Genomic DNA, 144,179 nt, shown 5'->3' with positions numbered 1-144,179 from the left:
GTCAGACATGCTACTTCTAACTGCTCATTAAATATCCCAACTCCTCGTTTGTAACGCAAGCTCATCTTCTAATGTAAGAAAAAAGTTCTCACAGCCAGTTCAAGTGAAAGTTTAAAGTAAGATAAAATAACCTGCATACAAATATATGTGGGATATAAAGAGTCATTTAGAAATAATAAAACAATTAATTAATGTATGCAATATTGGATATAGCAGAAGAGGGATCAAGCTTTCATGAATTGTTTTTACTATAGAACATGGCATGTAGTGTGTGATCTCATGCATTTGACAAGATACCAGCATCTTCAGAACACAACCAAAGATATTTTTAATGAAATCTGAGAGCTTTCTGTCCCTCCATAGACTGCTAAACAACTACCACTTTGACGCTTCAAAAAGCTCATAAAGATCATAAAACTAATCCACATGAATGGAGTGGTTTAGTCCAAATTTTATGAAGAGACTCGATTGCTTTATGTGATGAACCAATTTAATTTAAGGCTTTTATCCTATATTCACATATTAGCTCATTTAAAAGATTTAAACACCACTACACAGTAATAATTATGTTTTATACAGTAAATCCCATATATAACAAAGGGTACACAATACCAGGGTATCCAGAATACCACATAAAGATGTTAAAACTATGTGTAAATGGTTTTCATTCTTGATTTTATCCGTTTAAATGATACACAGCATTTGTAATTTTCTATCAGATTCAGTGTTTTTAAATCCTGTACATTTTAGGTTAGTGCGACCTCTGCTGGTCACTATGAATGTCACGAGCAGCAAGATCTCCACTGAAGAAAGTCATGTGGGTTTGAAACGACACGAGGGTAAATAATGATGGAATTTACATTTTTAGGGGATCTATTCCTTTAAATTAGTTTTTGTATACATTATCGAGTATACATTATATAGAGACAGTCATATATGCATCTAATACCTTGAAAGGATCATCATCACTAAAATCCAGAGAAATTATGAGGTCAATGTCTTTTCTCTTTTCTCAGCACTGAGAAAAAAACTGAGGAGCAGAGGGTACTGATTTATCTGACGGATCACAACCTGAAATGAGTCCATATATTATTCACACTGAATTGCCAGTGAACAGCAGGTTCGCACCTTTCATTTTGTGGAGAAAGTCATGATTTCTGCCCCAGATCCATTGAGCGATGCTCATCAAAACATCTATAATACAAATACAGTAAATTGGCGCAGTAAATGGTTCTTGGGCTTTTGACAAGAACAGTTTAATCATTTTTTGATCTTCAAATCAGTGTGTGTGTGTTTTTTTAGCTTTAAAGAACTAGAGAATAAAGGTGGCCCCTTATATTTTAGACAGTATTTTTAATATTCTAAAAACATAAAGGCATTCTTCTGAAATCTGTAAATAAATAGCAGATTCCCACTGTGATAACTTGCTCCATATAATGTGATGACATGCCCCACTATGGACAGTAAATGGCATATTTAATTTGATGTGAAAAGGAGGCTGTGAGGGACAGACATACTGTGCAATGGGTCGTGCTGTTGTTTACCTTTGTGTCAATCAACAGAACATTGAAAACAAACCTTTTACTAAACAAAAACTCTAAAAGGTATATTCCTTTCCTTCACAGCCTTGTTTTCATCACATCAGTTCAAATATATCTACCCTCGCTGTGATGAACAAACAGCAACTGTTCCTTGACAGCAACCGTAGAAGTGTTTTTTTTTTTTTTTAATTGTTTCTTAAAGGTGCCCTCGAATGAAAAATTTAATTTATCTTGGCATAGTCAAATAACAAGAGTTCAGTACATGGAAATGACATACAGTGAGTCTCAAACTCCATTGTTTCCTCCTTATATAGATCTCATTTGTTTAAAAGACCTGCGAAGAACAGGCGAATCTCAACGTAACATCGACTGTTACGTAACAGTCGGGGTGTACACCCCAATATTTGCATATGCCAACCCATGTTCCCAACATTATGAAAGGCATTAGACAAGGGCAGCCAGTAACGTCTGGATGTGCACAGCTGAATCATCAGACTAGGTAAGCAAGCAAGAACAATAGTGAAAAATGGCAGATGGAGCGATAATAACTGACATGATCCATGATATCATGATATTTTTAGTGATATTTGTAAATTGTCTTTCTAAATGTTTTGTTAGCATGTTGCTAATGTACTGTTAAATGTGGTTAAAGTTACCATCGTTTCTTACTGTATTCACGGAGACAAGAGACGTCGCTATTTTCATTTTTAAACACTTGCAGTCTGTATAATGCATAAACACAGCTTCATTCTTTATAAATCTCTCCAACAGTGTAGCATTAGCCGTTAGCCACGGAGCACAGCCTCAAATTCATTCAGAATCAAATGTAAACAATATAACGGTATACAATACTCACATAATCCGACGCATGCATGCCGCATGCATGACGAACACTTTGTAAATTTCCATTTGCATAAACAAAGTTCAAATTTAGCTGTTTGAACTTTGTTTATGCACTATTCAAGGCAAGCGCGAGCTCCGTGGGCATGGAGCACGAGAATTAAAGGGCCAGTAGCCCTGAATCGGCTCATTTATAATGATGCCCCAAAATAGGCAGTTAAAAAAATGAATTAAAAAAAATCTATGGGGTATTTTGAGCTGAAACTTCACAGACACATTCAGGGGACACCTTAGACTTATATTACATCTTTTTTTTTAAAGTTCTAGGGCACCTTTAAAAAAAACTAACTTTTATGGACACCAAAATATGATCATTTTCATATGAGGGACCCCATCCTAAAATTTTAAAAGGCAGCTGAATATATTCTGATAGCCTTAATTGTTACTTCTGCGAGTCTCCAACAAACAAAACAAATTACATGCAAGATTTTTTTTTATTTACAACTCATGGAACAAAAACAAGGTATTTAAAAAGAACAACTTAAAAGTGAAACAACGGCTTCAGGAGGGGGCAAGCCCAAAATAACAAACAAAAAGCGTTCTGTCTGTGGGAGTAAAACCTCTAACTATACTACCAAAGAATAGAAAAATCAATAACAGAATTGTACCCCCCTTCCTGGAGAACAGAGAACAAAAATGGTGCCTACATCCCTACAGCTTCCATATAAACAACCAAATAAACAACCGTTAATGTAGCTAATAAGCTTGATATTAACAGCAGCAAGAATAAAAGAAGAATAGAATAGAATGGTAACATTAACCTCCACATGTAAACTACAACAAGTGTAAATGTTGTACACACACAACAATCAATAAAAACAATACAATACCAAAAAGTACAAAATTAAGCAGCTATCACATTCAACAACAAGAATGTTAGGAAAAAGCTCTTAAGAGAAAGTTTCTCAATCTCTGGCAGTTTCTTGTCTGCTCTTATGCTCCTTCACTCTTGACTGCTGAGCAGGTACAACTGGGGGCAATCAGCTGCCTGCCAGATGGATTGAGTTGGAGGAGCCAAACACAGAAAAAGCACACAAAAACACAAATGCAAGAAAACACAGCTCTTCTGATGGCCCGATACAATAAAGAATACATTTCTGGATGTAACATAATCCATTTCATTACATAACAATTGCAGCAAAGTGTTTTTGCTGTACTAAAATCTATGTATATTTAAGAAATTTTTAGCTGCTTCCGGGTCAAAACTAACCAAATGCAATAAGAGGGTTATCTTATTTATTTATCATTAATTTTTTTTTTTTTTCCACTGCACTGTTTTACTTTTTTTTTTTTCCACTGACCCCCTAGCACTCCCTTGTGGCCCCCCCAGACCAATCCCTGAACTAGACTAAGTGTGAGAACTAGACCCAAACAGTCTCCTCTATTATAAACCATGTGCTCTCAGATCATAACTTAATACTTCATATAGATTCAAATATATATTTAGGTTAAGAAAAAAAAATACACACATGTATCTAGTAACAAAATACTATTATGTCCTGACAGAAGAAAGAATCTCCACAGCTGTGTCTCTACTTTGTTGCATTGACTTTGTCCTGTAATATTGTATCTACAGTAATTGAACAATCAGTTTGACTGTGATTGTAAGACACAGTAGAGAATGAGTGATCAGGAAGAGATGTCATCCTTCCACACGGAGTGTAAGATAAGCTCCACAGTCTTCAACAACTGAAATGAATAGGGATGTAACAATATATTGTGTCACAATATATCGTGATACAAAAATGCAACAATATCGTATTGTGGATAGTGACAATCTGTATTGTGTATAGTTTACCCAAAATTAAAATTACTGTGTGAGAAAATTTTTTTGAGTTTGTTTCAGTACTACATTAAACCAACATATATAATGTTGAATATAGTGTATTATAATGCAATGGGGAAATATTTGAAGGTCCTGATAATGCCAAATGTAAAGAGTGGCCTACATTATTTTAAATATATCTTGTCAGTGACAGAGTGCAAACATATTCATCGTGTTTCAGCATTAGAATCATGAATATTTTTATTCTGGTGTCACCACTGTCCTGTGCATTGGGTTACCAGTGCCAAGTCCAAGCCTATTCATTTCCACCCCCAATGTAATACCAAATTTAGCATTTTAATCAACAGTAAGTTTTTTTTGTTAACCATTTACCATATGTCTTCGAGTATCGCAATAATAATGTATCGTGAGTTCAGTATCATGATATGTATCAAATTGTGACATGAGGCTATCGTTACACCCCTAGTTAAGAACTGTGTTAGAAGATGAGCTCTGACCTGACCCTCAGTTGTAACAGAGCGAGCGCTTGCTAAAAACTGTTTCCTGTGAGCAAGAATCTAAATCTTCCTCCAGGTGGCACTCTGAGACTCAAAGACAAAACTCCTGTTGAGCCACATTCAAATGCCTTTAAAAAAACACCATAGAAGTCTGTGGAGTGTCTCATTAAGACCAAAGTGAATTTGTGTGTGTTTCTATATACACATTACAATTAAGATAAGAATGAGAGAGAATGAGTTTACAGCTGTGTGTGTTAAAGAGAGACATAATATGAGTGTGTTTCTTTTACTTCACTGTGCGTCTCTGTTGTTTCTCACACAGAGACACTGAACCACTAAAATAAACCCCAAATCCAGCATAGAGGGGTTCAGTGAATTTGCTGTTGAGTGTGTGTAAGTGTGTGAGTGTGTGCGTTTCAGAGATGCTGTAGAAGGACAGAGTGCCGGCCAGCCAGTCCAGATACACTCCTACTCTGTTAGAGAGATGTGAAGGGACAGATATATCTGTGCTCTTATTATTGTGTCTGACAGTAAAACTGTTTTTTATACAGTTCAGACTCCAGGACTTTTCATTGTATCCAAACCAACAGTCATCACTCTTTCCTCTCCTGCTGATTCCTTTATACATCATTGATATATCAGCCCACCCGCTCCATTCAGCCTCCCAGTAACAGCGTCCAGACAGACTCTCTCTACACAGAACCTGAGGCAACTCATCAAATCTCTCTGGATGATCAGGATATGACTGCTCCTCTTCCACATGTGTCACCTTTCTGTTCCTCTCAGACAGAGCGAGATGAGTGTTTGCTGTGTTTAAATCCAGTGTGAGATCACATGCATCTGAACACAAGAGGAGAGATTCTAACATTTATAACAAAACAAAACAACAATGATCAAGGTGTGTGTGTGTGTGTGTGTGTGTAACTAACATTTATGCAGTCCTGCTGTAATTCTGATTATTCCTCCATGATCCACACTATAAAAACAAAATGTCACAGTCAATTTATATACTTTTTTTTTCTTTTATAAAAATGAAATATTAAATTGAAAATGATTTTCTCATCTAAACGCTCATGTTTAATTTATCAAAAAACAGACCAAATTTAGACACATTTTTAAATTGCAAACATGAAAATTCTGAACTGAGCTCAATAAGGAACACGTGAATGACTTAAATTTTTGTCTGATCATCACACAAAGTTATCGTATATCTTAAGACATCTTAAAATTAAGATATCTTTAGTTTCTTATCTTAAGATATCTTAAAATTAGTGAACTATATCTCCAAACTCAGGCTGGTGTCTCTTCTGATGAAGATCCTTTGGATCTTCTGTCTGTCCTTCAGCATTTGATGTGGTTCCTGATTCACAGCCTCTATCACTGAATAAGATCCTCAAGCATTACGCTACACACTCACCTTTACATAGATTATTTGTGTCTACATCCTTTAATTTCATTGAATATATGTGATTTATGCAGGGATATATTGTCATATGTGTTTATAGCACAAACATGTCCAAACACACATGACAGGATGATTGTTAGTGTTGAACATACTTGAGTTTGTCCAGTCTGTAGTTTGGATCAGAGACCAGCTTGAATAATAATTTTCCTGGGTGATTGTAGCTCAGATCCAGCTCTCTCAGGTGTGAGGGGTTTGAACTCAGAGCTGAAGCCAGATAACAACAGCCTTTCTCTGTCACCATACAGCCAGATAATCTACAAACACACACAAGCGCACACACACAAACACACACAGACAAATATATATTACCAGTGTCTTGGAAAGTAAAAAGGAAGATTGGGCAATTTAGTTTAATTTATTTGGATACGAGGAAAATTATCAAAGCAGCGATCTTTACACTACAAAGGTGGAACAGAAGCTACATGATTTACATGTGACATGGCATTTGTTTATGTACACAGAAAATGATGTAAAATGATACCTAATTTTTGTTATTCAATTCAGTGGTTGCTTAGTCATTTGATCATGATTTTTTTGTGGGTGGGTGTACTGATACATTTCGGGTTTAAGGGGTGACAGTGGGACAGATGTAGGTCAGAGCAAGCATGTTATAATCCTTACAGTTTAAGGCCACAAGACTATGACAAAAATCAATATTGTCAATTATTGCTCTTGATATTGTACTCATGACTATTAATGTGGATTAATAGAATACATTCAAATGTTTTTGTGTGGGGAAACAGCACACCATACACAGACAAAACAAGCTGAGAAACATTTATGAATTAGTTTATTGCCGTTTTACGCATTAGTAAATCAAGACAAGTCACAATGGTTAACTTAGTCCCATGAAAAAAAAAAACTGTTATTCAAATTGGGAATTATACAGACAGTGAGTAAAGAAAGGTCTCATCACTGAAACAGTTAATGACTTAAGTCAGTCACAAAAAAACTCCCTTTATGATCTATTAAGGTGACTACACTGCACAATGAATCTCTTACAATACATCGTATCTACACTTGTTTATGATGAGAACAGTCATGAATGTGCAGGTCTGAGTGCAGAATGTCAGTGAACACACACTGAACAAAAAAGAAAGGAAAAAAGAAATCTTTGATGCAATCTGAGCAGATCGAAATGTAATGCTGTAAGACACATTTCATTAATTTTCAATTTTCAATTTAATTGGGAAATTATTGCTAGGGATTATTCAGTAGTTGCTGGGTAGGGACATGTCCCTAGTGTCCATGTTAAATTTGACGCCCCTAGGACCAGAGCAGAAGGCATCTTAAATTTCATAACAACATGAACCATTATCTGTTTTTCTTACCTGAGTATATTGAGTTGACAATGAGAACTCTTCAGTCCATCAGACAGAAGCTTCACCCCTGAATCACACAGGTCATTATTACTCAGGTCCAGCTCTTTCAGTAAGGAGTTTGGTGATTGTAGAGATGAAGACAAACTTTCACAAAACTGACCAGTGAGATTACAGTTAGCAAGTCTATAATAGAGGATGAGATATGTATCAAAGAGGAGATGGTGGATTAAAATATTGTTACCTTTCGATAACGGTCTCTCAACATTGCGTCATTAGCTGATGCTATGGGGAAATCCCTTTCTCTGAAAATACTGAAGCCTGATTGTATCCCCACCCCTTGTTCTCTCTAGTTCTCTTCCCCCTCCTCTCACGAGCTTAGGAGGAAGAAGCAGATTCGCGAGGCTGAGCAAACGGGACACAGTGAGCTCCCATTCTTTCTGAAGCCCGCCCCCAGCCAACTCGATGAATGGTTCCTGCAGCCGGGGTGCCGCCAACGAACCCCCCTGCCAGAGGCCAGCCCCATTCTTTCTGAAGGTACATGATGAGCTCATTAAGTCATAGTACGCCCGCTACTCAGTTCACGTTTCTTCCAACCTTACCTCTGTTGATGGCATGGACCAGAAGGGATATGAACTAGAGGTCTTCTCGGGTCCTAAAATCTGTACTCGACCCGAATCACTTCTTACCCGAAGCAGACAAGCATAAATAATTTTTTAAAAGAAAAAGCAAACCCAAGACAGACCCAATAAAATTAGACCCAAGTCCGACCCGACAGCATTTAGCCTATTTTCAAACCTGACTGGACCCGAACATAAACGGCATTGACGTGTCTACAGCCTGCAGCCCCACAGTCATTCAGAAAAATCCTCGGTGTCCTGCTGACTTATTTGGCCACTGCTCCATTACTTTCATTTATTAATTTATTTACTTATTTATTACACATGCCACCTATTCCTCTAAGCCCAGCAGAGCCTCTTCTGCCCTGGTGACGAGGGCTTATACAGCGGTCGGCCAGGCAGGATCCGCCCTCCACATGATGGCAGTCCTTCCAGTCTTCCAGGGCAAGCTACTCTGGTTCAAAGATGAGTCAGCTTAGAGAGCGTACTGACAAAAATGCGCAGTGGAGATCTTCGTAACTGGTTACATTAGTAACCGAAACATCGGTTTTGTGCCCATGGTATTGATCACATATTGATCACATGACTAATACTCTATTTTTCATCAGGAGGTGAACTCTAAATATTGACTGACAATCAGCTCAAGTATGTTTAACACTCTGAGGTCTGAAGGTATCGCCGGCGATACCACCGTGGTTTTTTCTTATCAGTGTGAAAGAGAGTCAAAATACTCCGTCAATGTTGCACATACAATTAAGAGTTATACACCATTTTAATCTGTGGAATATCTTCTTTCATTTGTGTACACTCAGAGTAAAAACAAAATGTTGTGCTTTTTGTAAAATAAAGAAAACTAACATGATGCGTGATCTCTCCTCTCCCTCTGAACAAAGTCCAATCTGATAGTTCTTAGAAAATGAACTGTAACTTAGTGAATACTAATGACAAAAAAATTACACTTATGTCTAAAAAAACGTTAAGATGTCAGGTTTTAAAACATGTAAGTCAAATCGAAAACAAACCTTCTGTGTTTATGTAATCTGTATGAAAAGAGAGCCATGTCAGAAGTCTGTGATTCAGCTCATTATCCGCTAATGCGGCCACGCCCACGGAGCCAGCGCTATTCAGACGCAAATTCAGAGGCAATACATGCATACATCGTCTCAATCGTGTATTTATTGTCTTCAAAGTGTTTTGAATAGCCATATTTAGCGATCTCTTGCCTCTGTTAGTTCCTTGATTGTCACATGATATTCCTCTTCTTTTACTGAGGCATTTGTGGACAAAAGGGGCAGAGCGCCCTCCGGCTGCAAGTATGAATGATGAAAACACAGTATCCAGCACTCATAGTAATGACAATAAATATAGAATAATAAATATTATCTCTGTATAGAAAATTGATATAAACATATGAGAATCCATCAATATTTCTCCAAATGTGTATGCTTTTAAGCATATTAAGAAATTATGGTCAATATAAGATTTTAAGAGTCAAAATGTGAAGCTTGAGTCTTAGATCATTTTAATGATGTATAGTTTGTCAACTGCACATCAACATTTAGGCTCTATAATATAACAAATATAGTAGCCTATATGAAATGCCCTAGAGGTAGGAATGTTCAGACGCTTTGCATCACAGAAATACATTATATCTGAAAGTATATTAAAATAGAAAACCATTATTTGGTTAGAGACTTGAGACTTCTTTTAAAAACATTATAATGGCAATGTGTTCAATCTTTTGACTGGTAGTGTAATTTAACATAGGCCTATACAAAATTTTCTTCATATCATGTGCAATAATACGTGCATGCATGAGATCACAAAAATCATGTTTTTTTTGTCCTGAGTGGACTTTAATCCTGTTATTAGCATGATCACAGAGGGTTTTTTCACAGCCTACCTGACTGAAAGGCCTCATTAATATGCAAGTCATTTCAGGTCATTATTATTCAATTCTTTTGTCTTCTCAGGTGAGAATCACCCATTATACATGAGGATTCACGCCTCCTCGCATACTGTGTTTCTTGACCAAAAGTGTCTTAGAAAATTTAAATCTCTCTATTGTTTTATATGAAGGAGTAGGAAGGATAATTTTTACTTCATTCTGAAGCAAAAACTCTAGTCTACAACCTCCAATACCTAGAAGTCTTATGAACACAGATTTAATATACTTTTTTTGGCCTTATTTCAGTGACTTAAGTTTTTTGTTTTTTCAATAACCACGCATAAACGTTATTCCTTCAAAAACACAAACATGTACATACATGTTCCTCACATATTATTGTATCCTAGTTTGTGCTGAATACAGTGTAATGACACTTTTTCCATTAATATGTTTATGAACAACTGAAAAAAGCACAAATGTCAGGGCATGTCAAAACTTCTCCAGGGCCCCAAAAATCCTCAGACCCCAGAGGGTTAAATTAGTCTGATACTGTAAGGTTATTATAAAACTGACTCAAAATCAGTTAGTCATATTTGACAAAGGTAAAGCTGTTTGCTGAAATCACATGACCGAAACACTTTGATTTATATTCCAAAGCAACTGATTCTACATCAGTTCTACATTCTACAGTGCAGTAAAATGTTTAAATGAAATAAGAGATTAGTGTTATCAAAAGTACCGACTATGATACCAAGTCAGTACTGAAATTTTAAAAAGATGACACTTTGAGCGCTATTGAGCGGATTTGTAAACACCTTTGATTGGCCTTTGTGTTGATGCACTCATCAGATATGTCTGTGATTGGCTACAATGATCAACGCTTCCAAAACATGTTGTAAATAGACATCAGTAATGCTCTTCACTGAGCGCTTAAACAGATACACAAGGGAGCTTTTGAAAGCGAGCATCTACTATATCAGAGGACGGTCCTGCTTTCAAATGCTCCTGCTTTCAAATTCAAACACTTCCATGTGCTTTCAAACGCTCCCATGTGTTGATCATTGTAGCCAATCACAGACATATCGGATGAGCGTGTCAACACAAAGGCCAAACAGAGGTGTTTACGAATCCGTTCAACTTTGCCCAAAACATCATTTTTAAAAAAAAAATTTCATTACCAACTTGGTATCGTGGTTGGTACTTTTGACAACACTATAAGAGATTAACACATATAAGAATGACAGTCATTGTTCTTGTGCATAAACCAGTAAAGTCCTTTATCATTTCATTCCTGATCATTCATCTTCACAGTTCAACACTGTCTCTGTCTTTTGCTGCACTGGCACTATTCATGTTTTCTGGATTCTTGTTTGCACTAAAACAGTTTTGTCCTTTTCCAACAGCTGCTGATTTCCTTTTAAATTATAGTAATTTCAAACAAAACAGTGTCATGATTTGATGGAGGTATTACTATGTTACTCTTTATCAACAAAGAAAGGTAAAAAGAAATCTTTGATGCAATCTGAGCAGATCGAAATGTAATGCTGTAAGACACATTTCATTAATTTTCACTTTTCAATTTAATTGAGAAATTATTGCTAGGGATTATTCAGTAGTTGCTGGGTTTTGGTAGGGACATGTCCCTAATGTCCATATTAAATTTGACGCCCCTAGGACCAGAGCAGAAGGCATCTTAAATTTCATAACAACGTGAACCATTATCTGTTTTTCTTACCTGAGTATATTGAGTTGACAATGAGAACTCTTCAGTCCATCAGACAGAGGCTTCACCCCTGAATCCCACAGGTCATTATTACTCAGGTCCAGCTCTCTCAGTAAGGAGTTTGATGATTGTAGAGATGAAGACAAACTTTCACAAAACTGACCAGTGAGATTACAGTCAGCAAGTCTATAATAGAGGATGAAATATGTTTCAAAGAGGAGATGGTGGATTAAAATATTGTTACCTTTCGATAACAGTCTCTCAACATTGCGTCATTAGCTGATGCTATGGAGAAATCCCTTTCTCCGAAAATACTGAAGCCTGATTGAATCCCACCCCTTGTTCTCTCTAGTTCCCTTCCCCCTCCTCTCACGATCTTAGGAGGAAGAAGCAGATTCGTGAGGCTGAGCAAACGGGACACATTGGCCCAGTTCCCGAGTGACTCCCCACAGCATGAAAATTCACCAGCGCCCCTCTTTTGGTACAAGGGGCCTGGTTTCATTTGGTTGGTCTGAGGAGGATGCTGGCAACTCAGATGAGCTTAGAGTCCAGCCCGGACCAGGATTTGACTGCTTTCAATCGCTCCCGCTTTCAAATTCAAACACTTTCATGTGCTTTCAAACGCTTCCATGCATTGATCATTGTAGCCAATCACAGACATATCTGATAAGTGTGTCAACAAAGGCCAAACAGAGGTGTTTACGAATCTGCTCAAAATTGCCCAAAACATCATATTTTTTAAATTTCAGTACCAACTTGGTATCGTGGTTGGTACTTTTGACAAAACTATAAGAGATTAACACATATAAGAATGACAGTCATTGTTCTTGTACATAAACCAATAAAGTACTTTATCATTTCACTCCTGATCATTCATCTTCACAGTTTAACACTGTCTCTGTCGTTTGCTGCACTGGCACTATTCATGTTTTCTGGATTCTTGTTTGCACTAAAATGGTTTTGTCCTCTTCCAACAGCTTCTGATTTCCTTTTAAATTATAGTTGTGACAAGCAGGGCAGGTGAGAGCCGTGAGGGAACTGCGCAAGGCCGGTGATGCGAGTGATAATGAACATCAGCTGCGCGTTGCACCGGCCTCGAATCTCTCACAAAGGAGCTCCGGAAGCATAAAAGGAGGAGCGACGACAGTGAAGGATGAGAGAGGACCAGGCCTGGATTTTATTTTATGTTTTGTTATGTTTGTGTGGCCGGCAGTTGTCCGTGAGGAACTGCCGGCATTTTTTTATTTTATATTAAAGTTATGTGTTTAACGTTCACCGGTTCCCGCCTCCTTCTTCCCGTGCATACGAACTGTGTTACAATAGTCATTTCAAACAAAACAGTGTCATGATTTAATGGAGGTATTACAATGTTACTGTGTATCAACAAAACAGACACATCTTAACACACAGCTTAATTTACAATCACATAAATTAATACTCACAGAGCTTTTCTGCAGTGCAGCACAGCTGGTATCAGTCTCCTTCTACCCTCATCTGATGTGTTGTATTTCTTCAGATCAAACTCATCCAGCACTTCCTCTGATATCTGAAGCATGTAGGCTATTGTTGAGCAGTGAGATGGAGAGAGTTCATTAACTGAGTGATCCTCTGATTTCACAAACTCCTGAATCTCTCTGTAGAGAGTCTGATCATTAGTTTCCAGCAGACAGAGGAACAGATTAATGCATTTGTCAGCTGAGAGATGTTCGATCACCCTTGATTGTATTTTTTAATGTACTGTGTGGTTTTTCTGAATGGTCTCTGAGCTGTTCACTGTGTGTGTCAGTAGATCCTGTAAGGAGTCTCTGATTGGACTTCCAGTGAGACGCCCAACAGGAACCGCAGGAAAAAGATCCAGTTGTCCAGTTATACTGCTTAAAGATTCGTTAACTGCTGCTTCTAGTAGCTCATACAGAGAGTTTTTCTGAATGTACTTTTTATATTCTTTTTTCAGAAATAACTTCAGTGATTTGTTATCCTTAACTACATGGCAGTAAAACACAAAGAAAGCAGCTAGAAACTCCTGAAAGCTCAGATGTAATGAAGCAGTAGACTTTCCTCTGATGAATCACAGATTCCTCCTTAAAGATCTCAGTGCAAATCCCAGAATACACTGAGGCATCAGTGACGTCTATGCCGCTCTCAATCAGGTCCTGCTCATAGAACATCACATTGCCCTTCATCAGCTGTTTGAAAGCCAGTTCAGCAAGTTTCACAATCACATCTCTGTTGGATTGCAGGACTTTCTCTGGATCTTTCTCATCATACTTCTGATTCCTCATGTTGACCTGAGTCAGCAGGAAGTGGATGTACATTTCAGTCAGAGTTTGAGGGATTTCTGCACTGTCATCTTGCTTCAAGAGGTTTTGAAGCACAGTGGCTGAGATCCAGCAGAAGACTGGTATGTGACACATGATGTGGAGGCTTCTTGATCTTCTAATGTGTGAGATGATTCTGCTGGCTTGATGCTCATCACTGATTCTCTTCCTGAAATATTCCTCCTTCTGTGCCTCATTGAATCCCTGAATTTCTGTCACACGGTTGATGTATTTTGAAGGGATCTGATTGGCTGCTGCTGGTCTGGAGGTGATCCAGATGAGAGCAGAGGGAAGCAAATCTCCACTGATAAGGTCTGACATCAAAAAACCTACTTCTGAAGACTTATTCACATCACAAATTTTCAAATTGCCTGAAAACATCAGTGTAATTCTGCTTTCATCTAGACCATCAAAGATGAACACAACCTTACACTCCTCATAAATGTTTGAGTCCAAATCTTGAAGTTCAGGATAAAAGTCCAGCAGAAGTCTGTGAAGACTGTACTTGTGATCTTTAATCAAGTTCAGCTCTCGAAATGGAAGCACAAACATGAAATCCACATCCTGATTGGCTTTACCCTCGGACCAGTCCATAATGAACTTCTGCACAGAGACGGTTTTTCCAATTCCAGCGATGCCTTTAGTAAGAACAGTCTTGATTTTGACTTTTTTCTCCCAGCCTGATTCATGCAAAGGTTTAAAGATGTCATTGCAGTAGATTGGAGTGTCTTGTGTTCGGGCTGTTTTCTCCATCTGTAAAACCTCATGTTCTTCATTTACCCCTTCACTCTCTCCCTCTATGATGTAGAGCTGTGTGTAGATCCTGTTCAGGAGGGCTTGATTCTCTTCTAGTTTAATTCCCTCATATAAGTTCTCATACTTGTTCATCATGCTGGTTTTGTGCTGGTCTCTGACTCTCTGCCAGATCAGGGTCTGACAGTCGGAGTCAGTGCAGGTCAGACGGGGCGTCACTGATCTGATAACATCATCTCTCTTCACTCTGCAGGAAGAGAGAGATGAAATAAGACTATATTCCTGAATTTCTGTCACACGGTTAATGTATTTTGAGGGGATCTGATCAACGTGTGCCATTTCACCAGAGTTGTAATGTCTAATCTAAGGCCAACACAGGCGAATAAATCAATATGCTTCTAAATATGCAAATTGTTGTTCATCACAATTTCAAAATAAAAGTTTAAACACTCGCTGTAACATTTCTATCGTAAAGAAGTGGACAAATATTAAAGATTAAGTGGACATTTGAATTAAATGTTGTTTGGCCAATATTAAACAAGGACTTCATGCTATAAAGTGTAACAACAACAACAATCAGCAGGCTGTCGGCGCCCTCTGCATTCATTTGTTATTATGCGTAATGTACATAAGTTGATTGTTTATATTATGTATATTACATTATGTATTTTAACAGTGTTGTTCAATAAATCCATATTATTACTTGCTTTTGATTCTTTATTTGAACCAAATAATATTGCCTCGTTATTATTAGTATTTTAAGTTATTTTAAAGGCTATTCTTCACCTTTTGTTCACACAGGTCTATTTTTATTATCACCAAAAAATTATCTGATTACCTGATTAATCGTTAAAATAATCAACCGATTACTCGATTACCAAAATAATCGTTAGTGACAGTCCTCGATCCCACACTTAGACAGAAGTGTCAGTTAAACAGATACAATATGAATAAAAAAAAAACCATAAAAAAAAAAACTTTCAGATAGAATATGTCTGCAGCTTGCTGTTATGGTTATCATACAGATACTGTATCTAAAGATGCTGATATTGACCAGGGACATTTGCACCAGCTGTGTGCAAGTTACAACTTAGCCTAAATGTAGCACAAATGACCACCATGATTACACCAATTGTATTACATCCAATGAGTGTGTTCACATGCGCAGTTATATAATCTAAACCACGGGTGCAAAACTCAGTTCCTGTAGGGCCAGGGTTGTTTAGCTTCAATCCTAATAAAACACACTTGATCCAGCAAATCAAGGGCCCTATCATACACCCAGCTCAATGCGGCGCCAGGCGTGACGCAAGGGTTTTTTGTCCCGTAGATGGTCTGCTCGTGCGCACGAGCAGATCCTTTTCCTCTCTAGAGAAGTGTTCCAGTTTTTCTGCTGCAAATTTCGCCATGTACATAGCGAATCCGCCATGGCTCGAGCACAACTGGCTTTTAAAGGGAACGGGAGATGAGACTCTTATTGGTTTATTGCATGTTATGCCCAAAACACACCCATTACTCATTAACCCTTTGAGCGGTACGGTCCCACATATGGGATTTTTATTTCTGTGCCCCTGGGCGTACGGTCCCACATATGGGATTTCGAACGCTCAGCGACGTCACATAACTGCCAGATTCAAACTGCGCTTTCGCGCTTTGGCTGTGAGACGGACGCGCGCAGCTCTTGTCATATATTGCAGCTATGCAGTGTTTTCAGCCACATAACGTTTCTTTTAAGGTTTCAGACATTTAAATAGGCATAAGCACCATTAAAACAATATATTTAGAGTTTATAAAATACAAACTGATGTCAGACATCAGTGGAAGGAGCAATAACAATCCATTCGTTTACAATTTGCTGACATTTATTCATATCAGATACACATAATGGGCCCAAGTAACTACAAAGTTTACTCTATTATTCTTCCAGTTCACCAGCCACGTACTTGCATATATTTTGGGAGAAAATGATGAATTCACCTGCTGTAAATCCGACTGACAGGACTCTGCGAACTGCGGGGCAAACTAAGATGGCGGCGCCCATCTCGCATTATAGATCAAGATAAAGATCATTTATAAAGGCTTTTAAACGACAAAACACACTCACTTACACATATTTGAGGATCGGAATATCAGATAGTTGATAACATGGTAAGCAAGTTTGTGAATATTTTAAATAAACAAGGAAAAACAAAATAATAGCGATCCACCTGTCATACAGTGTTATTGTGGCTGCGCTCAGCGCTCGTGACACGCATGACGCGTCGCTATGGAAACATTAAAGGCAAACGTTCTAAAATAACGGTCGCCTTAAAAAAACTCACTCTGGGGGGACAGTTAGAATATTTTAAACTCACGCTCGAAAGGGTTAAGAGAATAGGGACAACCCTTTTAGACCATGCACCAGGCGTGCCAAATATTTTTCCCGTAGTTAAACTAGCAATAATGGATTCGGACAAGCTCTAAGTGCACTTGCGCCGTGCGCTTTAGACCATGTGCTTAGATCATTAAATTAGGGCCTTCAGGTTTATTTGTACTCACACTAATTGAGCTTGTTTTACCTGAAAAACTACAACAGTGAACTTTGCAATGTGCATTGCCCTGTCATTCGGGCATGCCAAGTTTCAACACAAAAACAATAAATGAAAAACATGTCAAATTTTCCAGTTTGCTATATTAGTATTTATTTTTTGCTCCTTAAAATATAGTTCCTAAAAATATATAATTTACATAAAATAATTGTTATATTTCATGATTAGACTACATCATGAAATATAAATTTTCACACCTATTGTTTACAAATTTGAAGGCTGCTTATTGGATCAATAAAAGTAAATGTCATATTTTGCAAATACACGTTACTTTATGTTATGTTAGCATATGACCTACTACAGGGGTGCCCAATCCTTTTCCTGGAGATCGACCTACCTTCAGGTTTCAGATTCAACCCTGATCCAACACACTTGTCTGTAATTAACTTAATTAGCTCCTTCAGTTGTGATGGATCAGGGTTGAAACTTTGCAGGAAGGTAGATCTCCAGGAATATGATTGGGCTCCCTGACCTACTAGCTTGTATGTATGTATGTATGTATAAAATGATGTATGTATAAACTGAATGAAGTACAGACTGCAGACACACTGCTCACACTGATACTCACTCAGGGTCAGAGGTCAGTGCTCCATCATTGAGTTTAGGGGGAGGGTCCATGGATGCATCACTCTTCATAGATACACAGCTGGGTTCTGGAGATGCTGCTTTATGTGTCTGAACAAAAAACCTCTCCTTTCTCTGCTTATAGGGAGTCATTTTACAGTGCTTCCCTTTAAAAGCAGTGCTATTAAAACACACAAAACAGAAATTAACTTCAATTTAAGTATTATGTAAGTATAAGCATTATATGCTTGCATTTATGTGCATATTCTCCAGTGCGGTTGAGTTCAGCTCAGCAGCTGGACACACAGAATGTAATAAAGCTTGGAAAGTGTTGACAACAGAAATCCAACCCCACTAGGGGTGAAAAAAAAAAATCCAGCAGAATTACATTATGACATGGTTCAAAGTGTTCCATTTGCATTAGTGTTCCTGGTCATTGTCATCCATGATTTAAGGGGTAATGACATGAATTTGTTATTATTTTAATATGTTCCTTGAGGTTTACTTATAACGTTAATAAAGTTTTTTTGCACAAAAAAAACCCCAAACATACATGGAAAAAAAATTATGTTTAACCTTTATTATGACTCTCTGTCTGAACTGATCAGTTTTTAAGGCTTGTCAGTAAAATGGCAACCGATTGGCTAACGTCAAAATATTATACCCAGGGCACCTTGTGGATAAACTAATTATTGCAAAAAAAATTAAATGCGCATATGCAACCTGTGCATACGGCAGTGTACGTACAGTATGTGCATACTCTTCTGATGATAAAATTAGCGCCATGCGCACTATAAAAAACCTGACTTAACATAAATTACCAATGTTTTTTACCACACTAGATCTTAATGTCTCCTTGCAAGTTTGAAATCACATTATACTCACTTAGGGTCAGAGGTCAGTGCTCCATCATTGAGTTTAGGGGGAGGGTCCATGGACGCATCACTCTTCATAGACACACAGCTGGGTTCTGGAGACGCTGCTTTACGTGTCTGAACAGGAACCCCCTTTTTTTTTCGTTTATTTTTGCCACCCATTTTACCGGACGTACTACTGAAACACACAATATACAACAAATTACATTTTTAGACACACAGAATAAAACATTTAATAAAAACATCAGTGTCTTGGTTATGCTTTATCAGTTTCAGTATGATCGTGAATTATTTGCTAGGTATACTAATGCACAAAATATTAAAATAGTTAATAGAAAGTATCCTTTACTGTGTAGAAAGACAACAAAGATGCTTTTGTCAGTACAACTAAGAGTTCAATGGTTTAAGAAACTGCAAATAGAGGAAACTTGCATGTATTATTTCCATTTATGACTGTCAAAACAAAGAGATTCTTTCTAAGAAACGGATATAATGCATTTTTACAGGATAGTTTAGTTTCTGTTATATTTCTGTGTTTTATCAACAGGTGTTTGGTATGGAAGGCTATCAAGAGAAAGAAAAACAGAGTGGCATTACATTATAACAGACATTTACACACACCATTAAATATTAAATGATGCATGAAAATAAATCCAGAAATGTGTTGGCTCGAACCTACCTCTGCCTCAACAAAGAACATAAAACATGATTCTGTTCATAAGTCCATTCAGTCTCTAGATAGCAGCACTAAACTGTTGTGATGTTCTCGAAATGATTCATAACACTTACAAACAACTTTTACTTCCTGATGTTGTTCATGTTCTTCCTTTCACAAAATGGATTCTAAAGTGTCACATGATCAGTGAGAGAAAAAAGTCTTAGAAGGAATATTCTGGGTTCAATACAACTGAATCATTTGTGTCCTGCTGTCGATAACCACAGAAAATAATGTAGACTCACCCCTAAAAAATTTAAAAATGTACTAAAATCGTGTAATGCTCTGTTAAGATGACAACAACATGTTTAGAAATATGACACTATATCTACGATTTACAGAAAATGCCAACAAGCTCTGCAGTAAAGTGAAATGTCAAAAGTTGTATTTCGGTTCTCTCAAGTCTGAAAGAATCAATTATTGTGCAGGAACATTTGTCAAAGTATTTCCAGAAGCCAAATGGTTGTATCTCCCCTTGATGGTGGACAAACTGCACAATTGTGAAATTGCTTTTATACATCAGTTCAATAAACAAGACGTTATTATTAACAAACTTACAGTAAATTTTATTGTCACTTTCTCTATTTTCACTCCATCAAAGAAAAATATTTTCCATATGAAGACTAAGTAGTTGCGCTTCTTTAAGAAACACTCAGATGAGAGATTTGTCTACAGTATGTGGCCGTGTCTTTCTTTCAAAAACAGAAGGCATTTCAAGGTCTGTACCCTTACAAAAAATAAGTATACTTAAGTAAATTCAAGTACATTTTTTAATTATACTTTATGTAGTAAGTACTAATATCAATGCACTAGTAGATTGGATTGGATTGGATTGGATTGAACTTTATTGTCCAGTCTGTTTTCACAGAGAGGAAATTTTTCTTTGACACTGTAACATACATTCACTGCTTAGAAATCACATCACACATCAACAACACAATTCTATAATTAAACACTGTAAGAAAGAAAAATTAAAAATATCAACAGCCATTCTATCATTTCAATTAAAACACTGTATACGATTCAAGATAATCACTGCCAATGGAAAAAAAGATCTTTTATAGACATTTTTTCTAGCCAAGGGAATTTTTAGTCTACGTCCAGATGGGAGCAATTCAAAAGCAGAGTGAAGAGGATGTGTGTTATCTTTAAAAATCGCAATTGCCATTTTACCCATGAAATGATCGAACAAGCTCTGAAGTGGCTGTTGTTTTTGTCCAGTAATCTTATTTGCTTGATTAATTATTTGTGAGAGTTTGTTCTTTTGTTTTAATGTTAGATTGCCGTACCATGAAACAATATTATATGTGAGAATACTCTCTATCATTGATCGAGATAACATAGTTAGGGTCTGCTGACCGATATTAAAGCTTCTCAGTTTCCTGAGGAGACCCAAGCGTTGTTGTGCTTTTTTATGAATGTACTCCACATTACTTTCAAAATTAAGTTTCTCTTAAGTAGTAAACATGTACTATTTCAATACTACTTGGGACAAAATGGCCGACTTTTAGTGTATAAACATATACTTTTAAGTACACTTTAAGTGTAACTGTTTTTTTGTACTGCAACTATACTACAAGTGAATTACATGTCAAACTTGTAGCACATTTTTTAGTTTATGAAAGTACACTTTGAAGTATACCCTAAGTTTTCTTTAAGTGAACTTAACCTCATGCTTATAGAGTACTATTTATATATTATTTTTGCACTTTAAATATACTACTATGTTTGTCTTTAGGGATTAATTTTTTATAATTGAAATATACCTTTAACTATACTTAAGTAGATTTGAAGTAAATTCCTATGTACACTACCAGTGGACTACACAAAAATTATACTTTTACGTTTCGATCAAAAGATTGAGCACAAGTACAGGCCAAAACTTTTCTGTCAATATAAGACAAGTATACTTAAGTGTAATTTTATATACATTTCCGAAGTTGTTTTTACTAGATGCCTTTTAGGTCATACACGATTTTTACAAGGTTATTTATTAAAAGGTGAAGAACCACCTGAACATAATTTTAGAATTTCTATCTTGTATTAATCTGAAATGTCTTATATAGCTTTTTTTTTTTTTTTTTTTTTTTTTTTTTAAATTGTATGAATTTTGTTTATTCTGTTTTCTAGTGATGGGAGAAACGAGCTTTTCAAAGCTTCGAATCATTTGAACCAATTGCTTTGCACAATGATTCACTGTTTCGAAACGTTCGAAACACCACACGCTGGTGACGCCTGCTGGACAAAACAATGTAAATGCAGCGAAAACTCCGTCTAAACATGTATAAAAACCATCCCATTGTTGCAACTGTTTTATTGAAAGTATAATCTAATCAAATGCAATGAACTAATCATCTAATACCATTAAATATTAAGTGTCTGTATAATATGTGTTCTTTTATCAATTTTCAGAGCTTGTTTTGTTTGTTCTATGGAAGGCTCAGTTAAACAGGCCTATTAACTACTACTATTATTCCTTTTAATTATACAAATGTCTCATTAAAAATGTCTAGAAACCCAAATGATTTCAATGAGGAATATTTTTTTTTTTAAATGTTAAAACATAAACGTTGTTTATAAAAAGCAGTATTTTTGTGTTGAATAAATAACATGCTCTTTCACTCAAATGCAAATACATTAAAAAAAAAAAAAAACAGAAAAGGGGAACAATCTGATATAAATAAATAAATAAATAAATAAATAAATAAATAAATAAATACTTTGCAAAGCTCACAAACTCTAGTAGTTATAGGCCTACTGTCTATGTATTACCTTACTTCAGTCAACAAAACCATTAAGTTGTGTTTTTATTTGTAAAATTGCATTTATGAATGTGAAATTTGTTAAAAAATACAAGTAATGTAGGCCATAAGAATGAGCCCAGAGTCACTGTGAATCTCGCGAGAGTTTTGCAGTACGACGGTTACCTTCGAGACACGAGCACGCGCTGGGCGTGTTGTCAAACGTACAGGTGCGTCACTCTCTCCGCCTGTTCGCGTGACGTCAGATTTTTGGCAGAAAATTGCGGAAATGCTACGTGGATAAACTATTATCGGCAATCAGCGTTTCATTACACCTGTTTATATTTGTTTATGAGGGTAAGTGGATTGTCGTTTTATTGGCGTACAAGTCAGTTTAACCACAAGAAGTTTATTACTAACGTTATATAGAATTTATGACAAGGTTTATTTAGCCTACCTGCCTGCAGGTCTAACTCTACATTGTTGAAAAGACAAAGCAACGTATGTTTAATAAGAATACGTTTTGTAATGTATGATTTTAAGTCACAATCTCAGACTGTAATATTTTCTATAACATCATATAGCGCTTAACAGATGACTGCAGATGTTAACTGATGATATTAATATGTAAATGTAACAAAATGTACAGAATTTTTACATATAATTATTGTTGAAAAAGATTTTTCGTGTAAAACTGTAAAGTTATAAAATACATAGCCTAATAGTTTTTATCTTTTATAAGGTGTTTACATCGCAAGGAATATTAATTCAAAGTACATTGTGCACATCTAAATAGTTTAATTTTTTAATACTTTTTATTTTATTTTGTTTTACTTTACACAATTTTTATTTTATTATGTTCAACTGTTTTTATTAAAAAATTAAGTTGTGTTTAATTTCATTTTGTTGTTTACCCAACAAGATGCAAGTACCAATGGAAGCTTGTTTTCCACCACAGGAAAAAAAGAAAAAAAAGTAAACTTTTATCACACAATCTGACTTTCTCCCCCTCACAACTTGAAATTTTGACTATAACTCGCAATTGCAAGTTTATATCTTAAAATTCTGAGAAAAAAAGTCAGAATTGTGATATATAAACTAGCAATTTTGAGAAAAAACTGGCGAAATTACTTTTTTTTTTTTCTCTCTCTCTATTGTGGAAACAAGCTTTCATAAATACCACATATGTTATTTTCCTATAGGGATTAATAAAGTTTAAAATATAATGTTTATGTAAAATGTAATATTTTACTCCACAGACATTTATTTCTCCCTCTCTTCAGATTCCTCGGTCCTCTTCCTTGAAATCGAAGCAAAGCAACCAAGGAAATGTCTTTGGAAGGAAGCGTGTGTCATCTAATCTGCCTCTGAAACACAATGGGAACTCCCTGCCTTCTGTGGGACACCAGAGAACAAACTGCACACTGCCAAAAGCGTAGCTACGAAGACGACAACAGAAATTAGGTCAATACAGAGGCATCTCCTGCTGATCCTGCTATAGAGCCATTGTTGTGTGTAATGGGGGAGTGTATGTTGGACCACTACGGTGAAGACGGTTTTCAAAGTTGTGAAGGGTTTGACGATTGGTCCACGTTCAGTTCTGCGGACTGGACAGAACCCCGGCACGATGAAAAAGTGTTTTCAGACTTGGGCGGATTCCAGGACAAAACCAGGAAAGAGGAATTATCAACCATACCTGTGACAGAAACAGGAACTTTCGAGTTTCCTGAAAACGTATGTTGTGCAGTTTTGCATATTTTTCTGTGGTTACATAATACTAAATTAATTTATTGTTCTAGAGGTTACATACTCTCAAACAAGTGTTATTGTGTTTTACAGGCTGAAAATGGCAACAAGGTGAATCCCTGGTTCATTTTTAATGACTGCTTTCAAGTTGAGGAGAAAGAAAAAAGTCCTGTCATGATGGAAATCCCTACATTGTCCCAGCTACAACAGAACACATTAGACAAGCCCTCTCAGTCTGCAGCAATATCAAGGTACAAGTCTACGGCTTCTGCTACTGTTCACTATGAGATCATGAAACCCAATTGTGGTGAGATGCTTTGCACATTGCCAAAGTTATTACTAGAGCAAGCTGGTTCATTCAGCAGCCATCTTTACTTTACATTTATTAACAAAATCAATTACGAATGCAGTTCATACAAACAATAACTTGAATATTCCTCTTCTATGACTTGCCATAATCTTTTATTATTATGAATATTTCTTAGAAAAAAAAAATACAGTGAAGCAGTTTTGTTAAGGTGTTATAAATATTTGAAAACTTTTATATGACAAATGAAGGTCATGTGGTGCAACCAACTTGCAGAAACATTCAGGAAAAATAGAAACCTAAAAAACATAATGTTGGAAATGATATCGTATAGAGATTCAGATTGTAAACTTTATGAACCTTTACAAAGTCATGATATTTGAATTTTTATCTTAAAGTATATTTAAAACATTTTTTGAAAATAATGATATTATTATTATTATTCATACAGATGTGTAAACTCAAGGTGCATGTATTCAGGCTGTATGGAAAAGAGTCATTTTTTACTTGCTAGCAGGGTTATTATTAATGTTAACTAAAACCATAAAAGAACCATAATTTTTTATTTCAGCTAGTTGTGAAGGCAACACTTCTCACTTTTGTTTAATTTAAACTGAAGTACTAAAATAACTAAAACAAACTAATAAATAAAAAATATATAAAAAAAACTATATAGACATGTTTTAAAAAAAAAAAATGATAAAAACAAAACAACCTAAAATTTAAGTAAAAAATATATTTATATTTATATAGTATAATATATTAAAAATGTATAAAATTGAATCTAATTCAAAATGGCATAAAGGTTTTTTCAAAGCCATGTGAAACGAACATGAATATACACTACAGAGTATATAAGAACATGAAACGTGTTTTCAGCTAGATTATTAGATTTTCTCTTTTCTTTATCTAACCGAATAGGGAAATGCTGAGATATCCAGTATGTGTACATTGTCGTCATTTCCCCTGATTGTAATGTGCTCAAACTATTTTGCACGGTAAAATGTTGTGGTTTATTACTCTGCGCACAAGCCTGTTTTAAATGATGTAATGTCATTGTCAAAAGTCTCTCTCTCTGTCTCTTCCCCATCAGTCAAGCAACACATTTCTGGTGTCATCTACAGTCTGGGTCACAAATTCTGAGACTGTCAGGTCCCAGACCCAAACTACACTCCTATGAAGGACTGCTCAAATCACTCCAGCTCAGACACCCCGACGAAAGCGCCAACTCACAGGTGGGTAGAGAGTAAGATGGCTGCGAACTGAGAGTTCAGATTTGGCACATCACTCGTCCTGCATCCTTTGTGCTACAGACATGAATGATACCTAATGTGGCTTGTTGAGGAGAGAGGTGTGCTGTTACATATTCAGACTTTGTGGTGCTATTAAAATAAAGCAACTTTTATATATTTTTTTTTATTTTCAGACCACAACTCTTTCTGATCATGAACTAGAAAATCCTGAGGACCCTCCTGGAGCTCTTATTCAAACCAAGGTTGGTCTGTGTGTTCAGTTAATACAAGTAATTCAGTTAATACACAGTCTTTTTTTACTGTTATATATATAAGTATTTAATGCATTGGTTCTCGAATTGTGGTTCCAGGAAGTGTAGGTAGTCTAGCAAAATTATGGATTGGTAAAAGATGCAATGACATCCTGGCAATCCAACAATCATTATATAGATAAATAAAAAAATGAATAAGGAATATTAAATTTATTAAAGGATTAGTTCATTTTCAAGTTAAAATTTCCTGATAATTTATTCACCCCGTGTGATCCAAGATGTTCATGTCTTTCTTTCTTCAGTCGAAAAGAAATTACATTTTTTGATGAAAACATTCCAGGATTTTTCTCCATATAATGGACTAAAATGGCCTCAACGGTTGAAGGTCAAAATTAGTTTCAGTGCAGCTTCAGAGCGTTCTACATGATCCCAGACGAAAAATAAGGGTCTTATCTAGAGAAACCATCGCTCATTTTCTAAAAAAAAAAAATTACAATTTTATACATTTTAACCATAAACACTCATCTTAAACTAGCTCTCTTCTTCTTCTCTATTAGAATTCCAGCAGTGTAGACACTGCTAAGTTTATTACTGCCCTCCACAGGTCAATGTTTGAACTAAATTGTCATGTGCAATATGCTAGTGCAAGTATATAACAATTAGTTCAAACTTTGACCTGTGGAGGGCAGTAATACATTTAGCGACATCTACATTGCCAGAATTCTAATAGAGAAGAAGAGAGCTAGCTCAAGATGAGCATTTATGGTTAAAATGTACATCTTTTTTTTTTTTTATTTTTTTAGAAAATGAGTGATGGTTTCTCTAGTTTAGACCCTTATTTCTCATCTGGGATCGTGTAGGATGCTTTGAAGCTGCACTGAAACTGTAATTTTGACCTTCAACCTTTTGGAGTCCATTGAAGTCCACTATAAGGAGAAAAATCCTGGAATGTTTTCATCAAAAACCTTAAATTCTTTTCGACTGATTAAAGAAGGACTTGAACATCTTGGATGACATGAGGGTGAGTAAATTATCAGGAAATTTTAATTTGAAAGTGAACTAATCCTTTAAGTAAAAAAAGTTTATAATAAAATCCAGAGTATTGTATCTAACAAATGAAGATTGTGAAGATCAGAGTATAGAGAAAGAAGGACAAAAGAAGTAAGATATATGCAGAAAGAAAGGAAAGGCAGAAGAGATGAAGCAGAAGGAGAAGCAGAAGAAGTAGAAGTGAAGGGCAACAAATATATATGCAGGAAACTTACACCCTCTTAAACTTGTGTTTTGATTTAATAAGGAAAGGTCAAACAGACTTATCTATTATTCAACATTTGGTGTAACGGCTAGGTCAGAGTGACTGGTCAAATGTCAAAGATAGAGTTGTTCTCTTAAAGTTGTTTTGACACCTTTAAGAGAACACTGCATTTTCTCATGTCTGCAGAGATGGAAACAGACATATTTTGATATGAAGGTACTTCACAGAATCAGTTTTGATGGAAAATACACCCACTCAATCTTACAACACAGAAGAGACACCAAAGATCTTACATTTTAAAAATATTCAAACATTGCAGGACATATAGTATAGTAGAAAATATATAAATGATTAAAGAAATCAATAATAATATATGAAGAATAATTAATAAAATAAATAATATATGAATAAAGATTTTATGATAAACATTTACCATTGTGGATATACCAGTAAAAATAAAGCTATTTCAAGATGTACAGTAGGATATACTCATTAAATACTCATTAAAGGATTAGTCCACTTTTAAATACACTTTTCCTGATAAATTTACTCAACCCCATGTCATCCAAATGTTCATGTCTTTCTTTCATCAGTTGAAAAGAAATGAAGGTTTTTGAGGAAAACATTCCAGGATTATTCTCCTTACAGTGGATTTCAATGGCTACCAACAGGTTGAAGGTTAAAATTGCAGTTTCAGTGCAGCTTCAAGGGCTTTAAACGATACCAGATGAGTAATAAGGGTCTTATCTAGCGAATCGATCGGTCATTTTCAGAAAAAATACAACCGTTTATGCTTTATAAACAAAATATCGCCTTGAACGTACTTTCCGCTTCCGCATTCTTCATAACGCTTACGCTGAATGTCCTACGCCTTCCCTATTGAAGTTACGGAAAAAAACGAAACTGGCGCCACGTTCTTTCCGTAACTTGAATAGGGAAGGCGTAGGACATTCAGCATGAGTGTTATGAAGAATGTGGAAGCGGAAAGTACGTTCAAGGCGATATTTTGTTTATAAACCATAAACGGTTGTATTTTTTCTGAAAATGACTGATCGATTCACTAGATAAGACCCTTATTACTCATCTGGTATCGTTTAAAGCCCTTGAAGCTGCACTGAAACTGTAATTTTGACCTTCAATCTGTTGGTAGCCATTGAAATCCACTGTAAGGAGAAAAATTCTGGAATGTTTTCCTCAAAAACCTTCATTTCTTTTCGACTGACGAAAGAAAGACATGAACATCTTGGATGACATGGGGTTAGTAAATTTATCAGGAAAAGTGTATTTAAAAGTGGACTAATCCTTTAAAGAGAGAGAGTTCACCCAAAAATTTAAATGTAATAAAATCAGTCATCATTTACTCACCTTCATGTTTTTTTCAATCCTGTATGAATTTTTTTTTTTTTTTTTTTTTTTCCTTCTTCTGTGAAACACAAAATATATTTTGAGAAATTTCTCAGAGTTTTTTGTTTGGACATTCAATACAAATCAAAAGTTGAACATTCTTCAGAATATCCTTTATGTTTTACAGAAGAAAAAAAAGTCCTACAGGTTTGGAATGACATGAGGGTGAGGAAATGATAACAGTTTTTATTTTTGAGCGAACTAGCCTTTAAAACTGGTTTCCAGAAAAATTTGGGATGTTAGGTGGTCTGCTATTTTTGTTGTATTTTTTTTAAGTGGTGCACCACCTGAAAATGTTTGAGAGTCAATGATTTAGAGGTAATTAATTAATGTAAAAAGAAAAGAACATTCTTTGACCTCCTGAACTTTTTTTTTTTTTTTTTTTTTTTTTTTTTTTTAGTTGATGCCATCATCACATTGTCGAAATGCTCCAGGATTCTTTTATCAGATCTCAAGCCAGTGGCTCAACCAGCACAGCATAAACCTGCGGCCCAACCAGCACAAGAAAGATCCTCTGCAATAAACAACTCATACATTTTTTATATATATAAACACACAGTACCACTCACTAGCATTCATACGACACACACTTCTTCAAAAGAAAAGTTCACCCAATAGAGAACATTTTGTCATAATTTACTCAACCTCATGTTCTGCTGTAAATGCATTGAAATTAGCTACTAGTACATTCTTCAAACATTTTGAGAGAAGGAGTTTAGAAGTAAGTGATGACAGTGTTCATTTTTGGGTAATCTGTCTCTTTAAACAAAGTACACACTATTGCCTGTTTTCCTCAAACAAGCACAGGTCAGGTGGTCTTCCACACACTTTTACAAATATATCCTGCTTGACAAAAGCACAGGGACGTACTACTATGCACACTAGCTCAGGAAAGATTTCCTAACTTACTTGACATACACACTTAATACTTGCATAAAGAAGAGGCTGTTAACATAAGCAAAAGAAGAGAATTAACACGTGCCTAATTAGAACAAAATCACTGTAAACCTCAAGTATGGGATGTTAACACAGCCATGTACTTATTTATATATACTGTCTGTTGCTGCCTAAGCTCATTGCTTACTGTTCTTAAAGCTATGTTATTTTTATTGTGAACTGACGTCTGAAATGTCTGAATGTATTTGGTATATTTATATTGGAAATATTTAAAAAAGAATACATGAATATATAACTCTAATAGTTTGTCCTGCACTTTAGGTCAGTTTGCCTTTTATTATTGTTTTTTAAAGGACTGAAAAAAATGTAACTCAAATGTTTAATAAAAAAAGAGAAGTTTAAAGCTCTTACGGCATAATTATTATTATTATTCTGGGTGAATGTGTCAATGAGTCCTAAAAATGGATTTTTACATTTTCTGTAAGACCTAGTGGCTTCTTGAGTAAATGCAATTAGATTTTTTAAAAATTAAGATAGACTCAAGAAAATACATCAACATCAGTAACAAACAGATTAAACATTTTTGTCAGTCACAATTTTTACATATATATTACAACAAAAGTATAAAGTGATCAAAGTGTGTCAGGGGAGGAGCAGAGCATGGTTGGATGATATGAAGACATCGATAGAGATTTTTGATATAGGTTACCTGTATGTAAATATCTGTGCATTGCAGGACTGCTTAAACATGATAGAACAGAAAAGAAACATGGATGAATGAGACAAAGAGTGGAGCGTGCTTGATGAAGAGTTATTACAAGCACAATAAACCTCGAAAGAAAACTTAAAGGGATAGTTCACCCAAAATTGAAAATTTGATGTTTATCTGCTTACCCCCAGCGCATCCAAGATGTAGGTGACTTTGTTTCTTCAGTAGAACACAAATGATGATTTTTACAACCGCTGCCATCTGTCAATCGTATAATGCAAGTCAGCGGGAACTTGGACTATAAGAGTAAATAAAACACGACAGACAAATCCAAATTAAACCCTGCGGCTCGTGACGACACATTGATGTCTTAAGACACGAAACGATCGGTTTGTGCGAGAAACCGAACAGTATTTATATCATTTTTACCTCTAATACACCACTATGTCGAACGGCATTCATCACTCGATTCGTGAGGTCTGATCGCGCTCTGACAACGGCAGTGATGTCTCGCTCTCATTGAAGTATATGCGCGAGACATCACTGCCGTTGTCAGAGCGCGATCAGACCTCACGAATCGAGTGATGAATGCCGTTGGACATAGTGGTGTATTAGAGGTAAAAAATTATATAAATACTGTTCGGTTTCTCGCACAAACCGATTGTTTCGTGTCTAAGGACATCAATGTGTCGTCACGAGCCGCAGGGTTTAATTTGGATTTGTCTGTCGTGTTTTATTTACTCTTATAGTCCAAGTTCCCGCTGACTTGCATTATACCACTGACAGACGGCAGCGGTTGGAGTTAAAACTCATCATTTGTGTTCTACTGAAGAAACAAAGACACCTACATCTTGGATGCGCTGGGGGTAAGCAGATAAACATCAAATTTTCATTTTTGGGTGAACTATCCCTTTAATTTGGTACTGACAGGTAGCGTTCTGTGCTGAATTCAGTTCATTTTCGCAGCTTGAATGCTCAAATACACACATTTTTGCGTCAAAATGCCCGTCCTGGTGAGTATCCACATAAACACACTCGGTTATGTGCATCAACATCACACGCGTGTACTGTGCTGCTCACGTGTACAGCATTGGCTAATACTGAGCCGGCGTTCAGACATAAACACCTAAGCCTGTGCTTACTGCGTCAACTGCGTAAGGATAATGACAGGGAAGACAACAGATTATTGAAAAAAGTCATTATTTTTGTTTTGTTCTTGCACACAAAAAGTATTCTCGTCGCTTTATAAATTTAAGGTTGAACCACTGCAGTCACGTCGACTGTTTTAACAATGTCTTTAGTACCTTTCTGGACCTTGAAAGTGGTGATTATATCGCTGTCTATGGAGGAGTTATATACCTCTCGGATTTCATCAAAAATTGTGTTCTGAAGATGAACGAAGGTCTTATGGGTGTGAAACAACATGAGGGTGAGTAATTAATGACAGAATTTTCATTTTTGGGTGAACTAACCCTTTAAGAATCTGTGTAAAAGGGCTTGCTGTAGCTATGTTATGTCAGAAGGGAGGCCTTTGACTTTGAACATCCATGTTATAATCCATGTTATAGCTAATTTCAGTTTAGGGCTAATTTGATATCAAGCTTATTAATTATATCAACATAATTTGTCACCAAATTAGTCAAGTTTAATATTTATCAGTTTGAGCAGTTGCCGGATTTAGTTGACTGGTTAACCTGATTCTGTCACACTTCCTGTCATTCATTGTGTTTGCATTCAAACTGAAAACAGAACTTCTCTACATGTTGTTAAGCCTAGCAAATAGGAAGTTCACAGACAGTTAAAAAGGTCATGGAAAGTTTGTTAACACATTTGAGCATCCGTTCTCATGCTCAATGTCCTTATGACAACAAAGTTTAAAGCATCAAGAACGATTCTGAGAGAACTGTTTGATTCAGATGTGGCTTAACCACAATTACCATTGAATGCATAGTAGAAAGCAATTGATCACTAAACTGATACGTTTGACCACCTTTGATTTATTTTTATTTGTAAAAATAAGCCTTTCATCAAACACGAGTGTGTTACGTGTCTTTATGCAGGTACACAGTCTGGACACGTCTACATTGTCACCTGCAAGCTGACAGACATCCTCTTTTTTGCACATCAGCATCTCTAACCATTTCCTCTACAAGTGTTTGTGGCTTCATGCATAAATCACACAACAATTTCAAAATGTTCCCAGGGTAAATTTAAGTTGGTCTATGACCATGGAAATATCTTTTCAAAATCTAGTTTAAAACTGGTCAAGTTTGTAGAATCTTGTCTTTGTTTATGACAGCTCATACTGTTTTGAAAAAAAAAAAAAGAAAAAAAATTTTTTAAATGAACTTCTCTAAAAATGTAATATGGTGTAACAGTAAAAAATAACATTTTCCTAATTTTCAAATAATTTTTTTTTTTTTTTTTTTTTTTTTAGAAATATCATGCATTAACTCATAAATCTTACGTTATTGACAAGTTGCACCATATGACATTTTACAACACTTGTGATAAAAAGGTCAAATTACCTTATATTTTAAGAGACATTGACACAGTCACAAGGATCCTTTCTGTGATATCATTTCCTGCTTTATGTTAGCCACACCATCTGAATTTGGCAGATAAAAAGTTTAACAAATATGAATAACTACATAAGGTTTTCATTTCACTGTACGTAAAGATGCCATTTGCCATTATTAGACATTTTTTTTGTAGTCCAGTAATTTCAATAGGAATCCATGCAATGTGGAATTCCGAGTGAGGGCGAAAGATTCCCAATGCAGATACGCAACAAATATTGGTAATTTGCCATGTTGACCAACAGAAAGCTGCTTGATTTGAAAGTGATTTCTGTGTGAACAGTGCTTCAAACATCGCTACACTATTGACAAGACAGGTGACCATTTTTGCTTGTGAAATTTCGCAAATGAGACTGTGCTAATGATCCTAATGCTAAGGGTTAGCGAAGCGATGGATTTTTGTAAAAAAAAAAAATAAAAAAATCCATATTTAAAACTTTCTCAACTAAAATAACTAACTGCCAGCAGACAACCGTAGGCATACTTCGCAAGTCGACTTGCGCTAAATGGGTAACCCGTGATGCGATGTATAAGCGTAAGCTTAAAGTTTTAAACAAATATGGCTCTCTTATTTTGAAATCCTCCTACATTTCTCTTTAAAAAATCTTGTTTTAGACTTCTAATTTGTGACCGGTGTTTTGTTTTGCTCTATCCTCTGCACTTCCGTGTTCCTCATTATGTTTAAATATGAATATTTTTCTTACAAAAAACAATCACTTCACTTCAGAAGGCCTTTATTAAAGGTGCTCTAAGTGATCCTGGGTGGAGTAACTTCCTGTTGACGTTCAAAGTGTTGTCAAACAAAACAGAGGCTAGCTAGACCCTCCCTCCCTCCTCCTCCTCCTCCCCCTCCCCTCCGTGCTTCCTGAAACAGTCATGAACGCGCATTTAAAATCATTCTTGTCGGTTATTGGCTGGAGCATGTTTATTATGATTCGTGGTCCAGGCTGCACCAGTTTGTTTTTATTGCCGTTTTCGGAGCTTGTGGCGACTACAGAGACTGCGTTTTTTTACAGTGTGTTCAGGGGACAGGCAGCTAGCGGATAGTGAGGAGATGTTTGCTGTATGTGACAAAAAATGTTTTGGCCTAAAAATGCGTGACATCACTTAGAGCACCTTTTTTTATGATGGCTGAATGCACTTTTTTGGGTTGCAAAATCTCTATTCAGTACCATTATAAAGCATGGAAGAGCCAGGATATTTTACATATCTCCGACTGTTTGTCTGAAAGAAGATTGAGGGTGAGTAAATCATGGGGTAATTTTAATTTTTAGGTGAACTATCCCTTTAAGACTCACTGTATGTAAGAATTGCACTTTTAAATGCATTTTTGAATAAATTAATATATCCGGAAATTAACAAAAAAATAATGAAGGTTGGGGACATGGTTCAATTCAGCGGTTGTTGATTGGATAGATGAAGATCTGAATGTGAGCTTGCCATCAACTGTATGAAAGAGGCGGGATTTATGCAAACAACTATAAGAAGTCCGCCATACGTCACCAGAGAGAAGTTGTTTCACCGGATGTCTGAGTTATGACATTTTGATAGAAAATTTCAATCAAAATTTTTAGAACATTCCTATTTATTTATTTAGGAAATAGTAACTGCAATGCTATCAAATGTATGGATGATTCATTTTAATATAACAAATATAACAGGTATATTTCATATTTAAATTCTGAACATTACAATGTTAAACAGTTTATATGAAAATGACAAAATGGAAAAAAGAAAGAAAGAAAAATTCATGCAAAAGAAGAAGATCTTGAGCTGCTGCGTAACCCTTGCAGGCCTTTGTGGATCCTCGTATGAGCACTGTTGCTGGTAAGCACATAGAAAACTGGATTCAAGGCACTGTTGATGGTAGACAAACCCAGAGAGATGGTATAGGGTTCATAGACACTTCTTTCAAAGTCACATTTCTCCTTCGAAAAGTGATAATTGATGGCGCGTAGCAAAAGGATCACATGGTACGGCGTGAAGCAAACCAGAAAGAACAAGACGACAGCCATGGCCAGGTTACGAATTTTGACTTTGGTTCGTAGCTTCAGGCCCGTGCTAGCTTGCACGTTAATGAGGATGGCCAAGTTGGTGACTATTAAAATGCACAGCGGGATGAAGAAACCGATGAAGAAGCGGGCATAGTTGAGTCCCGTCACCACATCAGAGGGGTTGCTTGGCTCGAAGCACCGCTTCTCCTCCATTTTCTCCGAGTTGCCCTCTTTCATGATGAAAACCGGCAGGTGTCCCACAGCAACGACTACCACAATCACAACAGTGATGATCACAGCATGCCTCATCTTTCTCAGACCTCGAGACTCCATGGCATAGACCACCCCGACAAAGCGGTCCACGGAAATGCAGCACATCAAGAAGATACTGATGTACATGTTGTTGAAGAACACATAGCCGGTGACCTTACAGGCCAGAGAGCCCCATTCCCAGTGATGGCCTCTGTTGATGTAAATGGCCCAGAGCGGAAGTGTACCTAGATACATCAGGTCACATACTGACAGGCTGAAGAGGTAGATTCCAAGAACGTTCTTCCGACACACTTCGAGGAACGTGAGGATGACTGTGATCAGGTTAGCAGGCAGACCTACTGTGATGACTATACTGTAGAGAGCCACAAGTGGAAGTGGGTTTTCTTGCTCGTAAGACGGCTCGCAACTGTTTGTGTGGTTTGTGAACGGCGAATTGGTTGCGTTCATGGTCACTGGGAAGCTGGGACTCTCCAAAATGATAAAAAAAATAAGTTAAATTAGTGTTTCACTTACAGAAATGGAAATCATTTTTAATCATATTTAAGGTGTGGTCACATTTACTGTTGTTCAGCAAATTTTTTTCAGGTGAAATCCAGTCATTTTAATAGGGAATAACGCAATTGTGAATTTCAAGTGAGGGGAAAAGATTTTCTCACACAGATTTTGCAACCTGGTTTAAGTTGGTCGCACAGATTCACCGCATTACTAACAGAAAGGGGCTCGGTTTGAAAGGGACTTTTCTGCGAGTTGGGCGTCATACGTCGCTACACTCCAACTGACTCTTAATGCCGCAAAATTTCACTCATATTTTACTAATGTGACCACACCGTTTGGTTAAACATACAGGTCAATTTTCATTTTAAATTTCATTTTAAAAGCCACTCATCATGTGACCTACTAAAAATATGGCGACCACCATGAGGGACCCACACTGTGGTAAATAAAACAGGTTATAGGCTGAAACTGATAAATGATTTTAAACATTTTTATTAATTTTTTGATGTGTACAGCTTTAATGAGGAATAAAAAACTACCTTACCATTATCAAATTGGAAACTATTTTTATCCATTTATTCACAAAATAATAAATATTCTATCCTGTTACAGAAAAAATATAGACAGTATATAATATCAATATGATATCATATTTTGATATCATAACAATAGTATGATATCAAAATGTAGTGTATGTAGCTCTTAAAATCCACTAGTAGTTTTATAAAATTCGACTTTACAAGTCAATAACATGACGTAGCCTATGTATTGGTTGTTTGTGGTGAGTTTTGATTCTACTCCTATATTTTGCACTTATTAAAACGAATAAAACAGTTACCTCTTCCAGATGGTCGCAGAAACTCTACTCAGAATCACAGTTCATTTCATTAATCTCTTTTCCTGTTTGTCAAATATAAGCCCAAACGTCTTTTTCATCCCCGCGAGCGCGTTAGATGCGTCCACCTGCACAGCTGAAAGGAAGTGATAATGATGAGCAGTTGTTCAGTTACAGTATCTGCTGTGACGTGTGAGATGCTGTCACTCATGTAAGGTGAAGATGGAGGAGAAATAGTAGTTTGTCATAGCCTATGCAAATACGTTTGATATATCACGACATTTCTTTAAGTATTTATACAGTGATAACATTTTTATTTTACATTTCCTTGAAAGGGTGACGTCACGTGGACATTATTTTATTTTATTTTATTTTTTCATTATTTTATCTTTAGATACGTGGTGACTCAATTGCCTCGCTTTCCCTTACTGTAGTTCTTGAAGTTGCAGTATATTTTGTTGCACTTGAGCATGCTGAAACGTGGTCCTTAAGACACATTTGGCATAATGTTTTTCTGCGTTTACTATGGGGTCATATTTTAATAAGGCAATTTTAGATTAGTAAACGTAAAATAAACACCCAAATCTTTTTTGCATGCCATATATAGAGGGCTGCATGCATTCACAACTGCTCTTCAAAAGTTCCTGAAGAGGGCGCTGCAGGGAACTTTCTTTCTTTCTTTCTTTCTTTCTTGTAGAGCTTAAAGGAGGAAAAAAACACCCACCTTACCATTATCAAATTGGAAACTATTTTTATCCATTTATTCACAAAATCATAAACATTCTATCCTGTTATAGAAAAAAATATAGACAGTATATAATATCAATATAATATCATATTTTGATATCATAACAATAGTATGATATACAAATGTAGTGTATGTACAGTGGGTACGGAAAGTATTCAGACCCCATTAAATTTTTCACTCTTTGTTATATTGCAGCCATTTGCTAAAATCATTTAAGTTCATTTTTTTTCCTCATTAATGTACACACAGCACCCCATATTGACAGAAAAACACAGAATTGTTGACATTTTTGCAGATTTATTAAAAAAGAAAAACTGAAATATCACATGGTCCTAAGTATTCAGACCCTTTGCTCAGTATTTAGTAGAAGCACCCTTTTGATCTAATACAGCCATGAGTCTTTTTGGGAAAGATGCAACAAGTTTTTCACACCTGGATTTGGGGATCCTCTGCCATTCCTCCTTGCAGATCCTCTCCAGTTCTGTCAGGTTGGATGGTAAACGTTGGTGGACAGCCATTTTTAGGTCTCTCCAGAGATGCTCAATTGGGTTTAAGTCAGGGCTCTGGCTGGGCCATTCAAGAACATTCATGGAGTTGTGAAGCCACTCCTTCGTTATTTTAGCTGTGTGCTTAGGGTCATTGTCTTGTTGGAAGGTAAACCTTCGGCCCAGTCTGAGGTCCTGAGCACTCTGGAGAAGGTTTTCATCCAGGATATCCCTGTACTTGGCCACATTCATCTTTCCCTCGATTGCAACCAGTCGTCCTGTGCCTGCAGCTGAAAAACACCCTCACAGCATGATGCTGCCACCACCATCCTTCACTGTTGGGACTGTATTGGACAGGTGATGAGCAGTGCCTGGTTTTCTCCACACATACCGCTTAGAATTAAGGCCAAAAAATCAGACCAGAGAATCTTATTTCTCACCATCTTAGCAAACTCCATGCGGGCTTTCATGTGTCTTGCACTGAGGAGAGGCTTCCGTCGGGCCACTCTGCCATAAAGCCCCGACTGGTGGAGGGCTGCAGTGATGGTTGACTTTCTACAACTTTCTCCCATCTCCCGACTGCATCTCTGGAGCTCAGCCACAGTGATCTTTGGATTCTTCTTTACCTCTCTCACCAAGGCTCTTCTCCCCCCGATAGCTCAGTTTGGTCGGACGGCCAGCTCTAGGATGGGTTCTGTTCATCCCAAACGTCTTCCATTTACGGATTATGGAGACCACTGTGCTCTTAGGAACCTTAAGTGCAGCAGAAATTTTTTTGTAACCTTGGCCAGATCTGTGCCTTGCCGCAATTCTGTCTCTGAGCTCTTCAGGCAGTTCCTTTGACCTCATGATTCTCATTTGCTCTGACATGCACTGTGAGCTGTAAGGTCTTATATAGACAGGTGTGTGGCTTTCCTAATCAAGTCCAATCAGTATAATCAAACACAGCTGGACTCAAATGAAGGTGTAGAACCATCTCAATGATGATCATAAGAAATGGACAGCACCTGAGTTAAATATATGAGTGTCACAGCAAAGGGTTTGCATACTTAGGACCATGTGATATTTCAGTTTTTCTTTTTTTTTAAATCTGCAAAAATGTCAACAATTCTGTGTTTTTCTGTCAATATGGGGTGCTGTGTGTACATTAATGAGGGAAAAAAATTAACTTAAATGATTTTAGCAAATGGCTGCAAAGAGTGAAAAATTTAAGGGGGTCTGAATACTTTCCATACCCACTGTAGCTATTAAAAGATGAGATGCTGCATTAGAAAGCATTCTTTTGTCGCATTTTTAAGACTGACAGAACATTATAGCCACTAGTACTACTCCTATATTTTGCACCTATTAAAACGAATAAAACAGTTACCTCTTCCAGATGGTCGCAGAAACTCTACTCAAATATAAGCCCTTTCCTTGAAAGAGTGATGTCATGTGGACATTATTTTATTTTATTTTATTTTTTTCATTATTTTATCTTTAGATACAGTACGTGGTGGCTCAATTGCCTCGCTTTCCCTTACTATACTGCTTTAAGTTGCAGTATATTTTGTTGCACTTGAGCATGCTGAAACGTGGTCCTTAAAGTTTTTCTGCGTTTACTATTTTAAAAAGGCAATTTTAGATTAGTAAACGTAAAATAGACACCAAAAACTTTCTTACTTGCCATATGTAGAGGGCTGCATGCATTCACAACTGCTCTTCAAAAGTTCCTGAAGAGGGCGCTGCAGGGAAAATGTTTCTTTCTTTCTTTCTTTCTTTCTTTCTTTCTTTCTTTCTTTCTTTCTTTCTTTCTTTCTTTCTTTCTTTCTTTCTTTCTTTCTTTCTTTCTTTCAAATTCTGTCATAATTCACAAATATTGTTCCAAACCCGCATGACTTTGTTTCGTCCGTAAAACACAGCATGGATATAAATATCATTAAAATAATTCTTTATTTCAAATTATTCCTTGCTATATTGTGAAATTTGGTTAAAAAAAAAAAAAAAAAAAAAAAAAAATGGAGGGGGAAATTAACTTTGTTATTAATAATTTGTCTTCCAGTATATTGATGATTAAAATAATATAAAAGTAATCAATTCAATAATTACTTTGGTTTTATATAATATAAAATAATTAATATAAACTTTTATTTGTGTGTGTGTGTGTGTTATGTAATTTACATTTTTATATATAGTTATATATTTTTAGTTATATTATTGTATTCAATCCTTCAAGACTTTTAAACTGTTGCAAATCCGTCCTGGATGTGTTGCTGTGGTGACGCTTTGCGGCATTTGAATCATGGCGGAGTCGCAGAACGGTGTACAGTTGAGCACGGTAAATATGTGATTTTAATCACTTCAGACGCAAATGCAGTCGCATGTCACGCGTTTTGCGATAGATTGTGCTTTTAGCAGGGAAAGATATATGCTGAGTCTGTGTGATAAACCTCTAGATTCATTGTTATTTACGATTTAATGATGAACATTTTGGTCAGAATAGATTTTGTTGACATGGTTGTTGTTTATCAGATTTAACTGCGCTCTGTTCTACACCATCGCATATTTTATGGCATTTAGTACGTTGGTTTTTGTCTCGTTAAATTTGTAAAATGAGCTGTTAATAGTTTGTGTTAAATAGTTGATAGGAAATTATTGCGGAAACAAGCTGTTTTTTTATTTTGAATTTTCGAGCTGATGCTTTTAAAGGTTTAATTTCTTTACGAAACCCATAAATTATAAGAGTTTCAATTTCACTTTGGGTTGAATAAGACCGTTTGAGGGACACAATATTTTACCAGGTCTTCAGCTTCGTGCAACTTTTTTCTCCCTTTAATACCTTTTTAAGGATGTAGACTTTCTCTCTGAAGATTAAAAATGAAAGTGATTTTGAGATGAATCTCTTCCTGTTGATAATCAGAGATGGAACATGAATCTGCTTTCATATTATACTATATCTGTGCCAGCTCAGAATATTGCGTTGCATAACAGCCTCATTTGTTAGTCAGTTGACATTGTAAATAACCACCTCTTTGGAAATAAGTGTCAAGTTGTTTGCGTCAGGACTGACCCTTGGTCCTTTCTTGACTGATCTTTCTGCAGACAGTGAGGTTTATTCAGTCAAACAGATTATTTTGGCATGAACTGGTATGTTTGATTATGCTGCTAGGGGTCAAAGACCATTTATGAGATGGTTTCTCTGTGCATTAAGTAGCTCTAAAACTTATTGGTTTGATTGGTGCAAATCATTACATTGCATTTTGTGCATTAAGACATATGCCAACAATTAAGAACATTTTTAGACTAGTTGCCAAGCTTGACTTTTACAATGATGTTTTTTTTTTAAACTATGCTGTTCCATAGAAAACAAAGGACACATTTTGATAAGTGTACTAGTCACTCTTTTCCATGCATGATGAGAGAAAGCTTTAGATCCTATTCATTGTAATTGCATGGAAAAGAGTGACTAGTTTCCATGCAATTACAATGAATAGGATCTAAAGCTTTCTCTCATCATAATGGTCACAGAAGCACCATAAAAGTGGTCCTTACAACTCTACAAAATGGTGCTTTTGGACTGAGGACATGTATATTTAAAAAATATAACATTATAAATTCTATGTTTCATCATATAATCATTTAATGTATTTATTTAGTTATTATATTGTTTATACTCTTTCTCTTTTGCCACCAGAAATGGCAGGAGGCTTCGAACAGAGGAGCTGCTATACTCCGCTATTTGGGGGAGCAGGTCCCCCTTATTTTCTGCCTGGAGACAGAGCCGCAACAAGGGGAGGAGGAGCAAAAGGTTGAGGAACGCCTCCTGTATCCTCTGGAGTGCTTTCTTTTTGGGGAGGACCCCTGCATCGGCCTGGAGAAGCTCCAACAATACAACAGCAGCTCATCGGCTCAGCTGTGTGGACGTGTCTTTAAAGAGGGCGAGACTGTCTACTCCTGCAGGTTGGAATGGAGACTGTTTAATGATATAGTTTATGCAGTCACCATCAACTCCTATGTATGTTTGTAAGAAGTACATCAGCAAGACTGATTGATGGGCTGGTATTTGGGCAATTTGATGTTCACTGGACAGCCTCGTCAGTGGATAATGCACATTTTACTTATTCAAGTTAAAGGCGAGGCCAGACATTTTAAAGTGAGTGGACCTTGGTGAATTGGGTGGACTTCAATGCCTACTCACAGATTGCATCATTTTACAATACATGGGTTAAAAATAATTAACAGTTAATTAAGATGAGTTAAATGTGATTTATTGTCAGCCAGGAGGTTCATGAAAACAACAAAATCCACTTACAAATAGGCCTAAAATAACCAAATAATGAACAGAATAAGAACAATAGGCAAAGGTAAATAATCATAGACCGAGTTTGTAAGGCTGTGCAAGGCTTCCTCTGGCCTCGGACTTAAGGCTAGCATGGAATTTTCTCACTCAAAATCCACTGTCTGCTGCTGCTTATTGCATTTAGACCTTCGTAATAATAGCATATTGGTGATTTGGCAAATGATCCAGTGCGTATCTCTGTTTGCGCTCTGGAGAGCATCAAATGTTTCTATTTACAACATGTTTTTGCTGCGTTGAGCAGTGTAGCTAGCCGATGACAGAGATGTCTGTTGATTTATTGAACGCAATGGCCAATCAGAGATGTTTAATTTAGTATCCACTCACTGCTCAAAGCCGGAGTTTTTGTCCGGTTCTGCACGCTCACAGATCCTCTCATTATAAGTGTAGACATCATGTAAATAAGATATTTATTGTGTAGTGTAGACAGCTTCATTGATTATAATGGAACTTTGTGAGATCACGTCATTGTGATGACCTAAAATGAGTAGGGCTGGGTACCAAACTCGATACTTTTTAGATACCGATCGAATTGTCTCGATACTATCGAGTATCGAAAAGTGTCTTGTCATTCGGTACCAAATTTCGATACTTCAGAATGGAGCCGGGGAGAGGGGGCGGAGAAATGCTTTCGCTGTCTCGTTGTTGAGCAAGTAATGTTGCACTACATTGTTATTTATATTTATATCTAAATATATAAAACTATGCGCGCGAGAGAGACCCTATGTGCGAAATGGACGGGTGAGAAACGGCTGTTTATGTGAGCAGCCGGTTCAGTACAGATACTGTGCATGTACTGTGTACTGTACGCATCGAATGTACGTCACTCTTACTTTCGCTTTAAACTGAACGTATTTCTCTTCAGAGAGAATCAATCAAGGAAAACGTGTGTCTAGAGCACCTCCTAGTGGTCATTATAGAAAACACAGATATATTGCTTTATAACTTAACAGCTTTAACTAAAAATATACACAAGCTTAACAAACAGAAATTATATAATTATATATATCCAGCAATGATGTAAGGAAACAGTGACAATTTAATGTTTAAGGGAGTAAAGCCTGTTTTTAGGCTGTTAAGGAAATGCAATTAAGCCAAATAAGAACTTTAATTTTAAAGAAATGTTAATTTATAAGCAGCCTGTGTGATAACCATATCACCATGCTTAACACTGAGAATTTTAGTAATTGTAATGTGATGATCAGATGATAATCGGATAAATCAGAGAATATCATTGGACAGTTGGCGGGTGGATGCACAGACTTTATCTATATATATATATTGTTAATAATAATTAATTTTTTTTTTTTTTTGAAGAACAACAATTGCTGAGTGATTTAAAAAGATCTGCAGTGAGCCTCACATACTGAATTTTTTGCATTGAAAACTGTTTGCACTGATTTATTGTGTTGGTTAAATTTTGTTCATTTGTGCTTTTTTATTCCTTGCAGTGGCTCAGGAGATGAGTCTTTGAGTCTGTAAAAAAAGTCAACAAAGTTAAAATATAAAACCAAAGATTTTTTGAGGTAATGTAATCTTGTTAAAACAGATTTTATAAAATTGGTATCGAAAAAGGTATCGTTCAAGTATCAGTATCGAAGTCAAGGTATCTGTATCGTCTCGGTATCGAAAATTTTTGAACGATACCCAGCCCTAAAAATGAGTGACAGCTTTTTAGTGATTATAAAGGGGCCGCTCCTTGCGCGCTTTCTAGGCGATATATAATCAATTCAGAATTTGAATATATCTTTTGTTTTTCATGCTTGAAGTTTCAGGAGTGACGCCCACTAAATTCATGTACTTGAGTGATTAGGCTATTATTATTATTTTTCTTTTTCCTTCTTTCCCACAAAAAATAATGTTTTTTTTTAAGCGTTAGCCAATAAAAAAAACGATATTAGTCAAACACTGGAGTCGAACTTATACTTCTATGAAATTTTTCTGATGAGTTTATGAGAAGCCTTTTTAGATGTTGTAGAAAATGTATAGGTTGCTTTTGACACTATTGCTTTCCTTGCCTTGAATCATCCTTATATGTATTTCCAGGGATTGTGCAATAGATCCTACCTGTGTACTCTGCATAGAATGCTTCCAGAAGAGTGTGCACAAAAGTCATCGCTACAAGGTACATGCACTCATTATTATTATAAATATTATTTTATTGTTATTTTTTAAATCAAACTAACAGTGGTAAGTTTTGGTATAAACCTTGATAATACAGTGCACAGCATAAATGAGTACACCCCCTCTGAACAAATACAAAAGATGTCTTTTCTTTATGATCACTAATGCAATTCATGGAAAGATGGCAAAACTAAAATGTATTAAACATATCCATAATAAAAACTGAGAAATATATGTCATGTCATTAATAGCCATAAAATAAGTAAATTAGGCAATTTTGTTTAAATTAAGGATTTCAGAAATGAGTACACCCTAGTTTAATTCAACAAATGTATAATATTCTAGCACTTACTATGCCCTCCATAACTTTGAATATACTGCTCTGAACCTTCTTGGCATGGAGCAAACGAGTTCATGACAATTTGTCACATCTGTCCCGTTTAACTCCTGGATGATGAGCTCCTTAAATGCCCTGATCTTTAATGGGGAGTGTTGCTCAACTCGTCTCTACAGAATCCCCCACATGCGCTCAAGAGTGTTAAGATTGTCCACAGAAGGTTTTTCACCTCGGTAGAATGCATATCATTGTCATGTTGAAAAAATGCCCAATAATGCAGGGAACTTCTGTTTCAAGTTTGTGTATTAAATTACACAGTGGTGTGTGAATTCATGACAGCATTGATAAAGCACAACTCCCTCACACCTTCAGCACTCATACATCCCTATATAAGAGCTTTACTACCACTGAACTTTACTGTGGGAACCAGGCACTTCTCACTGTACTCCTCCTCTAGCAACACCAGAACATTTTGGATGCTGTTAGATCAAAAATTATTGATTTGGTGACCATGATCATGAGACCAGAGTATTGATTCCCAGATTCTATATTTTGTAAATATGGGCTTTTGAAATGGCTAACTGACGTTTATTGTGCTTTGGCTACAGTAGTTTCAGTGAGAACAACAACCATGCATGTAATTTCTGCAGGCTGCATCTTACTCTGTGAGATAAACAGTCACTCTTTTCATAGCTTTTGCTGGCTCTGAGACACTCGCTTGGTATTTCTCCTGCTCTTTGTCTAGCAAAAAAATCCCTCATCACTAAATGAAAGCTTAAAATGAAGGCCTGATTATTAAACAAGTCCATTGTTTTTGAATTTCTGTGTTACTTTTGCTATATTTTCACACTTAAAACAATGATTTGGTAATCCTCTTGTACAACTGTCCTCTTTTGTGCTAAGAAATATGTCTCCTGTCAGTTCCATTGTTGTCAGCATTAAGTCTGAGAATGATTCAGTGGGCTATATAACACATTAATTGTCAAGAAATTACTTCTCTTTAAATGTTTTGGTTCAACATACGTACCTGTTGATCAAACATTGCCTTAAACTTACACTAGAAAATTTTAATTTCGTTTTATTTAGTAACTTTTAGGAGGGTATACTCTTTTTTTTCTACACAACATTTTATCACCTGGATAAGAAAATCTTATTTTTCTGAATAATTTTGACATGATTCTTTGGTAATTGATTAAGCAGACTTACTGGAACATTATATCTCTAAAGAACCCTAACTTGTCTTCTAAGTAATTGAGTAATTGCTGACTTTCAGAAGTTTCAGAGGGGGTGTACTCATTTATGCTGTGCACTGTATATACTGAAAGTGACATGTGAAGGCCAAGTACGGTAACCCATACTTGAAAATTGCCCTCTGCATTTAAACCCATCCAGTTAGTGTACACACATTAGGAGTAGTGAGTAGTGAAACACACACCCGGAACAGTGGGCAGCCATTTTTGCTGTGGCATGTGGGGAGCGATTGTGAGTTAGGTGTCTTACTCAAGGGCTGTCATTTTTTGCCAGTATTAAGACTCAAACCCATAACCTTCAGGTTACCAGTCTGACTTCTAACCATTAGGCCATGACTGCCTTATAAATGTACATTTCAAAAGAAAGCTAAACCTTGAGCCAGGACTCAAACTCGGATCTCTTAAAGCACAGTTGCACCATGTGTTGTAGCGCTGCCCACTATGCTATTGTCTCGCCACTGGCAAAGGTCTACTAATTATGAATTATCTCCATCAAAATATAATTATTTTTTAATCTTACATGCTATATTATTTTTTTATTTACATTGCAACCGCAGATGCATGCCTCAGCAGGAGGAGGTTTTTGCGATTGTGGCGACTTGGAGGCTTGGAAGACCGGACCCTGCTGCTCTCAACACGACCCTGGCAATTCAGTTACTATGGAAACGGTACAGTTCATTCTCCAGAAGCTTATCAATGTTAAGATTGTTGTAGATTTTTCCATGAACAGTATTGTTGAACTAACTTCCTGCCTTGAGGTCAGAGGAGCCGTTCTGCCCTTGCGTTTGCTAACCCCCAACCCTCCCTCTGTGGGAAAAACACAAAGTGTGTGGGAAAGTGACACACAGGAGAGCTGTGATGCAAGACCAGCTGGAAAAAAAAAAAAGGGACTACAGGGGTAGGAGAATAAGAAAAGTCTTTCGTGAGAGGGTTTGTTGTACAAGTAAATAAATGTATTAGAATGAAACTGGCAGACTTGTTGGTGTTTAAGGGCATAAACATTCATTTAAATCCCAGTATTCTATCAGAAGCGATGATGTACTGATATGGCACGTAATCATGACTGATTTCTAGCTGTGTGCCTGGATTTTGGCCTGGAAAACAGATGGTCTGCTTCAGTGGTCACATAACTCAATAGATCCGCCGTGATAAGATCAGGCTGGTGATCCACACTCACTCATAGCCACTCACCGCATCCTCACCTTTGTTGGAAAACAGCAGGTGCCTTTTTTGTGTTTGACACCCTCAGGCGAGATCTAAACATGCACATAATGAACATGACAGATGGACATTAAACCAAATAAACAAACATCATATCCTGCTCAAAGGCTTTGCCATGTTTTGTGTCCTGTCTTTTTGCTGCTTGCGCAGTCAAATTATGAGCACTTTCTGTAACTGAACTATTATTGGAGTGACTGGCTTTTAGGAGATGTTACAGATTGTGGTGTTGAGGAAATTGAGGATTTTTAGAAGGTTACAGCAGTAGACCTTTGGGAGCTTGAATTCCTGCCAGATATCAGACAAATATACAAATGAGAATAAACAACAGTGAGTTCTTGTGATGTTGTGTTTTTGTGATCTTCCCTCTGCGAGCCTGTTGTCCTAAAATAGCAGTAAAAAGCCACTTAAAAGATCGTGAAGGAATAATTGACCCACAGAATTTTAATTCTCTACCTCATTTGTTGTTTCGAACCTGTATGACTTTGTTTCTCTGTGGAACACAAAAGGAGATGTTTAGCAGAATGTTCAAGCTGTTCTTTTCTTTTTTGTGTAGTGCACACAACTCGTGCACTAAATTTCAAATCTACTGAAGTCATGTGAGACAAAGGACACAATTTAAAACATTATTCACTGAAAATCTTCTTACTCACTGTAGATCTGAAATTTCAATTATAACCCTGTATTCTACTATTCCAAAGTGTGGGGTCAGTAAGAAATTAATACTTCTATTCAGTGGGGACCAGAGGTGGGTAGTAACGAAGTACATTTACTTCGTTACATGTATTTGAGTAGTTTTTTGGAAAATTTGTACTTTTTAGAGTAGATTAAAATGTGGGTACTTTTACTTTAACTTGAGTATATTTGTAATGAAAAATCTGTACTTTTACTTCGCTACAATGGGCAACGTTCCTCTCGTTACTTTATTTTAATTCAATACTGTTAAGAAATGCGTAGTTTATTCCATGCGCGCTGTCTCTTTTTTCATGAACGATGCCCCATTCACAAATGAATCACTCTTTTGAGTCGATTCTGTTTAAAGACTTGATCAAACAAGTTGGTAAAGCTGTCTAAATTGATTCGCGAATCAGTTTGAACGATTTGTTCAGTTCCTGCACGCGCTGAATCGTTTGAAGCGGTTTCTCACTCGGAGCGGATGAAGTGGCAGTGGACCTACAGTCAATTAAAAGCAAATCTGCAAATGCATCCAATTGTTTGCCAGCGATGAAGACCTTTATTAGTTGAGCTGCGTATGCTGTCTGTGAACAATTCCACAGGTAACGTTAGGCCTATCGATTTTATTTGATTTTACGTCATGATACAGCCAATTAGCCGACATTTTACAACCAAACAGATTATTACGTCACTATAACAAAAGTATGTAGTATTTCTTTACCGTTTTTATGGGCATATATCTTAATTTATACATTAATTTATACATATACTATTGCGCAATGGTGGCGCCAGCGACCTGTTCGTCTTGAAAATGAACGCTTTGCGTTGACACAGTTAAGCAGTTTACACGCGCCTGCTGAAATATACATTTGATTACATTTTGGAGAACAGACCGAAGAAGATCCGTCAATGTGTATTTGATCATTGTTTGTGTCAAGTTCAGATATGAGCGCGAGCACATGTAAAGAGTTTTCTCTCTTCTTTAAAATGTAACGTTAGCTGTATACGTTAATAATATAGTAACGATACATTCGGGTTACAGATGCTAGAAATAATGCTTATCTCTTCTATGTTTGTTGCAAAGATATCTAATTATGATAATAAATTAAATATTTAAATAATAAACATTAAATAATAACATGCTATTGTATATATATATATATATATATATATATATATATATATATAGCCTATAATAAAAGTAACTAGTAACGAGCTACTTGAGTAAGATTTTTATTGGATACTTTTTTACTCTTACTCAAGTAACTATTAGGATTATTACTTTCACTTTTACTTTGAGTAAATATTTCTATAAGTACTTGTACTTTTACTTGAGTACAGTTTTTGGATACTCTACCCACCTCTGGTGGGGACACCGTAAAGGGTTAGTTCACCCAAAAATGAAAATTCTGTCATTTATTACTCACCCTCATGCCGTTCCACACCCGTAAGACCTTCGTTAATCTTCGGAACACAAATTAAGATATTTAGTTGAAATCCGATGGCTCCGTGAGCCTCCATAGGGAGCAATGACATTTCCTCTCTCAAGATCCATAAAGGTACTAAAAGCATATTTAAATCGGTTCATGTGAGTACAGTGGTTCAATATTAATATTATAAAGCGACGGGAATATTTTTGGTGCGCCAAAAAAACCCAAAATAACGACTTATTTAGTGATGGCCGATTTCAAAACACTGCTTCAGGAAGCATCGGATCATAAATGAATCAATGTGTCGAATCTGCTGTTCGGAGCGCCAAAGTCACGTGATTTCAGCCGTTGGCAGTTTGACACGCGATCTGAATCATGATTCGATACACTGATTCATTTATGCTCCGATGGTTCATGAAGCAGTGTTTTGAAATCGGCCATCACTAAATAAGTCGTTATTTTGTTTTTTTTGGCGCACCAAAAATATTCCCGTCGCTTTATAATATTAATATTGAACCACTGTACTCACATGAACTGATTTAAATATGTTTTTAGTACATTAATGGATCTTGAGAGAGGAAATGTCATTGCTCCCTATGGAGGCCTCATGGAGCCATCGGAATTCTACTAAAATACCTTAATTTGTGTTCCGAAGATTAACGAAGGTCTTACGGTTGTGGAACGGCATGAGGGTGAGTAATTAATGACAGAATTTTCATTTTTGGGTGAACTAACCCTTTAAATTGATCAAAAGTGATATTAAAGACATTTATAATGTGTAATGTCAAGATTCTATTTCAAATTCTGTTTATCTGAACCTATTGATCAAAGGATTATGAAAAAGAAATGTATCATGATTTAAAAAAATAATAAACAGCACAACAGTTTTCAACATGGATAATAAGAAACGTTTCTTGAGCAGCAAATCAGCATATTAGACTTACATTTTCTGAAGGATCATGTGACTAAAAACTGTATGATGAAAAGTCAGCTTTGACATCACAGGAATAAATTACATTTTAAAATATAGTAAATAGAAAGCAGTTATTTTAAATTGTTATAATATTTCACAATATTTCTGTTTTTATTGTATTTTTGATCAAAAATGCAGTTTTGGAAGAACTTGGAAGAACAAAACAGTTCTAGAAAGTTACAATTTTTTTGAACCATGGAAATTAAAACTTGGAAATGTGTTTAGCCAATATTCATTTTTCTACTTAAAAAAATATTCTTGTATGACATCTATAAAAATATTTTAAATTATTATTTTTTTCCATCACAACTGACTTGTCATGAAAAGATCATGAAGATCCAGGTTCATTGGTCTTAAAATGTGAGAACACCGGTCATTAGTTTTCTTATAATCATTGACGTCAAACAGTGTGTATTGATGAGTCATAAACATTTATGGTGCTTTTTTTATCAGCTTTGAAGCTTAACAGTCCCCATTCACTTTCATTATATGGAAATGAGCAGCTTGGACATTTAGCTAAATATTTACTTAAGGGTGAATTAATAGATTGGTTATACTTGTTTTGTGCTCACCTACAACATTCTGTGAACAACTAAAAGCTAAACTACTCCCCGTGACAGTTGCCATTATGTGTGTCACAGGACGAGTGTGTGATGGATCCAGACCTTCAGGAAAGGGCTCAGATGCTGTTCCACCTGCTGCTGCGGTACACGACAGACATGCTGGTTTGGGAAGAGAACAATGAACTATCAGAAGAGCTGAAGCCAAAGTGAGATATGCAGTTACTAAAACCCACCAGCTGGAAATTCCAAACCGTTCTCCGACTTTAGCACAAAAAAAAAAAGGCTCAAGCTTAATGTTGTTTAATGTTGTGTCTAGAGTGAAAGAAGACACCTACTACTGTGTGCTCTACAACGATGAACATCACTCATATGACCACGTCATCTACACACTTCAGCGAGCAATCGCCTGTGACCAGAATCAGGCTCAAATCTACACTGCACTCATTGACAAGGAAGTGAGTGTTCTGAGCATCCACTTTCCACATGGTCTTACATGGTCAACGTATAGACTTTTCATTAGTGCTGTTATTATAATGTCAGGGGCGGAAAGCAGTGAAGAGAGGTACCCTCAGATCCTGTCAAGAAGCCAAGGAAAATATAAGGGTAAACATACTTGGTACACTCTTTATATACACCCATTTTGTAGTGTTTGGTAGATGTAATGACTATTTCACATTTGTCTTTCCTCTGCAGCGTAACTCAGAGCACATTATCCAGAAACCTTTGCGGGTGGAGATTCTTCACTCTGCTGTTATGGCTCATCAGACCTTCGCCCTCAGACTTGGCGCATGGTTCCAGAAGATCATTGGCTACTCAGGTAGACCATTGGGAGCATTGAGGACTTGTGAACTAAGAACTGGTTCTTAATCATAACTGTTCCATTTTTTTTTTTTTAACAATACAGTACTTTTCAAAAAAGTGAAATTTTCACGGCATTTGTTTCATGGCTGTAGTAAGCCCTTCTTAGGGTGTGTTCACACTTGGCATGCTCTGGTTCACTCTGGTGCGATTGATCTGTTCATTTGAATAAGTGTGAACGCTGTCATCTGAACCCTGGCGCGCACCAAACAAACTCTAGTGCGATTTGACTGAAATATGAATGCTACACAAACCAAAGACATCTAAAGGAAACAAAAACATGACCTAAAAAGGACAGAATTCTCAAGCACACAACATTGGATGTTTGGTAAGTTTAGGTGAAAAATATACGTAATAATACGTCATTTTTGTTGTTAAAAATCAGAGTGTGAACGCTAAGCGACATTTTCCTTTTTCGGTCCGGATCTAAGAAATTAAGAGAAGCGAACTGCAAGTGTGAATGCACCCTAAATCTATAGTGGAAACATGTGTAGTCTGATTCCCAAGTGAATGACTCTTCTTAACCCTGTTGTTTGTTTGTGTGTGTGTGTTTTGTTGTTTTTTTTTGTTGTATATTTTTATATAAAATAAACATAAAATAATTTTCTTATTTTTTATTTGTTAGTAATAATAATGTTATTTTTAGTTTATTGTCATAATTCTGATTTATTTGTTATATATAACAACAATCTATATTTATTTACACATTTTAATATTTTTTTCTTAGAAGAAATGTTTCCAGGGTTGTCAGACATGCTTTTACATAGCTTATTTTTATAAAAATGCCGAGGTTTTGTTCTTGTCGTTGTTTCTTTAGTTGGCCTCAGGGAGGTGTTCTGCCAGGTGGCTTTGGAGCCGGCCACTGACAACGATAAACTCTGCTTGATCAGTCGACTCATGCTGCATGATGCCAAACTTTATAAAGGTAAATACTGCAGTCTCTACAATCGGGGTGTTGTGATATACCGGTATTGACAATAAACGTGATATTTAAAAAATGAAATATCGTAGGGGTGTCGCAATATACCGGTATTGGCGGTAACCATAATATTTAAAATGAATGATACACATATGATAATATGACACGTAATTAATCCAGCGCCAGTATCTAGTTGACATCTTAACATACAGTAGGTGGCAGTATTGCACCTTAATGCTGGCTGCCACCTCTCATAAAACACAAGCAGACACACTGCGCACTACTGCCGCGTAAAAACATGTCATCAAATATGAAGGACAAGACACGCGACCCGCACTCCAAGAAAGTTAGCTTGCCAATGTGGATGGTTTTTTTGGGTTCCATGAAAATAAGTCTGCAGGACTTGCCGATACCACCAAGAGAGTAGTATTTTTTCTATTTTTGCCCGAAATATATGAGCATTATGGAACGTTAAACTCTAAACATGTCATTTGTTTCATTCATACTCAACACCGGAGGGCGCCCTCACACTGAAAGCCCACAAGTGAGACTCATAGGAGTAATAAAACATATTTACTGGAGATCTCGAATATGGAAAAGACATCCTATTGCTGAATAAAATGCAGAGGCATTTTGACTTATGCATTCTGATTTATTTATTTTTCCCAGATTTCTATAGATATCACGATATATCGTTCATCATGAATTCTTTTGGCCATGATAATTATGTAGTAAAAAATCTGATAACTACTGAGTAACTACTCTACAATTGGGTTATGCTTCTTAGTACTGTCTCTAAATCTCTAAATCTGTTTTTAACTCTCCTCAGGGGCCCGCAAGGTCGTCCATGAGTTAATTTTCAGTAGTTTATTGATGGACACCGAATACAAGAGGCAATTTGCCATGAAATTCACAGAGGTATAATTTTACAGCTGCATATCCTTTCACATATATTTTAATGTTTGAGTAATATTGTAGTTGTTGTTTTACACTTGTCACATGCTTGGCATTAGCAAAAACAGCAGAGGTGAGGTCTAACGTGTGTATATCATGTTTCAGCACTACAAGCAGCTTCAGGAAGACTTCATCAGTGATGACCATCAGAGGAACATCTCAATCACAGCCTTGTCTGTGCAAATCTTCACTGTTCCTACATTGGTATGATGAACGGCTAGCAGAAATGACAACGATCATGTGTCTGAAATTGATACAGCATTTTTCTGTATCATTTAATTAAATCTAATGCATTTATGAGTTTCTATTGAGTTTTTATTACAAGTAGTCTACATAATTAACATAGTAGTTACATAGTAAGTACAGTCTTTAACTTCATAATTACAAGGAAACTCAATTTTGTATGTATTAGCATAAATAATGTGAGAATGCAGTACATACTTGTCATGTTATTGAACTGTATTCTGGCAAATTTTGGAAATACCATTTGTATACCTAGAAGCATTTGCGCTTTTAATCTTGTACAAGTTTTAATACTTGTACTTGGTACTTGAACCATGTCTCCAACCTTTTAAAGGGTTAGTTTAAATACAAAGGAAAATTCTGTCATCATTTACTCAACCCTATGTCATTCTAAACCTATATGACTTCCTTTCAGTGGAACAGTTGTTGTTGTTTTTTAACATAATGAAAGTAAATGTGAACTGTTACCGTCAAGCTTCAGAATGACAGAAAGTATCATAAGAATGACTCATGAACTAAAGCAGAATTATCAGTGAAAGAAACAGACCTCTCCTTTTTTTCCAGGCTAGGCAGTTGATAGAGGAGGGCAACGTCATCAAGGTCATTATAGACACTGTAATGGAGATGATGCAGGAACATCTGGACAACAACCACCGCTTCCACTTCCAGGGCCACAACCCCGACAAGTTCTTCCGGGTTCAAGTTATCTTCCATGACCTCAGGTTTACACACAACCCTTGAATTATGGGAAATAAAAACAACTAACAAAAGTTTATTTTTATCAGTTTGCTCAATGCAAGATTTCATTTCAGGTACATTCTAATCAGCAAGCCCTCTGTGTGGACGGAGACAATGAGGGTGAAGTTCCTCGAAGGTTTATGCGTCTTTCTCCGCTTGCTTTGCTGTATGCAGGTAATGCTTAAAAAGTTTTTTTTTGCCTGAAAGGCTGTAGTTTGGTTTGATCCGTAGCTTAATTGAACCTCATTCTTTGATGGCAGGGGATGGAGGAGGTGAAGAGGCAGTTTGGTCAGCATGTTGAAGTGGAGCCGGAGTGGGAGGCGGGCTTTACCCTCCAGATGCAGCTACGCCACATTATTGCCATGTTTCAGGACTGGTGTTCTTCTGACGTGAGTCACGGCCAATCAGAGGTCTTGCTTTTCTGTGATGCTTTTCAGGATAAGATACAGAAGTGGTTCACAGGGAGTGTTAATAAAATAACATGATTATATAGTATGAATATATAAAATGAATACACCACCATTTAAAACTTGAGTCGGTAAGATTTTTAATGGTTTTGAAAGAAGAAACAGTAATCATTTTTAGGATTCTTCGACTAATAAAAAAAGCATTTATTTGAAAATTTAAGAACTAGCGAACTGTTACAGGTATAATAACCGTCTGTTTCAAGATACCATATACATTTGAATAAAATATACCTAACCATCATAAAAATGTTACTAAATCTGGACAATTTCAAAATGAATAAAAAATATGCCACTCTAATCACAACTAACTGCCCACCAAAATTCTCTCTAGATTTTGACATTTAGTTATTTGTCCTTGGCACATTCACTCATATTTAATTTCCAAAGATTTTCAAATGTTTTACTTCTGAAATGGGACAATGAGTGGATGGTCTTGTTTCTAATAAATATCTATTGTTCTTTAGCTACATAATTGTGTGAGGGTTTGAACTGAAAATAAAGCTAAAATTCATGTGTTGTGCCACCAGCTACAAAGTGCAATGTGAGTGCAATCGTCAAGTCAAACTATTTCTACTTTTCTCAGTTGCACAAAACACTATGCTAAAACATATTTTGCTTCATTACCATCAATTATGATTTGTAATCATATTCATGGAAACCAATGTTCTCAGAATCAAGTAAAAATCAACTTCAGGTTACAGAATGATTCACTGTAATGTAAAGTACTTGAATTGACCACAGTGTACTTACTTTTGCTTGACTGATTACAAACTGTTTATCCACTGGTTAATGAATGACCTGAAAATGTGACACTGTGTTGGACACCTGTGTGTGTGTGTGTGTGTGTGTGTGTGTGTGTGTGTGTGTGTGTAGGTGTGTGTGTGTGTGTGTGTGTGTGTGTGTGTGGCCCTGCGGCCCTGCTAAACCTTACAATGTCCCCACAAGGATGGCAGTACCAGAAATCCTTGACCTTGGGGGGACATTTTAGGTCCCCATGAGGAAAACGGCTTATAAATCATACTAAATTATGTTTTTTGAAAATGTAAAAATGCAGAAAGTTTTTTGTGAAGGTTGTGTTGGGGCATAGAATATACAGTTTGCACAGTATAAAAATCATTATGTCTATGGAAAATCCCCATAAAACCTGGATTTTTTTTGTTTATGCACAGGAGAGGGTTCTGCTGTTGGCCTTTCAGGAGTGTCACAGAGCTCTAATGTCCTGCACCAACCAGCCCTTCCGCAGCGAACCGACAGACAGCTACATGTGCAAGCAGATCCTCCACGCACGGTCGTACAAAGTCTCCCAGGAGCCCGTATCCATCCACCTGCCCATCTCCAGACTACTGGCTGGTTAGCAGAATTAGCAGAATTGTTGAATTTCTGCATCAGAAGTTTGAATTTTGGGGTTTCTAACTGGTGATGTTTTGAAATGACACAGGAAGTAATACTTGTAGTTTCTTATTTTAGCTCTTGTTTGCCCTTGACATTGTTCCTTTCAAACTATTCTGGCAGAACATCTACAGACATGAATGACTGTGCCGTTCCTGTTTGACTGCATTTCTTTTCAAAAACCAAAGCTAAAACAAAAAGCTGTTTTTATTACATGACATGCTTCTAATAGAAAAACAAATCTTTATATATTTTATATTTATATATTCTAATGTGTATTGTATGTTTGCACACTAATGTATAAAAGTAAATGCAAAAATAGAATTTGACTTTGTGGTGAGATTTAACTAATTCACTGAGGGTCAATATTATATTTTTTTTATCCAAAGAATAACTTACACTACCATACAAAAGTTTGGGGTTAGCAAGATTGTTTATTTTATTTTATTTTATTTTATTTTATTTTATTTTATTTTATTTTTATTTGTTTAGAAAAAAGTTTCTTATGCTCACCAGGGCTACGTTTATTTGATCAAATATACAGTATAAATATTATCACAATTAAAATAACAGTTTTCTGTATTTTATAATGTTATTTTTATAATGTTAAAATGTTTAGATTACATTTTAGAATATTTTAGAATAGAAAATATTTATTTTAAATTATTATAATATTTCCTGTGATGCAAAGCTGAATTTCAGCATCATTACTCCAGTCTTCAGTGTCACATGATCCTTCAGAAATCATTCTAATATGATGATTTACTGCTCAGGAAACATTTCTTGTTGTTATCAATGTTTGGAAATACTTTACTGATACTTTATTCAGGATTCTTTATCGAATAAAAAGTTCAAAAGAACATAATTTATTTTATAAAGATATATTTTGAAACATCTTTTTGTAAAACCTTTTATTTATTTTACTTTAAGTCTTGCTGTCCCTTTTGATCAATTTAATGCATACTGTACTTGGTAAATTAAATGATCAGTTTCTTTTAAAATAAAAATTAATAAATAAATTATGGAGACCACAAACTTTTTAACGGTAGTGTATTTCCATATATTATTTGAACTCATAAAAGTGCACCATTGATCATTTTTGTTATCTTAAACTTTTTTTTGTTACTGCAATACTCTGTGGCTGTTATTTAACCACAGTCTGTATCTGCTCTCAGGTTTATATGTGCTGTTGTGCCAGACTGGAGCAATCCGGTACCTCCCTGACTTTGTGGATCCCGTGAGTATAGAATTAATGAATAAAATGAACCTGTAATGTGTGAATTTCTAGCACTGTGGTTTTATATCTGTGTGTGTGTGTTTCAGGTGCAGCTGAACTTCACTGAGTTAGCGGATCAGCCTCTGCGTTGTGTTGTGTTGGCGTCTCAGGTCAGTGCCGATATGTGGCGCAGAAACGGCCTGTCACTCGTCAGCCAGGTGAGAGCACTGATAATCCACTTTTTTTTTTAAAGCCTGGTCACACATCAGATGTCATTAAAAACATGAAAGTAGACAATATTTGTAAATACAATAGTTCAACATTCTCTAAATAACCTGAATAATATGTTCAAAATCTGAACATGAAAAAAGTCTCCGAATAAAAACTGTTGGGTCATCAACCGATATTTCAAACACATCCATAGTTTCATTTTAACATTGATGTAGATTATTGATGCAGTCAATGTTGTATTTCATTTGTGAACATTTAAAGAGGTCATATGATACTTTTTAATGTTTACCTTTAGTGTGTAATGTATCTGTTTGTGCATTTATACAATACACTCGAAGCTGTTCCTGAGCAGTACAACCCAAAAGTTTGCTTGTGCGTAGTACATTTTACAGAGGACAGCTTCCTGAACCTGGGAGAACACTGAAGCATGTTGATCTATTCTTTTATACCTTATAATCAAAATAATGAACATAGCTAAAATAGCATATGACCCCTTTAAATACACAGGTTGTGTTGTATCATTAAAGTATTCTAACGTTTGCTGATGTTTTGTTTGACTCTGTTAGGTGTATTATTATCAGGATGTTAAGTGCAGAGATGAAATGTTTGATAAGGATGTTATGATGCTGCAGGTATGTGCATAAAATCATAGATGTGTGTATATAAAATGTATATTATAAAATAAAAATATTAAAAATATATAATATAATTATAAAATTAAAATATATATATTCATATTAATTTCATTTTCTGACCAACCACAGATTGCTGCTTCCAAAATGAACCCCAATCATTTCCTTATGCTTGTCCTTTTGAGATTTGAACTTTTCGATATTTTCAATGGCAACTGCTCCAGTAAAGATCAGGTGAGTAAGAGGATCTGAGATCATGTGGAATATATACATTTATTTACAAATTTATGTAGTGTAGCTAATTAAGTAGCATGTAGTTTACAAACTACGGTTTCATAGTAACTTCTCCTAAGCTGGATAATAATTTACTTTTATTATTTTTCATTAATAATTGTTGAGTTTGATTTCTTTGCCTTTTCATCACACAGGAAGTACTGAAACAGTGGAATAGGTTAACAGAGGGGATGCTCTACCTGATAATCGTCATTGTTGGTAAGTTCTCTCAACTTGACCTTTTATTCCCACTTCCACAAGTGTTTGTTTTTTTTGGGTTGAAATAGAGTTTTGGTCATTGTTACAGACTGCTGTCATTTGCTGTCTTTAATTGATGTGTTATCAGTTGTTTCATGTAAATGGTTTGACTGGAGACACTGTCTTTGTTGTTTTACCATATATTAGAGGTGTAACGGTACACAGAAATCACGGTTCAGTACATTCCTCGGTTTTGGGGTCACGGTTTGATACGATTTCGGTACAACAGGAAAAAGCAACAAATCCCCAATGCTAGGTTTCTTTTCATTTATTGAATTTATGAATAGACAGTAGTGCAAATTACAGTTTGTTCCACCTAGCTGCATTTAGTCCCCCTGAGGTAGTTGGTACAGTACAGCCTCCTTTAGTGTATTAAGCACTAAGCAGTAAACAGAATGCACTCTTGCATAGGTCATATTTTTTTGTAGGGCTGCTAAAAAATCAAAACAAAAGGTATTTGGTCACAATCGGCTACAAAACTGAAAAGCATCTCTTGTGTTATAAAACTACAAAATAAATAGAATAATGAAAAATAAAACTTTAGAGATCAGAATTTTTTTACTCCTGTAGTCTTTTTCTGTCTAGCTCCAGTGATTGGCACATCTGGATGATGTCTTTTGATATGTGTTAGCATGAATGGGCCTGGGCCTGATTCCTTATTGATTAACCCTTAAATGCATGACTGTTTTGCCAATCATTCTTACATATTCGGGTCTTTATCGACCCGGATCTATATCTAACACGGAAGGATCTCTACCTGACGCGATAATTTAAAACTCCACTGATATTAGAGTAACAATTACAGAAGAATAAAATAAAGCATATTTTGTTACCTTTTGGAGCTTGAAAGGGCTCAGTTTGAGCAGATGTTTTATGCCATCATTACTGTCCTCGTCAGAGCTCATTTGCCAGTAAATTCAGCAAATAATAGGCTAGTTTTATGTTTGAGTTCACGAATATGAGCCCATTCACAATCTCAAACGTATTCTCAAAACTATATAATTTTCAACATCTTCAAAATCAATATTTCGATCGCTAACAGCTTCACCAGATCCATCCAGTAACAGTTACAGTCATATTTGATTGCGTTCAGTACTTGCTCTGCAGTAAATCGCTGAGCCATTTCATGTTTTTCTTATTATTTCGTTTTCTGTCTGAATGAGTCATCACTTCAGCATTGTGTATCAGACATTGCCACCTTGTGGAATAAAGGTGAATTGCACTTATTCCGTCATCTAAGATTCAATTATTGTTGTGCAGAAAAAATATATGTACACTCATACACACCTCGGGTCGTTTACGACCCTATACAATTTTTACAAAAAATGAATACAAAAATAGGCATTCTTTTATAATTTTATGATTTTTTTCTTGTTATATTCTTTATAATGAATTGATTGAGGAATACCAAGAAGGTTGATGTCTAACTTTAAAAAATGAAGGAGGAGGAGGGTAGTGAATGACATCCCGGGTCACTAAAGATGCATTGTGTCAATGACTATGCATTTAAGGGTTAAAAATAAAAAATTAAGGAATTGTTGATTTGTTACTCTAATTGATAGATTGACCAATGCTGCACAGTAAAATGCAACGGCTGTTTTCAAACTTATTGGTTTGATTAACCTGTTGTGCGTAGCCTACGCTGTCATTTTCTTTGCGCGCGAGAGTTCATTAATCAGTTTAATATTATGCTTTTTCAAGAAATCACGGATAGATGAGCGTGAAGGACAAGAAGTGTCATCTACATTTGAGCATTCCTCACCTTTCCACGAGGAGACAGCGAGTGAAGCGGCACCTGAGGCTTCCCATTTCCAGGACACGCATATTTCATCACTGGACTGTAGTAGTGAGACTTCCACGACACAAATTGGCACAATGCCAAATGATGTTGTCTCATTATAACAATGGAAATAACTTAAATTACTCCGTCATTTATGGTCATAAAGATAAGAGTAAGACATCATTCGAAACTTGTGCTTTTTGTAAAATAAAGAAGACAAACAGGATGCCGCTTTCTGCCGTCCCAGTTTTCTTTCCTTGAAGTTTGTGAGCGTGTCACAAAAATTAATAAAAGCTCAACGTATATGCTAGCTCTTGCGTGCCATCTGAACTCTTGTTTTAGGTTGGTGCATAGATCGTCTTTTCTTCTTCTGCTCTTTTTCCTGTTGTGGCGGTTAGCAAACAGCGTTGCATTACTGCACACGCCCCCTTCTGGATTGTAGTAAGGATCACTTGTGACTGACTTTATTCGTCGTCTGACTGTATGCCCCGAACCGTGAGGTCCGTTCCGTGATGGTTTGGGAAGAATACATGTACCGTTACACCCCTAATATATATACAGGGAGTGCAGAATTATTAGGCAAGTTGATTTTCTGATCATATTTTTTTTCCAAGCACATTTTACCAATTCCAATCCACATCAATCTTAATAACTACTATTAATATTGTTTTTAATCATTTATAAGTGATATATAATTGTTCATGAAGGCTGGAAATGAAAAATGCCTTATATTCAGGTGTGCAGAATTATTAGGCAGGTTTTCTTTTACAGGAAAAATGAGCCAAAAAAGAGATTTAACTCTGACTGAAAAGTCAAAAATTATTAAATATTCATGAGAAGGACGCAATACTAATGCAATACTAGAAATTGCAAAGTTAAAGCATGACCAAGGGACAGCAAAATGCTCATTGGGTCAGCGGGGTCATACAAAAACTAGTGGAGAAGAAAAGACACATGTTAACTGCAAAATAATTAAGAATTAAGGTGAAGAATTAAGTGTGAAACCATCAGGAACCCTTTAGTCTCCAGCGCCACCATTTTCACCAACTGCAGCCTACCTGGAGTCTCCAGAAGTGCAAGGTGTTAGGATCTCAGAGACTTGGGTTAGGTAAAGAAACCTAATAAATGACCCGCTCTTAATAAGAATCACAAGCTGAAGTGTTATAAAATACATGAAGACTGAGTTTTTATAGGCCTTATAGACAGATGGCTTGAGAATGACTCCTGAAGGACCAGCACCACATCCTCTTGTACCACTGTTTGAAGAATTTATCTTCCAGAATCTGGCAGTAAGTTTTGGAAGATCATTTTTAGTCCATCTCTGCAAGACAGACATTTCAGGATAATAGATAGACTAAAAGTGAACTCCCACATCTTACTGCCAGATTTTTTGGAAGATAAATTCTTCAAACGGTGGTACAGAGGATGTGGTGCTGGTCCTTCAGGAGTCATTCTCAAGCAGTCTGTCTATAAGGCCTATAAAACTCAGTCTTCATGTATTTTATAACACTTCAGCTTGTGATTCTTATTAAGAGCGGGTCATTTTTTAGGTTTCTTTACCTAACACAAGTCTCTGAGATCCTGACACCTTGCACTTCTGGAGACTCCAGGTAGGTTGCAGTTCTGGAAAATGGTGGCGCTGGAGACTAAAGGGTTCCTGATGGTTTCACACTTAATTCTTCACCTTAATTCTTAATTATTTTGCAGTTAACACGTCTTTTCTTTTCCACTTGTTTTTGTATGACCCCGCTGACCCAATGAGCATTTTGCTGTCCCTTGGTCATGCTTTAACTTTGCAATTTCTAGTATTGCATTAGTATTGCGTCCTTCTCATAAGCATGTAATAATTTTTGACTTTTCAGTCTTGAGTTAAATCTTTATTTTTGGCTCATTTTGCCTGTAAAAGAAAACCTGCCTAATAATTCTGCACACCTGAATATAAGGCATTTTTCATTTCCATCCTTCATGAACAATTATATATCACTTATAAATGATTAAAAACAATATTAATAGTAGTTATTAAGATTGATGTGGATTGGAATTGGTAAAATGTGCTTGGAAAAAAAATATGATCAGAAAATCAACTTGCCTAATAATTCTGCACTCCCTGTATATTTTACATGCAAAATATGCAGGTGAGCGGTACGTACCTGGAATAAGTCATGTGACTAAGGAGGACGTGACTATGAGGGAGGTTATTCATCTGCTCTGTATTGAACCCATGGCTCATAGCAGTCTGGTCAAAAGCCTGCCTGATAATGTAAGACATTTAGTACTTTTATATTTAGTGCATGTATTTTTTGTTATTATTTTAATTTTAATTTATTGGTAACACTTTACAAAAAGGTCCCATTAGTTAACATTTGTTAATGCATTAACTAACTTGAACAATTGTTACAGTATTTATTAGACTTATGTTAGTTAAAATGTTCGTTAATAAAAATACAACTGTTCAATAGCTGTTTCCATCCAAAGTTGAAAAATTAGAATATCACATAAAACATTGGCTAATAAATCACTGTTTCCATTCCATGTGTTCAAGAGAAAAAAAATGGTCACTTCTTGTGAAGTTGGTGCAAAATAATATCTGTAATAAAAATGGAAGTTGCTGCAATCGGGGATGTCACTGTGGCTCTTTTTTGTACATCATAGATGACTTGCACCTCAGATCATGCAGATGAAATGCAATATATGCTGTCATGTTATCTTGCGTTCGGATGCCTGGTGTTTGGGAATGCAATCACGGGAGACCTTTCTCGGGAGGAATTAAACAAAATCATTTTGATGACAGGCATTTCAGAATGATCAAACCAACATTTGAGATGCTGTGCAATGAAGTTGGTCCACTGGTTGGTCTAGTTTTCCATTTACTTACATTCACATTTTTAGCATTTATGCACATCTTGGCATTTCCATCTTTTTTTAATATGATATCCATATTCACATAGAAATAGGTGGATGGAAACTTCATGTTGGCTCATTAAATTATGTTATTAGATACAACTTTTGTTTCTAATAATGTATTGTTAAATGCTGAAACTTTAGTTAAGATTTAGAAATATTTTTATTATTAGTTCTAAAGCAGTTAACTAGTGTTAATAAATGAACCTTATTGCAAACTGTTACCTATTTAGTTATTAATTTATTCAATCATTCAACATTGCAGTAAAATTATGGTAGCCTCTTCTGATTGAGATTTACGTACATTAACTTACTAATTTAAATACATTGAATGTGTGTGACTGAACTATAAACATTTGATCTGTTTTAACTAAATTAATCAATTTTTAATGCATCACAGGAAGGCCATGATACAGGGCTTGAAATGGTTATCTCCAAGGTTGCCACTTTCAAGTGAGTACATTTCACCAAATGTTTAGTTGGTTGTATCAGTTATTACACTGTCATTACTCGTTATTACACAGTTACACTGTCAACTCTAAGAAATGCAAAGTATATTCCAAACAGCAACTCTTTGTTAAATGTTGTTTAGAAAACCAGGAGTGTCAGGCCATGGCTTGTATGAGCTGAAGAAGGAATATCTGAAAGAGTTTAACCCTTTCTTCTATCATTATTCCAGACCACAGCATAGTAAGGTATATGATGCACCTGTTATCTCAATATATCATTCAGTAAAACATATTAGTCTTGAAATAGCAGGTTGTTTATATGTTCATATTAGGCAGAAGAGGCTCAGAAGAAGAGAAGGACCCAAGATGGTAGTGATAAAGGTATGCCAATCTGTATTGTAACACTGTATTGAAAACACCTGTGCACATGTAGTGCAGAATATTTTTTTTATTTTTTATTTTTGAATTTTCTGAATACATACAAATAAATTTTTTTGCAAGTATGTGAAAATAAATGCAACCCAAATTCCAGAAATGTAGGGACGTTTTTTAAATTTGAATAAAATGAAAACTAAAAGACTTTCAAATCACATGAGACAATATTTTATTCACAATAGAACATAGATAACATAGCAAATGTTTAAACAGAGAAATTTTACACTTTTATCCACTAAATGAGCTCATTTCAAATTTGATGCCTGTTACAGGTCTCTAAAGTTGGGCAACAAATGGCTGAAAAAGCAAGAAATTTGGAAAAGATTCAGTTATTCAATTAAGTTAATTGATATCAAGTCTGTAACATGATTAGCTATTAAAAGGGATGTCTTAGAGAGGCAGAGTCTCTCAGAAGTACTGGAGAAATCTCTGTGCGTAAGGGACAAGGCCGAAGACCTTTATTGGATGCCCGTGGTCTTCGGGCCCTCAGAAGACACTGCATCACTCATCGGCATGATTGAGTCAATTACATTACTAAATGGGCCCAGGAATACTTCCAGAAACCACTGTCGGTAAACACAATCCACCGTGCCATCTGCAGATGCCAACTAAAGCTCTATCATGCAATAAGGAAGCCATATGTGAACATGGTCCAGAAGCGCTGTCATGTCCTGTGGGCCAAGGCTCATTTAAAATGGACTGTTTCAAAGTGGAAAAGTGTTCTATGGTCAGACGAGTCCAAATTTGACATTGTTGGAAATCATGGACGCCGTGTCCTCCAGGCTAAAGAGGAGGGAGACCTTCCAGCGTGTTATCAGCGTTCAGTTCAAAAGCCAGCATCTCTGATGGTACGGAGTGTACAAGTGCATACGGTATGGGCAGCTTGCATGTTTTGGAAGGCACTATGAATTCTGAAAGGTATATAAAGGTTTTAGAGCAACATATGCTCCCTTCCAGATGACGTCTGTTTCAGGGAAGGCCTTGTGTTTTTCAGCAGGACAATGCAAAACCACATACTGCAGCTATTACAACAGCATGGCTTCGTTGTAGAAGAGTCCGGGTGCTGAATTGGCCTGCCTGCAGTCCAGATCTTTCACCTATAGAGAACATTTGGCGCATCAAACGAAAAATACGTCAAAGACGACCACGAACTCTTCAGCAGCTGGAAACCTATATCAGGGATGAATGGGACCAAATTCCAACACCAAAACTCCAGAAACTCATAACCTCGATGCCCAGATGTCTCCAAACTGTTTTGAAAAGAAGAAGAGATGCTACACCATGGTAAACATGCCCCCGTCCCAACTATTTTGAGACCTGTAGCAGGCATCAAATTTGAATTGAGCTCATTTTGTGCATAAAATTTTACAATTTTTCACTTTAAACATTTGTTATCTATGTTCTGTTGTGAATAAAATATTGGCTCATGTGATTTGAAAGTCTTTTAGTTTTCATTTTATTCAATTTATTCAATTCGGGTTGTATGAGCAGGTCTTTTGCGTCATTGTTTTTACTATAATTGTGATATTTTTGCACCGGAATGCTGTATTGACCAATCAGAAGACGGGACCGGAACTGTCCATTTTATGTTTTTTCAATAAGAGTTTTCAATGGAAAATTTCACTTGTCTGTGATATTGGGTCACAAGGTATGATCTGGTGTTCCTTTTTTTTTTTAGCTCTCTGCCCCCCAGTTCCCCCTCCCTTTTGTCCAGCATTCTCAAACATAGTGCATCTGCTCTGCTGTGACGTCTTCATCCATGTTCTGAGGAGAATTCTCCAGAAAGCGGTGGAGGACCGCTCCAACCGATGGACTGAACCCATGATCCAGATGGTACGGCTCTTCCGGCTTTTGTTTTTCTAAGAACATCGTTAGATTACCTGGAATATCATTGGCTGTTGCCATCTTCATTGAAGATTAATTTAGGATATGAAAAATGTGTTTTTTAACATGCATGTATGACTTCAGGCCCTGCACCTTGTAGGCCAGGCTCTACTGGAGGAAAAAATGCAGTTGGAAAGCAGCAGTGCTGAAGATGTGACCTTTGACTTTAGTCTAAAAGCACAAAGTAAGATGTTACCCTTCATCTTAGCCTGTCCTATCATTAACACAAAGCCTAGTGTGGTACTTTGCATCTTTACATAGGCAGCTGTCTTGTAAGGCAGCATCCTAAAGGCCCCAGTATACACACAGTGAAGTTCTTTCTCATTCTTCGCTTAGGGATGTAAAGAAGTTTGAAATACCTTTTCAGTGGTATACTGTTAGGAAACATCCTAACGGTGTTTAGATGAATATGTAGATGTGCTGCACGCTTTCCTCTCAATAACAAAACATGCCGGCTGTTAGAAAACAGTTAAAAAGCATCTGATCATAGCGATGTGGATATGTTTGCACAAGTTGTGCATTTCAGCACTCCTGTCAAGTCACGTCATTTATGTCTAAACCACTTTATACAAAATATTGCTTTAAAGCAAGCAGCCTTACAGTATTAAACATGAAAAAAAAACAGTGCCAGTGTTGCTTTTAATTAGAATTACAACTTTAATTTCTACTATTACGCAGCTCTCCACTATGTTCATACTTTTACTCACTGGTGTCTGACCTTGACGGACTGAACAGAAGAAATGAACCGTAGAAAATTTGGAGCCTCAGAGCACACATACCTATTACATCATCACCACGGACCAATGGTAGTTCGAAGGCATTTACCAGCTGGAGCGAACTTTCTGGAAAAAAACTCCCGAAAAAAAAAAAAATATCCAAATTAACTTTTGGTCTGATTTTGTTTAAAATGATGTTACACCGTGTCATTGTTCAATTTCACTTGAAGTATACTGGGGCCTTAACTGCAATAGAATTTTTTTAGGCGATTTATCTGGAACACTTCATAGGCAGTAACTCCTTAGCGACATTAGCATGTTGCTAAGCTGCGCAATACACCAATAAACATAAAAACACACAAATATTGGATAAAATAGAACATTTTTACTTAATCTTTTTATATATATATATATATATATATATATATATATATATATATATATATAGATAGATAGATAGATAGATATTTGTCTGCGTTAATGGCGCAATATGTAATTTTCGCCGCTTGATGACACCTTGAATGAGCGTGGAATCATGGGAGTTGTTGTCTTTTTGTGTTGTTTTTGGATATTTTAATCTAAAAATCGTACATATTGTGCTTTTAAATGAAATGTACAGTATTTATAATCAGCTTTTATCTCGACTTACCCTTTTTTCTTTTTTTTTTAAATGCATGTTTTTTTTCTTCAAACCAGTGCAAACCCCGCACTGCTGCCCATTTTATTTGTCTATTTAATCACACTGTCATCTGTCAACAAAAAATCAGACTTAATGGATTCAGTTCAGAGTTCAGAAAAACGTTTTTTTTATTATTGTAGGATTACATATATAGTAGGATAGTAACTAGTTCACTTTGGTCAAACTTGGACAATTCTAACCAACATAATTGGATGTATATTTGTATTTACGTAGTCTATTAATTAGGACTGTAAGACATTGCAATATTTTGTTTGTCTAATAATATTGTGTTATGAAAACATACATTTAATAAAAAAAAATACATATTTTAGAAAAAAAAAAGGAAAGTTTTTCTTTTGAGTTTTTTTGCGTACAGATTACAACGTTCTCAAAACGATCCCCATTCACAAGGATCTGCAAAAACAATTAAAAACACTGTATTCTGCTGCCAGGCCAGTAGTTGGCGATGTCACTTTGTAAAGAAACATAACGCGCCTATAGACTGAATACATAATACACATACGCATGACGTCACCGTTTTTTTACAAATTCACATTTTTCTTTGTTTATATGAAGACGATAACGGTATCGTTTTCAAAAATGCGCACTTTGAAACCCGATTTCAAAGTAGCCAAAACGCTGTTGTGGTGTAAATAAACGGCCAAAACACATAAGTTTTCCGTTTTTGGTGTTGGCACTTCACTTTGAAACATGCAATGAATATATTTATCTAATTAAATAAATATAAATGATAACCGCACTTAGCCATATCACGGTTTGATTTTATTTCGATATATTAATCTTTAGCCTTACAATTAATGCTTTGCTGTTTATGTATTTGCTGATCGATACAGATGTGTTTGTATTTTTAGAAACTGGTTCTGAACATGGAAAATCTTTGTTCCACTTCCTGAACAAAATGAAGTCTTTACCTTCTCTGGAAGCTCAGAATGACATGATCACATGGAACTTACAGGTATGAAGATGATGATTTGATGTGTATTTGATTGTTTGATTCATCGCTTTAAAATTGAAGATCTAAATGTCTTTACTGCAAGATGTTTGAGGTGGTGAAGTGTCTTCGGGAGAAATCTGGTCCTGTAGCTTCATTTGCCATAGATCGCAGCAAGTCAGAAGAGGTATTATGATCCACACAGATTCAGATAAGGCTCTCAGTGGAAATGCTTCCATGTCTGAAGTGTGTTGTCTCTGCCCAGAGTGTTCAGGATAAGGAGAAAGCCGAGCGGAAGAGGAAGGCTGAAGCTGCTAAAGCACACAGACAGAAGATCATGGCTCAGATGTCGGCCATGCAGAAGAACTTCATAGAGTCGAACAAGATGCTTTATGACAACGTGCCTGAGAGCTCGAGTCAGAGCGACGTCACCGCGTCTGTGGAGAGGTCAATGATTCCTTTCTTTCATATGCTGTGTTCTTCCTTTTGCCATTTCAATAAATTATTTTTTTTTTAATCTTTTCATTCTTTCATTTTTCTTCTTTCTCTTATACTTTTACTTTGTTTTTCTTTCTTTTGCTTTCTTTCACTTTTCTTTTGCTTTTATTCATTACACTATTACACTGCACTGTTCATTATTTTGGTAACAGTTTATAGTAAAGTTCCATTTGTTAACATTAGTTAATAACATTATTTTACATGAAAAGTACTTCTAAAGCATTTATTAATGTTGGTTAATTTATTAGTAAATGTTAAAATTAATATTATTAAAATCAAAAGTTGTATCTGTTAATGTTATATAATGGACCTGAGCTAACATGAACTAACAATGAACAGTTGTATTTTTATTAACTATTATTAACAAAGATTAATAAATACTGTAACAAATGTATTGCTTATTGTTAGTTAATGTTAGTTATGCGTTATGAAAATAATGGTAACACTTTACAATATGGTCCCATTACTTAACATTAGTTAATGTTAGTTAACTAATGGGACTTTATTGTAAATTGTTACCATTATTTTCATATAATTTTGTTTTTATTAATTTTTTTACTCTTTTCTTTTTCGCTCCATTAATTCTTTCATTTTTCTATTTTTGTTCTTTCATTTTCTTAAACTTTCACTTTTGCTTTTTAGATTCTTTCACTTTCTTGCTTTCTTTCATTTTTAGCCTTTTTCACTTGTGTGGTCTTTTAATCATCCTTTTATTTACTTCTTTCTTTCTTTCTTTCTTTCTTTCAATTATTTTTCATGTTTTCCTTTCCTTTTGCTCTTTAGTTCATTTCATTTTCTCCTTTACTTTTTTACTTTCACTTTCTTTTAGCCTTTTTTATTGCTTTTTTTAAACTCGTTGCATTTCCATTTGTTGTTTTTATCATTCTTTTTCATTTTACTGTCTTTTCATCTTATTCATTCTTTTAATTTTTTAATTTGTTCTTTTACTTTTTCCAACTTACTTGCACTTACTCTTTAATTTTCTTTTAGTGTTTTTTCATTACTTTCGCTCTGTTCTTCTGTTGTCTTTTAATTCTTTATTTCTTGATTTTTTTTTCTTTTTACAGTTTTGTTACAGTATTTCGCTCTTTTGCATTTTTGCTCTTTCTTTCACTCTTATTTTTTCCATTGTTTTTGCCCTGTCATTCTTTCAGCATTTTTCTAATTTCATTTTTTTTCACATTCTTTAGTCTTTCTTTTTTGCTCTTTAGTTTCTTTCACTTAACTTTTTCTTTCTTTTGTGTTTTCACTTTCTTTTTGCCTTTATTCATTATTGCACCTTTCACATTTGTTTGTTATTTTTATATTATATTATTTAATTTTTCTTCATTAATATAATTTCTGCAAACACCCTTCAAATGCTTGTATGTCTAAATGAAGTCTACTGTGTGTGTGTGTGCAGCTGTGGGATGGATGTGGATGAGAGCAGAGTGGCTGTGGGACCTCAGCAGGGTGTTTGCTCCACAGACTGGGAGACTATGACCTGCATCCTGTGTCAGGAGGAGCAGGAGGTTCAGGCTCAGGCAGCAGCCATGGTTCTTACGGCATGTGTACAGAGATCTACAGTTCTCACCCAGAACCGTGGAAAGACACTCACCACCAAAGGTGATTTGTGCTAAACACTTTTCATCTCAAGTACCTTTTTTGCGATAATAAGCAGCAAACATTGACATAGTGCATGTATAAAAGCCTTGACACGTTATGAAGATTTAATGACAATGATAAGCATTATTAAAGGAATTATATTAAATTATTAAATTATATAAAAATTGCTAATGTATTGTGATGCTGAATCAAACTGTTTTCTATCTTTCTCATCCAACAGAAGGCTGCTACCCCCTCTTTATGCCTCCTGATCTGGCTGTGGGCACACACACCGGCAGCTGTGGACATGTGATGCATGCCACCTGCTGGCAAAAGTGAGTTAGTGCTTTAAAGGGATAGTTCACCCAAAAATGGAAATTTGATGTTTATCTGCTTACCTCCAGCGCATCCAAGATGTAGGTGACTTTTTTTCTTCAGTAGAACACAAATTGTGATTTTTAACTCCAACCGCTGCCGTCTGTCAGTCAAATAATAGGGGTGAATGGGAACTTCTACAATAAGAGTAAATAAAACTTGCTTAGACAAATCCAAATTAAACCCTGCGGCTCGTGACGACACATTACCTCTAATACACCAGAGCTCTGACAACGGCAGTGATGTTTGGCACTCATTGAAGTCTATGTGCGAGACATCACTGCCGTTGTCAGAGCGCGATCAGACCTCACCAAGCGAATGCTGAATGCAGTTGGACATAGTGGTGTATTAGAGGTAAAAAATGATATAAATACTGTTCGGTTTCTCGCACAAACCGATCGTTTCGTGTCTTAGGACATCAATCTGTCGTCACGAGCTGCAGGGTTTAATTTGAATTTGTCTAAGAAAGTTTTATTTACTCTTATAGTAGAAGTTCCCATCCACTCACATTATTTGACTGACAGACCGCAACGGTTGGAGTTAAAAATCATCATTTGTGTTCGACTGAAGAAACAAAGTCACCTACATCTTGGATGCGCTGGGGGTAAGCAGATAAACATCACATTTTCATTTCTGGGTGAACTATCTCTTTAAGTGATTAACGGTGTTGTTTTTGTTTTTTCAATATTTCTAATGCTTAACAATTACCTTATTCATATAATTTTATTAAATTGCAAAATTTATGTATATAATATTCTCTCTATGTTTTAATGTTTTAAATCTAGTAATGATTTATAAAAAAGGAAAACTAAAACTTTCTCAATCAAGTCCTTGAATCTGGTGTTCGTGAAAGAGCGGGAACCCTGGGTTGAGTAAACAAGCTAACTGAAGGGTTAGTTCACCCAAAAAATGAAAATTCTGTCATTAATTACTCACCCTCATGTTGTTCCACACCCGTAAGACCTTCGTTCATCTTTGGAACACAAATTAAGATATTTTTGATGAAATCGTAGAGGTTTCTGATCCACCATAGAAAGCAATGTAATATCCACATTCAGCGTCCAGAAAGGTAGTAAAGACATCGTTAAAATAGTCCATGTGACTACAGTGTATCAACCTTAATGTTATTAAGTGACGAGAATACTTTTTGTGTGCAAAAACAAAACAAAAACAGCAACTTTATTCAACAATATCTTCTCTTCCGTGTTATTCTCCTACGCTGTTTACATTGTAAACACAGTCGAGTTCTACATCAGAACTCCTGCGTCAGCATCACACGCATACATTGTGGTGCTGTTGTGAACAGGGTTGGCCAATACTGAGCCGGGGTTCCGACGTAGAACCTCTGCACTATGTTTACAACATAAACAACGTAGGAGAATGACAGTAGTCACACAGACTTTTTTAACGATGTCTTTACTACCTTTCTGGACCTTGAATGTGGTAATTACATTGCTTTCTATGGGGGATCAGAGAGCTCGCGGATTTCATCAAAAATATTTGTGTTCCGAAGTTGAACAAAGTTCTTACAGGTGTGGACAAACATGAGGGTGAGTAACTAATGATAGCATTACGTCACATGTTGTTCACAAGCTGTTTTATTTAACTGTTTTTTTTTTTTTTGTTTTTTTTTTATTGAGCGATTACATGATAGTACATGCACAGTACTTGCAGAATTGCAACTAGGATTTGTAAAAACTATTTATTTGTTGGTCTACAAATTCCATGACCCACTGAAATCACTCTCTGGGATGCTAATACCAAACAAAAAAATATAGTACACTTTACATCTTCATGCCATTTTGGTCATTTGCAGGTACTTTGAAGCTGTGCAGAACACCACTCGGAATCGGCTGCATGCAGAGCTGATCATAGACCTGGAGAATGGAGAGTACATGTGTCCGCTTTGCAAGTCCCTGTGTAACACGGTCATCCCGCTGATCCCGGTGGAGCCCAGCAAGATTAACTAGTACGACACCTTTGCTAAAATTATTATAGTCGATATTTGGTGTTGATGAGTTGAGTTGAAATGTTCACTTTATCTATTTTCTCTCTGTCAGTGAGAGTGCCGAGTTAGTTGGTCAGCATCTCACTCTTGAGCGCTGGGTTCAGATTATTTCTTCTCGCATCAGAGGGCTGAGAGCCACATGGGAAGCAGGTGAGAGTCAAAACTGATTTGTGCCTGTTGGATCTGTCTTTTCAATTTCTTAATGTCATTAAAATTTTCTTTTCAATTTGGATTGACTTGCATGTTGGTGTTTTTACAGACAATAACAGTGAGGCAGCGGTTGAGGAAGCAATGGCACTTTTTGACGAGTGTCAAGCTGATTTCAGATCCATTCTCAGTTTTGGAGTTCAAGAGCCGTGAGTCTCTAAACAGACGGGTCTTTACTTAAAGGGTTAGTTCACCCAAAAATGAAAATGATGTCATTAATGACTCACCCTCATGTCGTTCCAAACCCGTAAGACCTCCGTTCATCTTCGGAACACAGTTTAAGATATTTTAGATTTAGTCCGAGAGCTTTCTGTCCCTCCATTGAAAATGTATGTATGGTACACTGTCCATGTCCAGAAAGGTAATAAAAACATCATCAAAGTAGTCCATGTGACATCAGTAGGTTAGTTAGAATTTTTTGAAGCATCGAAAATACATTTTGGTCCAAAAATAACAAAAACTACGACTTTATTCAGCATTGTCTTCTCTTCCGGAATTCTTTCCATTGAATTGATTCCATTGAATCCTTTCATCTGTCGGCGTTGGTAATGCACTTTTACGTCGCTGTGGTTGTTTTTGGTGATTAGGACATCCGCGACATGCACACTTAAGCACCATTTTAAAAAACACGGAAGAGAATACAATGCTGAATAAAGTCGTAGTTTTTGTTATTTTTGGACCAAAATGTATTTTCAGTGCTTCAAAATGTCACGGATGTCCTAATCGCCAAAAACAACCACGGTGACGTAAAAGTGCATTACCAACGCCGACAGATGAAAGGATTCAATGGAATCAATTCAATGAAATCAATTCAATGGAATCAATTCAATGGAAAGGATTCTGGAAGAGAAGACAATGCTGAATAAAGTCGTAGTTTTTGTTATTTTTGGACCAAAATGTATTTTCGATGCTTCAACAAATTCTAACTGACCCACTGATGTCACATGGACTACTTTGATGATGTTTTTATTACCTTTCTGGACATGGACAGTATACCGTACATACATTTTCAATGGTGGGACAGAAAGCTCTCGGACTAAATCTAAAATATCTTAAACTGTGTTCTGAAGGTGAACGGAGGTCTTACAGGTTTGGAACGACATAAAGGTGAGTCATTAATGACATCATTTTCATTTTTGGGTGAACTAACCCTTTAAGTCAAAATCACAGCAAAATTGATCATATTTACTTAATATATGCTTCTGGTCCTATAGCGCACAATATATCATAACATGTTATTTAAATTCCTTTTTTCCCAACTTGAGGAGAAACACATGATTTTGTTGGTTTTATATAATATGTTGATCATATACAGTCCTGGTCAGAATTATTTGCACCCTTGGTAAATATGAACAATGAAGGCTGTGAAAATAAATCTGCATTGTTTATCTTTTTCAAAATGAACTGTAATGAAAATTAAAATCTAAACTCCCCATTTCTGATCAGGCCGAAGTTCTCTCGCAGTATCACAGAGATGTTGGGGGTCTGTGCGACCACAGTGCACAGGGTGGGACTGCAGACGGCTCCCAATGACCTGTGCCCGTACGTGCCTGTCATGTCCTGGAACACTTGTGCCTACACCATCCAGTCCATCGGTAATGCTCTCCTCCTTTGACTTGGTCACTGGGGCCTTTGTTAGGCATTGTTGTTTGTAAAGCTGCTTTAAAACAGTGGCTACATTCACACGGACAGTGTTCGGCATCAACACCCATGTTTATTCTCAAATTATCCTGTTATATAGCAGAATTCGGAGCAGCAGTGTGATTGGCACTTACCAACTGTAATCTGCTGCTTTGTGAATGTAGTCATGGTGTATTGTAAATAGTAAATTTGACTTAACTCCAAAGATTTCATAGATTACTAAGATGCATCCTTTAATTTTGTCTTGTGTGCCTCATCTGATTTCTTTCTCTCTCGTTAGATAACATGTTACAGGAAGAGGGGAAGGCTCTTTTTGGATCCCTCCAGAACAGACAGGTCTGGTTTGGCTGTGCTGATATTGATCATAGTGTGCACTATTTAATGTAGGATGGATTTTTATAAGACAGTGTTCTTCTTCAGCTCTCTGGACTCAAAGCAGTGGTGCAGTTTTCAGCTGCTCAGAGGCTGAAAAGCAGTCAAGCTGTCATACAGAAGCACTTTACTGATATGTTAGCAGGTATGTTACATTTATGAGAGGATGGATTTGTTTGTTGGTTTTGTTCATGCAATAATTCTCTTTGCCTCTTTCTAGTCCTGGTACCTGTTCCTAATGTAGAAAACACACCATCAATATTAGAAGTGGATTTCTTTCATCTGTTGGTGGGTGTTTATTATTATTATTATTATTATTATTATTATTATTATTACTGTACCTTATAAAGTCAGTATTGAAGAAATGCTACTTTCATTTCTATTATTCTATTTATTTCATTGTTTATTTATTTAAAAATGGCAACACTTTAGTTTAGAGTCCAATTCTCACTATAAACTAGTTGCTTATTAGCATATATATTACTAGGATATTGGCTGTTTATTAGTACTTATAAAGCACATATTAATTTATTCTGTATGACCATATTCTACATCCCTTAATCCTACCCAATACTTAAACTTAAAGGGATAGCTCATTCAAAAATGAAAATTGTGCCATCATTTACTCACCCTTATGTTGTTCCAAACTTGTATGAGTTTATTTCTTCTGTTGAACACAAAAGAAGATATTTTAAAGAATGTTTTTAACCAGACAGTTGATGGCACCCATTGACTTCCATAGTATTTCTTTCCTATTATGGAAGTCAATGGGTGCCGTCAACTGTTTGATTACCAAGATTCTTTAAAATAGCTTCTTTTTTCGTCTACAGCACAAAGAATACAGGTTTGGAACAGCTTGAGGGTGAGTAAGTTTTTGATGAACTATCACTTTAACAACTACCTTACTAACTATTAAGTAATTAATAATACGGCAAAATACGAAGTTAATAGTGAGAATTGGACCTTAATCTAAAGGATGGATGGATGGATGGATGGATGGATGGATAGATAGATGGATAGATAGATGGATAGATGGATAGATAGATAGATAGATAGATAGATAGATAGATAGATAGATAGATAGATAGATAGATAGATAGATAGATAGATAGATAGATAGATAGATAGTACATTTATGTATTTAATTGTACATTATTTATTGATTGACTTATGTATTTATATATTTTTTAAAGAGTCTAGATCCATCTGCTAGATAGATAAAATGACTGAAAGGCTGAATTTGTGCCTGGAAGATAAACAAGCCAAAAAGTCCCATAGACTTGCATTGACCTAAACCATATCTAGAAACCAAAATGTTGTAGAAACTTACGGAACGGCTCTGTGAGAAAGTAACCAGCCAAAATACCCTAGTTTCCACATACCAATATGCTAAAAACCACTCTGAACGCCTTAGGAACCACATGTCAATGCCCTGGCAACCTCTTACAACACCCTAGCAATATGAAGGCGACTTCTGCACGGGCACGCATCATCAACAATTTCAGAACAATGCTCTTTTATGCACTCAGACTTCAAGCAATCATTTTTTAAGCAGCTAGTTAAGTTAGCACTAAGTGGTTGAACATTGCTAATGAGTTGTGATGTTCTGCTCAGGTGGGGCTGGTTCTGTCCATCCCAGCGTTGTATCAGGAAGAGGCTGTAGACCTGCAGCCTTCAGCAGTCAGCACAGCGTTCAATCACCTCTACCTGCTGCGCCTGGTCACTATGGCCACATGATCCAGGTGCCTGCTGGCCTCACACGGTAAACGCACACACTGCTGGATGCGAATTGACAGAAAAATATGACATTTTTGCAAATGCCTTTTGCAGTTGCACAGCACTATTTCAGTAATATTGTGTGTGTAGATTGTGCTGTGATAGGAATGGTGGAGGAGGGCGATGAGGCCCAGGCTGCAGCAGAACTCTTCTCTCTAGTCTCACAACACACAGATGGGTGAGTTTATACATGTAGGGAAATACTCCCTCTTTCTCTCTTGCTGTCTCTCATCATCTCTCTCTTTCTCAGGTTGAGACCTGGTGTATCTGGCTTCACCATAGAGAGTGTGAAGAGAGGTGTCCTTCCCTTCCTGCGCTGTGCTGCATTGTTCTTTAATTGCCTTATAGGGGTGCCCCCTCCGGAGGAGCTGTCCAGTACTGCAGGTCACTACACTTCATATGTTGGATTTAAACGTGCCACACTGATGTTTACTTTAACAAATCTGCCTCGTTATCAACGGGTTGTAGTTTTAAAAGACTAATAATGACACTTCATGTATATTATCCAGGCTATTTTGACATTATAATACCAAGTATGCATCCATGAATGAATTGGGCATGGTCAGTGTGCAATATTGTTACCCAGTGTGTTACCAATTGTATGTCATTGTGCACACAGCAGCAGTACTGTATTAGTATAAATGAGTATAAATTGCATAAAACAATTATTAATAATAATTCATCTATATGCAGAATCACCTGAAAGTCAGCTCCCTCTGCTGTGTAGTTACCTCTCCTTACCATCCAACCTGTTTCAACTGTTTCAAGACTACAGGGATGTTGTAACTACCTTCATAAAGAGGTAAAGATCAGATGACTCAAGCTCGCAATTTAAATTTTATATATATATATATATATATATATATATATATATATACTTTGTATACCTACATTGTTAATAATAATAATAAAAAATCAAAAACAATAGTATATTTTTGCTGTTTAGTTGTTGTTTATTAATAATAATAATAATAAACAGTAATATTATTATATTTGTTATTTTTTGCTTTTTATTTTTGGTGATTAATAAGTTTATAATAATATAACATTTAAAAAACATATTTTATTGTTGTTGCTGCTTATTTGCTGTGGTAGTAGTAATAATAATTGTTTCAAATTATTATTATTATTTGTTTATAATAATAAACAACCACAATAATACAAGTATTATAATATTTTTATTATTGCTGTTTAGTTGTTATTAATTAATTGGTAATTATAGTAATAACAAATGATGATAATATTAATTATAATAATACATATTATTATTACTAGTATTTATTTTTATTTCAAAATTTTTTGCTTATTAGACTAATAAACAAAACAATAAACAATTACATTTTAAAATACATTGAAAATTAAAATTGTTGCAGCTGTTTAGTTTTTGTTGATAAATTAAAATAAGGATGATGATTGTATATGTTGTTAATAATAATAATAATTATAGTTAATTATTAATTATTAATATAGTAAACAGTGAACAGCAACAACTGAATTTATAGTAATGTGTGTATATATATATATATATATATATATATATATATATGTATATGTGTGTGTGTGTGTGTGTGTGTATATGTGTGTGTATGTATATATATACAGTACAGTCCAAAAGTTTGGAACCACTAAGATTTTTATGTTTTTAAAAGAAGTTTCGTCTGCTCACCAAGGCTACATTTATTTAATTAAAATAAAGTAAAAAACAGTAATATTGTGAAATATATACAATTTAAAATAACTGTTTTCTATTTGATATATTTCACAAAGTAATTTATTCCTGTGATGCAAAGCTGAATTTTCAGCATCATTACTCCAGTCTTCAGTGTCACATGATCCTTCAGAAATCATTCTAATATGCTGATCTGCTGCTCAAGAAACATTTAATGTGTACAATTGTACAAAATATTTGTGTACAATATTTTTTTCAGGATTATTTGATGAATAGAAAGTTCAAAAGAACAGTGTTTATCTGAAATCTAATCTTTTGTAACATTATAAATGTCTTTACTGCCACTTTTGATTGATTTAATGCATCCTTGCTGAATAAAAGTATTCATTTCTTTAATTTCTTTTCAAAAAAATAAAAATAAAAATTCTTACTGACCCCAAACTTTTGAACGGTAGTGTATAATGCTACAGAAGCTTTGTATTTCAGATAAATGCTGTTCTTTTGAACTTTCTATTCATCAAGGAATCCTGAAAAAAAAAGTACACAACTGTTTTCAACATTGAAAATAATCATAAATGTTTATTGAGCAGCAAATCAGCATATTAGAATGATTTCTGAAGGATCATGTGACACTGAAGACTGGAGTAATGATGCTGAAAATTCAGCTTTGCATCACAGGAATAAATTACTTTGTCAAATATATTTAAATAGTACACAGTTATTTTAAATTGTAATAATATTTCACAATATTACTGTTTTTTACTGTATTTTTAATTAAATAAATGTAGCCTTGGTGAGCAGACGAAACTTATTTTAAAAACATTAAAAATCTTAGTGGTTCCAAACTTTTGGACTGTACTGTATATATATATATATATGAACACCCCTTGTTTTCACCCCTTTTAGACAGTATGTTTCTAAGTTCCTAATTCCGTGTATCTATGCATTCATTCACTTTGTGTCTGTGTCTCAGGTGGTGTGGGAATACAGCCATATCCAAAGCCCTCAAAGGAGAAATGCACATCATCAGGTTTGATGACACTCAAGTTCTCCTCTGACTAATAGTAAACTCCCTTTCCCTTTATTAACGCAATATTTTATTTGATTATTTCAACTGTTATTCAGGTATCCTCACAAGAGAAATAGGCTAATAGATCTTCCAGAGGACTATAGTGTGTTGCTTAACCAAGCTAGTCACTTTAAGTAAGTACTTTTAATAAAGGATTGCCTTGAATGTCAATTGAGGGAATTTAATATTTTCTGCAGATTAATAGGATGTTACTTGGGGTGACCATTTTTTCTTCCATAGATGCCCAAACTCATCAGATGACGAGCGAAAGCACCCGACTCTGTGTCTGCTGTGCGGGGTTATGCTGTGTGCACAGAGCCCCTGCTGTCAGGTGCAGCTGAACGGGGAGGAAGTGGGAGCGTGTACGGCCCACGCTGCCATCTGTGGAGCTGGAGTGGGAATGTTTCTCAGGTGAGACGAAGGAGAAATCCTGCTGAACCTGTGCCATTTACTGTGTGCATCTTATTTTATAAAACACATTTCTATTAAGGCAGGGTGATTTAAGTAAATACAAATAACTATTATTAATAATTCTGTTTGTGTCTTTCTGAACAGGGTTAGAGAGTGTGAGATTGTCTTGATGGCCAGTAAGACACGGGGCAGTCCCTATCCAGCACCTTACCTAGATGATTATGGAGAAACAGACCCTCAGCTTGGGTAAAATTCATTGTTGTGAATTAATTGACTTATAAGATGTTTTCTATAATTTGTCTTCTTTTTTATACAATATTAAAGGTGCCCTAGATTCAAAAATTGAATTTACCTCAGCATAGTTGAAAAGAGGGAGTTCAGTACATGGAAATGACATACAGTGAGTCTCAAACACCATTGTTTCCTCCTTCTTGTGTAAATCTCATTTGTTTAAACGACCTCCGAGGAACAGGCGAATCTCAACATAACACCGACTGTTACGTAGCAGTCGGGATCATTAATATGTACGCCCCAAATATTTGCATATGCCAGTCCATGTTCAATGCATTACACAAGGGCAGCCAGTATTAACGTCTGGATCTGTGCACAGCTGAATCATCAGACTAGGTAAGCAAGCAAGGACAATAGCGAAAAATGGCAGATGGAGCGATAATAACTGACATGATCATTGATGATATGATATTTTTAGTGATGTTTGTAAATTGTCTTTCTAAAAGTTTCGTTAGCATGTTGCTAATGTAGCTACTGTTAAATGTGGTTAAAGTTACCATCATTTCTTACTGTATTCACGGAGACAAAACTGTCGTTATTTTAATTTTTTAAACACTTGCAGTCTGTATAATTCATAAACACAACTTCATTCTTTATAAATCTCTCCAACAGTGTGTAATTTTAGCTTTAGCCACGGAGCACTATCAAACTCATTCAGAATCAAATGTAAACATCCTAATAAATACTATACTTACGCGATTAGACATGTTGCATGACGAACACTTTGAGGGTTATATTAGCTGTGTGAACTGTTTATGCTGTTTAAGGCAAGAGCGAGCTCTTGGGGCGTGGAGCACGAGATTTAAAGGGGCCGCGTACCCTGAATCGGTGCATTTATAATGATAGGCAGTTAAAAAAATTAATAAAAAAAAAATAAAATAAATCTATGGGGTATTTTGAGCTGAAACTTCACAGACACATCCAGGGGACACTTAAGACTTATATTACATCTTTTAAAAACATGTTCTTCCGCACCTTTAAGATATTTCATTAGCATTTTAGTCAGAAATATTCAGATCAGATGATTTGGTTCAGTGATTTGTTTGTCATCACTCACAAGTCTTCACATTTTCCAGTAAATAGATATTTGTAGATAAATATTGTGTTTCTTACTGTATTGTTTTATTAATGCATATAAATTGATATACACTACCCTTCAAAAATTTGGGGTCGGTAAGATGTTTTAATGTTTTTGAAAGAAGTCTCTTAGGATCAGTAAATGGAGTAAAAACAGTAATATTGTGAAATTTAATCAAAATTTAAGATAACTCTTTTCTTTTTTAATATAGTGTAAAATGTAATTTATTTCTGTGATACAAAGCTGAATTTCAGCATCGTTACTCCAGTCTTCAGTGTCACATGATTTTTTCAGAAATCATTCTGATATGCTGTTTTGGTGCTAAAGAAACATTCCTTATTATCAGTGTTGAAAAATGTTGTACTGTTTAATATTTTTGAGGAAACTAATAATTTTTTTCAGGATTCTTTGATGAAGTTCATTATAGATGTCTTTACTGGTATTTTTTATTTAAAAATCTTACTGACCCCAAACATTTGAATGGTAGTAAAATTTAAAAAAAAAAACTAAATAATGTCTTCATACATCTTCCCTTAGCTTTACAAATACAATATCATCATTTAGCATGTGCTTTGTCTGTTTATTCTTCATTAGCACTAATGCTAATCTGTATTTCTGATGTAATTCTTAAAGGTGCCCAAGAATGCTTTTTCACAAGATGTAATATAAGTCTAAGGTGTCTCCTGAATGTGTCTGTGAAGTTTCAGCTCAAAATACCCCATAGATTTTTTTAAATAAATTTTTTTAACTGCCTATTTTGGGGCATCATTAACAATGCACTGATTTAGGCAGCGCGCCGCCCCCTTAAATCGCGTGCTCCCTGCCACACGAGCTGTCGACTATATTACAGCCTGATTACAGCGCATTTACAAAGTTCACACAGCTAATATAACCCTCAAATGGATCTTTACAAGATGTTCGTCATGCATGCTGTATGCATGCTTCGAATTATGTGAGTAAAGTATTTATTTGGATGTTAACGTTTTATTCTGAGTGAATTTGAGGCTGTTCTCCGTGGCTAACCGCTAATGCGACACTGTTGGAGAGATTTATAAAGAATGAAGTTGTGTTTATGAATTATACAGACTGCAAGCGTTTAAAAATGAAAATAGCGACGGCTCTTGTCTCCGTGAATACAGTAAGAAATGATGGTAACTTTAACCACATTTAACAGTACATTAGCAACATGCTAACGAAACATTTAGAAAGACAATTTACAAATATCAGTAAAAATATCATGATATCATGGATTATGTCAGTTATTATCGCTCCATCTGCCATTTTTCGCTGTTGTTCTTGCTTACCTAGTCTGATGCTTCATCTGTGCACAGATCCAGACGTTAATACTGGCTTGTGTAATCCCTTGAACATGGGCTGGCATTATGCAAATATTGGGGGCGTACACCCCGACTGTTACGTAACAGTGTTGTGTGTCGGTGTTGTGTTGAGATTCGCCTGTTCTGGGGGAAACAATGGAGTTTGAGACTCAATGTATGTCTTTTCCATGTACTGAACTCTTGTTATTTAACTATGCCAAGGTAAATTCAATTTTTGAATCTAGGGCACTTTTAAGAAATTCAATGTAATTTCAATACAATGTCATTTAGCATGTGCTTTTTTAGCACTAATGCTAACACGTATTTGTTTGGACTTTGCTAGGCGTGGGAACCCACTTCACCTGTGTCCAGAGCGATACCGCAAGATGCTTCATATGTGGCAGCAGCACTGCGTCCTGGAGGAAATCGCCCGCAATCTGGAGGTCCTCAACGTCATGTTCCCCTTTGAGTGGCAGATGCTTTGAGCTCCGAGGGGGGCAGAGGAAGTGTATGATGCGAGTAGCAAGACACGCCACATTCGGTTAGACTGCGCATGACATCAGCCTGACAGCAGGGAGTAATAAACTCGGTCAGTGTTTCACATCAGCAGCCAGTGTATTATGGGTAGCCGTACTAAACAGGCCCATAAAAGATATTTACGAAGTAAATTTGCTCTCTCGGCTCTTTATTTATTTTGCTTTAGTTGCGGATCTACACTCATTATAGCACTGCATCCTTTTTCTTTTTGCTCGTTGTGGTGTTTTTGCATTTGTTTTCAGGTTGTAAAGATTTATTGAGGAGCTTGCGTCACTGCGAAATGCAAACCGTGCTTTTATACCTCTGTGAATTCTTGTCCTCTCACCCTGCCACCGCCTGTTCGCTCTTTCTTTAATCTGTGTGAGAAATGTATTCATGTGAATATAATATATCTCTATACTGCTTTATTATGCAAAGATGCCCTCAAAGTAAAAAAGTATTTTCAGTGTTTCTGAGCGAGACGCTGTTTTGCAACTTATGTTCTCAGGTGAATCTCACAAAAACATGTCCGGGTCACATGCCACCCCGAAGTGAAGAAGAAAAAAGAAATCATATTTTGCATAAAGGCGCCTATGTTCTGGACCACTACAATTTACTAGTCTTTTTCATTTTTAATTCCTATTATTATCATTACAGTAAAAATGACTATAATGCATTTAAAAAAAATTAAATCAGTATAAATGAAATATAATGAATAAGAATTTAGAAAATGAATACTGATATACAGTTAATAGCTAAAGTTAGTATAGTTTTTTTACAGTAATGAGAATATCTGTTACAGTAATGTGAAATTTAAGAAATAATCTAGATGCAAATTATCCAAAAAATAAGCAAATGTGCTTAAATTAAATAATGCTTATTTCTTTTGATTTTGGGGTGAAGTATGAGCCAGGCATATTCTTGACAGGTTTCATGAGATTCACTCATGCTATGGATTTCACATGAACATGTATATAAAACAATAATGTATAATTAGATGATGCTATTTTACTATAAGAATGCAGCTGTGAATTAATGAAGAAACACAAAAAGGTCAATAATCACATTGCCTATTGGGTAAAGTCAAGTATATTCCACTTGTTAATATGTATTAAATCAAACACAAGTGCTTTTCTTGAGTGTCGGTCCAAGTCCAGAGTGTTTTCCCCCCCGCTCATTGTTTGTTTCAAGGTGTAAGGTACTTTTAAACTTCTTATTTACATGAAATAAATTACTGAGTGACATCATTTCTATGCTAATGGATCTCTTACCTTCACTTCACATTCTATCCCCCTTGTTCTTAACGTAAGGGCGGGCACGGCCATTTTAACTTGATTGTGTCAAGGCTTCTCGTCTCATCTGCTTCCAGTTATTTTATCTGTACAAAAACTGTTTGTTATGCTGCTTGATATTGCAAACTCATATTTGTTATATCATTTCAATTCATTATTGTAATCATAAACACACTGGTTTGTAGCAAAAATTATTTTATCATTTACTACATTATGTTATTCTTATATTCTTCTACATTCAGTTACAGCAGCTAATGAATCTCGCACAAAAGGTGTGCTACATAAGGTGAATCGAGTCCTGTTAAATGACTGTATTCATCAACTATCTGTACTTATTTATTCAGGTTTTAAAATTATATTTAAATATTTTACTAATAGTGATTGAGTATATCAGATATTAAAAGCAAAAACAAGAAAAATATTTCTTTGGTGCATGTTTCAGATCTAAAGGGAAAAAGGCTGCTTTTTATTTATGAATTAATCTGTAGTTCGTAGCCATTAATGCAGCTTTAATGCAAATAAATTTAAGCAAAATAATCTTATTTCAAACCAAGAATAATCTATATAATCTTGTTTTCAGTTTGGACTAAGATTATTTTACTTACCCCATTGGCAGATTATTTTGCTTGTTTTAAGGAAAAAAGTACTTAATTTTGATTTATTTTTCCTGAAAACAAGAAAATAATTTGTACTTGTCAAGAAAATGCTTCTTGATTTAAGAACTTTAAGATATTTTGACTAGAAACAAGACAAAAATTCTAAGTAAGAACAGCATTTTTTGCAGTGTAAAGACTGTTACATTGTTACAAAAGACTAGTTAAAATAATTGCTGTTCTTTTAAAGGCACAATATGTAATATTTTTAGATTAAAATATCCAAAAAACACTTTAACAGTGTTATATATTTTGTAGACTTGTGTACTTATTTGGTTTATTAGACAGGTGAGCAACTGTTTGGATACATTTATCAACAGAAAACTAGTCGTTATATACAGGTGCTGGTCATATAATTAGAATATCGTGAAAAAGTTCATTTTTTTATTGTAAATTATTTTTAAAAATGAAACTTTCATATATTCTAGATTCCCTACATGTAAAGTAAAACATTTCAAAAGTTTTTTTTTTTTTTTAATTTTGATGATTAGAGCGTACAGCTCATGAAAGTCCAAAATCCAGTATCTCAAAATATTAGAATATTTCCTAAGATCAATCAAAAAATGGATTTTCAAAACAGAAAAGTTCAAGTTCTATAAAGTATGTTCATTTGTGCACTCAATACTTGGTCGGCAGCACATATTACAGCAAATGACTTGCTCTAGCACAAATTACAGCATCAGTGAAGTGTGGCATGGAAGTGATCAACCTGTGGCACTGCTGAGGCACTATTGAGCCTTCAGATCATCTGTATATTGTTGGATCGACTGTTTCTCATCTTTCTCTTGAAAATATCCCATAGATTCAGGGGTCAGGCATGTTGGCTGGCCAATAAAGCACAATAATATCATGGTCAGCAAACCACTTGGAAGTGGTTTTTGCACTGTGGGCAGGTGCTAAAGTCCTGCTGGAAAAGGAAATCAGCATCTCCATAAAGCTTGTCAGCAGATGGAAGCATAAAGTGCTCCAAAATCTCCTGGAAGATGGCTGCATTGACTTTGCACTTGATAAAACACAATGGACCAACACCAGCAGACGTCACGCCCCCCCCAAATCATTACTGACTTCAGAAACTTCACACTAGACTTCAAGCAGCTTGGATTCTGTGCCTCTCCAGTCTTCCTTCAGACTCTGGGACCATGATTTCAACATAAAATGCAAAATTTACTTTTATCTGAAAAGAGGACTTTCGACCACTGTTCACTGTCCAGTTCTTTTTCTCCTTAGCCCAGGTAAGATGCTTCTAATGTTGTTTCTGTTTCAGAAGTGGCTTGGTAGTCCTTTTCCTGAAGATGTCTGAGTGTGGTGACTCTTGATGCGCTGACTCCGGCTTCATTCTACTCATTGTGAAGCTCTCCCAAGTGTTTGAATCTGCTTTACTTGACAGTATTCTCAAGCTTGTGGTCATCCCTGTTGCTTGTGCACCTTTGCCTACCCAATTTCTTCCTTCTAGTCAACTTTGCATTTAATATGCTTTGATACATCACTCTGTAAACAGCCACCCCATTCAGTAATGATCATCTGTCACTTACTCTCTTTGTGGAGGGTGTCAATGATTGTCTCCTGGACCATTGCCAAGTCAGCAGTCTTCCCCATTAGTGTGGTTTCAAAGAACAAGAGATACCCGGAATTTATACTGTAGGGATGGTCATTTAATGAAACTCAGATGTAAATATTCTAATATTTTGATATATTGGATTTTGGACTTTCATGAGCTGTACGCTCTAATCATCAAAATTTAAAAAAAAAAACTTTTGAAATGTTTTACTTTACATGTAGGGAATCTAGAATATATGAAAGTTTCATTTTTAAAAATAATTTACAATAAAAAAATGACCTTTTTCACGATATTCTAATTATATGACCAGCACCTGTAGCTCAACACAGTTTTATTGTTTGAATCACTTGTTTTCTTGATTTAGCACGATCACTGCAAAGTGCAGTGTCTCTCATACCAGCCACTGAGTGAACAGTTGTTTTAGTATGATTGTTTTAACAATGTAAAACAGTGCTGCGTTACCCCACATATGCAACAAAAAAATAATAAATGCTCAGCTGGACTCAAAACTGGTGTGTCACGCAGGTATCTCTCATTAGCATTCGCTCCAGCGAACTCATTCCGCTCCCACGGCTCTCAGCTCGCACTGTTTCATACCACAGTAACTTTAAGAAAACTTTAATACATTAGCTTATACATGAACATGATTTCTGCCCGAGTCTGTCGGATTGCTTTCCAATTGCTGTGGAGGTGAAGATGATGACTCCCATAAATCCACGCTCATTCACAATGTCATCAAGCTACGCCTTTGTTTTGAACAAGCGACCTCTAGTGGCGAGAGTGACATATTGTGCCTTTAAACTTTTTCAAATCCTGAAAGTCATGTTTCATGATTTCCACAAAAATATTAAGCAGCACAACTGTTTTTAACATTGATAAAATAAAAAGAAATAGGCTTAGGGGTTTTTACACTGCGCTTAACCCCGGGAAAAGGAACGTTTCACTCTTGTAATTTAAAAGCGGGGTTAGCATCGCTTTTTACCCGGGGTTATGAAACCCTGCTCCGGAGCAGGGTTAGCACCACTTTTGTGGTGCCAAACTTGTACTGTGTGAAACGATGCAGTGAAAGATTTTTACAGCCAATCGCGTTCTCATATTTGCCTGCTTTGGGCAGTCACGGAAACTCTTTGCATTGTATATAAATTCAGTATTTGTCAAATGCTGACAGAAAACGCGAGTGAAGAAGAGACCGTTTCATTCTTACCTCTGTAGTCCGAAATGTCCATTCAGTATAAACTCGACATTACAGTCGGCAATACAGGATGCGCAGTGCTGAGCTTGATGAACAGGTCGTTTATCCAATCAATGACACTGACACCGCAAATATGCCAATTAGAACGTTAACCCAGGGTTTAGGAATGTACAATGTGAAACTTCAGCTTGTGAATAACCAGAATTAATTGTTAACCCCAGGTAAATTATGAACACTGTGAAACGTGAAGCAGGATAACTCAGGATTCCGTTTACCCGGGGTTTAGAATGACCCAGTGTTATCTATTTCAAGTGTGAAAAGCCCTTATGTTTCTTGAGCAGCAAATCAACGTATTAGAATGATTTCTGATAGATCATGTGACACTGAAGACTGTAATGATGCTGAAAAATCCGCTTTGACATCACAGGAATAAATTACATAAAAATATATATTAAATATTTAATAATATAGTGAATTTATAATGTATTCAGTATACATACTTCAAGCACAGAGTTACCACAACATTTCAAATGTTCAGTAAAGTCAATGAACTGCACAGAGCCCTTGGTATCATCACTTAAAAATTTTAATGATGTATTAATTAAATGTACATGTTGCATTTATTGCCACTACATATTCATGATCATCTTAGGCTTGGGTGTGCTTAAAATATAGATCTGAAAAAAAAATTTTAGAGGCTGTTGATATCATGTTTTCACCAGTGATTACAATACCTGGTTTTAGGCACGAGACCAAGGCATGAAACAATAATTCATGATGGCTTGTGGGTAAGCTGACATTTTTGATATCTTGGATATATTGAAACCATTTTTACGTTATGGAAATATTGAAACTCCCTAACTAAAAACCTACAGTGAACAGTTTTTGCTCTAAATAAGTCCAGTAACACTCTTTAACACTATTCATATCTAAAACACTATGGCAAGCCGTTTTGACTTTTATTCATTCTCAGGATATGAATTCTTGATATCAACAATTCAATTTTCACTAGTTAAAATGCTAATTCTTGATATCAGGAATTACATTTCCACTAGTAACAATGGCCATTTTTGATATCAAGAATTATATTTCCACTAGTAAAAACTTTTTAAGAATTCTTGATATCTGTAATTTGTATTTTCACTAGTGAAATGTCACCATAGGATTCCATTCAAATTCAGTTGTTGATATCAAGAACTGATTTCTTACAAGTTGAAATTCCAATTTCACATATCAGAAATTCTTACTAGTAAAAATAATAATTTTTTATATCAATAATTCAGTTGTCACTAGTTGAAATGTCAGTTCTTGATATAAAAAATTGAATTGGTACTAGTAAAAATGTTAATTTTTGATATCAATAATTTGATTTTCACTAGTGACAATGTTAGTTTCTGATATCATGAATGTGATAGTAAGAAAGCCATTTTAGATATCTGAAATTATATTGATATCAGAAATACATTTTCAGATATCAAAAATGAAAATTTTTACTGGTAGCAATTCAATTGTTGATATCAAGAACTGACATTTCAACTAGTGACAATTGAATTCTTGATATCAAAAATTTGCATTTTACTAGTAGCAATGTAATTATTGATATCAAAATAGAATTGTATTTCTGATATGTGACATTGGAATTTCAACTAGTAAGAAATCAGTTCTTGATATCAACAATTGAATTCGAATGGCAGCCTATGGTGACATTTCACTAGTGAAAATACAATTACAGATATCAAGAATTCTAGTTTTTACTAGTGGAAATTCAAATGTTGATGTCAAGAATTAACATTGTTACTAGTGGAAATGTAATTCCTGATATCAACAACTGAATTGTTGATATCAATAATTGAATTGTTGATATCAAGAAGTAACATTGTTACTAGTGGAAATGTAATTCCTGATATCAACAATTGAATATGAATATGAAATGAGATGTGAATAAAAGTCAAAACGGCTTGCCAAAAACACGAACAAATTGAACTGTTGTATGCTGAATGAGAGGCATTTTAAAGGTTTTAAGACTATGAAGGCCCCATGATGCTTTGCCTTACGTTCTTTCACATTAAATTACAACAGAACTTCAGTATGTTGTGATATCACTCTGTTCTTGCTTTACAATGCCATCTCAATTTTCACCTAATCATTTTCATATAGCATCAGAGTCCAGCAGTCCTCTGTAGCTTATGTAATGTTTCTCACCAGAAGGAGCATTCTGGAGGGTTAACTGCTCGTGGGAGAAGGCTTCGGAGGCACATTATCTGGACCGTAATGTGCTGTAGATGGTCTATCAATGTTTGGATCTCCATTGCTGGCTGTGTTGATCTGATTGAACTTGCCCAGGTGTTTGATGATGTTGAAATTAGTGCGAGCGGTTTCCACAAAGCTGTTCTCCAGGAGCCACCCGTCAGACTCGCACTCGGGGTCCCCCTGTCGCAGAACATTCTCCAGGGACGTTTGGAGGTAACGGACCCCTGTTAGCACTGAGAGCTGTCAGAGAAGGAATCGATGAGGTCGTTTTAACTAATAGCAGTCTGATACTTTTTCCTCTAAAAGAAAGTTGATCCACCTGAAACTATTGAATAATTCACACTGTTTGATGTGCTACATGAAGCTTCACATGCTTTACATAGGACACTGAGGGACTGGAGAGACTGGTGCATAGAGCAGATTATAAAGTGAGTGTACAATCCCGGGATGGGATTAGGCCACAGAACCAGAGCAGATTTTTAAAGGTGGGGTAGGCAATTTCAGAGCTTTTAAAGCATAAGATCCCACCCTCCTTCAGAGCGCTCTCCAAACCACTCCTCCTTCAAAACACATGAACGCTCACAGCCACTCTCTTAACAACGGCAATGACATGTCATGAGCGCAGCATAAACTAGTTCTTTTGGTTCAGGTGGAACTGTTTGAAAGGTGGCTGCTGTTTGTTTTATAGCGCTCTGTGACATGCAAATGCATAACTTGACGGGCAGGTCGATCCGAATGCAATGATTGGACAAACATTTTTTTTGGTCTTAAGACTTCCACAGCAGATATATATATACATTTTATTGATTGCTATCAGGATGTGAAGAGAATTTCAACTGAAATTGGGTCTGATGCATATGTAAATAGAGCAATGATTCCATAAACATAATACTCAGTCAGAGCTATTGACATCCTTGATTGCGGAATTATGGGTTTCATTGACAACAATAGGAGTGCGTCTCAATCAGCTCCCTAGTTCAGTAGTCAGGACACTGATCAGGGAGTCGTCCATTTTAAGGACGTGTAAAATTCTTCCAGTGCACTGGAATGTTCGCTCCCTGAAAATGTATTTTACTCCCACAATGCATTTTACTGCTCAAGCTTCCCACACTGTAAACAATAATTGTTGGTTTAACTTAAAAAAAAAAAAAAAAATTAAGTTACCTGGTTAAAATTTTGAGTTCATTGAAATTAAAAATTTGAGTTAATACAATGAAAGCGATTTGGTTTACTCAACAGAAACTCAAAATATTATGTTATCTGAACCACATTAATTAATCTAAGTTGATTTGACAAAAGAAAAATTGTTTTTGATAACAAATCATAAAAATAATGCTTTAAAGTGCAGTGCAACACTTGTGGAATGGTGCTTACTGTAGTTAATCAAATTCAAGTGTCATGAACTATCCAACGTTTTGTAAATGTGCGGTCACATTTTTGCGGGCGAAATCCAGTCATTTCAATGGGAATGCACGTGATTAGGAATTACTTGTGAGAGCGAAAAAAATCCACACACAGATTTCACACTCAAGTTGGTTTTACGAATTTGAGTTGATCAACAAAAAGCTGCTTGGTTTTTAAAGTGCCGTCTGTGTGAGCAGTGCTTCTTGTTTAGCTACACATGACAATGGACCTTTTTGCCTATGAAATTTCACTAATGTGACCACACCTAATTGTATCAGTTAAGCTTAGAATCCTTCCCTAATGTCTAGTCAAAGCAATAGACACAACCAACCTCAAAGAGCCAGATGATCAGAACAGTGAGGCCGATAGAATGCATGATGTTGGTGTAATAATCTAGCAGAGCCTGACGACATCCTCTCATCCACAGGTTGAGCTCCTCTGTCTGGTAGTCGTAATTAAAGTGGGCAGAGTTATTGGTGATATGGTACTGAATGCACGGCCGAGGAGAATTGACATTGCAACAGCTGAAGGGAACTCCATCCATTAAGTATTTTCCCTCCACATTGCTCCGTAGACGGCTAGCAAGAAAAACAAAATTAAATTGTAAAATGTAAAATCGCATTTTCCATTGTTATCAACACAACTTTGTCTACACTGTAAAAAATAATTGTTGGTTTAACTTAAAAAAGTAAGTTACCTAGTTGCCTTAAAATTTTGAGTTAATACAATGAAGGCGATTGATTTAATCAACAGAAACTCAAAATATTATGTTATCTGAACCACATTAATTATTAAGTTGATTTGACAAAAGAAAAATTTTTGTGATAACAAATCATGAAAATAATTTTTTACAGTGTACAGCAGGGGTCATCAACTATATTTGTCCAAGGGCCAGAATTTTTCTCTGCAGACACTGTAAGGGCCAGATACTCGTAATATAAAATAAAATTCGAATTGTATCCTAATATGTTATTATTTGATATACTAATTCTAATTCCAAATGTATTTTATTTTTTACATATTACCTGTACTGCAGCAAGCCACCAGGGGGCGATAGCGATATTTTAGGCTTCATATTTGTGAGGCTGTCAAGCTGTCCATCACTGTCACGCAATTGTGCGCTAATCCCAGGCAAGGAAAATTTTGACATTTGTGAAAAAATGAGCACGTGAAACAATAAAAGATGTTCAATGAGAGCAACGCGTTTATCGTCATTCTTGACTGAAGGCAGGCTATGGCACAAGCTACTTTTCAGAAGGGTTTTTTTTTTTCTCGTTAGATTTAAAAATAAATAAATATGGAACGGACCCGAATATTCAAATATTCGTTCGGTGGGTTGGTATTCGATTTGAAAATTTGACATTCGAATATTTTTTTATTTTTATTTTTTGCACACCTGGGATCCCCCGCGAAACGATTCTCATTCCCCCTTGAATAAGGCCGGCGACACACTGGCTGCGTGAGCGTCTCAGCTGCGTGGCGTGTCCGTTTTTATTTCGGCTCCCATATTTAACAGGTTGGAGTTTGCACACTGAGACACGCGTCTCAGGCGCGCTCGAGCCACGCGGAAAACGCGTGCATGCTAGAAATAGAACCGACGCGTGTTCCAGCAACGGGAGTGTTCAGAACAGCGGAGTTTGTATGGACCGAAGTGCATGTCTGAGCTTGTGTTTTGTTGCTTTGACACTGTGGAAAATACAATAATAGAAACAAAATGTATTAGCATTTTTACCCGTTATTATCAATCTAAATTAATCTCGTTTTTAATTTAACTTAATTTCGTTTTTCTTTATTTAAATTTCATTTTTCTTTATTTAAATTTCGTTTTTTCTTTATTTAAATTTCATTTTTGTTTATATAAATTTAGTTTTTTCTTTATTTAAATTTCGTTTTTTCTTTATTTAAATTTCTACCCTTACTGTGCCAATTTGTTAGTCAGAAAAATATTAGACTACCTTAAAAGTATTGCTTAATTTAACAGACCTGTGTGTGTGCGTTTTATATCACTAGTGCAGTGTCCGTTCTCGGAGCATAAGCCCTGCCCGCGTGAGGTGCGCCGCTTCCCGCTCGCGCTGTTCTGACTGTAGTTTACTAAAAGTTTATTAATTCTGAATGTGTCGCGTCTCGCGTGTCCATCTATATTGCACCAAATGCGACACTGCACTGCCTTGTGAAGTCGATTGGATGAACGGTTCTCGAAATAATAAAAATGCAAACGGACATACAGACACAGATTCCTGCCTTTATTAGAGAGAAAAATATGTTCAGCCCCTCTCTCCGAAGAGTCGATGTTCATTACTACCGAAGCTTCGAAGCTCAAAAAATGGTATTCGGACCAGCCCTAAACTTTTTTCCTCTTACAAGGCTATTCCTGAATTCAGTATTATTCTGGGGGCCGGATGGAAATCTCTGGGCCGCCAGTTGACGTTGCATGGTGTACAGGGTCATATCATAAATGTAAATGTAATTGTTTGCCTGATACTTATAATGCCAATAAAGATAATTAAAATTTGCCCCAAAATCAGAAGACATTTCAGATTTATTATTATTTTAGTGCCCCTATTATGATGTCAAGAAGGTGTTTTTTTTCTGTGTTGCAAAAGCAAATCCACTTTGCATGCACTTTCAAAGAATGAGGATGTTTCATTTCCACACTCTGAAACCAGTAGACCAGTCACAACAGACTGGGCCATCTGACCAATTAGAGCAGAGTAGGCTCTCGGAAAGGAGGGGATTAGAAAAACAATTTCCTTGATTGAACCAATGCTGTGAAGAAAACAAGTTAAGCTGCAGTGCATATTATGAAAAAATCAATGTTTTTTGATCTTGGATGGATGTAAACCTGTTGTAGGAGACCTCAAAAACAAAATTAGGAACCTAAAATAGCATAATAGGGGCACTTTAATAACTACTAACTAATTAAATATTACATATTTAAATAACGATTTGTTTCAGGTCCAACTTACTCTACCACTTCCCGTTGAGACATGTCCAAGTATCGGTTGCTGACCCATTGGATGTGGAACCAATCTCTGTAGCCCTTGTTCCCACAGCACTGGAACTGGATCTGCAGCAGGTCCACTGTGCGCTTCAAGAAGCAGCGGCCCGGTGTGTCCGTGTCCTTGTAGTAACGCATAGCATCACGTAGCCCCAATGTTAGCGATTCCTCCAGCTGTCCAAGCATGCTGTAGCACATCAAGGCACCCACGAGTACGCTCAAAGTGAAGAAAAACGTACAAATGATGTACGGGAGCATCACCAACTTCCAACGTAAGAACTTGTTGGTGTCCACACAGTCATAGCAGATCTTTCCTCCCAAAAAGTTAATCGCACAGGCTATAAGTCCCACGGCTATTAGCATGTTTGGCACGGATTGGAGGTTACGCTCAACCATTAGATCCTGCCGCTTGTTGATTTCCACTTTCAAAAAGATGCCCAAGCTAAAGAGAATGATTCCTGTTACAATGGAAATCCAGTTCAGCACCCACAAAACCTGGGCCAGTTTGTCTCTCTTGGTTTTGGTGAATCTAACCGGCAGCACAGCCATTTTACAGTATGTGTGTGGGAACTGCTTCAAAATTTCAGACAAACCTACACTTTATATAACTGATTTTGTGGAAGTCTAATGGAGTACAAAAATCAAATAGCTAAAGTGGTCATTTTAGATGTAAGTCATTGAGGTGTACATGGTTCTTGAATGAATGGACTAATGCTTCTTAGCAATTAGCTTCTTAGGCTAACTTAGTGAGTGTCAATCAATAAAGGACCTTGAACTGCAGTCGCCAAACAGTATTCATGCAGCTCATTCATTTAAATTATGAGAAGCACTGGATATAAGTAAAGAGAATTTTAAAAAAGAGCTTTGAGGGCAAATGGGCACAACAAAGCTGTTTTCTTTTTTGATTTGTCAAACTCCTTGTAGATGCCATGTGAGGTTCTTTAGAAACGTAGTGAAGCTGAAATTATTTCCATTTTTGCAAATGTATGCCTGAGAGGCAAAAAAGAGAGAAAACATAGTAAGCAACAGCTGACACAATATCAAGAATAGCATTATTGCATAACTTTATAAGTCTGATAAAAATAGAAGATAATAATTTTGGATTAAATAAAACCTATGTTAATTTAGATTTTACCACATGAAGAATATTTTCAGTTTACTTTTTGTGCAATAATTGTTTTCTACAGCACAGTTACCATGCAAATATTTTTAGCTATATAGTGTTTCAAAAAAGCTAAGAATACTCCTGCCCTGAGTATTTAAATCTCAAAATAGCAGGCAAAACAAAATAAGTTCACCTGAACGGACAAGCACAGGGCTTGTCCTCAGCCAGGAGTGGTGAGTGAGATGATCCCTGCATAAGGGTAGTAATAAACAGCTTATTACTCACCCATCCATGTCTCTCCATCCCTCAATGGCATCCCGCCCTATTCCAAGTGCTTTCTCTCCGTCAGATGTTTGCAGTTTTTGGTTAACAATCTGAACTCATTGTTTGCTAATGAAAACTAATGTGTGTGTGTGTGTGTTAGTGTCTGTCGCAGACTCAGCTGTGACCTCTCTCGTAATTCCTTCTAATCAGTAATCAGCCCAGTTGGATTTGGAAGAGTACCTTCTGCCACCAGCACAAATCTCACTGACTGGAATGACACACATTCCAGTCAGTGAGAGTTGTGCTGGTGGTGGAAGGTACTCTTCTTCTAACACTCTTCCGTGTGTTAGAAAGTAAAGAATAAGAAAGAGTTATTGAGCTACTAAAAGTCTCCAACTATGCTTGCAGGTAGTTTAATTGTTATGTACTCCTTTTTTGTTAAATGACATTGTTTAAATATATGATTTATTATATATTTATGGTAGTGCTGTCAAATCGATTAATCACGATTAATCGCATCTAACATAAAAGCTAAAAATATATGTGTGTATATATATATATATATATATATATATATATATATATATATAAAATATGTGTGTGTGTGTGTCTGTGTATACATACATATATATATATATATATATATATATATATATATATATATATATATATATATATATATATATATATATATATATATATATGTACAAACTTAGATGCGATTACATATTACATAAATATTACATATTTTCATATGACTTTATAATATAAATATTAATATAGACCCCATCTGAGAGAGAGAGAACAGGAGACAGGAAATATATATGTGTACAAAAACGTGTATATATATATATATATATATATATATATATATATATATATATATATATATATATATATATATATATATACAGTCAAACCAACACACCAGATATATATTTTTTTTATAATTTATATATATTTTTTTTAATTGATTTTTTTTTTTTTTTTTACTAGTGGGTGCAGGACACTATAATTCATTTATGTAAGCGAGGATAGCAAAATAAAGTAAACTGTGACAAAAATTCTTCAATGGACTACCAGTAATATATATATATATATATATATATATATATATATATATATATATATATATATATATATATATATATATATTATTATTATTATTACTAAATAATATTGCTAATATTGATAGATAAAAAGTATTTTTTAATTTAAAGAAAAGGACTTTCTTTGAAGAAAAATGAAGACAATTATTAAAATAAAACAAATGAAAACCTATTAAACAAATTAACAAAAAACTAAATGAAACAAAACATAAAAACAAAAAATCAAAACAACACAGCACAACCCAACACATTAGAACAAGTTTTTTTTTATGGCTTAGAATTTATTCTTTTATAAATTAAAATTCCCATTTAGAAAAGGAGCTCCTGACTCTGAGGCTGTTTGCTCTCTTGTATACAATGGGCATTGTTTGTATACAATTGTCGACTCCTGTTTTATGCATATTTGATGTAATACCACATGCGCTGACAGCCAATGAAATCCAAAGGATTATTCAGGCCTAAAGGGGATTGAGTCAGAGCACATACAAACTAGTCAGCAGATCTGAATGCAGGACACTCGTATGACTATTGGATACTGGATGAAAGGTGCTTTATCTGGTGAGTACTATTACCATGATGTTTATGAGTATTAACCGATTGACCGATGATTAACTGTTCAAATACACAAGTTTTTATACTGATTATTTAGCATTTGAATATGCACAAGTTAAAATAGCACAAAGGACTGTTTTATTAATATTTTTTTCTCATTTCTATGAATATGGTTTAACCAAGGACTAACCTTCAAAGCCAAGATTGCGTATTTGATATCTTTAAGGTTTCTTTGTGAAAACACTTGGAAGGATCTTTATGGACAAACAGGATAATGCTAAACTCAGAGGTCTTGTGGAATAAAGCTTTAACAGACAACAATGTCAAAGGCCTCATTGGCTGCCTACGGGGCCTCTGTACTGAAGGTAAGACTTCGGTGTCTTATATTGTATCGGTGCCTCACTCCAATATGGATCACAATAATGTGTAATTTAAATTGTTTGATGTGTTGTTTCCTATAGGTGAAGGGGATAAGAGTGAATGTTTGGCCAGTTTTAACTGCTGGCTTCAGAGTTCAGCAGAACTGGCCAAGAAGGAGCTGTTAATGCTCTGTGAGTAGGTGAAATCTTATTAAACACTGAGGTTTACTGTTTTTGTTTATAGTGTTCAGATAAACCTCACTTGGCTCTTCTCTGGTAGGTGTCAGTCGATGTAAAGGCTTGTGGATGTTTTTAGATGAAAACTCTATCGCTCTAGTCCATAAACTGGTCCTCAAGTTGAAGAACCTACTTTCTCTGGTCCACCTGGCAAAGAAACAAAGGTCTAAACAAGGTCAGTCTGGAGTCGCATGGTCATATTTGGAGTCTCTGTTTAGTTTATTTGACAAATCTTATGCAAAGACACCAGTAAAATGTGCACCGTAAATGTTTAGGGTCAGTAAGTCTCTTATGCTCACCAAAGTGTGGATACCAAAACGATGTATTAATTGTAACAATATTCTGGGATGTTTTGCAATATTTAAAAAATGTTTGTACACAACAGTACAGTATGACACTTTGTTGGGATATGAAATGCTCTAACAAACTAGTTTTCAATCTCTGTTCACGGTTGTCCCATGTGGGTTTGTGTACACTAGGAAGCAGGGCTTCATGTGTATGGGGTTGTTGGAAACAAGATTGTCATGCCATGAGGCAATACATCCTACTGGGCAGCCTGGTGCAGTGGTGGAGCATCACAGGACTTCTGCCCAAGTACCCAGGTAATACTCTGCTAATTTAAAGTTTAAATAAACAAATGTCTTTATTGTCACTAATTTTGATTAATTTAAAGCAGCCCTGCTGAATAAAAGTGCTAATTTATTTAAAGTTCCCCTATTATGCTATCTTAAAGATTTCAAATAGGTTTACATGATGCAACCAAGGTCAACAAACACTTTAATTTCTCACAATATACTCTGCAGCATCAGCTGTTTTCTCACAGTGTCTGAAACAGTTTGATAAAAAAATGTGTTCTCTTTAAACGCCTTCTTTCCGAAAGCTTGTTCTGCCCTGATTGGTCAGATGGCTCACTCTGTTGTGATTGGTCTATTGCTAACAACACTTGTTGGAAACAAAACGCCTATTACCATATCTGAATTTCCATATCCTCAACCTTTGTACACAATGGTACGAACAGTAATGATGGAGTCGGTTTTACTGTATCAATTCAGCCAGCCAGACCGTTTGAAAGTCCATGCAAAGTGGATTTGCTTTCGCAGCACAAAATACAGCGTTTTCCCAACACTGATGACATGAACCAAAGTCTTCCAGGCCTCAGCTACAACTACAGTGTTTGAGGGCGGGTCAAAGTAGACATAGTTTGTGGGCAGCCAATGAAGATCATAGGCTGGAATTATGCAAATGTGTTATAAACCTATGTAGGTTCATGCAAGAAATAAGACTGGAATTACTGTTGACTCATTTCAGGCAGTTCAGAATCAGTACTTTCTTTTAGGAGATTATAAACAAAGTCATGTCATGAAACTCTAGATGGCATAGGTCCTCAACCTGCTCGTAATTGCATCATTATCTATAGGACACAGCTGATTGGTTCCTGCTGTATCAGTAGCCAATTAGCTTGGGTGCTCAACCTTCAAAAAAGCATTTGCCTTAGCTGTGCAGCGTGCTTTCAGAAACCCTCCTTCTTCCCCAGCTCCGCCTGTATAGATCTGCTATGTGTAATTCATGTACGCTGTACAGCAGCAGCATGTCTTACTTGCTCACAGCAGCATGTTGTGTATGTTTTGGCCATAGCAAGTCTCGTACTTGCTCTGCAGCAGCAGCAATAAGACAGCAGCAGTGTAGCAGATCTATTCCACCAAGACCAAACATATCAACATTGTCATACCCATTACCATGCCAAACACTCCGAGAGTTGTCATGACAGAACTCCATTTTGCACTTTGATATTTGAAACTTTTAAGACATTTTATATTCACAAACAGCTATATAACACACTTACATGAAAGGATAAATGGGGCACTTATATTATAGGCTATTTAATACACTATATTGCCAAATGTTTTGCGACGCCTGCCTTTACGTGCACATGAACTTTAATGACATCCCATTCTTAATTCGTAGGGTTTAATATGGAGTTGGTCCACCCTTTGCAGCTATAACAGCTTCAACTCTTCTAGGAAGGCTTTCCACAAGGTTTAGGAGTGTGTTTATGGGAATTTTTGACCATTCTTCTAGAGGTCAAGCAGTGATGTTGGCGAGAAGGCCTGGCTCGCAGTCTCCGCTCTAATTCATCCCAAAGGTGTTCTATCGGGTTGAGGTCAGGACTCTGTGCAGGCCAGTCAAGTTCCTCCACACCAAACTCACTCATTCATGTCTTTATGGACCTTGCTTTGTGCACTGGTGCGCAGTCATGATGGAACAGGAAGGAGCCATCCCCAAACTGTTCCCATAAATTTGGGAGCATGAAATTGTCCAAAATGTCTTGGTATGCTGAAGCATTAAGAGTTCCTTTCACTGGAACTAAGGGGCCAAGCCAAACCCCTGAAAAACTACCTCACATCATATTCCCCTCTCCACCAAACTGTACACTTGGCAAAATGCAGTCGTTCTCCTGGCAACTGCCAAACCCAGACTCGTCCATCAGATTGACAGACAGAGGAGCGTGATTCATCACTCCAGAGAACGTGTCTCCACTGCTCTAAGTCCAGTCCGTGCTTTACACCACTGCATCCGACGCTTTGCATTGCACTTGGTGATGTAAGGCTTGGATGCAGCTGCTCGGCCATGGAAACCCATTCCATGAAGATCTCTACGCACTGTTCTTGAGCTAATCTGAAGGCCACATGAAGTTTGGAGGTCTGTAGCTATTGACAGAAAGTTGGCGACTTCTGCACACTGTGCACCTCAGCATGCGCTGACCCCGCTCTGTGATTTTACGTGGCCTACCACTTCATGGCTGAGTTGCTGTTGTTCCCAATTGCTTCCACTTTGTTATGATTCCATTAACAGTTGACCGTAGTAGTGAAGAAATTTCATGAATGGATTTATTGCACAGGTGGCAATCTATCACGGTACCACGCTTGAATTCACTGAGCTCCTGAGAGCGACCCATTCTTTCACAAATGTGTGTAGAAGCAGTCTGCATGTCTAGGTGATTGATTTTAAACACCTGTGGCCATGGAAGTGACTGGAACACCTGAATTCAATGATTTGGAGGGGTGTCCCAATACTTTTGGCAATATAGTGTAGCTTTTCAGCTATTTCAGCCATTTTTATTTTTGTTTGCTTTGTCTTTAGAAGCCCATGAGTTGAAGAGGATATCTCAGATGTGGCGTGAGATGGACCAGAAACACAGGAGAACATGTTTGGAGTTGAGGTAAAAGACAATTTTTCTACTCTGATAAAATCATGGTTATTAAGCATTTAATAGTAATTTATTAATATATTAATAATCAAAATTTTCATGCTCTGTCTCTCATCAGCAGTTATGCTGAGGATAAGTACCGGTGGAGTTCTCTTATTCAGGGTATGGTGGCTCATTTGAACAAACAACATGGGCCTATATGGGTTTCAGAAGACTGTGCCTACCAAACATACCCACCACCATCTCTAAAAGCTTTACTAAAGCTAGTGCTGTTGCCTAATATTGACATGGTGTCTGTCCAAGCCATTGTATCCTGCTTTATTGTAATATTTTGATGGTTTTGTTTACATGTTGAAATGTTAATTTATTAATTAAAATTTCTGCTAAACATAATAAAGGTTATATATGTTTGTATATATTTTCCATTTCTTTTCCATTTTAACCTAACAGTCATGTGCTTACTTTTGGTTGCTCTCTTGTAATTAACTTTCTTTAACAAGGGTCCAGATAATGTACTTTATCCTGGATGTGACTAACTTCCTGCAATGTAAGGATGATCTCCTGCAGTCATTCTGCCATGTTTTCAGTATCCCATCTGCATTTTCCCAACAGATTGTTGGATTTTGGCTTCTAGATCACGGATTAGTAACAGTGAGATGCTTTTCAACACCATCATTCAGTTTTGTCAAAAATGTCTAAACTCATTTGCTTGGCTATTAAGCTTTGAACATATGACACTTTTTATTCCCAGGATTCAATGGATGTCTTACTGAGCCCAAGAGCTTGTCCCCCAACACTGTCATGGCACCACTGTGCTGTTCTAAGGACCTTATTGAGGACAGGAGAGAATCAAGCAGCACTGAAGTATCTATACAGAATCACACCAGCCATGGAGAACATTCATGATATCAAACTCTGTGTGGATGTATTAATACAGAACAAGTAAACCACAATCATTCTTATTAATCTAAGTTCCTTTTGATTTTGTCAAAATGGTCTCATATTGTGGTGAATGTCATTTCACCAAGTACATGTTCCTGGATCAACATCTTTGTTAACATTCCAAACAACCAATCAGATTTGAAGTTTAAAGTTTATGTCAAGTTTAGGCTTACAACCAGGGTTAGGTGCTTCAGTGTTATTCACATATCATTTTCCTCTGATTTTAGGGATAAATTATGATTATGATATAAATTCTAAATTAGAGTTAGGAATGTTCCAGGATCAACAAAACATGCCGATCCAGGACCATGTCTTACTTGGCAAAATCACGGTGACCCCAATATTGCGTATACAGTTTTGATTATGGGTTATGATTATTTTTCAGATGTATCTCTGCAGCCTGGGCTCTGCTCAGAGGACTTCAAACTGAAGATGTTCATTTGTTTAAACACTTCATTCATGTCTGTGAGAGGTGTGGGATTTCTAGTAATTTGTTGGCCACTCTATGCGAGGTGATTCTAGATGCTGTAATGGTTTTTTCTCTGTGATATTTGGTAAACAAATGTGTTATTTGACAACCATCTAATTTTCACGGCAGGGTATGGCTCATCTCCATTTGACGGAAAGCCGAAATATGCAGTCCGATGAAGCACAAATACTGAATCAAGAAACAATAGGTCAATCTCCAGTAAGAACTGAACCAGGTAAACTATGCTATAAACAATTCATCTCAAATATAGTCCTATGTAAATGATGTTTGACTTTGACTGTGTGGGTGATATCAAGGACAAAGTCCTCGTCCACTGTCTGCAAGGCTGTACCTAAGGGATGACTCACTGACCCCTGGAGATTTTGTCAAGATACTAAGGCAATCAATTTCTGAAATATACCCTCTACAAAATGAAAGAAGGTAAGAAACAAGCACTGTATAAAAAAAAAAAAAATCAACTTTTTTGCATGGGCTGTTCACATGACACCATTTTCAACTAAAAACGTAAAACTTTTTATGCACTTTGGCAGTTTGTTTACACGACAACAGCGTTTTCGGGGCCAGAAAATGCAAACTTTTGAAAATGATTTGCAGAGTGCACGTTTTTAAAAATTCTACAATAATTGTCTTTGTGTAAACTCCAAAAAGGTGAATTTGTGAAAATGGTGACCTAATGCTAATGTGTATTACGTATTTAATCTATGTGTGCAGTGTTTTTTTTACTAAGTAACATCGCCAACTACTGGCCTGGCAGCAGAATACAGTGTTTTTAGTCATTTTCATGGATCGTGTGAACGGGGATCATTTTGATGTTTTCGTCTGTATGCCAAAAACGCAAAGGAAAAACTTCTGTTTTTAGTAAATCGGTGTTGTGTAAAAATACCCTTACTTACTTCCAAAAGTTGTTGTTTTTTTGTCAATTGAAATATATTGGACAAATCAATTGGATAAATACAGTAAATTAAGTTTAGAACTAAAACTAAAAACAGCTGAATTTTCAGCACTCATTCAAAACTTCAGTCTTTAGTGTCACATGAACCTTCAGAAACATTTATTATTATCAGTGCTAGAAACAGCTGTGCTGCTTAATATTTATGGAAACTGTGATACTGTTTTTCAGGATTCTTTGATGAAAAGAAAGTAAAAAACAGCATTTATTTGAAATATGTTTTTTGTAACAATGTAGTCTTTACTGTCACTTTTTATGATCAGTTTAATGTGTCATCCATGCTAAATAAAAGTATTCATTTCTTTAAAAAAAAAAATCATCCTGACCCCAAACCGTTCAAGAGTACAGTAGTACCTGTCAAAAGTTTAAAATAATTTTCTATTTTAATAAATTAAATTTTTTTATTTATTGCTGTGATGAGAAAGCTGAATTTAGAAATCTTACCTGCGCATCAAATCAGCATATTAGAATGATTTCTGAAGTATCATGTGACACTGAAGACTGGAGTAAAGAATACCTCAGGCCTTGTGTCATGTTGCTAATAGCACATCAGTGGACATTTGCCATGAGTTCAAGAAAGGAGCAGCTGAGGAAGAGTATGAGGAAGACCTGCCTCTGCATACAGAGGTGCACTCACAGATACAACCACATTCATTTACAATCAATTCTTTTATCCATCCATAGTCATAATTTTTCCATCCATCTATCCTTCCTTCCATACAGGAGATGTACGATACATTGCCAGTGTTCTCCTCTCCCTCCACATCACCTGACAGCATGGAGTCTGTAGGCTTCTTTACATCTGCCTGCTCTTCACCATCAGCTCTCTGCTTTGAAGCCCCATCTGCACAGGAACCCGTCGTCCTAAAGCAGAACTCTTCCAGCGTGCTTGAAGATGAGGACAAAACTCCCGCAGACTTGATCCATGGTTGTCCTGGTCTAACTATCACACTAGAAGGCGCCACCGAGGCGCTATCCATCAACAGCCTGAGCAGGGAAAGCTTTGGTGAGATTGCTGTCAGCTTAATTGAATTGTTTTACATGAATGTTTCTATTATAATATAAATATACTCAACATTAATACCACCCATTTATAAAGTTATAGAAAGGATTTTACCTAGTGTCTTACCTGGAGACATCTCAAACTCAGCAACACATGCAGAGAGAAGGTGAGCCGTCACAGAATTTTCTTTTTGGGGTGAACTAACCCTTTAAACGTTAACAAAACATGTTTACAACATATTTTTGCTAGCTGGGTAATTCCCAATGGACAAAAATCTAGTCTCTACCTGTTCGAGAAGCCATTTCACCCATAGGCCTACAATACAATACGGGTAACACTTTACATTAAGGTTCCCTTTGTAAAGGGTTTGTAAAGGTGTTTGTTAATGAGTAATAAGTCATTTACAAATGCATTATAAATCATTAACAAGCAGCTATAACTGCATGAATAAAAAGGGCTACTTTAATGCAATACCTGTCAAATAGTGAGCCGTTTTTAACTCACGTTATAAATGCTTAATAAATGTTTTTATTCACACTTATTTAACTCAAAACCAGATTCTTGATTTATTTCATGATGCAGCAAAAATTGACTATCATAATTAGACTTAAGGGTGTTGTATTTGTGGTTTTCTTATTAATATCTCATGACTGCCACTTTTCTTACTATGTTGCTGACCAGAAGTTTCTGTCTTACCCATGATAACTTACTCTCCAAAAAGGTCATGATACCTATCCACAGCAGTGTATAAAAACGGATTTCTTGTTTATCAAGATGAAATTCAAACTTTATATTGAAAATAAAACATAAGATAATAACCATATCCATATGTTTGCAAGGAACAGATCCAAATTCAGCCCTTTATCCATCGATCTTCATCTTGATTTTCAGCCGCGACCGTCACAGTCAAAGTCCGCACTCGTTATGATACAAATTTGAAAGTAGCGCCACCCTCGAGAAGCGTTACGACATGGTTTACGGCACTGATATCGAACGCTCATTGGTTCTCACCTGCTTCATCACAGATTGCGACATGCTGTGTTTCAGTGGATTGACATTTGAAATGAGTGCGCGCGTGAGTAATTTCACGGATTAATAAATTAAATTCTGCTCTGTACCCTATAAAAAACTATTACCACCAGAGAGGACTGCAACTGGAACTCATCATCATTTGAACTACTTTTGGTACCACTTTTTACATTTTCCCAAAAAAAACAAAAAACAAAAAAATTACTGTGATTACGCTTGTTTGTCTGTTATTCTTTTATTTATAACAGTAGGTAGTTTCAAGAAATGGTTATGGGTAGGTTTAGGGGTAGGTGTAGGATTAGTGGCTAAAAAAAATCGTTTTAATGTTATATTTTTACAAAATTGTCATTTTCCTACACATTTGTCCATTATGTTTTATTCTTTTAACATTCTGTATAAAATGGGCATGTTTAGGTTCGGGATGGCGTTTAGGGATCTTACATTTATCTACAAAATGATAAAAAGGGAAAATATACATATATTTTTATGACATGAAAGATTCGTAAATATTTTACGTTTTTTCGCTGTAAAAACATATGTATTTTTACGTTTTAGTGCCATTATTACGTCAATATTGTACGTTTTAGCACCTTTCTAAACGTACAAAAATGTATGTTTTGTGTCTTGTATTAACAATGAGACCCGGCTGAATAACCATAACTTGATGTTAATAATGAACAACTTAATTCCAGTATTAGTTACCTGTGAACCTTAATGTAGGGTGGACACTTGTGAACCATTTATTCATTATTCAGTTATAAACATTAATAACCTGTGAAAGTGAACTTTAAAGTGAACACATGTGAATAGCCTAATTATGATAATTATTCTAATAGTCAATTTTTGCTACATCATGAAATAAATCAAGAATCTGGTTTTGAGTTAAATAAGTGTGAATAAATACATTTATTAAGCATTTATAACATGTGAGTTAAAAACGGCTCACTATTTGGCAGGTATTGCGTTAAAGTCGCCTTTTTTATTCATTCAGTTATAACTGCATTATTAATGATTTATAATGCATTTGTAAATGACTTATTACTCATTAACAAACACCTTTCTAAACCTTTTACAAAGGGAACCATAATGTAAAGTGTTACCACAATAAGTTTCGTTTTGTTATTTTTATAACTCAGTCAAGCAAAAAGCTTTACAATGTTACTATCAAATGATTCCACATTAATAATGATGTCTTATTTGCTGTTCTAGGCTCCTGAGCACACTTAACCTCCACCCTAACTGCTACAGCAATGAGGACAATCAGTCAGTGTGCTCAGTTCCTGAGATCCCAACGGAGAGTCATAACCTTTTATCACCCAATCATGGTGAGTCAATAACATTTATGACTGGTAGTTTTTTAATCAATTGAATTTTTCCTCACAATTTAGAATCTTAAAGGGGAAGACTTATCCCACAGGACAGATTGATCATGCCTTTAATATCTCAGTCATTAATCTGACTAGTAGAAAGCAGTAAGATTAAATGAAGAGCAAATGGAGACTTTTTCTTAGGTTTTGAAGAATCTGAGATTTTTCTCTTGAGAAAAAGACCCCAATAGCCTCACATGCATGTGATTTCACAAGAGATCATAACAATGTCACACACTTAGAGATCTGAATATGAATTTAAATAAAACTTTCAAGTCTAAACAATCTGAGCTATGTTGTACACATTTATTTTTTATTTAGTTTATATATTTTAATTTTTATATTTAGTTATTATGTTCGCTATTTTTATTTATTTATTTATTTTAGGTGAAAAATCTTACACAAATGAAATATATTGATGCTTGATACTTCTGAAACATATACAGTAACTTATCTACATTATGAAAGGACAACCTTTAATCAATACAGTTGTTCTCTAGGATTGATTGTAAAGTGCCTCTGTGAGTATGTGGGATGACACTTATCACTTATTTTTCACAGAGAAGTTCATTTACCATAAAACTGTGGATAATGCCGTTAGCACCAAGCCCAAGAATCTGACTGAGACTGAAGAGTGGTCACCAAGAGAGACAAAAACAGTGTTCGATCAACTACAGGATTCTGATTGTGTTGAGGCGTCTGGAACATCCAGCTTTCTGGAGCTGAAGCCCTTAGGGGTGAGTGACATTTTAATGAATGTATTGCAGCTTTTTTGTTTAAAGTGTAGATCAAACTTCCCATCCGCCCCCTTAAATGTAAAATACATGTGTAATATATATGTACCGAATGTGTAACGTGTAATATATATACACCTTGAACATTTCATTCATTAATAGAGTTTATTCACTATAGTTTAAAAAAATGGTAATAAAATATGACAAGAATTAAACTGTGTCAGAAAAAAAACGTATCTTAATTTTGTCAGATAACGCTTAAGCAAAACATGGTCAGGTCAAAGTGTCTGAATAATTTTTGGTAGTCAGTTTTACTGCTAGTCCACTGTATGGAGAATTTTTTTGGTATAATATGTCACAGTGTACTTTATTTTGCTATCATCACTTACATAAATGAACTATAGTGTCCTGCACCCACTAGTAAAAATATATCAAAAATATCTAAAAATAATATTTTTGGTTTGACTGTAGGCCTATATAGTATTCAAAAATAGCTCACCATGTGATTTGAATTAGGTTCATAAATGTGAGGAGCACCGGATGTTGTCAGACTCGTTGTGTATTCAAAAATCTCACTGGATTATTACAATTAATGGCAAAATGAATGTTTGGAAATGTGAACTGATATTTCCTACTGACACACTACAGCAAAAGATATAAATAAATGGCTTAAAACCTTTTTTTTGTGGGTGAAAATACTGACGTGCCTAACACTTTTATTTGTAATTTAAAATATTATTAGAGATTAGTATTAGTATAGTATTCATAAAAATCTGACCATGAATTGCTGCATCAATAAATGTAATTTGGATCAGGTTCAATACATACATGTTTTATTTTATTTTATTATTATTTATTTTATTTATTGTAAATAACAAAACAGATAACCAAAAATAGATTTTAATAATAATAATTAAAAAAAAAAAAAATCTTATTTTGTTTATTTATATGCTTGTTTAAAAAGAACATCAGCTTTGGTAGTATTCTTAAAATATTCTAAAACAAAATAGTTTCCATAAAAATCTGTCCATGTATTGCAGCAGCATCAAAAAATTTGAAAAACACATTTATTTATGTATTTATTTATTAAAAATGTACATCAGCTTAAAGGATTAGTCCACTTTTAAATACACCTTTCCTGATAAATTTACTCACCCCCATGTCATCCAAGATATCCATGTCTTTCTTTCATCGTCGAAAAGAAATGAAGGTTTTTAAGGAAAACATTCCAGGATTTTTCTCCTTATAATGGATTTCAATGGCTACCAACAGGTTGAAGGTCCAAATTGCAGTTTCAGTGCAGCTTCAAGGCTTTAAACAATACCAGATGAGTAATAAGGGTCTTATCTAGCGAAACGATCAGCCATTTTCGAAAAAAATACAACTGTTTATGGTTTATAAACAAAATATCGCCTTGAACGTACTTTCCGCTTCCGCATTCTTCATAACGCTCACACTGAATGTCCTACGCCTTCCCTATTGAAGTTACGGAACGAACGTGGCGCCAGTTTCGTTTTTTACCATAAGTTGAATAGGGAAGGCGTAGAACATTCAGCGCGAGCGTTATGAAGAATGCGGAAGCGGAAAGTACGTTCAAGGCGATATTTTGTTTATAAACCATAAACGGTTGTATTTTTTTCGAAAATGACCGATTGTTTCGCTAGATAAGACCCTTATTTCTCATCTTGGATCGTTTAAAGCCCTTGAAGCTGATCTGAAACTGACATTTGGACCTTCAGTCTGTTGGTAGCCATTGAAATCCACTATAAGGAGAATAATCCTGGAATGTTTTCCTTAAAAACCTTCATTTCTTTTCAACTGACGAAAGAAAGACATGGATATCTTGGATGACATGGGGGGGAGTAAATTTATCAGGAAAAGTGTATTTAAAAGTGGACTAATCCTTTAATGCTTTTATTTAGGCTATATATTTATTTATTGCTGTTAAAACTGTAGATAACTACACAGATTGATACACCAAAAATCATTCTGCATCTGTTAACAAAGCTTTGACTGTTGGTGTTGTGTCAAGCGGGCGTTGTCTCTCTCACGGGTGGAGGGATGCCATGAAGACTCCTGTTGTGACTCTGAGGATTCTGTAGACCAGCCAGAAATCCTCACTTCCTGTGCCTTCACGGATACCATGCACAACCTCCTGGCTCATCTCCAACAGGCTGACCTCTTAGCAGAAGATCAAGAACCCTACCAGGCCTGTTCCTTAAGTGCCCTTAAATCCTCCATCATGGATATGGACCTCAGCCTCATTCATCTCACCCAACGATCCCATCAGCTCCAGAAACCTATTGGCTCCCACTCCAGCCTCATCTGCACCCCGCAGCTCAGTCTTTGTCAGCAGTCCAAACACAGGTCCTCCAGTGAGTCGAGGGTCTCCATCACAGAAGAAGCAGTGTGTTTCCGGACCACCTCAGACCGGGTGGGTCACAGTAAGCTCGGCAGCTGGTGGAAACAGGCGCTGGAAACTCGACGGGGTTCGACTGGGCTGCTTCCTGCCTTAGCGCAGGTTTCTCCTGTCACACGAGGTATAACAGGTACTGTGGCCAAAAAAGATCAAACCTTGTGATATTTACCTGATGATAGCACACATATAGTTATTATTATAACTAAAACTAAAAACATAAAAAATCATTACATAAAAAAAAAAAAACATTTTAAATATTTCTATTTATTTGTCAGTTTGACAAATTTGTTAATACTGTTACATAAAAAAAAATAATTAAAGGATTAGTTCACTTCAGAATTTAAATTTCCTGATCATTTACTCACCCCCATGTCATCCAAGATGTTTATGTCTTTCTTTCTTCAGCTGAAAAGAAATTAAGGTTATTGAGGAAAACTTTCCAGGATTTTTCTCCGTATAATGGACTTCACTGGGGTTCAACAGGTTGAAGGTCCAAACTTCAGTTTCAGTGCAACTTCAAAGAGCTCTACACGATCCCAGATGAGGAATAAGGGTCTTATCTAGCGAAACAATCGGTCATTTTCTGAAAAAAATATATATACTTTTTAACCACAAATGCTTATCTTGCACTAGCTCTGCGATGAGCCACGCCTTATGTAATCACGTTTGAAAGATCACGCGTGACGTAGGCGGAAGTACGCTGATCCAGTGTCTATAGAGTGAACGCGCAAAAACGAAGTCAAACGCCCTTTACAAAAAAAGGTAAAATAATGATGTCGGACAATTTTGAAGTTGGAGTAGAAAACAAAATGGAGCTTTCGCCCTTCTGCGGTACTTCTGCTTACGTCACGCGTGACTTTTCCAAAGCGATTACATAATGCGCGGCGCATCGCAGAGCTAGTGCAAGATGAGCATTTGTGGTTAAAAAGTATATAAATGTTTTTATTTTTTTTTAAGAAAATGACCAATCGTTTCGCTACACAAGACCTTTATTCCTCAGCTGGGATCGTGTAGAGCCCTTTGAAGCTGCATTGAAACTTCTATTTGGACCTTCAGCCCGCTGTTCCCCAGTGAAGTCCACTATGTGGAGAAAAATCCTGGAATGTTTTCCTCAAAAACCTTAATTTCTTTTCGACTGAAGAGAGAAAGACATAAACATCTTGAATGACATAAGGGTGAGAAAATTATCAGGAAATTTGAATTCTGAAGTGGACTAATCCTTTAAATATAGTTTTAAATAAATATTTAATTCTGGAATTCTTTTGATTTTTTTGTAACTTTTGGCTCTCTTACATGTATTTTGTGGAAAAACATTAATATGGTTATGCTTTGGCTCAGTGTGACTGTGGTTCTTTCTCTTAACTAATAAAAAGAGAGAGAGATTATCCTACTGCTCATTAAACATTCACTACTAGGCTTAAGAGAGATAACCAGTTTATATGGAAAGGATCTCAAGCTGACTAGCTGAAGACTATTGAACTCTGTTAGAGAACTACATACGGCAATTTATTTGTTTAATAAAATACCTTACTCACCTGTTGAGTAATAAAAACGCCATATCCGTGCCACATTTACAACATTTCAAATCCTTCAGTTCTTGAAAAGCCAATGTTGATTCTTGTTTTATTACAAGCTCTGTCGCGTTCCCTTTTTAGATATGAACTTTTCTCTATTTACGGATATGACGAGACATGCACAGGAGAGTGACGTATGTACGCAATTTCCAGTGAAATCCATCCCGCCTGGTCTAAAATATAAACACTTATAACAGGCTTGCAATAGTGAATCATAACATTTACATTTATCTGGGTAAGACAAAAACACATTTTGGAAGAAAGATTGATGATGTATTAATTTTTTTTGTTAATTTTGAACAAAAAAAAGTTGCATGGTATACTTTTAAATTGACAGTTGATTCCTCCATTGTATTTCTTTTACATGGTTATTCCTTGTTCTTGATATTCTCTGGGCCACTAATCTAATAGCTAGTCTTCTTAGCCTCCTCTACAGAAAATCGGACATCTCCTGACCTGCGACGTCCCCCACCTCATGGGCTTGGAAGCTTCTTAGACTTTCCATCCAATCCACGAGTGGAAAAGCGAGAGGTCAAACAGGTATGACTTGCTCATTTGCCTCTGATTTGTGTAAGAGGCATTTGTATCGGATTCACAGAAACAGCCTAGAGTAGACTTGTGACCACATAGTGGCAGTATTGCATCAGTAAAGTGAGCCGATTTTTGCATTGCATAATCATTTAATTTCAACATAATCACTTGATTACTAAAAGCCAGTCCTTGTAATTAGACTGCTAAAAATGGACACGTGTGCATGTAAGTTGTTGTTCTAAATTGTTTGCTGCTGTACAAAAAGGGAGAGTTGCTGAGAGTTTTACTTATCAGTCTCACAATCACATCTCATCTGTTTAATTGGTGATAATGCATAATTAATATACTATGCTGCATGGTTATTATGCAACTTGCTCTTTTGAATGTTTATTTCAGGCCCTGCAGTCGATATATTAATCTATGTAATTCATCCCCAATGGTAGTATGGAGTTTTTTTTATTCTGTATATGATCAGTATTTCAGTTACCATACAATGATTCCATCATTAATCATGGCCAAGCAAAACACTTTTATCTGATTTATTCATGGACTGTGATGATTGTTCTTCTCGAAACTGTTAACAGAATACATGGTTATGAAGGTTATGGCAAAAAATGTATCATTTTCTTTCATCTGGATTATTTCCTGTTGTGACAAATGAGAATGCAAAAAAAAAAAAAATCAAAATTTAATCATGGCCTTTATCAGGGTTTTTTTTTTTTTCTTTCATCTGATTACTGCACTGATTAATGGCATCAGGATATTGGTTCTCTCACCCTATCCACATAAATCCAGAGGAAATGATGAGAAACATGGTTTATTTGAAAAACAGCTCATATTATTATTTTTTTTTTTTTTTGCTTGCAGGCAGTGAAAGGTGAATTAACAGGTCGGAGAGGATCTTTTAAAGTGACTGTTAATCAGATGGATCACGGATCAACTTCATATCAAGGCCGTCGAGGAAAGACAAGCAAACGAATCAAACAAGCTTAAAAAAAAATCAGTTTGCATATGTAGGAGACAACGAGTGTTGTAACCAATCAGTGTAACCAATTAGAAATTAGTTACCATGGAACCATATTTACTTTGTATGTAAGTATTAAGTATTTGATTATCACAATAAATTCATGAAAAAATGTAAACTGATGTCAAAAAGAAATTTTCTTGCATAACCACATCATCTTTAAAATGTTCAGTTTTGAGATTCTAGATTAGTTAGTCCTGGCAACTTATGTTTTTACATTAACTCATCAAAATAATTTAAACAATTTAAAAAAACTTTAATATAATTTATACAAGATTTAACTTGATAAATGATTAATCGTGAATAATATAATTATATATATATATATATATATATATATATATATATATATATATATATATATATATATATATATATATATACAATTTATATTATATATAAATTTAAATATTTTATAATATAAATATAATATATTTTTGTTAAATATATACATGCATGTGTGTGTATTTGTATATACATAATAAATATCTAATATGTAAACACAAACTTTTATTTTGGATGTGATTAATTGTTTGACAGCACTTTTTAAAATTTAAGTTGAAATGACTTGTACAACCAAGTTGATTATACTTAAAAAATGTGGTTAATTTTTTACAGTGTAAAAACATACAGTAATATAGTTTCTTGGTGTCCTGCCCATGTGGTAACACAAGATTGTTTATGTTATGATGCACTTACTGTACAGACCGTGACTGTGCTTTACAGAAGGCCTCTTTGTAACCAACCGTTTCAAATTTGCACTCATTGCTTCAGTGGACTTTCTGGCACTGGCTGTTACTCAAAGGTAAATGGACCCACATACTGTAATTTCCTCTGCTTGTTGCCGTTCTGCAAGAATGGTTTCTTGGCTGCTCTATGCCTCACATAACCACTTGAAAGAAAACAGCTGAAGCGTGTACAGTACGTGTGCCGAGTGACTCTCAAATGCTGAGAAAGCAGCTCACTGGATTTCCCTCTGCACCTTATGAAAGCTTTTCTGTTATGCAGTACATATTCATGTCTTGGATAAAATTTGAACTAAATAGTACATTTCTTTTAAGCTTTAATTTAATATTTAAATTAACATTCATTTCACTATTTCAAGTTGCCATTTTGCTAACTTCTAACAAAAAAGAAAAGTAAATAAAAAGAAAGATGGTGTTTTCCTTTTTCCTTTTTTTTTGTTTTGATCTTTCATTAAAAAAACACCCAATTCCAAAAAAGTTGGGACACTGTACAAATTGTGAATAAAAACAGAATGCAATGATGTGGAAGTTTCAAATTTCAATATTTTATTCAGAATACAACATAGATGACATATCAAATGTTTAAACTGAGAAAATGTATCATTTTAAGGGAAAAATAAGTTGATTTTACATTTCATGGCATTAGCACATCTCAAAAAAGTTGGGACAAGGCCATGTTTACCACTGTGTGGCATCCCCTCTTCTTTTTATAACAGTCTGCAAACGTCTGGGGACTGAGGAGACAAGTTGCTCAAATTTAGGAATAGGAATGTTGTCCCATTCTTGTCTAATACAGGCTTCTAGTTGCTCAACTGTCTTAGGTCTTCTTTGTCGCATCTTCCTCTTTATATGTGCCAAATGTTTTCTATGGGTGAAAGATCTGGACTGCAGGCTGGCCATTTCAGTACCCGTATCCTTCTTCTACGCAGCCATGATGCTGTAATTGATGCAGTATGTGGTCTGGCATTGTCATGTTGGAAAATGCAAGGTCTTTCCTGAAAGAGACGACGTCTGGATGGGAGCATATGTTGTTCTAGAACTTGGATATACCTTTCAGCATTGATGGTGCCTTTCCAGATGTGCAAGCTGCCCATGCCACATGCACTCATGCAACCCCATACCATCAGAGATGCAGGCTTCTGAACTGAGCGCTGATAACAACTTGGGTTGTCCTTGTCCTCTTTAGTCCGGATGACATGGCGTCCCAGTTTTCCAAAAAGAACTTCAAATTTTGATTCGTCTGACCACAGAACAGTTTTCCACTTTGCCACAGTCCATTTTAAATGAGCCTTGGCCCAGAGAAAACGCCTGTGCTTCTGGATTGTTTAGATATGGCTTCTTTTTTGACCTATGGAGTTTTAGCCGGCAACGGCGAATGGCACAGTGGATTGCGTTCACCAACAATGTTTTCTGGAAGTATTCCTGAGCCCATGTTGTGATTTCCATTACAGTAGCATTCCTGTATGTGATGCAGTGCCGTCTAAGGGGCCAGAAGATCACGGGCATTCAGTATGGTTTTCCGGCCTTGACCCTTACGCACAGAGATTGTTCCAGATTCTCTGAATCTTTGGATGATATTATGCACTGTAGATGATGATAACTTCAAACTCTTTGCAGTTTTTCTCTGAGAAACTCCTTTCTGATATTTCTCTTCTATTTTTCGCCGCAGCATTGGGGGAATTGGTGATCCTCTGCCCATCTTGACTTCTGGAGACACTGCCACTCTGAGAGGCTCTTTTTATACCCAATCATGTTGCCAATTGACCTAATTAGTTGCAAATTGGTCCTCCAGCTGTTCCTTATATGTACATTTAACTTTTCCGGCCTCTTATTGCTACCTATCCCAACTTTTTTGGAATGTGTAGCTCTCATGAAATCCAAAATGAGCCAATATTTGGCATGACATTTCAAAATGTCTCACTTTCAACATTTGATATGTTATCTATATTCTATTGTGAATAAAATATAAGTTTATGAGATTTGTAAATCATTACATTCCTTTTTTATTCACAATTTGTACAGTGTCCCAACTTTTTTGGAATCGGGTTTGTATTTGCAAATATATAACCTTTCATTGAAGTCAAAGAATTGAAAGTGGAGGTAAAATCACATTATGAAATAAAGTTTTGTGTAGTATTCTTGAAGCTAGAAGTCAGTACTGTTAGTGAAGTTCACATTTGTATTGTCAAAAAGATCATAGGTCTGTTCTGGTTCAAAACTGCATCGACAAACTGAATTCTATGGAGTTCATATAACTTAAATTTTGCTCTTCCCAAGGGCCAATCCGTGCACGTCTCTCACAAGGAACGTCATGGCAGTGATTGACAAGCCAGAGGGCCAATCGTTTATGCGATGATTGCGTAAACGATTGGCTGATGTTTTTAAGGCCCTACCTCGTGCACAGATGATGTATATTAATATTATTACTTTCAGTGCACCTAATAAATAGTCTTTTATCAGTTAGTAAAGACAGTTTCAAGTAATATTGCAAAAATGTATAAAACAAAACATCCTCTTTAGCAGCTTTAAGTAAAGATCATGTTACATGAAGAAATTTTGTACATTTCCTAACTTAAAAAATGTATTTTTGTGAGTGGATATGCATTGCTAAGGACTTCATTTGGACAACTTTAAAGGTGATTTTCTCAATATTTTTATTTTTTATTTTTTTTTTTTTTTGCATCCTCAGATTACAGATTTTCTAATAGTTGTATCTCGGACAAATATTGTCCTATCCTTAACAAACCATAGCTACATCAATGGAAAGCTTATTTATTCAGATTTCAGATGCTGTATAAATCTCATTTTCAAAAACTTGACCCTTATGACTGGTTTTGTGGTCCGGGATCACATACAATGTCACATAACCTAGTATATTTAATTAATATTTGAATGAATGTTTATTTTATTTTATTTTATTTTATTTTGTGTATAGAAGATTGCCATGGTAAATAGTTATTAAAAGGCTTACTTTTTTGACATAATCTTTCAGTGTTATTTAAAAAATAAATAGAATGTTGTTATTAAACACTACCATAAAGCTGCTTATTCTTGAAACAATAAGTAGGCCTACTGTTAAAATCCCTACACAAATAAAACTGGCTTAGTTAATGATTTGTTAATTTAATAATGAAGTGTATTACCCACTTTTTCAGCATTTTGTATCTATTGAATAGCCTTTCATAAAACTACGTCTAATTACTCTTTTGTGGGGTTCTGTTTTTTTCTCCCAAAAAATGCCTTGAGCTGTATTTCGCTGCTCTCCTCTGCTGCAGAGGTCGACTGCGCAGCTGCAGCGCGAGAGCTCGAGCCGCACTGACAACACAGCTCTGACAAAATGCCAATGGATAATTTCATATTTGCGCAATGCATCCTTTATTTTTTAGCCTTCGTCTTTGGCTTTATAGCGATAGTGCCTCTGTCGGAAAACACGGAGGATTTTCGTGGGAAATGTCTGCTTTTTACGCGGGGTATGTGGCAGAACGAGAACATCACGGTGTCTAAGCAGCGCTTCATCATTGAGGAATGGGGACCACAGTCATCCTGCAGCTTCATCACCGCCGTCGGCATCGCGTCCCTCATCCTGTCCGCCGTACAAGCCTGGAGGCTGCTGCTCTTCATCTGCAAAGGCCACGATGAGTGAGTGATCGTTCCTTTAGTCGTACTACTTGTGAATTTGATGTCTCACATATAGCCTACCCGTGCCAGTGCGGTGATTGGGATGTAGTTATGTCATATAGCAGCACAGAGGAGCTACTACTTTAGTAAAATATTTAGTTGTTTATATGGGAAAATTGTTCAATAACATAACACAAACTGATACAATCTGTGATTATGTGGTTTCATAGTTTCAAATAAGGTTGCATATGGCCTAATATAAAGTCTAATTGAACTGGTAATGATAATACAGAATGGTTTAGACAACAGGAATGAATTTGCATACTGATTATTGAGATTATATTAATTAATTATTGCTATCCGATTTTAGTCTGTCCAGCCTGACGTCAAAGGCCATGTGGTTTACTTTTAATAGACATGCTAGATATACTCTTTTAATAGTATATAACTAAATTATAGTACACTTAAAGGGGCTATAGCTATGTACAATGTAGAAACCCTTGTTATTAGCGACACCGGTGGCCGTTATGTGAACTGCAGCCAGCAACTTATTGCTTGTGCTTGCACTTGTGTACACCTAAGTAAGAGAATGAACGTGATTCAATGCCCCGATGTACTGACGACGAAGTTCTTTTTCGCTCTGTGCTTATAAGTAAAACTACGGAGCCCCTGAACGGACATGGTGGTGAGAAAAAATCTGAGATGGGAGGAAAAATAATAAGTCAATGCTTTTGCGTTCTCTCGCAAATGTTTTGCGTTCCCCCGAGAAACTTTGCGTTCGCCCGCAAAACGTTTTGCATTTCCCTGAGAAACTTTGCGTTCGCTCGCAAAACCTTTTGAGCTCTTTGCGAGGGAACGCAAAGTTTCCATTCCCTGCTTTTTTCCATTCCCGTTGTTGTGCAGAATTCTGTGGCCTACCGAATTTATTATGTAGGCCTACTCCTACTCCTAATCCCAATCCCAATCTTAACCCTACGCTCACTGCAGCGCCTACTAGGGTCACATATTCAGTGGGTCTCAGAATTCGGCACTACAACTACAAAAATGTTCTTCCGAGTCCTTCACATGAAATTCAGTCTACATCATAGACAAGTCGAAAAGGTCTCTTTTTTTTTTTTTTTTTAGCAGTAAAAAATCGATTAATACATGAAAATTCTTGCATACAGACCCTTTAATTCTCAGGATAAATCACTATGAAAAGCAATATGAGCTGCTGTAATTATTTTAGCTTTTTCCATTAAAATAAGAATGGAATTTTTGAAACCACCATTCCTAAAAGGCTCATTTAACCTCAAATTGCAAATTGTCATCATTAACATGTTCTAATCCCATATTATTTTGTTTTTATGTGTAACACAAAAATAGATATTTGGCAGAATGTCCGAGCTGCTTTTTCCCCCATATAATGGAAAATTACAAGTATATGGGGATTTATGGTAAAAGTACCATAGAAGTTGTCCATGCAGCTTGTTCACTGTACTCCAAAACTTTTATGTGAGGAACAGGCCAAAATATACATAAAGTATACTTTATACATATACATCAGAACACTTGAAATAGAAGTAAAATGGGGTATTTGAAGCTTTTTTTTTTTTTTTTTTTTTTTGGAGATAAATTGTCATTTTATGGAAAAGAGCAGCTCAACATTCTGCAAAATAACTTCTTTTGTGTTCCACAGAAGGAAAAAAAATACATTTAGAATGGCAGGAGTGTGTAATTAATGACTTTTATAAAATATCTCTCTTCTATTTATATAGCTCAATCTTCAATGCCTTCCTAAACCTGCTCATCAGCACATTCGTAGTGTTTGCTGTATTCCTGTCCAGCACAATAGTAAGTGTGGGTTTCAACCTATGGTGTGATGCCATCACAGAAGGAGGCAGTATGCCCAGCAGGTAAGCATGATGTTCAGATATCCCAAGTCAAACCAAAAAATGTTCATACATTTTTGATATATTTTTGCTAGTGGGTGCAGGACACTATAGTTCATTTATGTAAGTGAGGATAGCAAAATAAACTGTGACATATTATACCCAAAAATTCTTCATACAGTGGACTACCAGTAAAATTGATAAAGATAAAGTCACTTTGACCTGACCATGTTTTGCTTAAGTGTTATCTGACATAATTAAGATTATTTTTTTCTGACACAGTTTAACTCTGAGATCTTGTCATATTTTATTACCATTTTTTAAACTATAGTGAATAAACTGTAATAATGAATGAAATGTTCAAGGTGCCTGAATGAATTTTGGTTTGACTGTATGTAGATAAAACAACACTAAAACAATGTGAGATTGATGTTTTCAGACTGCCTTTATAGCTTGGAAAGAGCCACAATTAATTGTGTAGGCCTTTTTTTCTCTGTCAGAGAAGGGTTTAGTGACATTGAAATTAGCCAGGGGCTTTTTGGCTCAGTTCACTTCAGTGACTGTTAAAGTTTAGTCACGTTTCAGTGTCCATAAACTGCTACAGTATTTGAATATAAACCCCATGTTTGTCTAACAAGCCGCTTTGTTCTTGAAGTTTTTATGAACAGCATCCTCTCAATAAATGTTGATTCTTCAAGAGTCTGTGAATCATTCCTAATAATGACTACTCTTCATTTCTAGCTGTGAGGATCTCCAGGACACAGATCTTGAACTAGGGTTGGATAACTCGGCTTTTTATGACCAGTTTGCCATAGCACAGGTTGGTTAAGAATACAAACTGTGTATAATGACTACATGCGTGCTTTATATCAACAGGGTTCATTATGTTGGCTTAGGGGGATAGTTCATCTACAAACCCGATTCCAAAAAAGTTGGGACACTGTACAAATTGTGAATAAAAACAGAATGCAATGATGTGGAAGTTTCAAATTTCAATATTTTATTCAGAATACAACATAGATGACATATCAAATGTTTAAAATAAGTTGATTTTAAATTTCATGGCATCAACACATCTCAAAAAAGTTGGGACAAGGCCATGTTTACCACTGTGTGGCATCCCCTCTTCTTTTTATAACAGTCTGCAAACGTCTGGGGACTGAGGAGACAAGTTGCTCAAGTTTAGGAATAGGAATGTTGTCCCATTCTTGTCTAATACAGGCTTCTAGTTGCTCAACTGTCTTAGGTCTTCTTTGTCGCATCTTCCTCTTTATGATGCGCCAAATGTTTTCCATGGGTGAAAGATCTGGACTGCAGGCTGGCCATTTCAGTATCCGGATCCTTCTTTTACGCAGCCATGATGTTGTAATCGATGCAGTATGTGGTCTGGCATTGTCATGTTAGAAAATGCAAGGTCTTCCCTGAAAGAGACGACGTCTGGATGGGAGCATATGTTGTTCTAGAACTTGGATATACCTTTCAGCATTGATGGTGCCTTTCCAGATGTGTAAGCTGCCCATGCCACATGCACTCATGCAATCCCATACCATCAGAGATGCAGGCTTCTGAACTGAGAGCTGATAACAACTTGGGTTGTCCTTGTCTTCTTTAGTCCGGATGACATGGCGTCCCAGTTTTCCAAAAAGAACTTCAAATTTTGATTCGTCTGACCACAGAACAGTTTTCCACTTTGCCACAGTCCATTTTAAATGAGCCTTGGCCCAGAGAAAACGCCTGCGCTTCTGGATCATGTTTAGATATGGCTTCTTTTTTGACCTATAGAGTTTTAGCCGGCAACGGCGAATGGCACAGTGGATTGTGTTCACCGACAGTGTTTTCTGGAAGTATTCCTGAGCCCATGTTGTGATTTCCATTACAGTAGCATTCCTGTATGTGATGCAGTGCCGTCTAAGGGTCCGAAGATCATGGGCATCCAGTATGGTTTTCCAGCCTTGACCCTTACGCACAGAGATTGTTCCAGATTCTCTGAATCTTTGGATGATATTACGCACTGTAGATGATGATAACTTCAAACTCTTTGCAATTTTTCTCTGAGAAACTCCTTTCTGATATTGCTCCACTAATTTTCGCCGCAGCATTGGGGGAATTGGTGATCCTCTGCCCATCTTGACTTCTGAGAGACACTGCCACTCTGAGAGGCTCTTTTTATACCCAATCATGTTTCCAATTGACCTACAGTAATAAGTTGCAAATTGGTCCTCCAGCTGTTCCTTATATGTACATTTAACTTTTCCGGCCTCTTATTGCTACCTGTCCCAACTTTTTTGGAATGTGTAGCTCTCATGAATTCCAAAATGCGCCAATATTTGGCATGACATTTCAAAATGTCTCACTTTCAGCATTTGATATGTTATCTATATTCTATTGTGAATAAAATATAAGTTTATGAGATTTGTAAATTATTGCATTCCTTTTTTATTCACAATTTGTACAGTGTCCCAACTTTTTTGGAATCGGGTTTGTAAAACATTTACACTTGGATCACTTGTGTGACATTTTGTTCTTCCAAAAGAAGATATTTTCAAAACTTGAGATATACTGAGATATTTCTCAAAATATCCTTTTTTATGATTCACAGAAGAAATAAAATCATACAGATTTAGAATGAAATGTGAGTAAATTATGACAAAATGTTCATTTTTGTGGGTGAACTATCCATTTAACAAACTTCTGTAGTATACACTTAGATATCTGCAAACACTAGAAAACAGACTAAATCACTCCAATAGAGTGATGCAGTGATGACATAATTATTACAGGCCAGTCCGTTTATTTATTTATTTTTATTTATTTTTTGCATCACCCTGGTTCCCTCGACAAATTCCAAATAGGATTTTTTGATTGGCTTTTGGATTATTGCAGAAATCCAAAACTCACTTTAAACTGTGACTTATAAAAGTTTGTGATTCTTACAAATGTTGTTAATCATGATAATCTTCACAAAAGGACAGCTTTTATAAATGTTGAAGCCTAAATGCAATTGCCAGAAGTAAAAAGCTAAACGTAGGCTATAAACAAACTACCCCACGGTTTCAACTTCACAATCTGCTCTTTCAGACATTATTTAAAAAACATTTTCCCTGAAAGATTGAGTAAGAATAGTTGCAAGAGTGCAATTATAAACACAATGAGACTCCATGATGAGTTTATCTGTTCGGCATGATGGCGATGTTTAATTTCACTGACAACTTCTGTAGTCCCATTTAACCACTTGTTATCAACTGCCTTTTAAAGACAAGGAAAAGCTTTTTAAAAAAGTCACAATTTTATGTCTTAGAATAAAACATGAAAATATGTTAACCTCAGGTATTTAGAGGTGCTGTAGAACGTCTTTTTAAAAGATGTAATATAAGTCTATGGTGTCCCCTGAATGTGTCTGTGAAGTTTTAGCTCAAAATACCCCATAGATTTTTTTAATTCATTTTTTTAACTGCCTATTTTGGGGCATTATTAAATATGCGCCGATTCAGGCTGCGGCCCCTTTAAATTCTCGTGCTCTCCGCCCCCGGAGCTCGCTCTTGCCTTAAACAGCATAAAGTTCACACAGCTAATATAACCCTCAAAATGGATCTTTACAAAGTGTTCGTCATGCAACATGTCTAATCGTGTAAGTATTGTATTTATTTGGATGTTTACATTTGATTCTGAATGAGTTTGATGGTGCTCCGTGGCTAAAGCTAACATTACACACTGTTGGAGAGATTTATAAAGAATGAAGTTGTGTTTATGAATTATACAGACTGCAAGTGTTTAAAAAGTGAAAATAATGACGGCTCTTGTCTCCGTGAATACAGTAAGAAACGATGGTAACGTTTAACCACATTTAACACTACATTAGCAACATGCTAACGAAACATTTAGAAAGACAATTTACAAATATCACTAAAAATATCATGATATCATGGATCATGTCAGTTATTATTGCTCCATCTGCCATTTTTCGCTATTGTTCTTGCTTGCTTACCTAGTCTGATGATTCAGCTGTACACATCCAGACGTCCTGCCCTTGTCTAATGCTTGAACATGGGCTGGCATATGCAAATATGTTACGTAACAGTCGGTGTTATGTTGAGATTCGCCTGTTCTTCTGAGGTCTTTTAAACAAATGAGATTTATATAAGAAGGAAAAAACAATAGAGTTTGAGACTCACTGTATGTCATTTCCATGTACTGAACTCTTGTTATTTAACTATGCCAAGATAAATTCAATTTTTAATTCTAGGGCACCTTTAACCAGAATCCCATTAAAAAAAAACACTGACTTCAGGACGATGGAACCGGAAGTGCTAAAATGCTAACCTGTTTTCATGTTTTGGCCTGCAAAATTATGTTATCCTTACAGCACTCTATTGACCTTTAAACTGTTGTAGACTTCCAGATAAGGCAAAGTTTGTCTTGATAAATTTAGCTTTTCACACTGCTTATGACCAATCATGAATATAACAGTCAGGCATCTTCTGCTTCCTCTAGTTTGGATTGTGGGCGGCCTGGCTGACTTGGCTGGGTATCACAGTCATGGCCTTTCTGAAGGTCTACCATAACTACCGTCAAGAGGATCTGGTCGACAGCTTGATCCACGAGAAAGAGTTCCTACTCGGACGCTCGTCACGCCGCTGCTCTGATGTGGTAGATGAGAAAAGTGGCATGATATGATCCACTCAACATTTTGCAACGCAACAAATATAGAAATTTTCCATTGGCATACTGTCAAGTAAAATGTATTCATAAGCTTCTAAATTTGGCTCATTAGTTGGTGTTTCTCAAATTTTGATTGACCTCAGTTGAGCTTAACTGAGCCAAATGCTTCTGAATAACATTTTATTTGACATTCTACGATGACTGAGAATAGACATTCATGTGCATTCTGGACTGGAGATCATTTACCCACAACATTTGATGATGTTGAGCTTAAAACACAAGACAAAATTAACAGTGAACATGACTAACGTAAAAGGACAATTTGCTCAAAAATGAAAAAATGTGTCATCAGTTACTCCCCGTCATGTTGTTCCAAATCCATAAGATATTTTTAATGAAACCTGTCCCTCCAGTGAAAGTTCATGACAACATTGTAAAAAATAATCCATATGAATCAAGTGATTAATACAAGTCTTTTGAAGAGACATTATTGCTTTATTTGATGAACAGATTTAATTTAGGCTTTTATTCACATATAAACATTCATCAACGCACATTCATAGAGCACATCAAAAAAGTAAACGGAAGCTCAAAATGAGAACCAATGAACCATATTTGATGTGATAAATCTAAATTAAATCTATTAATCATACAAAGCAATCATGTCTTGGATTAAATGGCTCAATTACTTTTAATTACTAAGTTTTTTTGGCATGGATTTTCAATGGAGTGACAGAAATCTCTTCATTTGTGTTTCAACATGAACAAAAGTGTTATGGATTTGGAATGACACGGTGCATAAACAATGACATAATTTTCATTTTTCGGAGGAAATATCACTTGGAAGTGATAAGGAAGTGTGCTTAAATAAATGTTCTTATAAATCCTGTGTGACATACAATCAAAGTTTTATTGACAATTATGTTTTTACTCAACCAAATGCTTTCCTTCTAAAGCCTATTTAAAGCAGTTCTAGATATGAGCAACAGCTTCCAGTCAGTCTCTATTCCATCAGTGATATACATTAGCTGATTTAGTACATTGTATCTCAGGCAATACTTGATTTAATACTATTTGAAGTGTGTGTGATCCATTTCTGGTTTTATTTACTTAAAGATCATTCCCTTCCAGTACTGCCTCTATGTGTAAGACATATAATCATGTATATGACTGTATTAGTATCTTTCCTATGTAAAGGGATTTAAAACATGCTTGCATGTACATATATGTTATAAAAAATAAACAGGCAGACAACAAGGAAGGCTCTATAAAGATATTGAAGTGACTAATCTGTCTTCAGAATATGACGTCACACTCTGATGAAATATGAGATTTGGAGGGATAATTTAATGATTTGCTTCATACAGTTTACTTGCTTTCCTATTAAGATCTAAGTTTATGCCATTACACTCCATTATATTTCACTATGTTTTGAATTATTGTTGCGCATGCTGTAATCAATTTTGATGTATGCCTTTTATTTTTGGTTTAAGCATCTTGCAAATAGGATTATAGTTTAGTTTTGCAAGTTAATGGTGTGTGAGCATGAGTCGTGATTCACTGTAACTCTGTAACACACTCAGGCCCACAGACATTGTTTTGTGCATCATTTTATTTATTGTGTCATAGTGTGAACACATCTCCATCATTATAGGCCTATATTTGTTTTAGGGCTTTTATTTAATAAAAGCAGTAATAGCAGTATAAACAGCAATGATGATGGAAATACAAAGCAATTTGTGATTTTTCTGATCATGAAAATAAAATTCAGTCTTTAAACTAGTGACCATGTAAAGCTCTTTTTGGTTTTGAATATTAAAATTTTTGAAACAAAAGAAAGATCAAAGAAAAGCAGTGAATATAGGGTCAAAAAGCACCTCTATTGAAATATGCAGTACAGAAAGAGCATGTACTGGTCCTGGGGCGTTTTTATTGCTTCAGCGATTGACTGGCCCAACAGTACAAAATATTTTCCCTTTTGTCATCTGAATTTCCCTCAAACAGGTACATTAAAGGAACAGTTCACCCAAAAATGAAAATTCTGTCATCATTTACTCACCCTCAAGTTGTTCCAAACCTGTATGAGTTTCTGTCTTCTGTTGAACATAAAAGAAGATATTTTAAAGAATGTTGGTATTCAAACAGTTGATGGTAGCCATTGACTTCTGTAGTAGTAAAAAAAATATATACTATGGAAGTAAATGGCTACTGTCAACTGTCTGGTTACCAACATTTGTCAAAATATTTTCTTTTGTGTTCAGCAGAAAAAAGAAACTCCTACAGGTTTGGAACAACATGAGAGTGAGTAAATGATGACAGAATTTTCATTTTTGGGTGAACTATCCCTTTAAGCAAGTATGCTAATTAACTGTTGCATAAATTTATTAATTAGACATATACTGCACATATAAATAGCAAATACATCATGTAAATGACCCCCATATAATAAAACATTTTATTTCTGACATATTCAGGAGCTTCTATCCAAGTAACTCACAGTGTTTTAATGCAGGCCAAAGCAGATTTGTGCACCTTTAACTCATTTCTCTTTATCACTTGCAGTGATGAATTTAATCCAATTCTATTTAAATCAATATGATTAAAAAAAAAAAAAAAAAAAATCAAATTTTTGGGATTGGTAAGCTTTTTTAATGTTTTCAAAAGAAAGCTTTTATATGCACCACAGATGCATTTATTTGATCAAAAACACAATGAAAATTACGGAAGAGGATTAGGGCCAAGCAATAATAAAAAAATAAAACCATCTCGAGATTAAAGTTGTTAAATTTAGAGAAAAAACTCGTTAAATTTCGAGAAAAAAGTCGAGATAAAATGTTGAGAATAAACTCGTTAAATTACGAGAAAAAACTTGTTAAATTTCGAGAAAAAAGTCGAGAGAAAATGTTGAGAATAAAGTCATTAAATTACGAGAACAAATTCGATAAATTATGAGAAAAATGTCGTTAAATTTAGAGAAAAAAGTCGAGAGAAAATGTTGAGAATAAATTCATTAAATTATGAGAATAAACTCATTAAATTACGAGAAAAATGTCGTTCAATTTTGAGAAAAAAGTCGAGATAAAATGTTGAGAATAAACTCGTTAAATTACGAGAAAAAACTCGTTAAATTTCGAGAAAAAAGTCGAGATAAAATGTTGAGAATAAACTCGTTAAATTATGAGAATAAACTCATTAAATTACGAGAAAAATGTCGTTCAATTTTGAGAAAAAAGTCGAGATAAAATGTTGAGAATAAACTCATTAAATTACGAGAAAAAACTCGTTAAATTTCGAGAAAAAAGTTGAGAGAAAATGTTCAGAATAAAGTCATTAAATTACGAGAACAAATTCGTTAAATTGAGAAAAATGTCGTTACATTTTGAGAAAAAAGTCGAGATAAAATGTTGAGAATAAACTCGTTAAATTATGAGTTAATTCTCAACATTTTATCTCGACTTTTTTCTCGAAATTTAACAAGATTTTTCTCATAATTTAACGAATTTGTTCTCGTAATTTAACGACTTTTTTCTCGTAATTTAATGAGTTTATTCTCAGCATTTTATTTCGACTTTTTTCTCGAAATTTAACAACTTTAATCTCGAGATGGGTTTAATTTTTTATTATTGCTTGGCCCTAATCCTCTTCCGTAGAAAATAGTAATATGAATAATTATTACAAATAATTAATTTTAAAATGTAATTTATTTCTGTGATGACAGAGCTGAATTTTCAGCATCATTACTCTATTTTTCAGTGTCACATAATCCTTCAGAAATCTTTCTAATATGCTGATTTGGTGCTCAAGTAACATATCTTATTATCAAACAGTTGTGCTGTTTATTTCAGTGGAAACCATCTTTAGTGTCACTTTTGATCAATTTAATGCATCCATTGTGAAAAAAGTATTTAAAAAAATCTTACTGACCCCAAACTATAGTGTTTGTGTGTGTGCACACACAATAAAAGTGACTGTCATTCTGCCTGATATCTCCTTATTTACTCTAACAATACACGCCAACCTCTGTGCTAATGGAGAAAATATTAAGTATGAGAGCTTATTTTTGACACTAGAACCCAAAGACTGATGTAATTTGATCAAAAACTAGAAAATAGAGACTGAACAGCTGTGGCTATAAAGGAATATTAAAAGACTAAAAGTATAAAACTTAAGTGGAATAGTAAAAAAAAAAAAAAAAAGATAGAAAAAGAAAATTCTTATACAAAACAGAGTAAAACAAATCAATGGCCCATTATTAGGCTTAGGCCAAGACGCTGGTACAGGTTCATGTAAAATATAAACTCAAATAAACCTTTCAATTATCTAAAATGGCATTCTTTCATTTGCCAGTTAAATCTGGCAGTGCATGAGACAAAATATGGCCAACTCGTCCTTGAACAGTCTTGTATCTCTTTTCGGAGAATCTGTGGCAGATGGAAACATTTGTGCTTAACAGCGTTGCCCTTTGTTTCAACTCGTAGTTAAATGCTAAAGGTGTCGTCATTGTGCCAGTTCTTCTCTTTTCACATGTACATTGAAATATATTCTTTAACAATGATTAGTGTCATTCTGTTTATACATGTTGATAAATGCATAAAACGCATATTTGTACTCTAAACCTATTTGATTATTAGTAAAATAAATAGCATTGTCTTGCATTCCACAGACACATTCAACCACATTATGTACAGCAAGTGCATTAAAAATAAAATAATTAAATAAATGAAATATTTTCTGACATTAAAAAGCTGTGATACATACAGTAGATTCATAAAGAATATAGTGTGCACATTCTGTAGAGCCCGACTGATTGTGGGTCTGATCCAATGGCATAAGAGTGTTCAAAAAATAATCTAGAACAGTTTAACTGGGGTTATACTCTTTGTATTCATGTTGGTTTCATATGGTTTGGAAACTTTTGTAACATTGTCAAGAAAAGTTTATATTGACTGACATTAAAATGATCATGTGGTGTAACCATCAAGTAAAAAAAAAAATACACATTTTCCTTATATCAGTGTACAACATTTTAATCCTCACTTCCAAAAAAAAAAAAAAAAAAACATTTCAATATATTGTTCTTTTTTCTTTTTTTTTTATATTCAAATGAAGTATTTATTCATTGAGGTTTTGGGGATTGTGCTACATGACATTTTTTAAAACTGAACTAAAAACAAAAGGTGTGTATCAATAATATCATTGACCTAATATTTAATTAAAACAAAATGATCAAAATATTAAGATTTTTTTTAGAAGCTGGCATGAAAATAAATCCATTCTTGAAATAGTTAGAGCATACATAGAGCACAATTCAATCATGTCTTTGTGTAATACAAGAAATTAAGTGCAACAAGTTCCTAAATTCACTCTTTGAATCAAAAAGCCCTTATTGATATTTATATTTTATGACAAAATAGTGAGGAAGAAGCAAAAAACACTAGCCATGCATTTAAACATTCTATAAGTACATGCGATATGCGTGTGTTTATAAGTGTTATCGGCATTAACCTTAAACGCATACTTTGGGTCTTTAGTGACCCGGGACGTCATTCACTACCCTACCCCTCATTCATTTTTTTTTAAGTTAGACATCAACCTTCTTAGTGTTCCTCAATATATTAATTATAAACAACATAACAAGAATCTGTTTTCTAATACATTTTTTGTAAAAAGTGTATAGGGTCGCTAGTGACCCGAGGTATGTAATAGTGTATTTTTTTTTCTTCTGCGCAACAATAATTGAATCTCTGATTACTCAATAAGTGCAATTCATCTTTATTCCTCAAGGTAGCAATGTTTGATATGTAATGATGATGTAAAAACAAAGAATATGCAAGTATCGTCAGCAAAGCTTGAAATGGCTCAGTGATTTACTGTAGAGCAAGTACTGTACGCAATCAAATATTAGTCTCACTTGATTGTGAAAGAAGCTGTCAGCAATCAAAATACTGATTTTGAAGACGTTGAAACAAATTGAGAATATGGTCGTGAATATGAGACAGATGCTGAATGTACTGGGAAAATGAGCTCTGATGATGACAGTAATGATGATAAAAAGCATCTACTCAAATTGAACCCTTCCAAGTTCAAAAAAAGGTAATGAAATATGCTTTATTTTATTATTATTATTTATTTATTTTTGTAATTGTTATAAACATATCAGGAGAGTTTTATGCTATTGCGGCAGTTAGACATCCATTCATGTAAGATATAGTTTTGGGTCGCTAAAGACCCGAATATGTAATAAAGATTGCTGAAATATTCATGCATTTAAGGTTTAAAATGTATCTATTTGTGACAATGAGCATGGCATTATGCATGTACTCACTGTTACATGTTGCTCTTTTCAATATTGCTTATTAAAGTTCAATATAGGTATTCAGTATATCTCGCATGATAATACTGACCTATCAATATATCAGTCGGGCTCTAGCTGTGATAGACGAAATTCATTCATTCATGTTCTGTTTTGACAATCCTGTATATTCTGATTGATAAAGGTTTAATTACTATTGCTGCACAAGTATTACTTGGAAAAGGACCAACAGATGCTTTAAAACATATCGCCCAGAACCGCTATACAAGGACAAATAGCTACATATACACATTTCTGATTATATATACGACTCAGTATAATGAGGTTGTGGCAATAGATATGCCACCATAAAGGGCAAAAAGCACACCATCACTTAATGGTGTGGAAAAGCACATGGCCTTTAATCAACTACAAAATAAACGAGGCGGATGTTGAACATCCTCAAAGACTTTGACTGGTGACCAGTCTGATTATAACAGTGAAAATAAAGCAATAAAAATCAAAGACCCTTATCTTGTATTTCTTCCACAGTCCTTTAAAATCATCCTGACCTTTCGTGGGGGGGTTTTCTGCTTGTTGCTGCCATCTGTGGTCAGTTATGGTCATTGCATGGTCAGCCAGATCCAGCAGGCCCAAACAATCTGTTTGAATTGAAGCAGGTACACAGCTAGTGCCGTCTGCAGCTCCTCACAGGCACGCTGGGGTCTTCGGCGGTCCGTGCAGTACAATGCTAGACCGAGCGCAGACAGCAGCAGGAACAGGCAGGTGAGCAAGGCCAAGTGCAAATGGCTCTGGGGGGTGTCGTACACTGGAGCACAAAAATCCAAAAAGATTTGGGTTAAAATGCTAAATTTGTTGGGCAGCACAACTGCTTAAAACAGTAATTCTTTAAAGGTGTTGTAAGTAGGGCTGGGCGATATATCGAATGCTTTTGTCACGCGCATTTCGTCAGTAAAGCCGGTTCCCTGATTGCCGCTAAATCGCCATCACCTGCTTTCAAATGAAGCGGCATTTAATAGACAGAGCCGTAGTTCACTGATAAGCCACGCAATATCGCGTTCAATATCGACGGCGATTCATATTGATATTGAACGCGATATTGCGTGGCTTATCAGTGAACTACGGCTCTGTCTATTAAATGCCACTCCATTTGAAAGCAGGTGATGGCGATTTAGCGGCAATCAGGGAACCGGCTTTACTGACGAAATGCGCGTGACAAAAGCATTCGATATATCGCCCAGCCCTAGTTGTAAGCATTTTAGCTAGTTAGCTGTTAGCTTGTCTTAGAGGCTATTTTGCTAACACTGCTTCAGACAACACTGAAATGACATGCTGCTTCTTTCCTGCTTCATCTCTGATTCGTAAATACAAGTTGTTCAGTCAGAAATTAGACAAATGAACCTCTCAAGTTGTATTTACGACTGGGAAACTGAGATCATTTTCATTCCTGAATTTCCTAGTTGGGCGGGTCATAAACTTTAAACATGGCTGAGGAGAGAAGAAATTGCTGTACTGACTGTTAAGTTTTATTAGTTTTCCCAGAAAATTCTACATTTCTTTCTCTTGCAGTTACAGTAAGTGATCAGCCACAACATTAAAATCAGTGATAGATGAAGTGAATAACATTGATGAGATGGAAGCAGGATGCACTATGGGAGGCAGACCGACAGAGGCAGTGTTATGCTCTGAGCAATGTTCTGCTGGGAAACCTTTGGTCCTGGCATTCATATGGATGTCACTTTGACACTTTGACACGTACCATCTACCTAAAGATTATTGCAGACCAGGTGTTCCCAACAGTGTTGGCACTGGCCTCATTCAGCAGGATTATACACCCTGAGGCCAGCAAATGAGAGCTGTGCAGGTAAACCTCACTTCCCTGATCTCAAGAGGCGCACTAGCGACTGACGCTAGAGACTGCTGTCTTTAGCGTCTTTGTTAGCACGCCTGCCTCCCATGCCAGAGATGCCGGTTCGAATCCCACTCGGAGTGGGTCGAGTAGGAATTGGTTACACTACATTGAAAATATTGTTCAGGAATGGTTTGAGGAACATGATAAATAGGTTCAAGGTGTTGCCTTGGCCTCCAAATTCCCCAGATCCCGATACAATTGAGCATCTATGGGATGTGCTGGACCAACAAATCCGAATCATGGAGGCCCCATCTAGCAACTTGTAGGACTTAAAGGATCTGCTGCTAATATCTTGGTGCCAGATAACATAGGACTTGTTCAGAGCTGTTTTGGCAGCACGAAGGGGACCTATACGATATTAGGCAGGTGTTTTTAATGTTGTGGCTGATCAGTGTATATTTACATAAATAAATAGCCATTTGGTTCTTATTGTACTTTACACTGTGAAAACAACTTTTACTTGACTGCAATTCCAGATTTTTCAGCAAGCTGACTATCTACACAAATGTATAGTGCAGGTAATGTTTATATGGTTGTCTACGGATGGGGTGCTACATTTTATTCAAAATATGCTGGATATTGATAAAATAGCTTCATTACATTTTGGCTTTAACAAGATTTCCCCAAGAAATAGGCAAGAATGAACCTCCATGATTAGTAGCTCGTAATTATGATTTCAGAAGTGGGAAGTGGGAAATTTCTGAAAGCATGTGGGCAGCATTATTCACTGGCTAAATCTGGGGGAATTCCACAACACAGCTAACAGCACTCTTAACCAAAAATAATTAAAAAGGGGGTTTTTCTTTGGGATTTACATGCATGGTATACATACCTCAATGTCATGTTTATATAGACAAAGGCAAACAAATTGTAGCACAGTTCATGTAAATTCTTAAAACCACATCAAAGAGCTACTTATAAACTTTTAGGCTGTTCTAAGTCCCAGATTGCATGCAAGAAAATGTCATGCATATTTTCATGCATTTTTGAGATCTACCACAGTGTTCAACACTTTTCTTATCTATTTTCTTACCTCCTAAACAGTCATAGTACGGAATGTCTGGAAAGCCAACATAAAAATTAATAATGAGGTTTAGGTTTAAGTTCAAGTTAGTCAAGGTCTTTGTAAAGCTCATAAACATTCATATAACTAAAGGTGTGGTCACATTTACCGTTGTTCTGTGAATTATGGTGGGCGAATTCCAGTCATTATAATAGAAGTTTGAAATTTGCTGCATTGGCCAACAGAAAGCTGCTAGTTTTGATAGTGATTTCTGAGTGAGCTGCGCTTCATACATTGCTACACTTTTGCCAATGGACATTTGCTTGTAAAATGTTTGGTAATGTGACCGCACCTTCATTCTCATAGCAGGAGTGTCCAAATTCTGTCCTGGAGGGCCACTGTCCTGCAGAGTTTAGCTCCAACCTCAACACACCTTCCAAGAAGTTTCTAGTATGCATAGTAAGACCTTGATTAGCTGGTTCAAGTGTGTTTAACTGGGGTTACTTAAACTTTCTGGGGTGTTAAACTTTGCAGGGCAGTAGCCCTCAAGGAGTAGGATTGGAGACCCCCGCTACTTGTTAATTTCTGGACTTGTGATGCAGCCTGAATCAAAATCACAACGTGTTCGTTCGTTTGCCCCCTGTCTGAGCCTGATTTCTCCCAGGGTTTTTTTCTCCATTCTGTCACCTGATGGAGTTTGGGTTCCTTGCCACTTTTGCCTCTGGCTTGCTTAGTCGGGGACACTTAATATTCAATAATATTATTGATTTATCTGCACTGATACTATCGGATGAGAACTGAACTGAGCTGGACGAAGAAAACACTGTTTTCTGCAGAACTGCTTTATAGATTAAATGAACTAATTGAATAACTGATGATCTTTACATAGGAACTGAATCAACACTGAACTGACTTTAACTGAACAATGACACTATTTTCTTTTAGAGCTGCTGTACAGCCGGAATGCACTCTGTTTGCATCATTGAATCATTTTCCTATCACTGTAAAGCTGCTTTGAAACAATCCGTGTTGTATAAAGTGCTTTATAAATAAAGGTGACTTGACTCTAGAATATGGAGACAGGAAGCATGAACTTCATTCATATTTTGCAATAAGGCCTTTTGACAAGACAAGAGCTCTTGAAAGAAAGACAAAATGCACTAAAGCATCCAAACAGAACTGCACAGGCTCCCTGAATTACCTTCCTTAAATTCCTTAAATTAAATTCTTTGTTTCATTAACATAACAGTCTTGTTGGCACAGATTGCACACTGCCTAATTTGCATGTAAATTACAGAGTAAATCACTTGGGCATGTTTGTGCATCCCTTCTTTTCTTTTTTTCCAGAATAAGGGGATTCATTTACCTCAGCTCTCAGTAAGAAAAATCTTTTACAGCCAACTTCAACATGTTTAATTTACTTTACTATTTTTTTGTGCCAGCACTTTAAAGAATAGTTCAAAGAGACTCTGGAGATTTTAGGGACTGCTAGAGCAGATTTGTTTGAACTCTCTCACCATGAACAGTGATCTCCGGCTCTCTGAAGCGAACCCGCCTCTCGTTTTTTCGCCTACGTGATGAGTCTGACTCAACATTGCTCACGTTGGACCTTTTCAGGATAGAGGTGGGCAGTTTTTCATTTATGACCTGAAATCAGAAAAGACAAAACAATTGACTTCCAGAATGTTTGATAGACACAACATTAAAGGTGCCATCGAACTGAAAATTGAATTTACTCGGCATAGTTGAATAACAAGAGTTCAGTACATGGAAATGACATACAGTGAGTCTCAAACTCCATTGTTTCCTCCTTCTTATATAAATCTCATTTGTTTAAAAGACCTCCAAAGAACAGGCGAATCTCAACATAACACCGACTGTTACATAACAGTCGGGGTGGACGCCCCAATATTTGCATATGCCAGCCTATGTTCCCAACATTATGAAAGGCATTACACAAGGGCAGCCAGTATTAACGTCTGGATGTGCACAGCTGAATCATCAGACTAGGTAAGCAAGCAAGAACAATAGCGAAAAATGGCAGATGGAGCGATAATAACTGACATGATCCATGATATCATGATATTTTAGTGATATTTGGAAATTGTCTTTCTAAATGTTTCGTTAGCATGTTGCTTAATGTACTGTTAAATGTGGTTAAAGTTACCATCGTTTATTACTGTATTCACGGAGACAAGAGCCATCGCTATTTTCATTTTTAAACACTTGCAGTCTGTATAATTCATAAACACAACTTCATTCTTTATAAATCTCTCCAACAGTGTAGCATTAGCCATTAGCCACGGAGCATACTATCAAACTCATTCAGAATCAAATGTAAACATCCAAATAAACACTGTACTTACGCGATTAGACATACTGCATGACGAACACTTTGCAAAGATCCATTTTGAGGGTTATATTAGCTGTGTGAACTTTGTTTATGCAATGATAGAGTCGAGAGCTCTGAGGGGGACGGAGAGCGCGAGCAATTAAAGGGGTAGCAGCCCTGAATCGGCACATTTCTAATTATGCCCCAAAATAGGCAGTTAAAAAAATTATTTAAAAAAAATCTATGGGGTATTTTGAGCTGAAACTTCACAGACACATTCAGGGGACACCTTAGACTTATATTACATCTTGTAAAAAAACGTTCGATGGCACCTTTAACAGTAAGGTTGCAAATTGCAATACAGAGAAGCTACGGTAGCCAACACAGGACAAAGATGTCGCCGTCTGAGACAGCAGAGAGTAGCCAGTCAAGAAAACGCACTCTGTAGAGCAGCTTGTCTGTTTAGGGCTACTGTAGAAACATGCCGGAATTCCAAAATGGAATTTATAAATTGAGGGAATGACTTAGTAAGTAAAGCGTGCCCACGATTTAGCCTACTATTTTTTTCCTGCGTGAAATGTGCGGGGCGCCATAATTTACACATTGCACCTTTAAGACTAAACATTTTTTTTTTTTCCAAAAAATACATAGAAAATGCTTTTTATTCTGCATGACTTGAATCCACTGATGAGTAAGTTTTTCATTTGGATTTTTTTTTTTGGAGGCAAAAAGTCAAAAATGTCAGTATGATACAACTGTCCTGATATCAGATGAAGAAGAAGAAGAAGAATCTGATCATATCAGACAATTTGACCTTTTTATGACAAGCTATGGATACCTCATGTTGTAATTATTAATTATTAAAATACTTTTACTTTGATATATTGTAAAATGTATTTGAAATGAATGAATGTGTAAACTCAAAGTGTAAGGAATATGTTATAAATTGACGTTAGGAGATGATCCAATCGGAACGCTGTGCGACAGGGGAGGGAGACTATATAAGGGAAACGCCAACGCGCAGACGGCAGCCGGCCCATTTGTGTGAACTTGAGCTTTTTGTTTTTTTGTATCTTGTGTTCCTTTTCTTACCTTCTCGGTTGTTTTTTTTTCTTTTTCTTCTAGAGTTATGTTAGTGTGCTTTGATTACCATGTAAACCTTGATTTTCTGAGTTCCCCTATTGTTTCCCCATTTGTGAATGTTTGAAAGCTTTACAAAAGTGTTGAGCTGAATGGAGGAGAAGGGTTAGATAAGCATGTCACGTGACCTACACGGTGCACACACATAGTTTGATTTTTGTCTAGATACATTAGGTTAGGGATCTGTGCCACCTGTTGTAATTTTGGTTTGCTAGTCAGTGTAGAAAAGATACGACATCTCGGACATTGAAGATTTTTCTTTCTTTATTTCTTTTGTATTAGTTAGATTTAGAGTATAAATGGATTAGAAAGATTACTTTTTGTTTTATTGTTTTCTTTCATTTGGCACGGTCTAGTATCCCTTTGTTTCTCCTCAGTTCTTAAATATCGTGAGTTTCTGTTTTGCTCTGTAAAATTGTTTATTCTTTTCTTTTCTCCTTTCTTTGTAAATAATCTCAACTTTAATACTTTATGCATAATTTATAATAAATTACGAGTTCACTTGTATTTCGCATCGCCGTCTCCATTTATCTCTCATCTCATTTCCCGGTATTTTAGAATGACAGCGACCTCGACTGGCCTAATGTTCCCCTTCTTCCCTATAGATAAACTACAGCCAAGGAAGGGTCGTAACAGCCGTTTATAGTGTCATTAAATTTAAACTTCCTGACATTATAAAAGTTTTTCAAAAGCATATGAAACCAACATGAATACAAAGAGCACATTTACTTCAGGAACTTAGCATGTGTTTTAAACGAGATATTTTCCCATTTCTTTATCATGGACACTCTTATTTGTCGATGACCATAGGATTACCTTAGTTTTAAGAGTTTCCTGTTGTTTGTATGGCTCTTTTCTGTGTCGTAACTCAGAGTGTCTGTCCTTATGGCTATGAGAGATGCCACTCAGAGCATCGCTAAATGACTCCGTGGCCGAGAACCTCTTGGAAAGAGTCGACACACACTCTCCCAATGAATCTGTAAAAAGAAACACAAAGAGCACTTTACAAACTGCAAAACAACCTATTTGACATTTAATCAGCAAAATAAGCAACACATATATTTGTTTCTAGTTTAGAAGAGAATAATTTAGCATTGAAACTATGACATAGTGCCACGCAGGTGATATGTTGTGGCGAAAGCATTTTCTCGCAAAAAGCTGACTCGGCAGCGGAGTTTGACGTTCGTGACATATTGCTGCCCTATACAATACATTTTTCATCATGCAGGAAAAAGGCAATGACCTGTCCCTCCAGAAAACTATGCATTTCTGCTTACTAAAATGCCTTGGCCTCAAACTGTCAAATACACAACACAGCTTTTTCAGCCAGAGATCTACAACGCCATCAGCTGTGGACAGAAAGTGCATGCTTATAATAAATGTTTACTCATTCGGTTGATTACCCTCTGCAGTTTTTTAATCGTACAGAACAGTGTGTACAGTAGACTTAGATGTAATGCAATTTCCTTGAATAGTAAATGGCTCTATATGCGTAAAGTTCTTAAAAGAGCTTTCACTGAAAGCTGTTTCCAAGCTACTGTGGATATTTTGTTAGGACAATCAAAACGCTTTACCTAGAATATGATAAGTTGCTGGCTTGTATGGGACTAGAATGTACAGTAAATTCTTAAGCAGATGTGATTAATTAAAGGTTTATAAATTTACCATATTACCATGGGAACTTGGTTATAGCCGCCACTGTCATAATTAAAAATAATAAAAAGAAATCAAACGAAATTGCAGAAAGCTTTCATTTGAAAGTCACCATGAACTCAAAATGTACAATTCTTGTTTTTTATGGAATATTTCTGTGATCTTTTTTTTTATTCATATGCCCTAAATCAACTAAATCCCAAATCCCGCCCAACATTTTTTCCTAGTCTAGAAGCCGTTTCACTCGGATATACATCACAATAGGGAAGAAAAGTCTACTGCAACTTCCACTTTATGTTGAAAACCTATAATAATTTGTCATGATTTTGGAGTATTAACAATTCTTATAGTAACTATGTAGGATTTTGACAGAAACTGCACTGTAAATAAAACAGTGATCGTTGGAGTAGCTTACATTTTAAGAAAATACTATATAAAAAAGTTGGGACACTGTACAAATTGTGAATAAAAAAGGAATGCAATAATTTACAAATCTCATAAACTTATATTTTATTCACAATAGAATATAGATAACATATCAAATGTTGAAAGTGAGACATTCTGAAATGTCATGCCAAATATTGGCTCATTTTGGATTTCATGAGAGCTACACATTCCAAAAAAGTTGGGACAGGTAGCAATAAGAGGCCGGAAAAGTTAAATGTACATATAAGGAACAGCTGGAGGACCAATTTGCAACTTATTAGGTCAATTGGCAACATGATTGGGTATAAAAAGAGCCTCTCAGAGTGGCAGTGTCTCCAGAAGTCAAGATGGGCAGAGGATCACCAATTCCCCCAATGCTGCGGCGAAAAATAGTGGAGCAATATCAGAAAGGAGTTTCTCAGAGAAAAATTGCAAAGAGTTTGAAGTTATTATCATTTACAGTGCATAATATCATCCAAAGATTCAGAGAATCTGGAACAATCTCTGTGCGTAAGGGTCAAGGCTGGAAAACCATACTGGATGCCCGTGATCTTCGGGCCCTTAGACGGCACTGCATCACATACAGGAATGCTACTGTAATGGAAATCACAACATGGGCTCAGGAATACTTCCAGAAAACATTGTCGGTGAACACAATCCACCGTGACATTCGCCGTTGCCGGCTAAAACTCTATAGGTCAAAAAAGAAGCCATATCTAAACATGATCCAGAAGTGCAGCCGTTTTCTCTGGGCCAAGGCTCATTTAAAATGGACTGTGGCAAAGTGGAAAACTGTTCTGTGGTCAGACGAATCAAAATTTGAAGTTCTTTTTGGAAAACTGGGATGCCATGTCATCCGGACTAAAGAGGACAAGGACAACCCAAGCTGTTATCAGCGCTCAGTTCAGAAGCCTGCATCTCTGATGGTATGGGGTTGCATGAGTGTGTGTGGCATGGGCAGCTTACACATCTGGAAAGGCACCATCAATGCTGAAAGGTATATCCAAGTTCTAGAACAACATATGCTCCCATCCAGACGTCGTCTCTTTCAGGGAATACCTTGCATTTTCCAACATGACAATGCCAGACCACATACTGCATCAATTACAACATCATGGCTGCATAGAAGAAGGATCCGGGTACTGAAATGGCCAGCCTGCAGTCCAGATCTTTCATCCATAGAAAACATTTGGTGCATCATAAAGAGGAAGATGTGACAAAGAAGACCTAAGACAGTTGAGCAACTAGAAGCCTGTATTAGACAAGAATGGGACAACATTCCTATTCCTAAACTTGAGCAACTTGTCTCCTCAGTCCCCAGGTGTTTGCAGACTGTTATAAAAAGAAGAGGGGATGCCACACAGTGGTAAACATGGCTTTGTCCAAACTTTTTTGAGATGTGTTGATGCCATAAAATTTAAAATCAACTTATTTTTACCTTAAAATGATACATTTTCTCAGTTTAAACATTTGATATGTCATCTATGTTGTATTCTGAATAAAATATTGAAATTTGAAACTTCCACATCATTGCATTCTGTTTTTATTCACAATTTGTACAGTGGCCCAACTTTTTTGGAATCGGGTTTTTACTTTATTCAATGTGTTGCTTTCTAATTATTTATGTAATGTTGACGTAATGTTTTAAAAATCATGTTTTAGTGGCATGGCATAGTGAAACTGAAAACACTTAACTTCATGTGAAATCAAGAAGACTAATAAATAATTAAGTTACTTGTATATTCCGTTTTGCCAATCTCAGCATAGACAGTGGCTAGCAGCTCCAGACTCCGGGCTGTGATGGGGTGATCGTTACCGAAAGCCCGCTGGTGGATTTTAGTGGCCTAAATGGAAAAAAAAAAATGGAGAAATTACAATTACTTCAACATTGCTTCAGATATCTCCTCTTTAAAAGCCTTCTGTCATGTTGCATATATACTAAAACACAATGTACATACCTTGCCACTGTATTCTAAAGCAAGATGGGGTCTGAAAGCAATAAAGAGTGACAAAAAAGTTAGAAATTGTGGTCCAAAATGTTTGTGTGTGTAAAATTGTTCTTGAAATCAAATTCAAGAAAAATGCTATTAAAAAAAAGAGGAAAATTACAACTGATATTATTTCTAGTTCTTTTATCACATTAGAAAATAAAGGTCAAATGCATTGCATGAGATACAATACTCTTTTCAGGGTGTTCCATGCATAAAAAATGTATAGTGTACCAGTATTGGGGAAAGTTACTTTAACAGTAATGTGTTACAATAGTGCGTTACTCCCTAAAAAAAGTAACTAATTGCATTACTTAGTTACTTTTTATGGAGGCCGCAGCTCAAACCTCTCTGTTGTGCTGCCATTAAGGATTGCAGAAGAGTTCAAAGTTCAAAACTTTTACTTTACCAATAAAAAACAAAGAAAAAAAAAATTAAACACAATGTGATGTTTATCTAAAGCCATTTTTGCTTATTTGTATGGTTGAACTGGATCACTGAAGGTCAGCAGCAAAGACATTGGTTAATAAAGTGAGATTAAATACATAAAGTATATTTGTGTTATTTAACATTTATTTATTGCCGGTTTGCGTAATATTCTGTGTTTGCATTTCCCTGTTTTTGTTCATTTTGAGGAATACTGAATCTGTTTTTGTGCAAGTGAGATGAGTAAATGAACACTCACATTTAGTCTAGAACTACAATAACCATCATGTTCACTCAGCAGCACCGCTGCACTTTATTTCTCTCAACATGGAGACAGAAGTGTCAGTCAATAAATGTAAAAACAAAGTAACTAAAAATAAAGAAAAAAAGTAAATCAAAGTAATGGGTTACTTTACTAGTTACTTGAAAAAAGTAACCTGATTACGTAACTTTTGTTACTTGTAATGCGGGACCCCCAACACTACATAAAAAAAATACTATACTGCAGGTAGTATGGAAATATGCAGTCTGAACATCATGTCTGCCTATTTACTGCATGCGTGAGAGAGATGCATGCACATGTTGTATATTATCGATCAGCAAATCTATATCATTGATTAAACCTTGGGGACTCAGTTGACCCTTTTCTATTACCTCAGCCATAAAGATGGAGAGAGTAAGAGAGTATTTGCAGAGAGGGTCCAGTATAATAACATATTTCAACATATTATACTAGATGGATCATTAATATTGATTTGTTTTCTCTGAGCAAAAGCAAGAACAATTCATCTAATGGAATACAGAGTCAGTACAGTAAAGCATGTTAGGAGGTCATAACTATCGGCTTGGTATCGAGTTTATTTGCTTATCAGAAATTGTCACGGGTGCACAAGAACAAGATGTAAAAGATCCAAGTGCAGCATAAGTATTTATTGGGGAGTCCAGAAACGTAAATCCAAGGCAGGCAAGAGGTCAAAATCCAGGTAATCAGTCCACAAAACAACAAGCCAGAGATATAAAACAGTGCACATAACAAATACAACAAACCACAACTGAGGACAGAAACAACTGAGATTAAATAGACAGACACTAATGATGAAACACAAAACAGCTGAGTGCAATGAGTGTAATAATGAGTCCAGGGGTGAATATGGGAATTGTAGTCCAAGGGGTGAAAACAAGAGTCCAAGATGGAGTGCCCTCTAGTGGCTGATGGGCACTCTCACAGGTGATCGTGACATTACCCCCCCTCAAAGGAGCGGCTACCAGACGCTCCACCAGAAAACAAACAAAAACACAAAAAACTCAGGAGGGAGGTGGACAGGAGGAGGATCAGGGGGAGGGATGGTGGGCCAGATCCAGGGTGCCCAACTGATAGCCAGGGCGGTGCTGGAGGAACTGACCAGGCTGGTTCCAGTGGTTCTGGAGTCCTGGCTGATTGCCAGGGTGGCGCTGGAGGAACTGACCAAGCTGGTTCCAGCGGGTCTGGAATCCTGGCTGATTGCCAGGGTGGTGCCGGAGGAACTGACCAGGCTGGTTCCAACGGTTCAGACGGCCTGGGCAGTGGCGGCAGGGCAGAAAGCCTGGGCGGCGGCGGCGGCAGGGCAGAAGGCTTGGATGATGGCGGCAGGACAGAAGATCTGGGCGGTGGCGACAGGGCTGGCCAAGGGTGCTTCGTGGCCGTATCAGGGAGAACGAGCAGCTCGGTGACGGCCTCCGTGGCCGTATCAGGGAGAGCGGACAGCTCGGTGACGGCCTCCGTGGCCGTATCAGGGAGAGCGGAGGACTCAGGGACGGCAGCGGGCTCAGACTGGAACTGCTCTGGGACGGCAACGTGTTCGGACTGGATCTGCTCAGGGACGGCAACGTGTTCAGGCTGGGGCTGCTCTGGGACGGCAGCGTGCTCAGGCTGGGGCTGCTCTGGGACGGCAGCGTGCTCAGGCTGGGGCTGCTCTGGGACGGCAGCGTGCTCAGGCTGGGGCTGCTCTGGGACGGCAGCGTGCTGGGGCTGCTCTGGGACGGCAGCGTGCTCCGGCTGCTCTGGCGACGCCGGCAGGGCAAGGCGCTTCGTTGGCGCCGGCAGGGCAAGGCGCTTCGTTGGCGCCGGCAGGGCAAGGCGCTTCGTTGGCGCCGGCAGGGCAAGGCGCTTCGTTGGCGCCGGCAGGGCAAGGCGCTTCGTTGGCGCCGGCAGGGCAAGGCGCTTCGTTGGCGCCGGCAGGGCAAGGCGCTTCGTTGGCGCCGGCAGGGCAAGGCGCTTCGTTGGCGCCGGCAGGGCAAGGCGCTTCGTTGGCGCCGGCAGGGCAAGGCGCTTCGTTGGCGCCGGCAGGGCAAGGCGCTTCGTTGGCGCCGGCAGGGCAAGGCGCTTCGTTGGCGCCGGCAGGGCAAGGCGCTTCGTTGGCGCCGGCAGGGCAAGGCGCTTCGTTGGCGCCGGCAGGGCAAGGCGCTTCGTTGGCGCCGGCAGGGCAAGGCGCTTCGTTGGCGCCGGCAGGGCAAGGCGCTTCGTTGGCGCCGGCAGGGCAAGGCGCTTGGAGAACCCACAGACAACCTCTAGAGTGGTCTCCAGGCCTTGTCGGACGGAGGAAGCCCTTTTCCTCCTCCTCCTCCGCTTATGAGGGTGAGGCGGTGGCTCACCCA

At 36.1% G+C, this 144,179-nt stretch overlaps 9 protein-coding genes across 13 annotated transcripts in view; 4 read left to right on the top strand and 5 right to left on the bottom strand.

The window, feature by feature from the left end:
• LOC125269060 (NACHT, LRR and PYD domains-containing protein 3-like) overlaps positions 1-19,668 on the bottom strand; it is a 42,488-nt gene extending 22,820 nt beyond the window's left edge. Inside the window, exons 1-3 of one of the 2 annotated variants that reach the window (XM_048191786.1) lie at positions 19,517-19,668; positions 18,848-19,015; positions 18,087-18,143 (exon numbers count right to left, since the gene is read on the bottom strand). In XM_048191786.1, the coding sequence (XP_048047743.1) occupies positions 18,087-18,143; positions 18,848-18,999 (209 nt within the window). In that variant the 5' untranslated portion in view covers positions 19,000-19,015; positions 19,517-19,668. The remainder of the gene's footprint in view (positions 1-18,086; positions 18,144-18,847; positions 19,016-19,516) is intronic. The other variant, XM_048191787.1, reaches the window with a different exon arrangement.
• LOC125269333 (NACHT, LRR and PYD domains-containing protein 12-like) lies at positions 2,857-13,294 on the bottom strand. The gene is made up of 7 exons (XM_048192238.1): positions 13,182-13,294; positions 11,752-11,925; positions 7,883-8,039; positions 7,521-7,774; positions 6,282-6,443; positions 5,654-5,700; positions 2,857-5,564 (listed from the first exon to the last, which is right to left on the bottom strand). The coding sequence occupies exons 1-7, from the start codon at positions 13,292-13,294 to the stop codon at positions 5,011-5,013; spliced, it is 1,461 nt and encodes a 486-aa protein (XP_048048195.1). The 3' UTR covers positions 2,857-5,010.
• A 2,828-nt stretch (positions 19,669-22,496) lies between the features above and the next one.
• Positions 22,497-29,741, top strand: si:dkey-229e3.2. 2 transcript variants are annotated; one of them, XM_048191784.1, is made up of 6 exons: positions 22,497-22,650; positions 23,577-24,027; positions 24,133-24,290; positions 25,440-25,581; positions 25,773-25,841; positions 28,910-29,741. In XM_048191784.1, exons 2-6 carry the CDS (start codon positions 23,812-23,814, stop codon positions 29,030-29,032), a joined length of 708 nt encoding a protein of 235 aa, XP_048047741.1. In that variant the 5' UTR covers positions 22,497-22,650; positions 23,577-23,811; the 3' UTR covers positions 29,033-29,741. The 2 variants fall into 2 exon arrangements, with proteins under 2 accessions (XP_048047741.1, XP_048047742.1); XM_048191785.1 differs by having other exon boundaries at positions 22,531-22,650; positions 23,553-24,027.
• A 4,578-nt stretch (positions 29,742-34,319) lies between these two features.
• Positions 34,320-36,538, bottom strand: gpr132a (G protein-coupled receptor 132a). 2 transcript variants are annotated; one of them, XM_048191783.1, is made up of 2 exons: positions 36,295-36,538; positions 34,320-35,432 (listed from the first exon to the last, which is right to left on the bottom strand). In XM_048191783.1, the coding sequence occupies exon 2, from the start codon at positions 35,406-35,408 to the stop codon at positions 34,443-34,445; it is 966 nt and encodes a 321-aa protein (XP_048047740.1). In that variant the 5' UTR covers positions 35,409-35,432; positions 36,295-36,538; the 3' UTR covers positions 34,320-34,442. The 2 variants fall into 2 exon arrangements, with proteins under 2 accessions (XP_048047740.1, XP_048047739.1); XM_048191782.1 differs by having other exon boundaries at positions 34,320-35,429; positions 36,295-36,483.
• A 3,231-nt stretch (positions 36,539-39,769) lies between these two features.
• ubr1 (ubiquitin protein ligase E3 component n-recognin 1) lies at positions 39,770-77,169 on the top strand. The gene is made up of 41 exons (XM_048191781.1): positions 39,770-39,841; positions 41,198-41,463; positions 43,907-43,985; positions 46,129-46,239; positions 50,509-50,636; positions 50,747-50,885; positions 50,971-51,033; positions 51,124-51,247; positions 52,106-52,213; positions 53,037-53,125; positions 53,267-53,365; positions 53,969-54,126; positions 54,217-54,316; positions 54,403-54,531; positions 55,779-55,959; positions 57,174-57,235; positions 57,322-57,432; positions 58,012-58,077; positions 58,210-58,311; positions 58,506-58,569; positions 62,524-62,648; positions 63,690-63,742; positions 63,882-63,984; positions 64,071-64,119; positions 65,852-66,006; positions 66,142-66,241; positions 68,325-68,428; positions 68,511-68,591; positions 68,670-68,851; positions 70,305-70,507; positions 70,728-70,821; positions 72,678-72,830; positions 72,922-73,019; positions 73,129-73,225; positions 74,523-74,671; positions 74,998-75,053; positions 75,138-75,234; positions 75,310-75,377; positions 76,704-76,851; positions 76,956-77,043; positions 77,116-77,169. Exons 1-39 carry the CDS (start codon positions 39,806-39,808, stop codon positions 76,824-76,826), a joined length of 4,305 nt encoding a protein of 1,434 aa, XP_048047738.1. The 5' UTR covers positions 39,770-39,805; the 3' UTR covers positions 76,827-76,851; positions 76,956-77,043; positions 77,116-77,169.
• A 12,678-nt stretch (positions 77,170-89,847) lies between these two features.
• prph2la (peripherin 2-like a) lies at positions 89,848-95,153 on the bottom strand. The gene is made up of 3 exons (XM_048191780.1): positions 94,531-95,153; positions 91,896-92,142; positions 89,848-90,400 (listed from the first exon to the last, which is right to left on the bottom strand). Exons 1-3 carry the CDS (start codon positions 95,109-95,111, stop codon positions 90,134-90,136), a joined length of 1,095 nt encoding a protein of 364 aa, XP_048047737.1. The 5' UTR covers positions 95,112-95,153; the 3' UTR covers positions 89,848-90,133.
• Positions 95,154-97,440: 2,287 nt separating this feature from the next.
• LOC125269054 lies at positions 97,441-113,720 on the top strand. The gene is made up of 19 exons (XM_048191779.1): positions 97,441-97,957; positions 98,054-98,143; positions 98,232-98,363; positions 98,668-98,790; positions 101,330-101,408; positions 101,515-101,704; positions 101,904-102,047; positions 102,148-102,338; positions 102,724-102,850; positions 102,937-103,042; positions 103,125-103,248; positions 104,323-104,404; positions 104,501-104,783; positions 104,877-104,946; positions 107,019-107,134; positions 107,738-107,913; positions 109,943-110,459; positions 112,328-112,443; positions 113,302-113,720. Exons 1-19 carry the CDS (start codon positions 97,867-97,869, stop codon positions 113,425-113,427), a joined length of 2,883 nt encoding a protein of 960 aa, XP_048047736.1. The 5' UTR covers positions 97,441-97,866; the 3' UTR covers positions 113,428-113,720.
• A 3,764-nt stretch (positions 113,721-117,484) lies between these two features.
• On the top strand, positions 117,485-126,136 carry LOC125269053 (transmembrane protein 179). The gene is made up of 4 exons (XM_048191778.1): positions 117,485-117,843; positions 119,580-119,717; positions 120,435-120,513; positions 124,185-126,136. Exons 1-4 carry the CDS (start codon positions 117,542-117,544, stop codon positions 124,365-124,367), a joined length of 702 nt encoding a protein of 233 aa, XP_048047735.1. The 5' UTR covers positions 117,485-117,541; the 3' UTR covers positions 124,368-126,136.
• Positions 126,137-131,230: 5,094 nt separating this feature from the next.
• lg5h14orf180 (linkage group 5 C14orf180 homolog) overlaps positions 131,231-144,179 on the bottom strand; it is a 37,619-nt gene continuing 24,670 nt past the window's right edge. Inside the window, exons 5-10 of one of the 2 annotated variants that reach the window (XM_048191775.1) lie at positions 141,090-141,120; positions 140,867-140,975; positions 137,869-138,029; positions 135,098-135,227; positions 133,611-133,637; positions 131,231-131,473 (exon numbers count right to left, since the gene is read on the bottom strand). In XM_048191775.1, coding sequence (XP_048047732.1) covers positions 131,268-131,473; positions 133,611-133,637; positions 135,098-135,227; positions 137,869-138,029; positions 140,867-140,975; positions 141,090-141,120 — 664 coding nt within the window. In that variant the 3' untranslated portion in view covers positions 131,231-131,267. The remainder of the gene's footprint in view (positions 131,474-133,610; positions 133,638-135,097; positions 135,228-137,868; positions 138,030-140,866; positions 140,976-141,089; positions 141,121-144,179) is intronic. The other variant, XM_048191777.1, reaches the window with a different exon arrangement.

Source organism: Megalobrama amblycephala, linkage group LG5 (genome assembly GCF_018812025.1).
Source record: "Megalobrama amblycephala isolate DHTTF-2021 linkage group LG5, ASM1881202v1, whole genome shotgun sequence".
In the NCBI taxonomy this organism is placed as follows: Eukaryota; Metazoa; Chordata; class Actinopteri; order Cypriniformes; family Xenocyprididae; genus Megalobrama; species Megalobrama amblycephala.
Note: the sequence above shows the minus strand (reverse complement) of the source record. Positions and strands in the feature narration are given on the sequence as shown.

What these genes read in the sequence shown, in the direction of transcription:
- ubr1 (XM_048191781.1), top strand. Translation starts at nt 39,806, where the DNA reads ATGGCGGAGTCGCAGAACGGTGTACAGTTGAGCACG. An exon ending in ACGGTGTACAGTTGAGCACG is followed by an intron (nt 39,842 to 41,197) that starts GTAAATATGTGA and finishes TTTTGCCACCAG; the next exon opens with AAATGGCAGGAGGCTTCGAA. An exon ending in CTTTACTGATATGTTAGCAG is followed by an intron (nt 75,235 to 75,309) that starts GTATGTTACATT and finishes GCCTCTTTCTAG; the next exon opens with TCCTGGTACCTGTTCCTAAT.
- si:dkey-229e3.2 (XM_048191784.1), top strand. Translation starts at nt 23,812, where the DNA reads ATGGGGGAGTGTATGTTGGACCACTACGGTGAAGACGGTTTTCAAAGT. An exon ending in CAGTCTGCAGCAATATCAAG is followed by an intron (nt 24,291 to 25,439) that starts GTACAAGTCTAC and finishes CTTCCCCATCAG; the next exon opens with TCAAGCAACACATTTCTGGT. An exon ending in ACGAAAGCGCCAACTCACAG is followed by an intron (nt 25,582 to 25,772) that starts GTGGGTAGAGAG and finishes TTTTATTTTCAG; the next exon opens with ACCACAACTCTTTCTGATCA.
- gpr132a (XM_048191783.1), bottom strand. Translation starts at nt 35,408, where the DNA reads ATGAACGCAACCAATTCGCCGTTCACAAACCACACAAACAGTTGCGAG.
- prph2la (XM_048191780.1), bottom strand. Translation starts at nt 95,111, where the DNA reads ATGGCTGTGCTGCCGGTTAGATTCACCAAAACCAAGAGAGACAAACTG. An exon ending in TCTCAACGGGAAGTGGTAGA is followed by an intron (nt 92,143 to 94,530) that starts GTAAGTTGGACC and finishes TTTTCTTGCTAG; the next exon opens with CCGTCTACGGAGCAATGTGG. An exon ending in TGATCATCTGGCTCTTTGAG is followed by an intron (nt 90,401 to 91,895) that starts GTTGGTTGTGTC and finishes CTTCTCTGACAG; the next exon opens with CTCTCAGTGCTAACAGGGGT.
- LOC125269054 (XM_048191779.1), top strand. Translation starts at nt 97,867, where the DNA reads ATGCTAAACTCAGAGGTCTTGTGGAATAAAGCTTTAACAGACAACAAT. An exon ending in GCAACACATGCAGAGAGAAG is followed by an intron (nt 104,947 to 107,018) that starts GTGAGCCGTCAC and finishes TTGCTGTTCTAG; the next exon opens with GCTCCTGAGCACACTTAACC. An exon ending in TGGAGCTGAAGCCCTTAGGG is followed by an intron (nt 107,914 to 109,942) that starts GTGAGTGACATT and finishes TGTTGTGTCAAG; the next exon opens with CGGGCGTTGTCTCTCTCACG.
- LOC125269053 (XM_048191778.1), top strand. Translation starts at nt 117,542, where the DNA reads ATGCCAATGGATAATTTCATATTTGCGCAATGCATCCTTTATTTTTTA. An exon ending in ATCTGCAAAGGCCACGATGA is followed by an intron (nt 117,844 to 119,579) that starts GTGAGTGATCGT and finishes CTATTTATATAG; the next exon opens with CTCAATCTTCAATGCCTTCC. An exon ending in GGAGGCAGTATGCCCAGCAG is followed by an intron (nt 119,718 to 120,434) that starts GTAAGCATGATG and finishes CTTCATTTCTAG; the next exon opens with CTGTGAGGATCTCCAGGACA.
- LOC125269333 (XM_048192238.1), bottom strand. Translation starts at nt 13,294, where the DNA reads ATGCTTCAGATATCAGAGGAAGTGCTGGATGAGTTTGATCTGAAGAAA. An exon ending in TGTCAACTCAATATACTCAG is followed by an intron (nt 6,444 to 7,520) that starts GTAAGAAAAACA and finishes GTGTGTTTGTAG; the next exon opens with ATTATCTGGCTGTATGGTGA. An exon ending in TACAGCAGGACTGCATAAAT is followed by an intron (nt 5,565 to 5,653) that starts GTTAGTTACACA and finishes TCTTGTGTTCAG; the next exon opens with ATGCATGTGATCTCACACTG.